A 144179-nucleotide genomic window follows, 5' to 3' on the forward strand; every position below is an offset into this window, starting at 1 on the left:
GAATTCGAATTTATACCTTCGTAATAAGAAAATATGTAGTGTACATTTTGCTGCACGTCATACATCTTCCCAAAACGTGTTTCGTTCCCTGAGTTTCGTTTTCTAAACTGCTGGGAAATTCTACGCCGCTGTATAAAACCATAACCATTCAAAAGACTGATAAGTTTTACAGTTCCGAGGAAAAGTATACTCTCAATTAACACGGAAAAATGGTATTTTCACCCGGGAGGAAGTGTGCCTTTAATCGGGAATTGCGGGAAAAATCCGGGAATTTTTTTTCCTCGTCCATTTATACACCCTGCACTTTCCTTTCGCACTGCATCTGTAATTCCATCACTGACGCAAAATTTCCGCTCTAGCTGTCTATTGCGCTTGCGAGCTTGCCTCCTAACTCATTCGCAGGACGGCCTACTTTTACTTGCGACCATTCCTAGATGGTGCCACTTCCCCCTGCGCAGTTCTCGTGTATACACTTATTTATCTAAGATTGCTGGAATTTTTCGGGGAATCCAACGTAACTGGACTGCCTATGCGTATCTGTCGTGAGTCGTCCTAAGTTTCTGTGCCGACAACTGGAACACACAGCATTTTCTAAATTATATTTTCCATTTCCAAAACTCCTTCACTGTTCCATGGCTCGAAATGCCTCCCTAATGCTCACACGTAGCTGATACACGATGTCAACACATATTTATTCTAATCGTTTCCAAAATGCAGTCCATCAACAAAGGTGTCTTACAAAACACTCGTTCGACCTATACTTGAGTATTGCTCATCAGTGTGGGATCCGTACCAGATAGGGTTGACAGAGGAGATAGCGAAGATCCAAAGAAGAGCGGCGTAGATTTGCAGGTGTGTGTGCAAGCAGAGGAAGTAACTTAACGAACGTTGATCGTTGCCCCTCAGAATTCTCATGATGCCGAATTGACGTTCAAGTGGAGGATGATTAAACTTCGCCGCCAGGACACAAGTGACTCCTCCACTAGTACAGACGTGTTTGTAAGGTACAAAGAACGGAATACAAAACGACTGACACATTGGAAAGAGTGATACAAAAACTATTTACTGCTAGTTACACGGTATTGACCATGGAAAAGTGTTCATAGCTCATAACGTATGTGTTTTAGGACTTTGGTTTACTTAACCTTTTTCCTGTCACTGCCCTTTTTAGAGATGTCCATTCTAAGTGGCTAATGAGCTATACATTACTGTAGCATCTGTAGCCTCAGAGACTTTTAAGCGTATCTCTTCATTCCTTAGTGCTTCCCACTTCTTTGCATAATGGTTCTTCCCGACTAGTCTCCTAAACTTCAGCCTGCTCTTCACCACTACTAAATTGTGATCTGAGTCTATATCTACTCCTGGGTACACCTGACAATGCAATACCTGATTTCGGTATCTCTGCCTGACCACACTGTAACCTAACTGGAATCCTCCTGAACGGAGTATTTGCTATTACTATATGAAATATTTCTGAACTCGTGTTTCTTCTTCCTCTTTCCTTCTATACGAGGCCCATATTCTGCTGCTACCCTTGCTTCTCCCCACTCCCCCCTAACACCGCATTCCAGTCCGCCATTACTACTATAATCCGTTCATCATAAGAATAAACATGATGTAAACATTGCACTATGTATTCTTCCGCGTTTGCTGGAACAAGCATTTAACTTTGACAGCACTGGCCAGTCAGCTGGTGCAGCCAGCCTGCAGTGGCGTGCCCAGCTGCAGTTCACACGTAGAGAGGGACGAGCAGAGGAGCGATACAGCTTCGAATGTCATTCTTAAGCTGGATGAAATAATACACGGCATATTTCCCACAATATGCTCCTTTGGCGACTAGAAGAAAACCGCATCACGTTATCGTTTTTAGCCTACGTACGATTGTAACTGAAAAAAAGCATGATGAAAATTCCCAACCGCACGGTAAGTTTTCTGCATAAACTGTGTGTAACGTAAGAGAGTATCGAAGGATTTCACCGTATAGTTAAATATTGTAGCCACTGCCTGTCATCATCAGAATCCACAAAGCCAACCAGGCGCAGCATTTTCTCTTCTTTTATGACGAGCCGTTCTATATCCCGCCAGCGTTCCACAGTGGCGTCCGAAAAAGATGGGTGCGTTAGTTCCGGTACGTCTGGCAGCTTAGCAGTCTCGTTACTTCTCACGCCAAATCGCGCAGCTTGGCTCCACATCAGTTCTGTTGGGTTCATACTGTAATGGTGCAGTAGCAAATGTAATTGTGCAGCATTTGTATTATGTGCTCGATGCTGTGAAAATGACTGTTTTTCTCGTTTCTGTGATACTACGTCTGTGGTATAAAACGATGGACCGAGTCCAAATATAGAGGATTTGGTTTTTATTTTTGTCTTAAAAATTAAATTATGATTTCTTAATTTAAACAACTTGTATGAACAGTTTTTCATGAAACATCGATAATTGTTGTTGTTGTTGTGGTCTTCAGTCCTGAGACTGGTTTGATGCAGCTCTCCATGCTACTCTATCCTGTGCAAGCTTCTTCATCTCCCAGTACTTACTGCAACCTACATCCTTCTGAATCTGCTTAGTGTATTCATCTCTTGGTCTCCCTCTACGATTTTTACCCTCCACGCTGCCCTCCAATGCTAAATTTGTGATTCCTTGATGCCTCAAAACATGTCCTACCAACCGATCCCTTCTAGTCAAGTTGTGCCACAAACTTCTCTTCTCCCCAATCCTATTCAATACCTCCTCATTAGTTACGTGATCTATAATCGATAATTCAGAATTTGTATTTGAAATGGAAACAGGAATTTAGAGTCCATTATGTAATTAGAAACAAGAGGTGCATTATTCATGAAAAATTGTGTTTTATAATTAGGAGATGTAGGTATTTCAAATTGAACCAGAGATTTTAACTAGCGAATAACCGCATTTGGTTCATATTCCATTATGCTACTTGCCGCCGGTCGCTGTGGCCGAGCGGTTCTACGCGCTTCAGTCCGGTACCGCGCTGCTGCTACGGTCGCAGGTTTGAACCCTGCCTTGGGCATCAATGTGTGTGATGTCCTTAGGTTAGTTCGGTTTAAGTAGTTCTAAGTTCTAGGGGACTGATGGCCATAGATGTTAAGTCCCATAGTGCTTAGAGCCATTTGAACCATCCATTACGCCACCAACTGCGCTATACGTTCAGTAAACATTCGTTCGTGACATGCGTTATATAAGCCGATAATCTCCGTAAATTTATGAAAAACATTACCAACAGCCTATTTCTCTGCACTTCCTAGCGGTATTCCACATACGTGTTTCACCACAGAACAGAAAGCAGCCTCAGCCATTTTCGTACTGCGCATTAAGAGCGCAACAATCAGATCACAACGCTCCAGAGACAGCGACTGTACACGATTTTTGAAATAAAAACCACGTAGCTAAAGCATGATTACGAAAAACATTGACGGCTGTTAATATATTAGAATATCTGCGTTTCATTTAACGCAACTTAGTGATAAGATACCTGACACACAAGTAGGACCTACTTCTAGGAGTGTCAACAACACCAGTGTACGTGTGCTACGGCTTCTGACCAATCATCGCCTTTGTTTACATCATCTTTATTCTTATGATGAACGGATTATACATTTTCATCTCCCTTTATATACTGAATCGCCGCTTCAGCCCTGAAAACTGCCCTGTCACCGAACGGGTCACAGTAATTCACTCTGTCCTACCTTCCTTTTCATAACGAATCCTACTCCCGTTGTACCATTTTCTGCCGTCGTTGATATTGCCGTATACCTGTGTGACCGAAACCCATGTCTTCTTCCCATTTCGCTTCACTGAACCCCACTGTGTCTATATTGAGCCTTACTATTTGCCATTTCCTGTATCTAGATTGAGCCTTACCATTTGCCATTTCAGATTTTGCACCCTCCCTACCACGAGTTCAAACTTGTGACATTTCATGCCCCAGGTCATACAACGTAAACCTTTCGTTCGTTTTCCACCTTTTCCTTTGGTCGCCTCCCCCTAGACAGTCCCCTGAAAGGGATCCGAATGGCTGACCGATCCGGAATCCTTTGCCAATGGAGGAATCATCTGGCCACTTTCTCGATTACAGGTCACACGTCCTTGCGTATAGAGACATTCGAGACTGTTTATAGCGACATCACTTTTAACCACTTGTTGGCCGTGACACCGAAATCTAATGGTTCCATCTAAAGCCTGTGCCAACGCTATATTTAAAAAGTCGCTTAGTACGACATCGCTTTTTGCGACTTATCGTATAAAAGTACGATATTAAATCCAGTTTTGGGGAAACACATCGGCTGTAACGCCCAATGTTCGTTTTTGGTTGTTGCGTATTCGTAGGCGCAACGCTTATTTTTGAGCTTTCGATTTCAGCAGATTGTTGTCTTCAAATTAGGCCTCACAACGAATACATTGTAAATGCAAAGTGCATACGCACATCTTAGATGCGAAAAGCAAACAAATATAACAGATTGCCTTAAGTAGGACAGTATATTGTAGTATGCGTTATTGTACTGCATTTAAAGCAACTGACTTGGCTGCGGTCAGAGAAAACTAGAAAATTAAATCCCAATGTGTGCTGTTTTTTCAAAGAACAGAGATGAAGTAATAGGGTATTCGTCATTCATGTTTTGTGGTTACGTGTGTTAAGTACACGATTGGCCATTAAAATTGCTACAGCACGAAGATGAAATTTAACCGACGGGAAGAAGATGCTGCGAGATGCAAATGATTAGCTTTTCAGAGTATTCACACAAGGTTGGCGCCGGTGGCGACACCTACAGTGATCTGACATTAGGTAAGTTTCCAACAGATTTCTCATACACAAACAGCAGTTGACCGGCGTTGCCTGGTAAAACGTTGTTGTGATACCTCGTGTAAGGATGAGAAATGCGTACCATCACGTTTCCGACTTGGATAAAGGTCGGATTGTAGCCTATCGCGATTGCGGTTTATCGTATCGCGACATTGCTGCTCGCGTTGGTCGAGATCCAATGACTGTTAGCAGAATATGGAATCGGTGGGTTCAGGAGGGTAATACGGAACGCCGTGCTGGGTCCCAACGGCCTCGTATCACTAGCAGTCCAGATGACAGGCATCTTATCCGCACGGCTGTAACGGATCGCGCAGCCACGTCTCGATCCCTCAGTCGGCAGGTGGGGACGTTTGCAAGACAACAACCATCTGCACGAACAGTTCGATGACATTTGCAGCAGCACGGACTATCAGCTCGGAGACCATGGCTGCGGTTACCCTTGACGCTGCATCGCAGACAGGAGCGCTTGCGATGGTGTACTCAACGACGAACCTGGGTGCACGAATGACAAAGCGTCATTTTTTCTGATGAATCCAGGTTCTGTTCACAGCATCATGATGGTCGCATCCGTGTTTGGCGACATGGCGGTGAACGCAAATTGGAAGCGTGTATTCGTCATCGCCATACTGGCGTATCACCCGGCGTGATGGTATGGGGTGCCATTGGTTACACGTCTCGGTCACCTCCTGTTCGCAGTGGACGTTACATTTCAGATGTTACGAACCGTGGCTCTACCCTTCATTCAATCCCTGCAAAACCCTACATTTCAGGAGGATAATGCACGACCGCATGTTGCAGGTCCTGTACGGGCCTTTCTGGATACAGAAAATGTTCGATTGCTGCCCTGGCCAGCACATTCTCTAGATCTCTCACCAACTGAAAACGTCTGGTCAATGGTGGCCGAGCAACTGGCTCGTCACAATACGTCAGTCACTACTCTTGATGAACTGTCGTATCGCGTTGAAGCTGCGTGGGCAGCTGTACCTGTACACGCCATCCATGAGTTTGACTCAATGCCCAGGCGTATCAAGGCCGTTATTGCGGCCAGAAGTGGTTGTTCTGAGTACTGATATCTCAGGATCTATGCACCCAAATTGCGTGAAAATATAATTACATGTCAGTTCTAGAGGAACATTTTAACGAGAAACATAGAAGCAAGTGTAGGCCTTCCTGTAATTTATGTTCAGAATACTGTCTTACCATTTTGGTTCTGTTGATGAAATTTTGTGATCCAGTGACTGAAGCGGAGGTGTGTGCTTCCTGGCTGCCCTACCTCACAGCACTCACTGCAAGTTCTAAAAGTGCTCAACACGTTACCTCGTTCAGTCCAAGACCACCTTCAATATGAGTGAACCGTTCACGTCGTTGCTCCTTCTTTCTTCACTTATTGAAGGTTTTTGCATTTTGATGGAATTCTATTGCTGTACGTAGCGGACAAACGTAAGAAAAATTCCTCTTCAGTCCCTCTCCACAAATAACGCATTGTAAAAACTGTATGTAGGTGCACCGTATTTCTGCTGCTTTTCCGAAAGTCAACTCCAAGACAGCCTAAAATTTATAGACGTGGAATTATTATTAAAATCCAAAGCAAAAACCGGTTTGTGCGACTGTCAGCTATAACTACCGTAAACCGTCGGTCCCTTCTACGTCGTTACAACCGGTTTCGACTGTGTGTTGTCTCTGATGCGGTGTACAATTCATTAACACAGAAATCAAGAGTTTTGCTCAGTTCAGGCATTCGCCGGAACTAACGAGGTCATCTCACAAAAAACAGTAACAGAAAAGGATCGTAAAGATACCCATTTTCTTTCCTTATCTTGTTTTTCTGCCATTTTCAATGATTATAATGCTTCTTTTATAAAATCACAGTTAAGTTTTTGCAACAAATACGTACTTTCTCTTTCAAATTTTTGCAATGACAAAATGTTTTACCGCCTATCACAAGTGGTTTCCATTGCGTCCTGCATCCTCGTGCTGCTGATCACTGCTGATTCTTCGACATTTTTGAAGCAGTTTCGCAGCCCCCCTCTGGCCCCTTTGACAAGGCCGCTGGCGGAACGAGTGTGACTTTTTGTGCCGGAAGTCTTTGGCCGCCATTGCTGATTGTTTTTATTCTAGAATTAATCAGTGGCGAGCCTGGAACCGAAGACCAGGGAAATCGTGGTTACTAGTGAAATACGCGACGCGTAGACCGCGGGTGCAGTAATCTACACACATACACACGCACACACACGCACAGTGAGGGGGGGGGGGGGGAAGAGAGAGAGTGCCGCTCCCAATGGCACGAAAAGTAAACAAAAAAGGAACGCATCCCGCAGTAACAGAACAAACTACACGAAATGGCGCAAGGAGGTAGGGAAAGGGGTAGTGCAGAATGTCCGGCGGCCCCCCTATCACCCAAACGAAAGTACTTAAGACATAGTTACCATGTACTGAAATTGAAAGATATTTTGATTTCCAATCACACGACGAAAGGGGGATACGCCCTGTCAGTAGTCAGTTAGCTCAAGATTTGAGCTGTCTACACATTCGTAGCACTGTCAGCTCTCTGTCGCTCTCTTAGCCAAAACCAAATGTTGGCCTTGCTTGTTCAGTTTTGTTAACCACTTCAGTTAATTGTAGTTGAATGTGTTTGAGATTTTTAAGACTGGATGTCATGAACTGCTATATACATCATGACTTTTGAACACTATTGAGGTAAATACATTGTTTGTTCTCTATTAAAATCTTTCATTTGCTAACAATGCCTATCAGTAGTTAGTGCCTTCAGTAGTTTGAATCTTTTTAGCTGGCAGTAGTGGCGCTCGCTGTATTGCAGTAGTTCCAGTAACGAAGATTTTTTGTGAGGTAAGTGATTTGTGAAAGGTATAGGTTAATGTTGGTCAGGGCCATTCTTTTGTAGGGATTTTCGCAAGTCAGATTGCGTTGCGCTAAAAAAATATTGTGTGTCAGTTTAAGCACAGTCCTGTAAAATTGTTCAAAGGGGACGTTTCAAATGTAATGTAAGTGCTACCGTTTATTGTTTGTGTGCTGTTGTGATAGTTTATAATTATGAATAAGTTCGTAACAGGAAAGAGGCAAATCGATTTTGATTCGTCCGCCAGCGTTATGGTAAGTTAAAAATATGTACGCACTACTGTCATTGCCTAATTACCTGCCTATAGCAGTTCAGTGTTAGCACTGGAGTCGTTACTCGGAGGCTGGTGGAGCTTCGGGGTTGCCATATTTCAGTATTTCACAAGGCAGCGAAGCGGTAAATATCATAGAAAATAACATTAAATTATAATCAGTGCACAAAAATACACTCGGATTCAGCTGTGTCGCCCAAAAATCGCGTTCATCAAGAAAACTATCGCCTAAATGGCGATGGCTGTATTCCTTTCAAAAATGTTGCCCAGTTTTCTGTCATTAGTGGACAAAATGCCGAAAGGTGACCCAATCTTATCACCTGGGTAGTATCAGTTATGAAAGTCAGTTCCGATATGGAACCATTTTTTGGCTGGGGTGGGGGGTACAGGATGAGACAGCGCATTCTGTAGTTCGTTTCCAAAAGCGCGCTGCTTGAATTCCTCCGAGCCGGCAGCGCCCTTCATCCCTGCCTCACCCTTTCGTACAAAATCTATTTCTGCTCTTGTGACACCGCAGTAACTGAAGCCAGCAATTCCATGCACAGTTAAATCTTAAAGATGTGTCCTCATCCGTGCAGTGTCAAATGACTAAACATGCACGTGTAAAGGAAAAACAAGCTATGTCAGAATTCAATCGTTTGTTGCGGGGCATTTTATTTTATTGTAGTACAGTCTACAACCGGTTTTCCCTCGATTCTCCACCGACCCCGGGTAGTTCAGCGAGCCGAGGCGCTGAGCTAGCAATCCCTGGATTCGGGAGGTGAGGTGGTTTGAATCCATCCGCCGTCAGCGTTGAAAATGATTTTCAGTGGATTCCCATTTACAGTTTAGCCAAATGCCAGGGTCGGTTCCTTACTATAGCGCACAGCCAGTTGCTTTCGAGCACCTTTCTTTCCTGAGAGATTCCACTTCCCTTAATTCCTGAGAGATTCCACTTGCCTTAAAGACGCAGCCCCTCTGCTTAAATGAAAGCAGCTGCATCAAGGGCGTGCCAAGCATCTGTTTCGAGACACCCGGCGCTAAAAGCAACATGACAAATAAATGATAACCCAAATGCTCCTCATTTAGGGTCGCGCATGTCTGCTGGATTGTTCTGCAAGGCAGAAAATTATCTCCCTTATATTGCAAGAAGAGACAGATGCATACTTAAATGAGAAAATTTGGGAAAGCGTAAGACTGGATAATTCCAAATCGTTTGCATTTTCGCCGCCAGAAATTATTCTACCTTCTCTGTCGAACAGACGTCTCCCTCTTCCTTTACACTCACAAGGGCAGCTCACCTGCTCCCTACAGATTTATGGTCTCTGCGGGGCTCGGCCAGAAGTCAATGCGACATAAATGGGAGCTCCAGAAGGCCAAGCGTTCGGCAAACGGCAGGTGTTTTGGGGCGGGTCGGACGAGGAATGAGTCATCTGTCAGCACAGCTCCCAGTCAGCGGTTGGCGCACCAGAGAGAGTTCAGAGCGGTGAACCGAGGGTCCTGGGGCCGAGTCCCTACAAGCAATCTTTTTAGCTTTTTCCTTCCATTTTATATGTCACATGCACTACAAATAAAACGGAATAATACTCCAGACATTGTATTTATTAGTATTTTAATAAAAGGCACGAAAACGAATCGGAAAGTAAAATTTGAGATTGCGAATGTAAGGGCTAGCAGAAAAGTAAAACCTCAGAAATTTTTTGTCTTAAAGTGCTTTAAATAAATCAAACTTTATTAACGTTCTACATTTCCGCTGGATGGACAACTAGCGTAAATGTTCAGTTATTTCCCATTTGTTTAAAAAATTACTGTATTTTCATTAAAATTTAATCTCCCTTTGTACTGGTTAAAAAAATCCCAATTGGCATTTTCATACATAGCTCAGATATTATAAGGACGTTTTGGAGTACTTGCACACCATTTTTTTACTGGCAAGAGAACTTCGTGTTTAACACGTTTTTATAACTCTTTTCTGTGGCTACAATTATTTGCACCCCCATTACTGGCATTATTACAACTTCATTTCTATTTGGCAACGATTCTAACCAACATAAACCATTGCCACTACCTGCTAAACACTGCACTTCTTCGTTACACACTTGCAGAATACTTACTGGCTGACTCAACACCTTCCTTTCATTGCTGGTGTCAGAACCCTCCTCCAACAAATCGTTCACAGCCTCCCTTCAATCGAAACCTTCTCTGTTTCCAGAAATTAGACACATTTTTGCAGAATTACTCTTTTCTCCCTATTCTGTTCACTAAATGAAAGCTCAAATTTTTTCGAGCGCTTCGTCATTCTCCCTTTCCTTTCTGTCTCTCCCTTTTTCCCACAATTAGTTGGCTGACCCCATTTTGGTCACCATTTTCCTGCCTATCCCTTGTAGCCTCACCAACGTCGTCATTTATAGACGCTAGTATTTCATCTACACTGACATCAGTAATCTCCTGTAACTCTGCACCTTCTGTACTTTCTCCTTCCCCAGAACATGACTCGACTTCAACTTGGTTACTAAAGACTTTCTGGCAGTCATGTTCTGTCAGATTTTCCGCAAATACATCACCCACTTCGTCTGCAACACAGTGCTTATTCTGTGTGTCCGTCCAAAAAATCCCCTAAACCTCCGTTAAATGTACAGATTTGTATATAGCGCGTTCCGCCTATTACTACCTTCTTTTGCTCCTCACAATTCCTGGTTGTTTAGTTCTAACAAGTACATAGGGTTTTGCTAGCGGGTTCAAATTACTCACTTCCTATCTTGTAAAAGCTAGCCCTTTTACAGACGGCATTTAGTTTAACGGATTCTCGGATTCTGTACCATTTCTTATGTCCACCACCATTTGCAGTCGCCTTGGCGTTACATCGTCCTCTCACACCGGAGAATACGGTCGATAATAGTGCACCTGCTCGCCATTATTTCGCCTATCATTTGGTGGATAGCGCCACCTCTCGGCACCTCCGCCCCTGCTATTTCCACGGTACTCGCCAATTGTGTTAACGTTTACACTGTGCCGCGGTTCTGCATTGTTTGGTCGTTCGATACAACATCTGCTTCTACGTGATTACACTGCTATTCACAATAAACTGTCTGGCAGAGGGTTCAGTGAACCACCTTCAAGCTGTCTCCCTACCGTTCCACTCTCGAACGGCATGCGGGAAAACGAGCACTTCTATTTTTCTGTGTGAGCCCCGATTTCTCTTATCGTGATGATCATTTCTCCCTATGTAGGTGGGTGGCAACAGAATGTTTTCGCAATCGGAGGAGAAAATTGGTGATTGAAATTTCGTGAGAAGATCCAGTCACAACGAAAAACGCCTTTGTTTTAATGATTGCCACTCCAATTGACGTATCGTGTCTGCGACACTATCTCCCTATTTCACGATAGTACAAAACGAGCTGCCCTTCTTTGTACTTTTTCGATGTCATCCGTCAGTCCCGCCTGATACGGATCCGACACCGCACAGCAATACTCCAGAATAGGGCGGACAAGCGTGGTGTAGGCAGTCTTTTTAGTAGACCTGTTTCTCCTTCTTTCTGCCAATGAATCCCAGTATTTGGTTTGCTCTACCCACAATGTTACGTATGTGATCGTTCCAATTTAGGTTATTTGTAATAGTAATCCCTAAGTATTTAGCTGAATTTACAGCCCTCAGTTTTGTGTGTCTTATCGCGTAATCGAAATTTAGCTAAATTCCTTTAGTACTCATGTGAAAAACATCAAACTTTTCTTTATTCAGAGTCAATTGCCACTTTTCACACCATACAGATATATTATCTAAATCATTTTGCGAGTGAAGGCGGTAAATGACAGCATCATCTGCAAACAATCTGTGATTGCTACTCAGATTGTCTCCTGTGTCGTTAATATAGATCAAGAACAATAGAGGGCATATAACACTTCCTAGGGGAACGCCCGATATTACTTCTGTTTTACTCGATGACTTTCTGTTACTACGAACTGTGACCTTTCTGACAGGAAATCACGAATCCAGTGGCACAACTGAGGCGATAGTTCGTAGGCACGCAGTTTTCTTAGAAGACGCTTGTCAGGAACCGTGTCGCAAGCTTTCTGGAAACCTAAAAATATTGAATCAATTTGACATCCTCTGTCGATCGCACTCATTACCTTATTAGCATAAAGAGCTAGTTGTGTTTCACAAGAATATTTTCTGAATCCGTGCTGACTGTGTTAATAAATCGTTTCCTTCGAGGTACTTCATAATGTTCGAATACAGTACGTGTTCCAAAACACTACTGCAAATCGACGTTAACCAGATGGGCCTATAAAACAGCAGATTACTCCTACTTCCCTTTTTGGGTATTGGTGCGAGTTGAGCAATTTTCGAGTCTTTAGGTACGGATCTTTCTATGAGCGAGTGGTTGTATATAATTGCTAAATATGGAGCTTTTTTTATCAGCATACTCTGAGAGGAATCTGACTGATGTACAATTCGGACTGGAGGCCTTGCCTTTATTAAGTGATTTTAGCTGCTTTGTCACACCGAGGATATCTACTTCTATATTTCTCATCTTGGCAGTTGTTCGTGATTGGAATTCAGGGATATTTACATCGTCTTCTTAGCTGAAGGAGTTTCGAAAAACCATGTTTAATAACTCTGCTTTAGTGGCACTGTCATCAGTGACTTCACCGTTATATCGCGGAGTGAAGGTATTGATTGCGCCTTGCCACTGGTGTGCTTTATGTATGACCAGCATCTCTTTGGGTTCTCTGCCAGATTTCGAGACAGAATTTCGTTGTGACAATTATTAAAAGCATCTCGAATTGAAGTACGCGCTATATTTCGAACTTCTGTAAAACTTTGCCAATCTTGGGGATTTTGAGTTCTTTTAAATTTGGCATGCTTTTTTTGTTGCTTCTGCAACAACGATCTGACGCGTCTTGTGTACCATGTGGGATCAGTACCATCACTCATTAATTTATGTGGTACATATCTCTCAGTTGCTGTCGATACTATCTCTTTGAAAACATACAACTTTTTACACTGATTACGATTTGCCTGCTCCTCCTCATACATCATCTTGTCAACTCTCTCCAAATAACTAACGAATTTATGGAAGTCATCCCTCGGAGCTGCAATAATTTTGTTTCGCCAGTTCATGGGCAGTTATAATACCTTACAAAGTTCTTTTGGATGTACATTTCCTGTTGGATCAAAATGTAAAAACTGCGTGCTAGCGACGTATGATATTTGACGATTCTGCTACAAAACTGCACCCACAAGTGTTAGTTCCATGTCTGAGGTTAGTTTCAACTTGGCATAATCTACTGCTATGCTCACCCGACTTATTTTCAACCTCTTCTACCTGGTTAGTCAGCTGAAGAACATTTTCTTCTGACACACCCACTAGGTCAGACACATTTTTTACTTCATCCATACATTTGGCACATTGTTTTATCACATCTACCCTTCGTTTGCAATAGTAACTTTTTTCAAGGCATCTGTTACTTCAATTTTTACAGTTCTAATGGATTGTTGGGAGTTATTTTCAATTTGAGAAATTTTGCCATCTACTTTACATTCTAACGACTTCAAATCATTTTCTCACTTTTTTTTTAAACCGCAGTTTGCCTTACAAGTTTTTCATTGATTTTCTGGCCAATTGTTTCGGCAAAATTAGTATGTTCATCTTTTATAGAACCCACTATAGCTGCAAACATTTATTGCATACATCTTGGTTCTATTTTCTGCATTACTGTTTCCTGTTGGTTGTTCCACCGGTACTATACCAAATTTTGTATCCAAATTTGACACATTTGATTCAGTTACGCTCCCAGCATTGCCATCACAGAACTGGTTGTTACCGATTTCATGCTTCATGCCACTTCCAGGCCCTACATTATCTCCACCAGTTACATTAACTGACGTACTTGAAGCAGCTTCTACTCCACAGCCCGTAAATAACAAAGAAACATCGTCAAAAATGTCCTCTTTTTACTTTAACATCTACTAGGCCTACTCCTCTCTGTTCAGCCCTGCTGGTTTGCGAAGCACTTATATTCATTGAGGGTCCGTCCTTTTTTTTATCGTATTTTAAAATGTTTATCACCTTCCATGTTACTCTTTCAAAACACACACACACACACACAACCAAATGTTACAAACTTACCTTTCACTGAATGCTGCAGCCTCGGCATGCTGAAACGGGTGTGTCAGACCACCTCAGCCTGCCGTACCAGTGTAAGGGTCCCCGCTCATCGTGTAAGTTGGGATCACTGCTCTTATGTAGTGCTGCTCGTTGATACCGCTATGACGTTGTCTGCTGCTTCGCTGCGCTCTGTATTACATGTTCTTTCTTGTCAGTCTCTCCGGCGTCGCGAAATGGGTTGCGTTCAAAATTCTCACTAAATTTCCCTCAACCACGGATTCAATGTACCACGTCTTTTTTACTGTTTCCGCGGCATGTGCTCCGTGTGCGTCAGCACGGTTCCTGTTGCCTGCTCCTACCTGTGAACTCGTTGCAGCAGATCACTGGCTGGAGAGCCGAGCAGAAACCTGCCGTACTGCGACTCGCACCAGGCTGCATACAGCGTAACTATTCTGAGAATTGGGAAAAGGTCTTAATTATGAGTGAAAGGTAGAAGTACTGACAAAATTTTGGTATATTCTGAAATTTAGAATTGCAAGTTCACTGCCGAGCCCGTGCTAATCGTAACAGTCATGCGTAAACCCTTTCATTCACGTTAGCAAGTCCGTGGTAACGTATTTCCCAAAATGTGAACAGCTGCTAAGCAAGGATTGTTCTCAAACGCAAATGCTCGCCACACCATTAAGTTTATGAGTGTCTAATTAATACAATCAAGTTTTTGGTCATCGATCTTCTGAATGTGCCACGTGATAATTACTTACAAAATCTGTACTTCCTAAAACGTCTGCATTCAGTGTCTTAAAAATTTCTCACACTTGTTCGTACAGCGTTTCTCAGTATAACAATGATCTACATATTAACACATTCACGCATCATTCACACTGCTGAAACGTATACAAAACTGTACAAACATAAATAAACAAAAAATAATTTAAGAAATCAACAGAACAATTGACAAAAACATTCTGTTGACCTGTTCATGGAATGTGTCTGTCCCCTACTTTACTCTGGTTGATGAAAATTAGAACCACGTACTCTGCTGAGCCCGATTCAGACGGTCTGCCACTGTACATGAGTCACTCATTCTCCCGATAAAGTCTCGAGACAGGAGCTCACTTGTAGACCCCCTGTGTGAAACAACTCCTGCACGGGTACGTGCATGACCGCTAGTTAAATGACGAATAATACAGATACAGGTCATAAAACAATCTACATCTACCCCACAGGGGGTCCACAACTCTTCTGTGGATACGTGCGTAGCGAGCACGGGACCCCGAGCTAATGTGGCCTTCCTTCCTTTCCGGGCTGCATACCTTCCTTTTCCGCATCCTTCCCTATCCCCCATCTTCGCCCGCCCTCCCCTCACCTCTGGCTCCTTCCTCCCCTTTCTCCCCCTCTGGGAGTATGGTTTGTGCCTACGTCCGGAGCCGGACACTCTTAAATGTAACTCATTCTTTGCCTTCTCTGCTTGTATGTCTTCATCATTCCTTTGTCCTTCTCTTTTCCTTACCTCTTCTCTTTACCCTTTTCTCCGCTGCAGCGTTTGAGACCTCTCATCTTTCCTTTCCCTTTCTTTGTTTTTCCCTTTCTCTTTCTTCCTGTGCGTGTCTGAAGGCCGACCCACGCATTTTTGTGCGTAGCCGGTGACTGTGTAACGCGTAATTCCCCGCCCCGGGTAGACAGGTAGGACACGTACGTACCCCCTGGTAACGGCCAGGCCCAGGCCCAGGGAGGGGTGATTACCCGAGCTGATACCTTCCAAAAGTGCCGATTGGTTCCTCCGTCCGTTTCTTGGGAGGTGTGACCTGAGGTGTGAACAATCACCTAAGGCGGGAGTGCCCTCAGAGAGGGCCCCCACAAGGGAATAGCGCGCCATCGGAGACGCCGGTAATCGTGGGGGATTCTTCCGCAATGGTTTCCTCACCTTCCACTATGTCTGCTAACAAGCGTAAGTTCACTGTCTCAGCCACAGACAGTTCTTCAATCGTTGCCACAGTTCCTTGTTGTTTCTCGGTCTGACGAAGGTCACGACTTCTCCACGGTCAACCCTTTCATTATTCAGAAAGGTGTCGACGCAATTGCAGGTCCTGTAAAGTCTTGTTCCAGATTACGCAATGGCACCCTGTTGTTAGAAACACACAGTGCCCTCCAGGCACAAAAATTGCTGCGTACTTCTCTGCTCCACACCTTCCCTGTCCGGGTGGAACCGCACCATACCTTAAATTCCTCGCGTGGAGTCGTTTATACACGCTCCCTCGATGGATCGTCTGACGAAAAGTTCAGCACTACCTGTCTGACCAGGGCGTAACGGCTGTTCATAGAGTTATGAAAAGGGTTGACACGAACATCATTCCAACCCGCACTGGCTTCTTGACATTTGACATAGTTCAACTCCCATCAAAAATCAAAGCAGGCTATGAGATAATTTCCGTTCGCCCTTACGTCCCAAACCCTACGCGTTGCTATCGGTGTCAGCGGTTCAATCACACCAGCCAGTCCTGTTCCAATCCGGCCAAATTTGTTACGTGTGGCAAGGATGCCCATGAGGGTGCTTGTCCACCTCCATCCCCTCACTGCATCAACTGTATGGGTTACCATGCTGCTTCCTCTCGAGATTGCCCCATTTTTAAAGACGAAAAGCTCATCCAGGAAATCAAAGTGAAGGAATTCGCCAGTGGACAGCCCACCGTGCCGCAGACAGGAAAATACAGCACTGTCCTTGCTTCTCCTCGGCCAACAAAGGAGGCGGCCACGCAGACTTGCGACCTCACCTTTAGTGCCACAGTCGTCAGATCGGCCAGCGCAAAGATCGCCCGTTCAACCTCACCACTTTCGCCTGCCCACTCTATGGCTCACCCTTCATCGGGTTCTGCTAAATCTCTAGCCCAAAAGTCAGACACCTAGTCTTCGAAAAAATAGCATACTCGTGACGATTTTTTACGTACCCCAACTTCACAACCATCGGTTTCTCCTTCATCGAAACATCATGTTTCCAAGAAGGCTAATAAGAAACCCAGTTCATCTCCTTCTCCGCCAAGGCGTGTCCCATCTACAGCACAACCTGGCGGAAATCGCCCTCGGCCGTCTTCTGTGTCGCCGAGGCGCACTGCTGGCGGCCGATCAACCGGCCAATCGCTGGTGGCAGGAGCTGCTCCTGAACAACCCATGGATCATGAACTTCTGCCTCCGGCTGAATGCCATTCCGTGCTGTCGGTCGCAAGCTCTGAGCAGTCGTTGAGTTGACGGCAACCTTGGTCACATTCCTCCATTTTCTGTTCCCCTTATGTCCATTATCCATTGGAATATCCGTGGCATTCGAGCCAATCGGGATGAATTGTCGGTCCTCTTACGATCATATTCGCCAGTCATCTTCTGTATTCAGGAAACAAAGCTGCGTCCCCATGACCGCTTTGTTCTCCCTCATTTTCAGTCCGTCCGATATGATCTCCCCTCTGTTGAAGGCTCTCCAGCCCATGGAGGACTCATGATTCTTCTCCACGATACTCTCCATTATCACCCAATCCACTTAAACACTTCCTTCCAAGCTGTCGCCGTCCGTGTTTCCCTTTCTGGATACACGTTCTCTCTTTGTACTGTATACATTCCATCGTCCACACCAATGGCACGAGCTGATCTCCTTCATCTTCTTGGTCAGCTTCCACCCCTCTATTTGCTGTTTGGGGACTTGAATGCCCACCACCCGCTTTGGGGGTCTCCACATCCTTGTCCACGTGGCTCACTCTTGCTAGACGTCTTCCACCAAGCGGATCTAGTTTGCATCAACACTGGGGTCCCTACATTTTTGTCTGCCTCCACGACAACTTTATCTCATTTGGACCTTGCGGTCGGTACTGTTCCGCTAGCTCGGCGCTTTTCGAATGGTTCGCCCTTGATGATACACACTCGAGTGACCAGTTTCCATGTGTCCTCAGACTGCAGCCTCAACTGCCATATATGCGCCCGAGATGCTGGAAGTTTGCCCAGGCCGAATGGACACTTTTACCTCCGAATTGCCCCGCCGCCCCCCAATTCCTTGGTGGAACGAGGCATGCCGTGACGCAATACGTGAGCGGCGACGTGATCTGCGCGTTTTCCGCCACCATCCTACTTTGGCCAACTGTATCCGCTATAAGCAGTTCCGAGCGCGATGCCGTCGCGTCATCAGCGATAGCAAGAAGGCAAGCTGGAAATTCTTTATTAGCTCATTTAACACCTTCACTCCCTCCTCGGAATTTTGGAGTCGGCTTCGATGGTTATCAGGCGCGCCTAGTTTCTCCCCGGTCTCTGGGCTCACTGTCGCGCATGACACATTAGTGGACCCCGTCGCAAATTCTAACTCGTTGGGTCAGCACTTTGCTGAGATTTCGAGCTCTTCAAATTACCCGCCAGCGTTTCTCCCGAAGAAACGTGCAGCGGAAGTGTGACCTCTTGCTTTCTCCTCTCAAAATCGCGAAAGCTATAATACTGTTTTCTCCATGCGGGAACTCCAACATGCACTCTCTTCTTCTCGCTCCTCCGCCCCAGGACCGGATGGTATCCACGTCCAAATGTTGCTGCATCTATCAACCCATAGTATGCGTTACCTCCTTCGCCTTTATAATCGAATTTGGACCGACAGTACTTTTCCCAGACGATGGCGGGAAGCTATCGTCGTTCCTGTTCCGAAACCTGGAAAGGACAAACATCTCCCCTCCAGCTATCGCCCCATTTCTCTCACGAGTAGTGTATGTAAGGTTTTGGAGCGTATGGTGAATTACCGTTTAGCTTGGTGGCTGGAATCCCGCAGTCTTTTAACACCTGCCCAATGCGGATTCCGAAAGCATCGTTCTGCAGTTGACCATCTTGTTGCTCTCTCCACTTATATCATGAACAATTTTCTCCGGAAACGCCAAACGGTAGCAATATTTTTTGATCTGGAGAGAGCATACGATACCTGTTGGAGGACAGGTATCATCCGCATACTGTTCTCTTGGGGCTTTCGAGGTCGGCTGCCCCTTTTTCTTCACGAATTTATGGCAGAGCGCACATTTAGGGTGCGGGTGAACACTACTCTCTCCCGTACTTTCTCCCAAGAAAACGGGGTACCCCAGGGCTCCGTGCTGAGTGTGGTACGGTTTGCCATTGCCATAAATCCAATTATGGATTGTCTCCTTCCTGATGTCTCTGGCTCTCTCTTTGTGGACGATTTTGCGATCTACTACAGCTCTCAACGGACCAGCCTTCTTGAACGACGTCTTCATGTCTCTATCGCCTCCACTCTTGGAGCATCGACACCGGCTTCCGTTTTTCTCCCAGCAAGACCGTTTGTGTTAATTTTTGGCGACGTAAGGAGTTTCTTCCGCCCTCCTTACATCTAGGTCCTGTCAACCTTCCGTTTTCAGACGTCGCTAAATTCTTGGGTCTTATGTTTGACAGAAAACTGTGCTGGTCCTCCCACGTTTCCTATCTTTCGGCTCGCTGTCTGCGATCCCTCAACACCCTCCGTGTCCTGAATGGTACCTCCTGGGGAGCGGACCGAGTGGTCCTTCTCCGCCTCTATCGCGCCTTAGTGCGCTCGAAATTGGAGTATGGAAGCGTAGTCTACTCCTCTGCTCGGCCGTCTATTCTTCGGCGTCTCGACTCTATCCACCACCGTGGATTACGTTTAGTGTCTGGAGCTTTTTACACCAGCCCTGTGGAAAGCCTTTATGCTGAGACCGCTGAACCTCCGCTGTCCAATCGGCGAGAAGTCCTTCTGCGTCGTTATGCAAGCCATCTGTCTTCCATGCCTGCTAATCCAGCCCATGACATTTTTTTCGACGCCTCCTTTGATGTAGGGTATGCAGGCCGCCCCTCCTCCCTACTACCACCGGGAGTCCGCTTCCGTCAACTGCTTCATTCTCTTTCCTTCCGCTTTCCTAAAACCTTCTTGACAACTTGGGGTACAGCACCGCCTTGGCTCCCTCCCCGGATCTGCCTGCTCCGAGACCTTTGTCGATTTCCGAAGGATGGTACCCCTTCACATGTTTATCGTCGGGCATTTGCTGCTCTATGTGCACAAATGACGGACGCCACATTTATTTACACCGACGGCTCGAAAACATCGTTAGGTGTAGGGAGTGCCTATATTGTTGGCGACACCCCAAATCGCTTTCGGCTTCCCGACCAGTGTTCGGTTTATACTGCGGAGCTTTACGCTGTTCTCCAGGCTGTCCACTACATCCGCCGCCATAGGCGGATACAGTACGTTATCTGCTCCGATTCTCTCAGCTCTCTCCTCAGTCTCCAAGCTCTTTACCCTGTGCACCCTCTGGTCCACCGGATTCAGGACTGTCTGCGCTTGCTCCAACTGGGGGGCGTCTCGGTGGCGTTCCTCTGGCTCCCGGGACACGTTGGTATCTGCGGAAATGAGGCGGCCGATGTTGCAGCCAAGGCTGCAGTCTCTCTTCATCGGCCAGCTATTCAATCGATTCCGTTCGCCGATCTACGGAGCGTTTTATGTCGTCGTGTTGTTCATTTATGGCACGCGCACTGGTCGACACTTCCCCAAAATAAATTGAGGGACGTGAAAACTCTTCCTTGTGCTTGGACCTCTTCCTCCCGAACGCGTCGTCGGGAGGAGGTAATTTTAACTAGACTCCGGATAGGGCACTGTCTTTTTAGCTATCGACATCATTGAAGCGGCGATCCTCCCCCACTCTGTCCCCACTGCTCTCAGCTGTGGACGGTAAGACACCTTTTAATTGAATGCCCCTATTTTAATCCGTTACGCGCTCGTCTACAGCTGTCGCCTGATATATCGTCAATTTTAGCAGATGACACGCGCTCGGCCGATCGCCGAGTTCATTAGTGCCAGTGAAATGACGTCAGTCATTTGAAGCTTTTTTTAGGACAACTAACCCCTTTTTATAGTGGATTTTTAAGCCTTCCTTCTGCTTTTAGTTTCTCCAATTTTATGACTTTCGTTCCCATTGCTGCTGGTTTTCATTTTCGGTTTTTTAGTGTTTCCTAAGTCACAGACCGGGCGCTAATGACCATAGCAGTTTTGTGCCCAAAAACCAAAACAAAAAAAAAAACAAAAAAAAAATTACGTGAGCATAACGAATGTGAATACAACAATTTGCAATAAACCTGTCACGAGTACTCACGACGGCCACTTTCACCCAGAAGCCATACTTCCCCATTCATCGCATCTTTCAGAGCGATTCTTGGCTAAGTGCCTTATCAGGATAGTTCTCATACTTTTCTATCTTATTCCTTCCAGGCCGTCATCGTAAGATTCCGATCTCGCCGTTTCTCCTCTTACAAATATTGTTCTTCAAATATGACTCAATAGCCTTGTGAAACCTTTACATAGTCCGCAGCTCGTGGTTGTGCGGTAGCGTTCTCGCTTCCCACGCCCGGGTTCCCGGGTTCGATTCCCGGCGGGATCAGGGATTTTATCTGCCTCGTGATGACTGGCTGTTGTGTGATGTCCTTAGGTTAGTTAGGTTTAAGTAGTTCTAAGTTCCAGGGGACTGATGACCATAGATGTTAAGTCCCATAGTGCTCAGAGCCATTTGAACCAAACCTTTACATAGATATCAAAACATACGGTTGATGACAATCTTACCACCGATATACGGGTATACAGAATGTCTTATACCAGGCGAGGGTGTTCCAGCCTTGTGACTGCCTACGCTCTTACCTTCGCTTCCAACGTTACCGGCACGTAGTGAGGTTTCCCGGACAACACTTGACATACCCGTACTGGATCTGTGCAATACGCTTTTGCATTACACGTATCTGACGCAGATATATTTTACGGTGTTTAAGTTGGAATTTCCATCACCCTTCTTAGCTAAGATAAAGAACGAGAGAATGTTACGCATTCTGTTCGGTCCGCCAAGAAGCGAGCGGTATTGCTGGAATAACGCCGAACATTACTTCATTCTCATCAAAAACTAAATGACATTCTAAGCTACGTATATTGTCTGCTCGTCCCTTCTTACGATTTAACTGCAACGTTCAAATCGCGGCAGGTTAATTGAACCAGCTCGCTGGTACGGGGAACGCACAGCGCAGAACGTATCCTTACTGCACTGCAGTCAGCTCGGCTGCCGCTCCTCGTGAAACGCGAGTCAATGAGATCCCAGCAGAAGCGGAATAATACAGCGTAATGTTTACATCCGGTTTACTCTCATGCTGGTCGTAGAATAACGGCCAGCTAATGCATTTGATACTGTAAATTCCAGAGCTTCTCATGGCAGTCTGGTTCACTTAAAGAGCGAAACCGGGCAACAAAACACACTCAGTGCGACCGGTGGCTACCGCCGAAAACTCCCACAGCCGTCCCAGACACGCGGCTGGTCGCTGCTGAGCCGACGGACACGGGAGCACCGGCGGTGGGGACCCGGCGGCAGCCAGGCGGCGGCGCTCTGCTGTTCCCGCCAGCAGAGCCAGCTGCAGGCGAGGCCGGCCGGAGTTGCCGTCTGCACACACTGAACAGTTCTTCGACTCTTTTCCGACACGAGGAAGCGGGGTATTTGCGGAAATTGCGATAAAAAACGGGACACTAGGCAAAAAGAAAATATTCTGCATATATGACTGCATTGCTTTACTAAAATGCATAAAAACTAACGTTTATACACATAAAAAGACACATTCTAACAAGGCACTTCAAAACATGATTGTAACGCCACTGCTTCAGTTCATAATTCATTGCTTTTTCCAGGAACTGATTACGATTGAAAATGAGAAGCTGAAAGAACGATTTCTGACAAATGAACGATAATGTAGACATCAAAAATACGCAAACAGTTCAGCTACTGTACGGCGTGCACTGCTACTAACTTGGTACTTATCAGAAGACCTAACAACTTTCGAAAGCTTTGACTACGTTAGTAGCAGATTGCAGAAATCCTTGCAGGTGAGATCTTCATAACGAGTCTCAACTATTACAATTGCTTCAATAGTTTGTCGTAAAACGATTTTTCTTAACAATCCAGAAGGAATTCACAGTTGAAAATGCTCTTTCCACAACAGCATTTGTGCCTGGTAAAGCACGAGCAAACCTCACATGCGTCTCTACATTTTTACATGAAGTACCTGTACTTTAAAGTGTATGGAATACATCACACCATCTCTCAAGAGTTTTCAAATTAGCTTTTTTCCCATTCCTCAAGTTTATGGGATACAATTTTGTTCAGCCATCCTGTCTGAACTCAAATGTTGCACATCAGTCTACTCTTAAGAATTTCAGACAATTTAAAAGTTAAGCCCAAGAAACGGAAATTTTCAGTGTCACCCAATGAAACTATTTCAGAGGATGAAACACACAAGTTCTTCCCTTCTCTAAAAAAGTCACAAAAGTGTCATAAAACAAATTAACAGGCTCGTACCGGACTGAAAATGCCATCCTTTACCAAGTTAATTAAAATCGAAAAACTAACTGAAGTTTGAAGTTTACCAAATTTCCTGCCACTGATTTTTTTTCTTTAAGCAGCTCTAACTCTTCACCTGAATGTGTAACTGAAATCGTGGTTGTTTCAAACTTTTGGATTGAATCTGAAAAGATTTTCATTAGATTTGTGTGAAATGAAGGCAAAGACATGTCCGTGGATTCTCACAAAATTTGCACCAATGTAAGACACCTATCCTGAGACAGAAAATAAGATCTCAGAGGTTTATACAGATCAATAACTCTTCCAACTTCCGGCAACAATACTACCTATAACTTGTTTGTATTCAGTACCAACGAAATCACAGAAGGATTTCAGTTTCTCCACACGCTGAGTGTAAATGTGAAAATACTGGAAAAATTTAATTCACTGTCGTTTCTGTGTCAGTGCAAAGAATTTCTGCACTTGACCTCCGCTCTGTGCCACGTGGACAGCACAACGGATGCCTTCTATGCTCATCTAGAGAACGCTGTTCAGTTTCCAATAAACATTGTTTGTTCCTGCCATCTTATGCCTACCAACGTTGAAATTACAGTTATAGTTTACGAGATTGTCACATTTCGTGCATATATTTTTCTTTTTTAAAATACCCAGACTACAGTTAGCTAATAATGCTACCGTTTCTCCGCCATTGTTCATAAGAGGGATTATGTAGTGCTGACCAACTTTCTGCACGAATGAATTATCCAGCTAGAATCGGTAGCAGCTTTCAGGTTTTGTCATTTGATGCGTCAGCCATCACAGGCAGATACTTTGCATCTTCATATCCTGACTCAAGTTAACGCACTGCGTAAGGCCATAAAACGTTCTCTGAGATGGACTCGCATTTTGTCCTAGAACATGTTTCTTCTGAAACAGGTCTCGGATGACAAGAACCATGCAGTCCTTTAGCGGAAAGAAAGTGTGTGTTTTGCGGTAGCGATGCTTTCATCTTCGTCTGTTTGTAGTTCATTCGTACTAACAAAGCAAGAAGTTACACTGTCAGTTCCCGAAGAAACTGCAAAATGGTTCAAATGGCTCTGAGCACTATGGGACTCAACATCTTAGGTCATAAGTCCCCTAGAACTTAGAACTACTTAAACCTAACTAACCTAAGGACATCACATACACCCATGCCCGAGGCAGGATTCGAACCTGCGACCGTAGCAGTCCCGCGGTTCCGGACTGCAGCGTCAGAACCGCACGGCCACCGCGGCCGGCGAAGAAACTGCACACAGGTACTTATTTTTCTTCGTGTTATGCGTTATATCGGCAAGCCATCGATGTTTGTTCAGTGGAAAAAACTGAACGTCGCAGCACACCTTCGTATAGTCGTGGTTTCCTTCAAAAAAGCGAACTCGTCTTCCATGGTTTTAGAGCAAGACGACTTTCGTTTCCCCGTTTTAACGGGCTCAAGCTAGTTTCACACAACGGACAACAGAGATTGGAGCGCACTAAAGCAAGTTTGCCAAATCTAGTGTTGAAACTGCCGCCTGCTTCTCATTGTTCTCTCAAACAGTCCGAAGACATCGTGTCGGTCGCATCTTCTGCAAATGTATCGTGTCGGTCGCATCTTCTGCAAATGTATGTCATCTGCCAGTGAATAGCTAGTTCGTAACTGCAAGTACAATTGCTCGTTGATAGCCCTGTAACGTTCTTTATCGAAAACTTGTTACATCCGTCCGTTATTTCTGCAGTAGTGAGTGATGGACACGAATCGCGAAGCTCACGCCTGAGTCACTTTCACCGAGCGTGATGATGGCAAATCTTCTGTTCACACCTGTCCTCATCCTGTGACCAAAATACAGCTTCTGTATTCCATCTTTGAATTCTAGACAAAGCAAGACTCACGAAAATGTTAAATAAAGACATGTCTGTCATGCGAAATTGACGTAGAAATAATTAAAAACACAAAATGAAACAAAATGTCACTTATGATTACGAAAAAGCCGGGGCATTTGGCATCCCTTTGGATAGTGTACGGGACACAGAACGAGAAAATGGCCATTCCCATTAAAGACGGGGCTTCTGATGACGCTAGCCTAGGTCCTAGTGTGTACATGCCTTAAAATGGCTTCTACATGCGACACCTCATCGGAAAGACGAAAACCGAATTTCGGAAACTGCTTTTCGGTCTCGTGGTTACTGAAACGCATTTGCTGCCCAGTTAAATATGGCACCAGGAAAAGAGCTGTTACGTTATCTGATTTAGCCTGTGCAACTGCTATTCCTATGCACGTAGACGAGGTGTAAATAGTTGGTATAATATTTCTACTTGTCCTTCACTGTACAAAAAGTCACTCCGTCCATATTACCTGAAAGTTTTTAAAAATAAGAAGAAACCTCTCAGCCGAAGCATGTTTCAAAACCACATGGAAGCGAAAATCGATTGCGGAATTGGAAAACAGGCAACTAGAAGCGGTTTCCAAAAATAGATTTTTAAGGCTGTATATAACCACCCAGAAGCGGTATCGGGAAGTCGATATAAGAAAGTCGGTTTTTGAAACGCCATGCGAAGGGGTGTGTGCTGCCAGCTGTAGAGCGCGGTACGAGGGGGAGGGATGGAGGCAGTGCCTGCTGCAGCCGTTCCCTCGCCTGCCGCGGGCCGAGCTGGCAACGCCGCCCCGTGACGTCAGAGCTGGGTGGGGGCAGCCGCGCGCCCCGGCTGTCGGTGCGGCCCAGTCGTGACGCAGCAGCCGTGTAGGGGGAGCAGTGCGCCGCCAGAGCATCTCTTCTCCGCGAGAGTTCCAGGGGAAGGTAAGGCGGGCAGCTGGCCTGTGCTGGAGTTTCAGGGAGCTGTGGGTGTTGTTCTGCACGCTTTTGTCTGGCTTGTCGCCTAACTCACGGCAGACCTGCTCCTAATCCATTGTCGTACTTTAATTATATAAAATAGAATTGTTGCCAACAAACGAATGGCGAATGTCCGGTGGTTAATAATTCGCTGCTTGTTATTTGTCGTAATGCTACAGTCATCTGATAGCTGAAAGCTTACATTAGGATAATGTGGAACGAACGGAAAATAGCGCCACATTCCGTCGGACATTGTTTCGATGTGCCTGTAGTCCCTCGCAGGTATACGTTCTGGGTGTTCACAAATTTTTAAATTTAGATAAATGTGATAGCTCGAAATTAATAACGTCTGCTATGTAACAGCTATGCTCATCAACACATTCATCAGCAGCTGTCCATAATAATAATAATAGTAATAATAGGCGTCACTTCTCTGCAAAAAGGAAGAAATAATTTTGTTGTTTTGCCCATAATTAAGTACTTTATGGTAAGAACGGAATAATGTTTGAGCTTCCACTACCCTCCGTTTCGCGTGTTTTGTGTAACTTTTCGTGGTTTTGTATTTTTTTCGGCAATGTTCATAATTCATTTGTTGTTAGTTAACTAATAAAACTTCTGGGCCGAAAATCGGGCGTTATTACGTTGCATCCACTTAAAAACTTACGGTTATTGTACACTTCCCTGTTGGCTTGTAGTCACGCTTGATTTCGTCACTTTCTGTGACAACGGATTTCGTATTGAATGCCGTAAATTCTTTGCGGCCAACTTTTCCAGGTAATTTTCTTTTCTGTTACCACTTAATACACGTTCAATAGAGTTCATGTTGCTACTCCACTAGAGAGCCGATTTCTTCACAGTAGACAGCCAACTCCAGATATATACAGCCCTTTGCGTAAATGATTAAATTCAGTTGGTACCATTTGCCGACAAGGTGACTTAACTAGAAGACAAGTGAGGCGCTAAGAGCTGTAAGCGCCAAGAGCAATTAGTCTTCGACCCCCTATATTTAAGTGAACATCAGAGAAACCAGTGACAGCTCTCAGTGAGTGTTCAGATATAGGTACAATGTGGCCCTTCAGTACACATAAACTGACCCAACAGATGTCAGAAGCATGAATAAATGCTACTGTCTAACAATCGACGATTAGGTGCTTCATGGTTCTCAGCCCCACAAATGTATTACTGTACGATAAATTTTAAAACATCTCGTTCAGAATGTCAGAAAATAAATTCCCCCCCCCCCCCCTCAGTATAACATACGCTGATGTCGGATCTGATTTTACTATGTATAGTGTGCATCTGTGGTCTATGCTGCCGCTAGCGGGATTTATGGCGAACGTAGATAAATTTGCTGCCGGGTGCTACCAAGTGGTGGCATTGACGTAACAAATAATTGTTCATCAAACCCCATGTGTTTGGCCGGTAGGGAATAAAATGTCACGCCAGTTGCGCATGTGCAGAAACTTGTGTGAGGCCCGTTCCCAGCAAAAAACCCGCGGGGCTGGCCTCGGTTGCAACGTGCGTCGCTCTTTGCACACGAACCGCTACCGCGCCGCCAATCACATAACGCTCTGAGCGTGACGTCACTCACACAACCCCGGGCCGCACGAACTTTCGCCGAAGCGCTCTGGCGTAGACGCGGCGGTAGGTATGAAACACCATCGGATTTAAAGGAAAAGGTTCGGTGAAATAATTTTATTCTTCTGCGTCTTATGGCCTGATGCCTTTTGTCGATAAAGAACTGAATTTCTTTTCGTTATTCGTCGTGGTTGCGTGCTCCATCGTATTTACGTAAACCATTACACGAATTTTTAATGAGCTTTCACAGGTGAAAAGGCATTTGCGTGGGCTTTGCGTATAATTAATTTTAGGTAGTACGTTATTGCGTATGAAATACAGTCAACATACCGAAATTGTTTCTAAAGTTGAGAGCAGAGCGGTAGCTATCAGCGTTCTCGAGATACTCGGTGGTTCGTCGGCGGGTCGCCCGCCACGCGGCACACACTTGGCCCTGCTCCTCCTCAACCACGTGGCTGTTATCGGCCCCAGATTTCCTAAACGGTTCAAGAAATCGAAACTTCCTTTTTTTTGCGAATGATAACTTCTAATGAGTCCATTATTTGGTCGCATGATAAATATCCAAAATTTATTTACCTATCGAGATGTGAAGGTAACTACAGTTTTTCAGCATGGATCGATTTAATTTTTTAAACGGCATTTGATAACAAGTCAAATGAGAATTGCAGTGACATGGAACACTTTAATATTTACGATACTCTAAATTGACCTACAGAAGCTAAACAGAAACTAATTTGATGGTATGTCATACGATGTAATTTGCTAAGTATGTACAGCTGTTGATCGTTTCCTTTGGTAAGTAATGAATCTTTTTTTCTTGCTGCAGTGTACTTTATTTGCCAAAGACGCGTCTTGCCCTTTGCTTTAAGGCATCTTTGGTGGAATGTAGAATGATTCAGTTTGTTTTGATATGTGACGATTGTAGATTATAAAAGTTAATCGTATTTTTGTGTGAAAAGGTAATTACTTACAGTTAAATAGTTTTTGGCGCAAATCTGCGTTTCTTCTCACCTGGTCAACACATTTTTGTGTTCACTCTTTTTTCTCCTGTCAGTAGCTGTTGACATTTTACCAAAAGCTGTAATTTAAGGTCGTCACTGCAGTGTGTTCAATTCATGTCTCCTCTTCTTTCGTTTATGTACATGCTGCCAACCTGACGAATTATATGCTGAAAACTAACGTTTGTTTACTTCTGTTCGGTGAGAGGTATAGAAAGTTAGAAGTGAATGCAATAATTGTCAGAGTGGTTGAAAAGTTTGGTGTTCAGCTGATTTCAGTTTTGGTTTAAGTGTTTTGTGGAGTTCATGTAATTCACTACTTACATTAGTAGATACAATAGTAGAATAACATTTCAAAGGATGATGATTATTATCAGAATACTAACGCCCAATCCCTTTGTCCCTACTCTTACATGAACCCTTCCAAAAATCAAAATATCCACGGGTATGCTGCCGGTCTATAGTGTCCAACGGGCACAATATTTCGGCGATCAAACAACTGGCCAGTTCCCTCTGAGCAGCCATAGCGTACGGATCTCCGTGCCGGCACGTTCACAGGAGCTCAGTCCGTCAGTTCACCTGATGATGGCGACATGTTTGATCGCCGAAATATTGTGCCCGTTGGACACTATAGACCGGCAGCATACCCGTGGATATTTTGATTATCAAATACGCCGGGAGAAACTCAAGAACCTTCCAAAAATATTTAAACAAAAAATCGAAAATCAGCTCAACATGAAACCTCTTACCTACGCTCTGGCAAATACTACATTCACATTCAACGTCCTACAACGCACCCTTACTACACACACACACACACACACACACACACACACACACACACAGGGAACAGACTTCAGTTTCAGCATATACTTCGTTAGGTTGCCAACGTGTAGATAAATCAAATAAGAGACATAAATTGAACACACGGTAGTTACGACTCTTGATTCAATTTTTGGCAAAATATCCACCGGTAGTGATAGAAGACAAATTGTGGTCCACACCAAATACCGCAAAGAATATTAAAATTGTAAAGAAAAAAAATTAATGTGAATATGTGCTTATGTCGCAGCTTTCACTCAGTTCATACTCTGTAGAAATCAAACCTGCATTTGGATCGGACTTCTTTAACTCTTGTGGAGGAAGGTGTGCAGTATACTGCTGCATCCATTTTCAATAAGCTACCGCTCGAATTCAAAAATCTTAGTAGTACATCACGCGCTTTCAAATCGAAATTGAAGTGTTTCCTCATTGGTCCAGTCCTTCTATTCTGTCGAAGATTTCCTTGAAAAATTAAGGTGATTTTTGTTGTATTGTTGATTGACTTTATGGATTGACTTTTTCGCGTTTAACATTTTATTTTTGTCATCACTTTTATGTTGTAATTTCATGTACTGACAGGCTGCATGACCTTGGAGATTTGCTCCTCAGTTTGGCCCTACGGATCTTGACGTGTAAACAAAAAAATAAACAATAAGAAAAAAATGTCTGTGTACTGCCAGTGCATTCGAAAGTGATGGATAATACGTAACCATTCATTGTTTGTTGTTTCATGAAGGAATACACGTCTTACGGAAAATGCTACAAATGGCAGAGTGGCCAAAATGGTTACTAACCAGTGTGTGTATATACGACCTGGGAGATCAGGGAAAAATCCGGGAATTTTTTCATCCGGGGAAAACCCCGAAATATTTTAGAATTCCGGGAATTTTTCATTGTTTTAGTTTTCAGTTAAATTTTTATAACTTAGATTGGTAAGAACCAACGCTCTAACAAAGGCTATTGCTGTATCTCGCTACTGCAGAATAATACTGCAGCAATAAAACGTGAACGAGAGAATAGAAAACGGAAATAACACTAGAGTTGCGAAGGAAATGCGCCATGTACAACATAAAAACACAGTGCTCATACAAGCGTCTGCCAATAGCAAAATCTGTGAAAGGCTTTAGGAAGACCTCATGACAACACATTGCCACCGATGAGCGTGACGTCACAACTGCTTACATTAAATTCTTTTGAGCAGTTGCGAGTGAGCTCAAGCGCAGTTGAGCCGCGTATGAGCAGTACCTTCTCGCGTTTCTGATTACAGAAGTGTGGCAGTTAGCTGTATGAGCAATAGCAGCAAGCAGCCAGGTGCTGCCCGGAAAAATATCACTGACGCGCCTAAGCTGGCACATTCACGCATGCGTAACAGGCCCGGGTCTAGGGGACGAGTGGCAAACCAAGGTATCTGTCCCGGGCAGCAATTTGGGGGGGGGGGGGTAAAATTCGTATTCTTGACGAAAAAGACATCGTTTCTCAAAGCGCCTAGCATCCAGCGCACGTTGGTCTATCGAGTCTTCATATGATTTTGAAACGCATCACTGTAGGATTTGAACATTTTTGAACAAATTGAAAGTCGATTTCTGAGTGAATCATAAGTTGAATTTTTGTATGCGTGCGTAGCGTACGTGATGTGTATGCCAGGGGAATCCCCGTCGCGTCTGGAAATAAACTTGCCTGCAGACAAAAGGGGACAGGGCTACACAAGCTGGGCGGAACAAAGCCGAACGGGTGAATGCCAATCGCTGTTTATATGGTTGACTAGGATTGCGAATGATCAGCGTTGTTACAATTACTAGCGAAATCCATAGGCTGAGACTGCCAGAGTGGAAATAAACGAGTAACAGGAATAAGAGGTAAGAAAGATTACTTATTATCTTGTCGGTGTATCCATGAAAAGGAAATTTTGACAGGAAAGTTTTGGCCAGACTGTTAACACTAGTAAGGGCCAGTCGTACAGTCCCCGGATAGCAGCCGCTAAAGCTGTATTCTGGTAGTAGCGCGGAAAACGCGTTGTACGAATACGTAATAACGCCTGACCGGAGAATAAACGTGGGATAACTAAACCGGTGATTGCGGTAGTGTTAGTGGAGTTAACCGGAGAATAATTTTTGACACTGTCAGGAATAGTTACAAAATAAGTGATAACAAGGTTGTTTGTTCGGACGAGGAAGGAGAAGAAACGGGGACATCACACATATTACGGAAAAATATGACTACAAAATATATATCAAGTTTCGTACTACTACTTTTCGATTTCATGCTTGAGAAACTGGAGAGTGTGATTGAAATGTGTAACTGTTTCCTAACACAAAAACGTTTTGCTTGTAGGTGGCCGAATAACGAATTTGATATTGGTATTTCTTGAATTATATTATTTGGTGTTATAAAAAAATGCCAAAATATCTTGTTTATTTGGTGTGTGTAAAAACTGCTCCAATATTAGGCAGGCCTACTTCGTGTAGCAGACAGTGACAAAATACGCGTAATCAGATAGAGAAACCACACCAGTCTTGTTACTATTAACAGCTTTTTCAGTACTAGACAGCGACATGTCGTTTTCTCATGTAGCAGGTGAGACAGCGCAGGACATTTTAATTTCCACTGTCTTGAATATAGTTTGATGGCTTCCATTACACAATATCCCACGTTCGAATTTCACAGAGCGAAATACTGTGACGAGCGACAGAAAAATGCTGTGTGAAGAGGCGTGGCACTGCACTTTGGCACACTGCTGACCAAATAACATGTCTCACATTTCCTCGAACATGTGTTTTATGGATCAGACCCTTCAGAAAGATCTGCGCTACAAAATCAAAATTTTTTGAAAATATGAAAAAAACACTCTTGTATTACCCCGGTTCGGAAATATCGTAGATACGGGGGGCTATGCACAGAGCAGTCTTGAGTTGTGGTGGAGAGGTGGGTAGTCTCCACGTGGCTCATGTTTACGTTTTAGTGATTTTGCTGTTCGCTCTTCGTCTATTGCTCTCGCGTCAAATGAAAACAAAACGGATTTTTTCTGTGCCCGGGAGCTATCAAGTGAAAATATTCACATAATTACGGAAGGCTAAAATTTACTACTTTCAGATTATTTTGTTTTCACCTTTCTGACAGTCAACCATTAATCGCCTTGCAGAACAATGAAGTTACTTTTGTCGGTTTGCTAAAGAAATTTGGCTTTATTAACCTTTTCCGCAGAGGCAGTCAACTTATTTGAAACAAAGTGTATATTTCCACATTATTAGCTAGTTTTAACTTTTCGCTGAATTTCAAGTGCACATTTTCATCTTCTAGCACTTTTGGCATTATGCCATAATAAAGAACCAAACATGAGAATACAGTACCGGTACTCCAAAAAATTTTCATCCGAATCAGGACATGCAAATGTGGACTTTAAGCCGAATTATGCATTTTAGTATGGTGCACGAAATTCCCATGCTCTTGGAGTATTCTCTAGTGTCTTTTTTTCTTTTATGACATAGTGTAAGATCTTTCAATGTTTTATACATACGAACATTCCGGCTTCCTGCGTCGTCGTAGCTGCGCAAGTGCGGTGACGCCTCTTACCTGTCGCTCTCTGGCAACTGCTGAGACGATCCTTTATCTTAACAGGTCGCGGGAAAATAATGCGGATGATTGTTTGAAAAGCGTTACTTCATAGTAAATTTCCTTTTACGCAAGATTATGTATGTGCGAGAATGTACGATGGATTTCTTAAATCACGGAGCATTTGATCTCATTTAAAAATCAACCCTTTCAGGACGACCATTCAGAATAATTTCGAGCCCAGAAGATAGGACATTTATGTCGTTGTTACAAATTTTACTGGCCCGTTTGTGTAGTGTATCTTAAAAGTGATACGCGCAAAAAAAAAAGAAAAAAAGTAAATAAACATATGTAAAAGTTTAACTTCTCTTGCAGTTTATTAATCTTAGACACTAATAGGTGAAAGCTTTCCTTTTCTTGTAGCAACACTATGTATGTTAATTTAAACCATGAGCGTTTCGTGTTTTTGTGTGTTCGCGCTACTTGACAGTAATGTTCCTGTTGGCTGTCTACATCGTGTCCTCTGCTCTGAATATCCACTACATCGACTAGCGAGATCACGTGACATGAGCTATGACCGGCTTTGAAAAGCGCATTGCAATCTCAATTTCAATGCTTCAGAAAGTAACATGCCGTGTTTGGTGACATTCGAATTGATACTTTTGTAACACGAAAATATACAGTGTACATTTTGCTGCGCATCAGCCATCTTTCCAATACGTGTTTTTTCCCCTGAATTTCGTTTCCTAAAGTGCCGGGAAATTCCACGCCGGTGTATAAAACCACAACCATTCAAAGGATTGATAAGTTTTACAGTTTTGAGGAATAGTGTAATGTCAGTTAACACGGAAAAAGTGTATTTTCACCCGGGAGAAAGTTTATTTTTTACCGGAAAATCTGGGAATTCTTTTTCGTTGTGCACGTATACACACTGTAATAACCTTCATATTTGCTGACAGTCGCCATAAGAAAACTGCGTTAGTCATAACTTTTCCCTAACCTAAGGCCGTTTGCAGAAACTAACAGAGATATATACACAAATACATCACAAGTATATGTGCTAGGGGCTACATTAAACAAATATTCTGGCAATAAATACGCAACTGACCTACTAATGAAAAGTGATGTTATTTGCTGTTTGGCTTCATTAATAAGAAAAACAATTCGTCTGTGTGTTGATAGTGTTCCACAGTAGTCTATCCTCTGCAGGCCTCTTCATCGCCACGTAATTACTTCATCCTACATCCATTCTAATCTGCTTACCATTCGCAAGCCTTGGTCTTTCCCTACAATTAAGCCTCCATTACCAAACTGACGGTTCCTTGATGCTTCACAATATGCCCTGTCAACCTACTCCTCTTGTAGACAAGTTGTACCATAATATCCTCTTCTTCCTCTATTTCAGTAACTCTTCTTTAGTTATACGATCTTCGTATCTAATCTTCAGCATTCTTATTTATTATCACGTTTAGAAAGCGTCCATTGTCTTCTTGACAGAACTGTTCATCGTCCATGTTTCACTTGCATAGCTGGAAGAGGCTACGCTCCACACAGATTCCATTATGAAATACCACTCAACCATTAAAATTTATTCGATGTGGACAAATGTTCTTTTTCAGAAACGCTTTTCTTGCTACTGACAGTGTGCATTTTGTATCCTCTCTACTCCTGCTTTCTCAATAACTGCTTCCCTTCAAAGTCATTGGAGTTTGGTTTCTTTACAAGCTGTAGATAATCTTGCGTCCCTGTTTTTTACCACTGATACCTCCGGAGCTTCAAAGAGTGTCTTAATTTTGTCAAAACCTGTCTCTAAATATGCAAATGCTATAAACACAGGTTTGCCTTTCTTCAGCCTATCTAATTAGCTAAGTGGTAGGATCAGTATTGTCTCTCGTGTTCAGACATTTTACAGGAATCTAACATTGCGTTCATATCAGTTCGTATAGCCCCTCCCCCCCTCCTCTCTACATACTCCTTCCGCCATATATCCGTTTCTTATTTACTTAGTTCTGGGTACCCAAATGAGCTTTCGGCAGTTGCTTCTCCTTAGAGCAAAGTTTTTTTTTCTTATTTAATGTCGCCACCCAAGTTTTCCAACTGCAAAATCGCTTTTGCGATTTTCGACTCTGTCAGCGTATTTTTAGACATCTCTGTTCCCCATGGTCTGCTTTATTTGCTACGTTTTTATATTTTTTGTCTGTTAAATTAAACATTCGTGTTTCATCCAAAGATTTAAACTGTACCTTTTTCCGATTGACATTCTCTGCTGCAGTGACCACTTATTGTCTCAGTGAAGATATCTGTTCGGATTGTAATCGATTCCTTCCTCTGTTTCAATCAGCCGTTGCCTGTAACATTAATGAAAAACTCTGCGCCTTAACTTATTCAGGTTCCACGTCCTTAATCTGATTCCGTTTACTATCACTTTGCGTAGTTGTAAACTGCAGTCTGTAACCAATAAATTATCGTCTGTGTGCGTCTGTACCAGGAAATGGCTTACAGTTTAAAATCTGGTTCGAAAACTCTGTTCCAAGGCCGACCGCGGCTGCCAAGCGGTTCTAGGCACTTCATTCCGGAACCGCGCGACTGCTACGGTCGCAGGTTCGAATCCTGCCTAGGGCATGGATGTGTGTGATGTCCTTAGGTTGGGTTTAAGTAGTTCTAAGTTCTAGGGGACTGATGACCTCAGATGTTAAGTCCCATAGTGCTCAGCCATTTAAACAATTTTTTTCTGTTCCAAGTATGTATTATTGTTTCAAGGTTATCGAGCAAAGTGTTTGCGGTCATTACATTATGGTCTGTGCAGACTTCTATCAGATGCATTCCCCTTTCATCCCTTCCCCCTAAGTCTATATTTTCTTAGTATTTTCTCTTTTTATACCTGCTACCGTATTCCAGTCTCCCACCACATTTTAAATTTTTGTCCCGCTTAACTCAGTAATCTTTTACCGTACATTGTTAAAGTCTGTTCATTGCCTGTGGTGTGAGTGATAGCGTTATGTCTATCTTGGTAATGATATCAACGTTAATGGCAATTTGGAGACGGAGCTGAATGTTGTGGTTCTCTTCATTGGTAGTTGTAGCAGCCAACTCACGCTACTGTCAAGTAGTAAATGTGAGGGCAATCGTAGCATGCTTTCGACTGCGACAGTGAACGCACATTACGAGTGTATCATTGTAGACTTCGGAAGCAATTGCCGGATATCTGGTGGTGGTGCTGTTACAGTGAAACACCGAAATCTGGAGAATGTCGACTTTCACTGGTGAATGTCAACATTCACGTAGTCGCTTAGTGTATGTCCGAAATATTCTGACTTAAACCGGTAAATGTTGACATTCACCATGCACTAATGGTGAAAGTTGAACGTGTTGGAGATTTATATTTTCTTCTCCGTAATTCAGTCGCTATAAAACGTCACAAGTGTGACGTAACTTTTTCGCCTCTTTCTGAAAGGAATGACCAAGAACTTAAAATACACAGTACATTCTACATAAGAAAATAATATTTATAAAAAATTACTTAATTATATGATTCATATCTTATTTATTGCAACAACTTGAACTGTTATGACACTTGCAATCGCACAAGAGCCCCTTGCTTTTACAACTGCATTTTTTTGTGGAACTCTTCCTTTTGCAACGACGCCTTGTATAGCCTTGTCTTCTGTTTACAAATTACGAACTGATTACATGTGTAAAGCTGCATGAAGGTACCATTTTTATTTGCCAGTTTATAGAAGTCGGAGTCTTCTATTCCCACAACAACCGCGAACACATTTTGGCTATCTGTACGACCACGGTCGACATCAGGGACTCGTATTCGTACATTATCACCAATTTAAGCAGGATGGAAATTGTTTTTGTGAGGTGTTTTTATGAGGTTCGTAACACCTTTGTTGCTTGCAGTAGATGATTTTCTCTCGCTGTCTCTCTTTTTGTAGAAGTCAACTCGTGTTTTTCAGACAGAATTTGATGTGAAGACGTTGTAGGTTCTCTTCAACATTTTTCTTTGGAATGTGGTTTTCGGTATGACGACAGCTCAAGTTTTTTTTATAAGCATTAACAGCTTCTTCAAGCTATCTTTCGGTTTCAGAAGTATTGGCAATTTCTTAGAGTTCTTCAGTTTCAATATTTGCTATGTGTTCGCCAGGCAAAAAAGACGATGCTATGCCTCTTTTTGTTTTAACGCCATACATGGCTTCATAAGGACTTTGGCGTATTCCTTCGTGGTATGTAGTGTTCTTGGCAAATTGAACAAAGGATAAACCATCTGACCATTTATTTGTGTCGTTATCGTTCGTCTATGCAGTTAGCGTATTCTGTATATCCTGAATGGCTTGTTCGACTGTGACGAGGCTTTCCATGAACTGTTTTAATATCTGTCCACATAGCGCATATTTCGGTTATGACTTGATTACTAAACTCTCTACCATTATCTGACTGCAATATTGCTGGTGCACCAAATGTTAAAAATATTCAAAGAACGTGATGCGCTACTTCTTCAGCTCTTTTACTTTTCAAAGGTCGTAGCTGGACAAACTTAGTTAAATGATCTTGACACACCATTATGAACATATATTCGCCATCTCTGTTTGACTGCAGATCTATCAGATCAACTTGACATCTTGAGTTTAATTCAGAACTAACCATTGGCTTCACAACAATACCTTTCTTAGGTGCACTGCGTTTCATTTGACGCTGTTTGCATAAATTTAAATACAACATTACAAGTCCATACGTAATATTTTTGTATTTAACTTGCAACTCTTTAAGCATGTGTGTTCTTCTTCGGTGGCCTATTCTGACATGAGTTTCATATACTAGACTATACTGTACAATTCTTCATTGGTAAGATAATACTGTATGTTCGTTTCCCCTGGTTTTAATGCTACAATCAACTTCTCTTCATCATTAATTTTTAAAACACCAAAACGTTTTAATAGTTAGCGATCCAAAGGTGTGTTGCATTTAATTTTAGCGGAAACCACTTCAGAAAGCGTTCTAGAAAACTTTTCTTGAGAAAAATGAAAACAGGGTGTCTTCTCCATCACCCGCAATTAATGCATTTAACTTTACATGAAAAAGATCACGATTTACTGCAGTATCCATTTAGTATAAATTAAGAAAACGTTGCTGGCGTTATCAAACCTTGTGTAAGACTGACAAAGCTGATTGACTCCGAGCAGAACAAAGGACTTGGCGGGAGAGAGCCAGTCGCTTGTTTGTTTGACTCTTCTGTTTTGGACTTCCACCAGAACATATGTGACTGTCGACACACAAACACACACACACACACACACACACACACACACACCGAAGAGGGTCCGAATGTACAACAGTGTAATGAAATATTCGACCTTTCACCGACGTATTTGGTATCTGTTGACATTCACCGGAGAAAGTCGACATTCTCCAATTTCGGTCATTCACGGTAACAGTAATATTGGAAACACAATATTTCACAAAAGGCTTAAGAAAAATAAGTTAAAAATGACGTGTGAATCTTGTGTTACGGGTTACAAACTACAGTATGTTTTGTAGGACATGAAGCCTTCGCCATAAGGCATATTTCATGAACACCTGTAGTCGGAAGGTGCTAAATCGTGAGAGGATAGTTTTCAGTTATCGGCTGTCCGGTTGCCGAAAAATTGTGGAGAAATAAAGTTGCTTATACTCGGCACCAAGGAGTCTATCACTAGTTAATCATGCGAAGGTGATGCGAGAATGTAAGGGACGAGAACGTTTTTGCAACAGAATATCAAAATAGATTAGCAAAATATTTGTACCTTTATGAACGTCACGGACAAGCGCATTGTGGAAAAAAAAAAAAAAAAATACGTGAGACGGCCAGTGGCGGGTGTCCCAAACATCCACTTGCCTGGTCGCGGCAACACCGACTCAAACAAAGGAAGGCCTCGGCGCTTGTTGGTGACGTCACGTCATCTAGGCACGGCGAACGCCAGATCTGTTGCAGGCAGAAACGTAATGGTGGTGTCTCCCTCCATGACACAGGAAAATGTGAAACTATTGGCGGTAGTTGACCAACACACATTGTTCTGAGAAATTTCTGCAATCAATTAATTGTGCAATTCATTACACTTCTTAACAAATAGTGTACTCCTGAACTTAAATTTCCACCTGTTTTAGGGATTGACATACAAAAACAACTTCATGGACCAGAAGCAACAGAATTCGTGCTTCTTTATCTTATTTGCAAATCTGAGGAAGTTATGTTTGTACTGGGTTGCTTTTGCAAGAAACTGTGAACATATTGGTGCTCTTCTTTAAGTATCTTGGTTGACTATGGTGTGAGGAGCACTGAATGTTAATGAAATATCTTGCGATTGTACACGCTGGAGGAGGGGTGGGGGACAGAAAAAGAGGCAAGAGATACTTGTTTTGCCCGCATCTCGTGGTCGTGCGGTAGCGTTCTCGCTTCCCACGCCCGGGTTCCCGGGTTCGATTCCCGGCGGGGTCAGGAATTTTCTCTGCCTCGTGATGGCTGGGTGTTGTGTGATGTCCTTAGGTTAGTTAGGTTTAAGTAGTTCTAAGTTGTAGGGGACTGATGACCATAGATGTTAAGTCCCATAGTGCTCAGAGCCATTTGAACCATTTGAAGATGCTTGTTCTTTCAAATAAAATTTTTTTATCTTATAGTTTCTCCTTTCAGTTGCAAGAGGGGAATATTTATCTTTTCTAATGTGCATGTTTAAAAAAGTTTAAGCTCAGCTGTATTTTCGATGTATGAAGCTATTTTATTTCCTGTTTAAAATTCGTTTCGTTGAAAACGACTGTAATCTAATGGCTGGAAACAGTTGGACATTTACACATGTAAATTAGTACGAACGTTTTTACTACAGGTCTGTTTGTAGCGCCTACCAACTCGTGTGTCGTGGAAAAAATCAGAATAAATGACGATTTCATAAGTTTTTCATTAGTGTCTCACACATTGTGCTTGTATATCTTCTGTATAAACGAGGTAACTTAACAATGAATCGTGAACACGGCAGGGTTGCTTATACTGTTGTAAAACATAGCTGACATTTTATTTTCGAGAGGCACTATAGATGAAACTCGGATATGTACATTCGTTTAAGGTATTGTCACAAGGCGTGAGCGGGTAGCTCAACCGGCTTCTACGTCGGAATCCTCCTTCGGGATATAAACTCAAAAGCCAGAATACTCGGGTGTGGTTACGGTTTTGCTGAGAGGCGCGGAAGCAAATACTCCGGCTGCAAGGCCGAAACACTGAGGAGACACACAGCCACTGCGAGAGAGAGAGAGAGAGAGAGAGAGAGAGAGCGAGCGGCAGCCCACCGCGGCCAGCCCAGGCTCCACAGAGGCCGGGACTTCCCCGGGCAGCTGGCGCAGTGCGGCCACACCCGCGGAAAAAAAGTATCTGTTGCCGCGGGGGAGAGGAGTGTGCGGCAGCGAGGCTGACGCGACGACGGAGCGCAGAATGGACTTGGTGCCCCCAGATTCCAGTTAGGAAAAATGGGAACAGATGTATCGAAACCGACACTTTTTAAAATAATTGTTTTTTTGCACATTTTCTTCAGAACACACGCAACACAACGAAGAGGAGTACTTTTCAGCTGAGCGTGCAAATCTCAACAATTTCCATGAGACAATGCTGTCTTAAAATCACGGCAGCCAACTTTGCTCTCAAGTTCTCGTTCCCTCCCCCCAAAAGAAATTGGAAACCATAGCGATCCCTGAATACGTATTATCTACACCTAGGATATCAACAATGCCAAGTGATTCGTCTAATTTCAAAATATTTTGAAACACAGGGTTCTTCCAAGTGATACACAATCCATTAAGGACAGAACGTTACTCATAAAAAACGAACTATTTATTTAAATATTTCACACATACTTCATATACAGGGTGAGTCACCTAACGTTACCGCTGGATATATTTAGTAAACCACATCAAATACTGACGAACCGATTCCACAGACCGAACGTGAGGAGAGGGGCTAGTGTAATTGTTTAATACAAACCACACAAATATACACGAAAGAATGTTTTTAACACAAACCTACGTTTTTTTAAATGGAACCACGTTAGTTTTGTTAGCACATCCGAACATATAAACAAATACGTAATCAGTGCCGATTGTTGCATTGTAAAATGTTAATTACATCCGGAGATATTGTAACCTAAATTTGACGCTTGAAACCTCCGACGTTCAGTTGCGTGTTGTAACCAACAGCTGCAACATACATCGCGTTTCTACAGAATGATCTGCCAACGTTGCTAGAAAATGTCCCACTGGAAACGCGTCGACGTATGTGGTATCAGCATGATGGTGCACCTGCACATTCCGCAATTAACACTAGGCTGACCCTTGACAGGATGTCCGACGGGCGTTTCATAGGACGTGGAGGACGCATAAATTGGCCAGCCCGTTCTGCTGATCTTACACCTCTGGACTTCTTTCTGTGGGGTACGTTAAAGTAGAATGTGTACCGTGATGTGCCTACAACCCCAGAGGATATGAAACAACGTATTGCGGCAGCCTGCGGCGACATTACACCAGATGTACTGCGGCGTGTACGACATTCATTACGCCAGAGATTGCAATTGTGTGCAGCAAATGATGGCCACCACATTGAACATCTATTGGCCTGACATGTCGGGACACACTCTATTCCACCCATTAATTGAAAACGGAAAGCACGTGTGTACGTGTACCTCGCCCCTCATGGTATTGTACATGTGCGTCAGTGAAAAAGACCAATAAAAAGGTGTTAGCATGTGGACGTAATGTGCTGTTCCAGTCTCTTCTGTACCTAAGGTCCATCACAGTTCCCTTTGGATCCCTACGTAATTCGGTGCTCTGCGATACACACGATCAAACAGCGGAGGAGTGGTACTCACCGTCAACTTTAGGTTACAATATCTCCGGATGATGCAACAAACGGCACTGATTACGTATTTGTTTATATGTTCAGATGTGCTAACAAAACCTAACGTGGTTCCATTTAGAAAAACTTAGGTTTGTGTTAGAAACATACTTCCGTGCATTTTTTATGGTTTGTATTAACCAATTACACTAGCCCCTCACCTCAAGTTCGGTCTGTGGAATCGATTCGTCAGTATTTGATGTGGTTTACGAAATATATCCAGCGGTAATGTTAGGTGACTCACCCTGTATATGTCTGCATTTTTCCAGTCGCGTTTCTTTCATCCGGGATCTGGTCCTCCAATTTGTCTAGCAACTGTTGCACCTTATAACAAAAAAAGATCATTTATCCTATGTTCTACCTCCGTTTTTATTTTCTACGTCACACGGTATATTTCACAAATTGACAGTTTTTGTTTCATTTTTTTTTTTGTCATTTCAGTTTAATAAGTCACAGCTGCAAAATACTAACGCGAATTGTTTACAGAGGAATGGGAAAACTGGTAGAAGCCGACCTCGGGGAAGATCAGTTTGGATTCCGTAGAAATGTTGGAACACGTGACGCAACACTGACCTTACGACTTATCTTAGAAGAAAGATTAAGGAAAGGCAAGCCTACGTTTCTAGCATTTGTGGACTTAGAGAAAGCTTTTGACAATGTCGACTTGAATACTCTCTTTCATATTCTGAAGGTGGCAGGGGTAAAATACAGGGAGCGAAAGGCTATTTACAATTTGTATAGAAACCAGATGGCAGTTCTAAGAGTCAAGGGACACTAAAGAGAAGCAGTGGTTGGGAAGGGAGTGAGACAGGGTTGTAGCCTCTCCCCGATGCTATTCCATCTGTGTATTGAGCAAGCAGTAAAGGAAACAAAAGAAAAGTTAAGGGTAGGTATTAAAGTCCACGGAGGTTCGCCATTGACATTGTAAATACGTCAGGAGACAGCAAAGGACTTGAAAGAGCAGTTGAACGGAATGGACAGTGTCTTGAAAGGAGGATATAAGATGAACATCAACAAATGAAATGATAATTAAATGGACACCCTAGCTGCAAACAGGCGTTGATTTACTTCATTGGGGACATGTTGAAAATGTGTGTGCCCCAACCGGGACTCGAACCAGGGATCTCCTGCTTACATGGCAGACGCTCTATCCATCTGAGCCACCGCGGGCACAGAGGATGGTGCGTCTGCAGGGACTTATCTCTTGCACGCTCCCCGTGAGATCCAAATTCCCAACATTTCCACACCACTACATCAACAAAAGCAAAACGAGGATAATGGAATGTAGTCTAATTAAATCGGGTGATGCTGAGGAATTAGATTAGGAAATGACACTAAAAGTAGTAAAGGAGTTTCGCTATTTGGGGAGCAAAATAACTGATGATGGTCGAAGTAGAGAGGATATAAAATGTAGACTGGCAATGGCAAGGAAAGCGTTTCTGAAGAAGAGAAATTTGTTAACATCGAGTATAGATTTAAGTGTCACGAAGTCGTTTCTGAATGTATTTGTATGGAGTGTAGCCATGTATGGAAGTGAAGCATGGACGATAAATAGTTTGGACAGGAAGAGAATAGAGGCTTTCTAAATGTGGTGCTACAGAAGAATGCTGAAGATAAGGTGGGTAGATCACGTAACTAATGAGGAGGTATTGAATAGGATTGGGAGAAGAGAAGTTTGTGGCACAACTTGACTAGAAGAAGGGATCGGTTGGTAGGACATGTTCTGAGGCATCAAGGGATCACCAATTTAGTACTGGAGGGCAGCGTGGAGGGTAAAAATCGTAGAGGGAGACCAAGAGATGAATACACTAAGCAGATTCAGAAGGATGTAGGTTGCAGTAGGTACTGGGAGATGAAGAAGCTTGCACAGGATAGAGTAGCATGGAGAGCTGCATCAAAGCAGTCTCAGGACTGAAGACCACAACAACAAGTGCAAGGAAAATTGAACATATAATTCCACTAAAAGAAGTTGTATTCCTGAACTACTCACACCCATCAAGTTGTTTTTGGTAAAGCTGGGGCAATCATCTACACTAGGAAAGTATGGCATGATTGCAGGAAGATTTTTCAACACACTTTCTATGGCAGGCTTTAGGCTTAACCACCTTGTAGGTACATATCTTGACAAAGCATTGTATTCTGTATCAACAAATTGAAAGAACTCTTTCAACTTGGATAACCTTTTAGATGAATTTGAGAAATAGTTGAAAGTCGTAATTACTAACATTTCAGTATCTGTTGATACAGCGTTCGTACCACATTTAAATCAGTATGGAGTATATGTGCGCAGCCATTTGATTTCAATCTCCCACGATTTTTCTTTTTTAAATGAACGTAGAGTTCTTTTTCCCACAGTATGCGTTTGCATTGTCTACAGTAAAACTTGGAAACCTGGGACAAACTCACCTTGTGTTTTGGAATCCTTTTCAAGCTCTGCCCAGGCATTGCAGATCGGCCAGAGTCCTCATAGAAATCGAGAATTCTGTGCTTGCGCATGGAAGCAGCTTACATAAATTGGATAACTTTTGATTAGGCTACCTTTGTTGGAAGCGTCAATTAATGCCTCACATTTTGTTTTTCCACTCGTGATTTTACTTGCACTTGTCGAATTCGGGAATAACTGAGAAGACACTTTAACATTGCAGTGAGAGCTATGTTGTTGTTTAATTGTGTGAAATGCGAATGTAAGCTCAGACTAGTTATCTGTAAACGATAAAGAAGCTATATTAACAGCGTTTTTGTAATTGCCTAAGCAGGTCTATTATCACCCTGAAAATCAGAAATTTTGAAATTAGCATTCAACTACGACATACCTTGTCTGCTGTCACGGTGTCCACCTTGTAGAGACTTCCCATCAGTGTGGTTTGAACCGATGTTAAGCGCCTTGGTTTGTGGTTGACACTGTTAAAATAACAGCTGGCGTCGGTTATGCCGCCGTGTGAAATCGAAAATCCCTCTCCACCTTTACCAACACCAAAGTTACACATTGCTTTGTATACATTTCCTGGAAATAGTCGAAATTCTGGAAATTCTTCTTCCCAAACTTGAACGATACACTTTCCGTCTTTTATTCCGCAGTGTGCAGGTTTGAATATCTACGCTGGTGTTGTTACGCTCTTGGAAGTAGGTCTTACTTATTTATTAGATATCTTATTACTGTTGTTGTTGTTGTTCTTCTTGTGGTGTTCAGTCCTGAGACTGGTCTGATGCAGCTCTCCATGCTACTTTATACTGTGCAAGCTTCTTCATCTCCCAGTACCTACTGCAGTCTACATCCTTCTGAATCTGCTTAGTGTATTCATATCTTGGTCTCCCTCTACGATTTTTACCCTCCACGCTGCCCTCCAATGCCAAATTGGTGATTCCTTGATGCATCAGAACATGTCCTACCAACCGATCCCTTCTTCTAGTCACGTTGTACCACCAACTCCACTTCTCCCCAATTCTATTCAATACTTCATTAGTTATGTGATCTACCCATCTAATCTTCAGCATTCTTCTGTAGCACCACATTTCGAAAGCTTCTATTCTCTTCTTGTCCAAACTATTTATCGTCCGTGTTTCACTTCCATACATGGCTACACTCCATACAAATACTTTCAGAAACGACTTCCTGACACTTTTATAAATCAATACTCTACGTTAAATTTCTCTTCTTAATAAACGCTTTCCTTTCCATTGCCAGTCTACATTTTATATCCTCTCTACTTCTACCGTCATCAGTTATTTTTCTCCCCAAATAGCAAAACTCCTTTACTACTGTGTCATTTCCTAAACTAATACCCTCAGCATCACCCGACTTAATTCCACAACAATCCATTATCCTCTTTTTGCTTTTGTTCATGTTCATATTATATCCTCCTTTCAAGACACTGTTCATTCCGTTCAACTGCTCTTCCAAGTCCTTTGCTGTCCCTGACAGAATTACAATGTCATCGGCGAACGTCAATGTTTTTATTTCTTCTCCATGGATTTTAATACCTACTCCGAATTTTTCTTTTGTTCCCTTTACTGCTTGCTCAATATACAGATTGAATAACATCGGGGAGGGGCTACAACCCTGTCTCACTCCCTTCCCAACTACTGCTTCCCTTTATGCCCCTGGACTCTTATAACTGCCATCTGGTTTCTGTACGAATTGTAAATAGCTTTTCGCTCCCTGTATTTTACCCCTGCCACCTTTAGAATTTGAAAGAGTATTCCAGTCAACATTGTCAAAAGCTTTCTCTAAGTCTACAAATGCCAGAAACCTACGTTTCTACAAATGCTAGAAACGTAGACTTGCCTTTCCTTAATCTATTTTCTAAGATAAGTCGTAGCATCAGTATTGCCTCACGTGCTCCACCACTTCTACGGAATCCAAACTGATCTTCCCCGAGGTCGGCTTCTACCAGCTTTTCCATTCGTCTGTAAAGAATTCGCATTAGTATTTTGCAGCCGTGACTTATTAAACTGATAGTTCGGTAATTTTCACGCATGTCGACACCCGCTTTCTTTGCGATTGGAATTGTTACATTCTTCTTGAAGTCTGAGGGTATTTCACCTATGTCATACATCTTGCTCACCAGATGGTAGATTTTTGGCAGGACAGGCTCTCCCAAGGCCGTCAGTAGTTCTAATGAAATGTTGTCTATTCCCAGGGCCTTGTTTCGACTCAGGTCTTTCAGTGCTCTGTCAAACTCTTCACGCAGTATTGTATCTCCCATTTCATCTTCATGTACATGCTCTTCCATTTCCAAAATATTGTCCTCAAGTACATCGCCCTTGTATAGACCCTCTATATACTCCTTCCACCTTTCTGCTTTCCCTTCTTTGCTTAGAACTGGATTTCCATCAGAGCTCTTGATATTCATACAAGTGGTTCTCTTTTTCCCTGTAAGCAGTATCTATCTTACCCCTCATGAGATAAGCCTCTACATCATTACATTTGTCCTCTAGGCATCCCTGCTTAGCAGTTTTGCACTTCCTGTCGATCTCATTTTTGAGACGTTTGTATTCCTTTTTGCCTGCTTCATTTACTGCATTTTTGTATTTTCTCCTTTCATCAATTAAATTCAATATTTCTTCTGTTACCCAAGGATTTCTACTAGCCCTCGTCTTTTTTCCTACTTGATCCTCTGCTGCCTTCACTACTTCATTCCTCAGAGCTACCCATTCTTCTTCTACTGTATTTCTTTCCCCCATTTGTGACAATTGTTCCCCTATGCTCTCCCTGAAACTCTGTACAACCTCTGGTTCTTTCAGTTTATCCAGGTCCCATCTCCTTAAATTCTCACCTTTTTGCAGTTTCTTCAGTTTTAATCTACAGCTCATAACCAATAGATTGTGGTCAGAGTCCACATCTGCCCCTGGAAATGTCTTACAATTTAATACCTGGTTCCTAAATCTGTCTTACCATTATATAATCTATCTGATACCTTCTAGTATCTCCAGGATTCTTCCATGTACACAACCTTCTTTCACGATTCTTGAACCAAGTGTTAGCTATGATTAAGTTATGCTCTGTGCAAAATTCTACCAGATGGCTTCCTCTTTCATTTCTTTCCCCCAATCCATATTCACCTACTATGTTTCCTTCTCTCCCTTTTCCTACTCTCGAATTCCAGTCACGCATGACTATTAAATTTTCGTCTCCCTTCCCTACCTGAATAATTTCTTTTCTCATCATACATTTCAATTTCTTCATCCGCAGAGCTAGTTGGCATATAAAGTTGTACTACTGTAGTAGTCATGGGCTACGTGTCTATCTTGGCCACAATAATGCGTTCACTATGCTGTTTGTAGTAGCTTACCCGCACTCCTATTTTTTTTATTCATTATTAAACCTACTCCTGCATTACCCCTATTTGATTTTGTATTTATAACCCTGTATTCACCTGACCGAAAGTCTTGTTCCTCCTGCCACCGAACTTCCCTAATTCCCACTATATCTAACTTTAACCTATCCATTTCCCTTTTTAAATTTTCTATCTGCCCGATTAAGGGATTTGACATTCCATGCTCCGATCCGTAGAACGCCAGTTTTCTTTCTCGTGATAACGACGTCCTCTTGAGTAGTCCCCGCCCGGAGATCCGAATGGGGGACTATTTTACCTCCGGAATATTTTACCCAAGAGGACGCCATCATCATTTAACCATACAGTAAAGCTGCTTGTCCTCGGGAAAAATTACGGCCGTAGTTTCCCCTTGCTTTCAGCCGTTCGCAGTACCAGCACAGCGAGGCCGTTTTGGTTAGTGTTACAAGGAGAGATCAGTCAATCATCCAGACTGTTGCCCCTGCAACTACTGAAAAGGCTGCTGCCCCTCCTCAGGAACCACACGTTTGTCTGGCCTCTCAACAGATACCCCTCCGTTGTGGTTGCACCTACGGTACACCCGTCTGTATCACTGAGGCACGCAAGCCTCCCCACCAACGGCAACGCCCATGAAGATATTCAAACGCATTAACAGCCACCAACGTTTCTCTTAACCACGCTTCAGCTACGTAGTTTCTATTTCAGACATCGTGTTCAGTCACGGCCCCTGCATCGTTGTGCTTCTACTGCCGCGCTGTACGAAAATGGCCGAGGCCGCTTCCTGTTGCGTGGTGAGACGCGCGCGTGGAACACGGGTAAGAAGTGCCGATAAATTGGCTGTTCTTGCTGTTTGTCATAAATTCACAGAGATAATCGGCTTTGAAGAGTTCCGAGGGACTGTCACATATAGCTACAACGTAACTAAAAGTGAATGTACAGCGGAACGTAATGGCTTGGTTATTTATTGCAATACATGGTTCACTGGTTAAAGTACTGCCTCGGGTAGGTTTGTCTCGTTCAATTTGAATTACCTGCATCTCGTATTTGTAAAATTCATCATTTTTTATGAATAATGCACAACTTCTTATTTTTAAGTGCATATTGCACGCGAAATTTCATTTCAATTATAAATTCTCAACTATCGATATTTTATGAAAGACAGTTAACAAATTAGGAAAACATAACGATTTAATTATTCTGTGCAAAAATGAAAAGCTAAATACTCCTTATTTGCACGGTCTCCGTTGTTCTATGCCACAGATGTGTGTCGTAGAAACATGAATAACACTCATTTTCACAGCATCGCGCGCAGCCTACAAATGCTGCATTTGCTACTGTACCATTACAGTATGAACCCAACAGAACTGACCTGGAGCCGAGTGAAGTTATTTGGCCCCAGAAATGAAAAGACTGTTAAGCTCCCAGACGTACTGGATCTAACGCACGCAGCTCTTTCACCGGATCGGCCCGCGCAGAGCCAGCGTGAAATTGTGCCTACTTTGAGCTGTAATATCTCGGGAAATCGTTTTTGTAAAGAAATAAAATTTGGCCGGCCATCTTGTACAACTTTATGCGTTCTCCTAAGAACCATATTCAGCCGGAAAATTGTAGGTAAATCGGCCAAAAAATTAGGCACCCGAAAAAATTTCAGTTTGGCTTCTTGCATCTCCTGAACTCATGCTATGACGAACGTGAAACTTGGCATGTAGTAACCTAACAACAAAAGGTTCTTAAATACAAAGTTACATTTCCAAAGCACTTTTCAGTACTGAATGAATTAAGCACAGAATTGAAGATTTCGTAAAAACGTCAGAAATGCGGCATTTTCATTCAGATTTTCCTAAAAAAACTGCTCCATAGATCATACCAAGCTGTACAACTGGAAAGAAAGTTGGGCGTGAAAATCAGGCCCGAAAACAATGTAAACTTCGGGTTAGCATGTCTAGTAGTGTGAACGCACGATGAAAATGAAATTTAGAGTGCAATAGATTGACTGCACAAAGATAAGGAATAAAAATTTTTATTCCCCTACTATTTTCCAATAATCCACAAATTAGTCGAAAATATGTTGATTTTCATGACAAGATGAAAGCAGGGTGTATTACACACTCCTTTTTCAAATACCGTTTTCTATTAATTATTCAAAGCCATTCTCATTCGAACAACAAATTTTAAGCCCCCCATCCTCCCCAGAACAAAGAGTTTAATTTTCAGTATTGACTGACAACAGAGGCAAAGTAGCAAGAAAAATCGCACTGAGAAAACAGTTTTGACTTTGGCGTGTTGTTTCTCGTTGATCGAAGGCGTTTAAATCAGTTATGGAAAACATGTTTTGTACAAGTAGATAGTGTGATATACATTTGTACTGTTCAGGATGAAAGAATGTGCCCATGTTACATGTTAATAATTTAAATGTACCGTATGCAGATTAATGAAGGGTTTTGTTATACTGGCGCAAAGTACTCGGCGTAATTACATTTCCCACAGTACAGATATTGTGCCATCTCAATCACCAAGTCCGTTCATTCGCCAGTAAACTGCTACATATGAAGAAGTCAGGCATCGTTTAAATAATTGTACACTTGTTGCATCTACCGGGCTTTGGCGGACATAAAAATAGGTTTATATTTCTTACATTTTTGCGTTTTTTTTAGTGATTAATTCTGAAGTGTGAATAAATTTTCTCAGATTTAGTTCCCAATGATGAGTAATGCTTCTTTGTATGATTAGTCTCAAACCAGGGTGCAACGCGTAATGGAGCGTCGCAACTTTTGCGTCGGTCTCTATTTGTTTCCGGCGCACTTACTGTTTCGTGCAAACCACGCATCTGCGCATTAGCGTACTTTCCTGCGAATGTTCACTCTCAACAGCCGGGAAATGTCTCCGTGTGAATCGCAGAGGATTCTCGTCATCGCAGTACCTTCCCCTACAAGCTTTCCTCCGCTCTGTAGCATATTTTTCTACAATCACCCTTACGAGAGAAAGGTGACACTACGGGTGCCAGTTTTCGCCCTGTTACCACCGGTGGAGAGCATGAACATTTAGAATGCACAAGTCGAGAATGTGAAAAAAATACTTCTTATACCATTTCAGTCCTACGCGCTGATTCCACTGAGCTGAGTTACATGTCACAACGGTCAGCTGCACCCATACTCGAATTGTTCCCTACAATACATTGCGGTTTCTCTATTTTTTCGTCAGTATTTGTCAGTCTTCTCTGTTCCAACCATTCGTGTTGTGTGACTTGTGGTCAACATGTACACGTCTCTCGTATCGCACCACTTGATAGCAAGGACCTTGTCAGTGGACCTAAACTCAGTTTCTCCTCGTTTTAATTTCGTCTCCAGTTTTGGCATGTTACGCCTGTTCTCACGAACAGTGCCACACGCGGCTGTTCCATGATGTGAAGCCAGAGGAGCAGGCCCGGCTGCGGTACCAGCCAGTCACTGACATACAGAATGTGACCCTGTTCCAAATATAAAATACACCCACTGTGATAGTTACACAGTCCGAATGTCTTTGTTCCGAATCTACTTCGCTTGGTTGGAGTAACTTGCTTAGAAGATATTCGTCCTTCGAACAGCAATGGACTTTCGTCTATACAAATCTTGTGATGTGGGTGACATGAATTACGAAATGTCTTACGAACTTTGCCAACACTAGCCCTAATTTTCAATAGACTGTCGCTTCCAGCACTCGCAGAGTTATCACTGAAGTGTAAGATTCTCAGAAGTAGACAAAAACGGTCTCGGGACATAATTTCGCTGAAAACTGGTGTGTTCACAAAAGTGTATCTCTGGACCAATAATCAGTTAATTTTAACTTCTTAACTTGCGCCATTAGAAGGCAAACAGCAACAAAACGATACATTTCCTCAAATCCAGTGTCTTTCCATTTTGACAGTCGAGAATTCACAAAAAAATGGTTCAAATGGCTCTGAGCACTATTGGACTTAACATCTGTGGTCATCAGACCCGTAGAACTTAGAACTACTTAAACCTAACTAACCTAAGGACATCACACACATCCATGCCCGAGGCAGGATTCGAACCTGCGACCGTAGCGGTCACGCGGTTCCAGACTGAAGCGCCTAGAACCGCACGGCCACACCGGCTGTAGTATTTTTTCTGGTGTAAACGTAAAAACGAATTTGTTTCGTCTGCAATAAATTGAAAGTTCTTGAGACATAAATATCACAAAAAATGAAAGAATGTTTGGGTCAGTATCTGGTATTTGTGTCCTGAACTCGTCATTGAAGCAATGGTTTAATGGCTGGAAATTGGTTTCTTTCCAGTCAGATGTGTCACGTAAGTGCGCATTTTTCTGAACCGTTTCACTGTCGCTTTCTGATTCCTCGGATTCAGAGGAACTGCTGACTTTAACTCTCGCTCTCCCCTCTGACGTTAATGGCTGAGGACTACAGCTTCGAGATTCTGTTGAAGACCCATCACTGTTAGCAACGTCAGATAATCCACACTCACTGTCGCTCTTAGTGCGCATATCCAGGATTTCTTTCTGTGCAACCACGGCGACGTGACGTTTCTCACGTAGGAAACAAGTAAACTGACGAAATTACAGGAATGTAAGTGGGATTCTGCAGAGAGCGAACACAGCAACGTGCACTCTGGAACTACACAGTCAGACCACTGAACAGCTACGAGAAGAACAGGGCGGAAAGACAGCTGTGCGTGTACGCACGTCCGTAGCGCCCAGGAAGCTGTGACTCGGCGCGCCTCAACTCTGCCTGTGGCGCGGGCCGCGTCAGCACTGCCCGTGGCGCCGCAGGCAGGGGAGAGGCGGGGCCGCGCGTGTCCAGGGGAGGTTCGAGGCTGCCGCCGATGCACACCGCCTCCACACTGACCGAAGTTCGTAACGTGGAATGTAAACACTGAACGCAATTAACAACGTTTACCCTCTCATGTGGAAATTAAAATGCGATATTTAATGGTTTGTTTACTGTTACTCTTCCCCATGTCCTCACAACCTCACAATGTTTCAACATTGTTTCATTGCCCTACCATGACTCACTTTTCATGGGAGCCCTCTCGTCCGGTGAGTGTAACTACAACCCCCCCCCCCCCCCCTACACACACACACACACACACACACACACACACACACCAAAAGTTTTGCGGTTCCCAGAACTCCTGAAGATAAACGTTGACTGTGGATATTGTATCACAGTCCCTTTGACAGTTCAGAGACGTCACTAAACCCACCCAAAAATGTAAACAGCTATGCATGGCCAGCGTCTGTTAGACAAAGCGGGTCGGACAGCCAATCAGTTCGTCATTCCACCCCCGGAAGGTGATACACGGCTCGTGTTCTATGTGGTTCAACCATGCCTAGACGGTAAACAGCGCGGTTCGGTCGCGTCCGCATTGTCCCTTTGTGCTGGGAAGGGCTCTCAACAAGGGAAGTGTCCAGGCGTCTCGGAGTGAACCAAAGCGACGTTGTTAGGACATGGAGGGAGGGAGAGAGAGAGAGAGAGAGAGAGAGAGAGAGAGAGAGAGAGAGACAGGAACTGTCTATGACGTGCCTCGCTCAGGCCGCAGTGGATGACCGCTGCCTACGGATTATGCGTCGGAATAACTCTGGCAGCAACGGCACCACGTTGAATAATGCTTTTCGTACAGTCCCAGGACGTCGTGTTACGACTCACTGTGCGCAATAGGCTGTATGATGCGCAACTTCACTCCCAACGTCCATGCCGAGGATCTTGGCAACCACGAGGCCGTGCAGCGTGGAACAGATGGGCCCGACAACATGCCGAATGGACCACTCAGGATTGGCATCACGTTCTCTTCACCGATGAGTGTCGCATATGCCTTCAACCAGACAATTGCCCGAGACATGTTTGGAGACAACCCGGTCAGTCTGAACGCCTTAGGCACTCTGTCCAGCGAGTGCAGCAAGGTGGAGGTTCGCTGCTGTTATGGGGTGGCATGATGTGGTGGGCCGACCGACGTATGCCGCTGGTGGTCACGGAAGGCACCGTAACGGCTGTAAGACACCTGAATTCCATCCTCTGACCGATAATGCAACCATATCGGTAGCACATTGGCGAGGCATTCGTCTTGGTGGACGACAATTCGCGCCCCCATCGTGCATCAGGATTACGACATCGCTCGACTAGTGGCGAACACGTTCTCCAGACATGAACCCTACCAAACATGTTTGGGACAGATTGAAAAGCGCTGTTTATGGACGACGTAACCCACCAACCACTCTGCCGGATCTACGCCGAATCGCCATAGAGGAGTGGGACAATCTGGACCAACAGTGCCTTGATGAAGTTGTGGATAGTATGCCACGACGAATACAGGCATGCATCAATGCAAGAGGACGTACTACTGGGTATTAGAGGTATTACAATCTGGACCACCACCTCTGAAGGTCTGGCTGTGTGGTGGTACATCATCCAATGTGTGGCTTTCATGAGCAATAAAAAGGGCGGACATGATGTTCATGTTGCTGTCTATTCCATTTTTCTGTACAGGTTCCAGAACTCGCGGGACTCAGGTGAGGCAAGACAACTTTTGGTGTGTGTGTGTGTGTGTGTGTGTGTGTGTGTGTGTGTGTGTGTGTGTGTGCGCGCGCGCGCACACACTTCAAATAACTGACATCGGCAGTTGAAAAAAGATTATTTCGTGAGATTAACGATTCTTCCCTTTGACTTTTATTGAAGTTAGAATTTTGCCTCGTGTAGGATTTTCAGAGGCATTTATTATACAGAGAAACTTACGACCAAAAAGTCTGTTGCAAAAAAGTCAGTAGAATGGGAAAGCAGTCCAAGTAGCAAATTTTTACATTTTATTTATTTGATGATTAATTACGGGCCGAGACCCATTTTCAAATCATAGCATTTACGAACATGTCAAATGTTCGTAGTACATTTTTGAAACGTTCGGAAATCCCATTTCCGATTATGTTGCGACGATTTCAAAATTGGTCTCGGCTCGAAACTGGTCATCGAATGAATAAAAAGTAAAAATTTGCAACTTGGGCTGGTTTTTTATGTACTGATGAATAGTAGTTGTCGCCCTAAGGTACTGCAACACGCTGGAAGTTCGCAAAAGAAAATGTGTTTGTAAGGTGCAGTAGCTGCTGTTAATTTTTTCCAGAGAAAATCTGTTTCTCACATGTATAAGACTCCAGAATGATTGCAGCTTGCCATACTTTAGACATTTGGTGGGTGATTTGATAAATGTAATCGATAACCTCTCGACTTTTCACTAGCTTTTTCCACTCAACTGATTAGTCATTCGACGGCTCTTCACTGATAAGGGATCTGACTTCTAGACACGAACAGGTTTTAAGCAGTCCTTTAAGGACTGCATGGTATTCGGAGGTTGGTGGTTACAGTGGGGAAGCAGAGCCACTTTGCCGGAGGACAGGAGAATCTCGTGTGTGTCTTTTTCAGCAGGAAGGGCGTCCTGGTTTTTAGCCGGGCGACGTGTGTCATATGTTACCTACGATGCGTTAGTGTTGCACAATCGCAGTTCCCCGGCTAAGTGCATAATGAAACTCATCGTATGTGTCAGTATGGGCACTGACTCTGTTGTGAGTAATTCTGCCCATTTATCACTTTACGATGTCTGCATACAGGGAAAAAACCAAATGACGAAAACTGACGTTTGATAGACACACAGCCGTCCATTTATGTGGCCTCACAGTTGCATTTGTGTGCGCTGGTGACGTGATGACGTTCAGAGGGAGCACATGGTCGTAATAAGGACTGAAAACGCCACACACTATGGGATTCTTCCAGTATTTAACGACCGTTAAGTTCTAACTGTTCCTTTCAGCTCTGCAGGAAGTTTCAGTACAGTAATGCAAAGTCTATAGTTACCGCGGATGGATGATGTATTGCTCATAATTACGGACTCGCTACGTATTATCAGAGTTGTTTACGTGAGAGAGCAGCAAGGTCCTTATATTTACTGGAGGAACCAATCAGTTGCAGTCCCTTAAAAGATAAGTGTGATTCTTCCTCCTCCCAAACTGAGTCTCACTTATCTACACCCTTGAAACGACTGTGAAGTGCATGGCACTGGGTACATGCATCGTATCACTTACTAGGAGTTTCTCATGGTCCATTCACGTTCAGGGGTGTGTGAAGAATCATTATAGTGCCTCTGTGTGTGCAGTGATCAGTGTAAACTTGTCTTCGTGATCTGTGCGAGAGCAATACGAATGGAGTTGTGATGTATTCACAGAGTCAGGATTTGACGTTGGTTCTACAGACTTTCTAAATGTGCTTTTATGGAATATTGTCTCCTCCAGAAATCACCTGCACTCAGTGCAGCCCTTAGCTCCTCGAAAACCATGCAGAATGGCGAAATTCTGGGCTGATTTAACAATTGCGGCATTCCAATAAACCTTGAAAACAAAAGTCAGTGAAATCACTCGCCCAGACTCAGTATAGAAACATTCCTATAATGCATATAATGTCTCGTAATCAGCACGAAACACGCCGCGCAGTGTTTGTGTACGAAATAAAATGTTCACATGCGAATATCTCCTAAAATAAATCACTCACAAATCTCAAGCTTTCACAAAATATTCTGTACTGTAGTCGCTCTTTGTCAACGGCAAGAGAAGCAATAAAACGCGCAAATTTCTTTATTTTGGAATAAATTTGATCAGCGTGATTTAACATAGGCGTTTACCAGAAGATGGCTCCCGAACGACTTCATCGGCTCGTAGATCGGAGGCACAAAGCCATACTGATACGCACAGGATATGCTTAATTCCTATTGGCTAATATATTAAACAGCCAATCAGATCATTTCGAGCACTTGTATACTTCAGGTATTTTTATGTCAGCCAATCAGATTACTGGATGTAATTTAGACTGGAAATCACGTAATTCCAAAACTAAATAAAATTTAATGAAGACAAAATTAGATTCCATTCCGCAACATAAATTACTTACAGATTTAATACTCAACGACCCTTCTGGCTGCCTTTTACAAAACCAAAGTAAGTCGGCCATACGCCACAAATTCCACTATTGTACAAGAAACTTTATCACACATACATTTACTTAATTTCCATAAAATTTCAACGTATGTCCTCAGACCCTGCAAAACACTTAAACAACCAAAACACGATGAAATAATAATTTTCCAAAGTACTTTCTATTTAGTCAGAAATCTGTGGTAATGAAACTAAAGAAAATTCCAGACAATTAGATCTTATGGACCTGTACTTCTGGTTGTAGTTTCAATTGATGCTATAGATGAACCAATCACAGTCGTCCCTTAGGTAAAAATTTATATCTCCGAAAGTACTGAAGTTATTCACCTGAAATCAGCTGTGCCAGCGTGAGAACCAAAATTCTGCTCCTCCCAGCTCCGTGGTAAGCTACGCTTTCGATGTGAGATGACAATTCGTAATAATTAGCTACATTGCAAACCCAGAGAGTGGTTGAAAAAGTGTTGATATAGCTGACATGGCCAGTTTCATCTGGTTGTTTCATTAAACTGATAAAACTGACGGAGTGAATAAACAGTTGACCAGCCACTCACGTCTTGCTGCATCAGTGACCTGCCCATCATCCGTGTACTGCTTGCCGTGGAGTGCATCCTTCGTTGGACCAAACAGACGGAAGTCGGAAGGTGCGAGATGCGGGTTGTTCAGCTCTGAGTGATCCACCGGTCACCTTGAATGAGAGCACGTTCCCACATCGCAGGAGTCACAGCCGTCTGCAGCTGACCGACACGTGGAGGTCGGCCAGATATGCACAACCCTGCTGCGACGATGGCGCTGCTAGGCCAGGCTTTGATCACCAGTAAGCCCTTCTGACGCTGACAGACACCTCGCACTAAGACTCGCGGTGCTTCTGTTCACTGCCAAATCTCCTCAGACATTCTGCAAGCGGATATGAAGATCTCCGATGCTCTGGTTTTCATCCGAAAGAAACTCAGTGACAGCTCTCTGCTTGGGTCGCACCTCCTTTACGGACGCCATTTTGGAGGCTACATACAGTGCTGTCAGCTGTTGGAATTTCATGAAGCTGTAGGGGCTGAAGCGGGAATATTCCACGATGTCTCACAAATTTCGCATTTTTCCAACAGAAATTGGCCGAGAAAAAAGTGTAGCGTTGCAGATCGAACGCCCCCGTAGTTTTATAAGTAGCTCAGTCGGATGATTATGCTTACGTATTTTACTCTGGGTCCTTGATCTTGGTGTGGCTAGGTTCTTCACAATGCCTGTCTTCTTTTCAGCATCTGGTAGCAAGAAATGTGTGTGTTTGAGAATAGCTCCTCTTTAGATTTCTCTCCGAGGTAACTGGAAATTTGTTTAATATCGTTCTCGGCCGAAAACACTAATCTTATTGCTATCTGAGCTGCACAGTGAAGTCGCTACCACAGCCAGGACAGACACACAGCCAAACCAGTTACAGAAGTACTGGCCTGCACGTCAACTGGTTCCGAAAATGACGAAGAGATTAAGGAAATGCTTTTAGAGAGAAAAGAAATTGGTCAGATCGTTAAGCGAGATGAAAACTTGTGATGCGGCACTCGAAATCGATAGTCGGAATACGAAGTGGAAGAAAAGTTGGAGGAGAAAAGAACTGAAGTAAGGGAATGAAAGGGGAAGCTGCCTGGCAGAATTTTGCTTACAGCACAATTTAACCACTAACAGTTGGTTTGAATCATGAAGACAATTGTGTACGTGTTAGGAGTCAGAATGCACCTCAGTATTTGAGACATACTACATAGTCCTAATATTTACTATTACTTTACAAATGAAATTAATGTGCTCGGATCGAACCTTCTTCTCTCATCGTGAGTCTGGAAGTTGCTAATGTCCATTCCAATCAGCTGGAAATTTATTTCCTGAACCAGAGATTACGAGTTGCAATTTTCATTTTAATCAACAACGTGGAAAGAAGTCCCCTCTTAAGAAAAACTAAGAAAGACATTGTTATCTAACAATCTATCCGGAGTACGATATATTATCTTAGAAATATTGGACCATGGTTGGCTATCTATTCAGAAAATACTGTCTGAAAAACTAGTTTCGTCGATTGTTGGACTATTTCTGGACTAGTTAGTTGGTAAAGACCAGATGCCATCAGACATTTGGAATTACAGTGGAAGGCCCCATCACATCGAAAACGCCTCTGAGGGGTGGAAGAAAGTGATAACATTAATATCAAAAGCTCAGTCAAATGTTTTCTCATTAATAAAAAACCTTCGAGAGGGCGTAGAGTGCTTTTGCTGATTAATTTCTAATTCGGATGGAAAAAGAATAAGGAACTCTGCAATTCATACTGATGAGACGACTGTAATGATTCCAAATTGATGGCACCGTGAAATCATTTCTGACTTGTGTGACCCACACACAGAAATTACACTGTAGAAGGAAACATCACCACCATTGGAAATTGTATCAATATTGAAAAGTAGTTTACTGCACGTCGTACTCATTGGAAACCTTGTAAACAACTTTAATGATGGACGAAATGAGACCACTTCCTCACGGTTTTCCTGGGAAAAGACACACAGACAGCTAAATACCTGTTGTAATTTCTGGAACATTCGATAATGGAAGACAGGTACCTTAAAGGTAATGCCTCTTCTAGGGCACCATCACGGCACTCCTATTGAGAGAGACTCCATGAAGAAAAACCTGTGTGGGTGGACAGCAAACAGAAAACCGGTGCAGAAGACACAAATGACAAGCAGCCACATCCACTCATTCGCCCTCTGTCTGCAGACCTGCTGCGGACCACTGCACGGTGTGTGGTCGAACCACTGTCCTCCCGAATGTGAGCCCAGAGTGTCTCACCGCCGCGCCCTGCATATCCAGTCCACTACTTGAGTTTCACACACGTTTCTCTGTCGGTTACTTGGCGCAGACACGCACGAAGATTGTGTCTCCAAAATATGCTGAAGGTGATCGGGACCATGGCTCTCTGTCTACTAATAATTCAGACACGATCCTGCTCAGTATCTTGGCAAATTTGTGATTACCTAGAAAACTCTTTGAGTGAAAGAATCTGCGAAAGCTCAGTGTAAACTACAGTCGCGTTGCGAGTATCACAATAAAGTAGAATACTACACCACTGATCTCGGGATATATTAAAGATTTATAAGACAATGACGTCTGTTTCTTAGACGAGGAACATGTCGATGCTCGATGACTGTATGGAAATGTAAACGGCTTTACAGCTTTTACCACTTCGTTCATTGACATGCAGCAGCACTTGGATGTAGGAAAATACCGTAACAATACCTGTAAACAACAGTAAAAAGCCGTTCATTATGCGATTACAACGCCAAGTTTTGAGCCTATAACGTTGAGTGGATACTTGGTATGGGGAGGCGAAAAAAACCAAAAAGCGATATAAAACGGAAGCAAATGTACAACTAACTAATGAGGGATGGGAAAGGAAGACTTGGGTTGGTCGGGTGGCTTCCAGAAGCCTGCAGTGCACGTGTTGGCCTGCGACCCTGCGCTGACCTCTGGCGCTACGCTCTGTGCAGCACTGCCTCGAAGTCTCCATCCACGTCGAGCTGGCGTGACAGAAGCCTTGGGACGAATTCTTAGGCGCTCTCCTGGCACCGTAACGGTCCGGCAGACGTCTTACGCTGGTGGAATGGAGATGCTGATTCGGCACGTTTCGAAAAAAGTGGACGCCGTGCTCGCGAAACCCAATTGTCTGAATTTAGGAAACCAGCTACACTGTAGTGTGTGGAACTATTTCACTGACTCCGTCGTTTGCCCCCTCATACGACCAGGAGAGTCAAGAGTGTTGTTGGAGCTGTGATGGAGCTTACTTTGGTTTAGCCATGACGTATCTATCATCTAATAAGTATCCGAACGTTCTGTGGGGCAAAGATGCTATACAAACATGTCCACGCCAGAAGGAGATGCAAATATATATTTGTGCGAAAGTTCCACAACACATGTTCTGGAAATGGAGCCAACGAGTTTCATTCCTAAACTGCTCAACCTGGAAATACCTGGGTACACCATAGCTTGCAACATTCGGATAAAATGGCGACATGATTTACGATAGTATTATGCAGCATTCTTTACCACGGAGGTGGGCGCTGCATCTTTTTCTGAAGAAACAAGACGCAGATATCAATCTGTTCAAAGGAGAGTTAAACATACCAATGAATTTAGACTTACAGTGGTTCAAAACGGCTCAAATGGCTCTGAGCTGTATGGGACTTAACATCGGAGGTCATCAGTCCAATAGAACCTAGAACTACTTAAACCTAACTAACCTAAGGACATCACACACACCCATGCCCAAGGCAGGATTCGAACCTGTGACCGTAGCAGGCGCGCGGTTCCGGATTTAAGCGCCTAGAACCACTCGGCCACGATGGCCTGTCAAGTTTAATCGTGCCTACCCTGAGACATTCACCAAGGAAACTGATTTCTGCATTACATGTACATTGCTTCTGATGTGTCACTGATCTGTGGAACCTGAGATAAGGAGGAAGAAAATTTTTCTCAGAGGTGCCACGAGCTTAGATTTAAATACAGGGCGTTTCAAAAAGAAAGAGCAGATTTCAAACATTTATTTCTCAAAAACTACAAATGATAGAAACACAATTCAAACGTTTCTTGTCAGAGAAAGGTTCAAAGTTTTTCAATGGTCCGCGCAGAAGTTCCATGCAAATCCGCAGTGGCGCTGGCGTTTGTTTGTAGGAAAATGGCGACGACACCACAGGAACGATCATTTTGTGTGCTGCAATTTGCAAAGTTAGAGTCCATTGTTGGTGTGCAACGTGCATTCCGCCGTCAATTCAACAAACAGCCGCCTCGTCATAAGCAAATTTATGAGTGGCATCACAGATTCGTAGAAGATGGTTGCATCTGCAAGCGAAAAAGCACGGGTCGTCCACGCACATCGGATGAAAATGTCGAGCGTGTCCGTGCAGCTTACGAAAGGAGCCCTAGAAAATCCACGACACGGGCAAGTCACGAACTAAACATGTCTAAAACAACGGTATGGCGCGTTCTGAGTAACCGTCTGCACATGAAGCCGTACAAACTGCAGTTATTGCAAGCATTGCGTCCTGACGACCACAACAAAAGGTTCGAATTTTCAACTGCAATTCTACAGGACATGGAAGAGGACAATTTTGCCGAACGATTAATTTTTTCAGATGAATCAACGTTTCACATTTCTGGTAAAGTTAATCGGCATAACGTACGAATTTGGGCGAGTGAAACTCCGAGGGACGTTATTCAACATGAAAGAGACTCACCAAAGGTTAACGTCTTTTGTGCAATTTCGGTAAACAAAGTTTATGGACCTTTCTTTTTCATGGAGAAAACTATCACAGGAACCATTTACCTGGACATGTTAGAAAACTGGCTATTTCCTCAACTTCAGGAAGATTGAAATCACTTCATCTTCATGCAAGATGGCGCCCCACCACACTTCTCTGAACCTGTACGACGGTACCTAAATAACACCATTCCAGGACGGTGGATTGGAAGAGCAGGAGCACAAGATCAATGTCATCGTCTGTGGCCTCCCAGGTCACCAGACCTTACTCCCTGCGATTTTTATTTGTGGGGGTACATAAAGGACTGTGTTTATGTCCCACCTATGCCCGCTACTCTTCAAGAGGTACGACATCGAATTGTTGCGGCCGTGAATTCGGTAACTAAAGACCAGTTGCGTCGTGTGTGGCAAGAAATGAGATACCGGTTTGATATTTGTCGTGTAACAAATGGTGCTCATATTGAGGTACAGTTTTGATATTTGTTGTGTAACATTTGGTACTCATATTGAGTGAAGGACCGTTGGAATTGTGTTTCTATCATTTGTAGTTTTTGAGAAATAAATGTTTGAAATCTGCTCTTTCTTTTTGAAACGCCCTGTATAAGTCCTGTAACTTTAGTGCTGAAGGAAGTTTGTTGCTTTGCCATTTTTTTGCTATGACATATATAAACCATCTTTTGACTGAGAACAATAACATTTTTAGAAGGTGAAAGGAGTCTATCATAGTACCACGCTGGTAGTTACAAACCTTAGGTGATCACGAAGCAGTACGGACCATTGTCATTTGAAGGAAACTGGTGACGTTGCATTTGATTTAGGGTGGACAACACTTCAACAGCTGTTGTTTCATGCAGGTATGCATGCGCCTCGTACAAGTGTTGAGGGTGCAGTGTGAGGGCTGCTCAGTGGCACTGTGTTTCAGGACCACCCACCATGTCGGCAGTTACGGAGGTTCAGAACAACACAACCGAGGCCCTGGCCGCCCTGCTAGACGGGGGTGAAGGCGCCCTGGTGACGCTCGTGGCGGGCGAGACGAGGGTGGCGGCTCACAGGGCCGTGTTGGCAGCCGCGAGCCCCGTGTTCGCAGCGATGTTCGCGCACGGCATGCTGGAGGCCAGCTGCGGCCAGGTGAGGATCGACGACGTGGAGGGCCCGGTGCTGAGGCTCCTGGTGGCCTACACGTATACCCTGCAGGCCCCCCAGCTGCCCGACACGGCCGCCCAGCTGCTCTCGGCGGCCGACAAGTACGGCTTGTCGGGCCTGAAGGCTGCCTGCGAGCGGCAGCTGATCTCGCAGTTGGCCGTCGAGACCGCAGCGGCGACGGCCGTCAGGGCAGTGAGGCACTCGTGCCCGGACGCCACCAGGGCTGCCGTCGCCTTCATAAAGCACCACCCGCAGGTGATGGCCACGTGGGGCTGGGCAGACGCTGTGCTCGACTACCCACAAGAAGTCAACAAAGTCACCCGTCTGCTCGGTGAGCCACCAGCAGAAGCCAGGTAAGCACGATTCCATTTTTGGCAGTGCTAGTGTGAATTTGACGTCGTCCTTGCTTTGTTCGTCGTGGGTTGCTTTGTTGCCTACGTTGCATAGCACCGTAACGTCATCTACTTACTGATAGTCGGTCACGATGCTAAGTCTCTCGCTGTTTACACTTCTACTGCTTCTTATCAATTTTGCCTTTCTCTTATTTACTCTCATTCCATATTCTGTACTCATTACACTGTTCATTCCATTCAACAAACCATGTAATTGTTCTTCACTGTCACTGAGGGAATCAGTCATCAGCAAATCGTATATCGTTTCACCCTGAATTTTAATTCCACTCTTCAGTCTTTCCATTATTTCCGTCATCGCTTCTTCGGTATATAGATTGAACAGTAGAGGCGAAAGATTACATCCCAATCTGACACGTTTTTTAACCCGAATACTTCGCTCTTCGTCTTCCACTCTTATTTTACCTTTTTGCCTCTTGTACATATTGCAAATTACTCGACTTCTCCTGTGGCTTACCCGTATTTTTCTCAGAATTTCAAACATCTTGCAACATTTGATATTGCCGAACGCTTTCGCCAGGACCACAAATCCTATGAATGTTACGGAACGTCAATTTTCTTTTCCGTTCTCCTGTGTATTATCCTTCTTAGCAACTGGGATGCTAGAGCTGTTAAGCTGATTGTGCGATAATTCTCACACTTCTCTGCTCTTGCAGTCTCCCAAATCGTGATGATTATATTTCTCTCTCTGTCAGATTGTATATTGCCAGACTCATACATTCTACACACCAGTGAGAATAGACCTTTTGCCACCTCCTCCAATGATTCTAGAACTTGTGATTGAATGTTGTCTATACCTTATGCCTTCTTTGATCTTAAATTTTCCAAAGCGCTTTTAAAATCTGATTCTAATCACCAATATTTTCCATACCGACTCCAGCTTGTTCTTCTGTCACGCCATCAGACAAGTTGTTCCAATCAGAGAGGCCTTCAGTGTACTCTTTCCAACTATCCGATCTCACCTCTGTATTTAACACTGGAATTCCCATTGTGCTCTTAATGTTACCACGCTTGCTTTTAATTCCGTTGAAGATTGCTTTGACTTTTCTATATGCTGCGTCAGTCGTCCCAAGGATCATTTATTCTTTGATTTCTTCACATTTTTCGTGCAGCCATTTCACGTTAGCTTCTCTGCACTTCCTATTCATTTCATCCTTAAGTGACATATTTCTCAATTACTGAATTTTCCTGAATATTCTTGAATTTCTTTCTTTGATTGATCAACTAAAGGTTTTCCTGTATTTTCCATGGTTTCTTCACAGTTAGCTTCTTTGTACCTACGTTTTTCTTTCCAACTATTGAGCTGTTAATTATCGCAGTATCTGTAGCCTCAGAGAACATAAATCTCATCTCTTCTTTCCTTAGTACTACTGTATTCCACTTCTTTGTACACCGATTGCTCCTGACCAGTCTCGTAAAATTCAGCCTACTCTTCATCACTGCTAAATTGTTATGAGTCTAAATCTACTCCTGGGTTTGCTGTACTGTCCAGTATCTGATTTCAAAATCTGACTTTAAACCTCCCATGTTTCAGTCCTTTCCCAAGTATACCCCCTTGTCTTGAATAGACTATACCAGCTACTACTAGGATAAATTTACTATAGAACTTAACTAGCCTTACTTCTCTCCTATTCCTATTCTCAAGTACATATTCTCGTGTAACCCTTTCTTCTACTCCTTCCCCTACAGTTGTGTTTCAATCCCTCCATGACTATTACATATGTACCAAATTACGTCTTCAATATCCTCATACTTTCTCTCTCTTCACCTTCAACTTGCGACGTCATCATGTATACCTGAACTATGGATGTTGTTGGTTTGCTTTCGATTCTCACGAGAACATCTATACTCATCCGTTCACAGTATCTCACTTTCTGCCCTGCCTTTCTATTGATACTGAATCCTACTCATGTTATCTGCTGCTGTTGCTACTACCCTATTCTCATGTGGCCAGAAATCCTTCCTTTTCCCTTTCCTTTTCCTTTTCCCTTTCCCCTTTCCCCTTTCCCTTTCCCCTTTCACTTTCCCCTTTCCCTTTCCCCTTTTCTTTCCGCGTCACTGACAGACACTACAGCTAGATACGTCCTCAGCATTTCCCTTTTCTTATTTTCTAGCTTCCCAACCACATACAAATTCCTTACTTTCCACATGACGACTCGTAGAACGTTATCCTTTCGTGGATAACTCAACTTTTTTCTCATGGTCACCTCCCCCTTGGGCCTCCTTGCCTGGAGGTTTGAATGGGGGACTAGTCTTGCCAATGGAGAGTCTGTACAGCACAGACTTATTGAATCACATGCCTCATTGACGGACGTTATGTATCTTTAAGCAGTGGTTTACATTGCCTTCTGTATCCTCACGTTGTTGATCATTGCCAATTCTTCCTCATTTAGGGGCAGTTTCAGACCTCAAGGGAAAGAGTGTGCCCTGAACCTCTGTCGGCCCTCCGCCCTCTTTGGAAAGGCTGTTGGCTGAAAGAGGGTGACACCTTATGCTGGAAGTCTTCAGACACCAATGCTGATGATTCTTATTCAAAATTTAAGTGATTGTGAGGTTCAAACCCGGGACTGAGGACTTTCCTGATTACTAAAAAAGACGCTACCCCTAGGTGACTGGCACCAAAGAGCAGGGTATGACTCCCTGAGATATCCAGTAAAGCAGGAGCTATGAGCGCTGGGGCTACTCATGCACACTGGGGGCAAACAAGAAGAGAATAATCCAGCCAGCACAATAATATTGTCACACTCAATGCTGTGCTTTACAATCACATTTCCTTCTTGTCTCTGTTCAGCTATCACCCTGAATGTTTTCCGTGCATTCCCTTTCACTAAACAGAGAGGCAATCTCTGCCCCCCCTGGTCTTGTTTGAAGTTCCCTGTGGCGTCACCAGAGGTCGTCCAGGGAATCCTATCAGGTTTCCTGCTACTGGCATACAGCAGATTATATTTGCTGTCCACCTACAGGTGTAAGACATATCTCCCACAACGTCAGTATTGATGTGACGTTTTCATCCAGCTATCGTTTGTTGCCTCTGTCTCTCGGATACATATGCTCCATACAAGTCTATTTTGTTTCCTTTTCAATTAAAAAAAAATCCATATTCAATAGACTACAGGTTACTTCACAAGTTGTAAACATTGTCCATCATATAAAAATTGCATACACTGCGTAATCCATTTTTTTCTTTTAATGGTGGCCTCTACTGCAAACTGCTCAACACGAAAATTGTTGTTTAAGAAACACATCACCACTGCTCTCTTTTCAATGAATCGAATTGTAGAGACATTACACACATATGTACAGTTCTATTTGCTTTACTCAAATGCAGATTTTGAATATACTCCTGATAACTTTTATAGCATAGCTCTTTTAATTCTTGTCCATCTTCGTCATTCCCTCAGGCTTCACATAAAACAGCGCCTGCATATCCATGACCATATAGTTTCAACAGTAAGTTGTATTCCAACTTATCAGTTTGTTTCTCTATCGCTGGATCTCTCTCTCTCTCTCTCTCTCTCTCTCTCTCTCTCTCTCTCCCTCCAGTGATATAATTCAGCATCCATATATCAGTTTTCAAATTACCTCACAACCAAAAGTAGCAGCCAGTTGACTTTCACTGCTTCTAAATTCTGTCTGAAAGTTGTTCTGTCAGGGCAGCAAAATTGTTGGCCCTTATGTTTAGAATTTGGTTTGTGCTTCATTTTGAACAATTTTTTGTTTTGCATGTTAAGCTACGCTAATGGGGAATATAGCAGAAGTAGTGCAGAAAAAGATCAGTTAATTGGTGGCACAGTCACGTTAAGTGACAGGCTGGTGTTGTTGGCACTGAGTGTACTGTTGCCCCGGTGGACAGTCCCTCTGCTGTACCGCCTGCAGTGAGCCCCTGTGTGAACACGCCCATCCACACAGTGTTTCTCTGTGCAGCTCGCCAACCGCCACAGGGGGCGGGCCCACCCCCAACTCTGACCGTCAACCCCACAGCGGCCACAGCCGGACTCCTGCTGCAGCTGCGCCTCCCACGTCTGCCCGACACACCCCTCCACCTGATGACGCAGCCGTCTCGCGCTTCCGGTGAGTTGTGTTACCACAGGTGCCAAAGTCTTACCCTCACAGTACTGCTTATTTTGGCATTAACCAGCTGATACAGTAAATAAAATAAAATACAGATTCCTTCAGTTTTTGGATAGAGGTTACAGTTGCCATTAAACATTACTCCTTTCTCACTTTTTTGGCTGTGATATTTTGAAGATTGAGCACATATGCAGAAGTTTTCTCGTTCTCTGTATTTGCAGTGAGAATTACGTTCAGTTCAGTCACTCAATTGTAGTTACGTAGGAAGTGTCCCATACAAATCATACCCATTTCCAAAGATTCTTTATATATTGATGTGTTGAATCTAGATTTTGTTTTGAGTGATGACTGTGTGTTTTACAAATTGATTCTGAATTAAATGGGTATGGAAACGGGATTTTTCACGCAATTCCACTCAACAGAACCTATGTGAATGGTTGTAGATATGTTGTTGAAGACACTCCGGAAGAAATGGCAAAAGAAAGGTAAACAGAAATAGAAGTAATAATGACAAAAAGTTAATATTTAGTACAGTAATGAGGATACAGCTTGTTTTGGGTATGTCTTAAAATGTAATTCGAATATTCCTTAAATGGTTCCCTGGTCAGTTACGTCTGTAGTGACTACTGGAAATCTGTGCCACACTGTAACAGGAGCCCAGATTTGCTGCTTATTGCAGGCAGTCTCCTTGAGCAGTCGGCTGCCTGAGCACACCTCCACTTCTGACTCAGCTTCTCATCGACACTTGCACTAGAGTTTATCCTGGGGGACTTGTGGGAAGAGTAGCAAGAGGAAAATCGGATCCGTGGATTTGTTATCTTACTTCAGATGATGTACGGGAGAACCTCTTGTGTGGTGTCTGCAAACCATGGGTACAAACATCATCCACAATGGTAATTCCATCTACGCCAGCAAACACACTCAGCTGGTCTAATGGTTGAGGCATCTGCTCTCGAGAAGTGAGAAATGCAGTGGGTGTGGCTGAGTGGAGATGCGTACAGCACTGTATGGATCGTCACTCGTAAACAAACTGATGGATGATGGAGGTCACCAGGTGTGATGAGTAGTGGTTTTGATTCACCGAGGAGAAGTTTTGTATAATTCCATGGTATAGTTAACTTTTATTTTTAGAAAAGAGCAACCGACGTGGGCAAAGATAGTTGGTCCTACTGAAAATATACTGCCATCTCAAAGTGAACTGACATGTTTGCAAGATGACTCAATAGCTGGTGGGTTTCAAAATAAAGTACGGACCAATTTATGCTTCAGTAACACACACACACACACACACACACACACACACACACACACACACAGGACCAACAGCAGTGAGACTTGACTTTTCAAATTAACCAGAGCAGAATGCAATAAGCTATTGTATAATACAGAAATTTCTCCCCTATACAAAGGGAAACGTGGGAGCCAAACAAGTAATTTAATGTGGCAGGAGTCTTTTGAATGGACTTGACTAATTCCCTTTTAATAGTTTCCACAATGAAACATTGTCTCAAAATGTGGTAGAAAGCCCAAAGAGATTCTGGTCGTATGTAAAGTACACCAGTGACAAAACAGTCAACACCGTCACTGCGCGATAGCAATGGAAATGTTCCCGATGGTGGTGCCACTGCAGCGGAGTTACTAAATACAGTTTTCCGTAATTCCTTCACGAAAAAAGGCAAAGTAACTATTCAAGAATTCAGCTGTTAGCATCAGTGACATAAAAGTATATATTTTAGGTGTTGTGAAACAACTCAAATCACTTAAGAAAGGCAAGTCTTCTGGTCCAGATGGAATACGAATCAGGTTCCTTTCAGCGTATGCAGACACAATAGTGCCTTTCTTAGCAATCATATACAACCGTTCACTTGGCGAAAGGTCTGTTCCTAAAGACTGGAAAGTAGCACAGGTCACGCCATTACTCAAGAAAGGAAATAGGAGTAACCTATTGAATTCCAGACGCATATTACTGACCTCAGTTTGCAGTAGGATTTTGGAGAATATACTGTACTCGAACATTATGACTCACCTTGAAGAAAATGACTTATTGATACATAACCAACACGGATTCAGAAAATATCGTTCTTGTGCAACACAGCTAGCTATTTATTCCCATGAAGTAATGAGTGCTGTCGACAAGGGATCTAAGATCGATTCCATATTCCTTGATTTCCAGAAGAGTTTTGATACCATTCCTAACAAGACTATTACATGGTGTATACGGCCCGGAAGATCTGGGAAAGACCCAGGAATTTTTTCATCCACAAGAAAATCGGGAAAAACGGGAATTTTCTAGAATCCCGGGAGTTTTTCATTGATTTAGTTTTCAGTTAATTTTTTGTCATTTTGACTGGTAATAACCGATACGCTAACAAAGGACATTACTGTATCCTGCTACTGCAGAATAATACTGCAGCAACAAAATATGAACGAGGGAATGAAATTTAAAATGCAAAGGAAATGGTTCATATATAAACAAAAAAACACAGTGCTCATACAAGTGTCTGCCAACAGCAAAATGTGTGAAAGGCTGTAGGAAGACAATGCAGTGCTTCGTCACAACAAATAACCTCCGATGAGTGTTAAGTCACAACTGTTTACATCAGATTCATTTAAGCAGTTACGAGCGGAATCACGCGCATGTGCAGTTGAGTTGCGTCTGAGTAGTAACTTCTTTCACTTCTGGAAAGAGGAATGTCGCTGTTGGTTCGGCACACAGCAAACCGGAGTATCTGAACCAGGCGGCAATTTCGGTGGCGAGGGGGGGGGGGGCAAATTCGTATTGTTGAGGAAAAATAACCTTATTTGACAAAGCACCTAGCATCTAGAGCACATTGGTCTATCGATTATTCAAGAGAGTTTGAAGCTCATCGCTGTTGATTTTTGAACATTTTGGATCACATTCTAAGTTGATTTCTGAATGAATCATAAGTTGATTTTTGAATGCGTGCATAGTGTATGTGATGTACCTGCCAGGGGAATCCTCGTCGCATCTGGAAATAAACTTTCCTGCAGACAAAAGGGGACAGGGCTACATGAGCTGAGCGGAATAAAGCCGCACGGGTGAGTGTAGTGTGTGTGTGTGTGTGTGTGTGTGACTGACTGGTATGCAGATGATGAGCGTATAGCTACGTCCGTAGATTCAGACTACAAGAGTGGAAATGAACGACTAACAGGAATAACAGATACGAAATGTTAACGTATTATCTTGTCGCTGTATCAAAGAAAATGAAAGTTTGACAAAGTTTTTGACCAGGTCGCTACACTAGAGAGGGCAAGTTGCACATTTCCTGGTTAGCAGCCGCTTAAGTTCCATTCTGGGAGAAGCGCGGAAAACGCGTTGTACGAACACGTAATAACACCTAACCGGAGAATAATCGCTGGATAATTACTAAACTGGTGATTCTGGCAGAGTTAGTAGAGTTAACTGGAGAATGAGCTTTGACAATGATAGGAATAGTTACAGAATTAGGGATGAGAAGATTTTGTTAGAACGAGGAAGGAGAAGAAACGGGGCGGTTCCAAATTTATACAAAAATTTCGTACTACTACTTTTCTACTTTTCGATCTCATGCTTTAGAAACTGGAGCTTATGAATGAAACATGAAACTATTTCCTAACATAAAGCCTTTTGCTTGTAGTAGGCCAAACAGGCATTTCATATTATTACTTGGCAGAGTTATATTCTGCTGTATTATAAAAATGACCATTGTTACCAAAACGATCTCGCTTGTTTGGTGTGTGTTACAGTTGCTGCAATATTAGAAAGGCCTATTTTCTTTCATCCTGCAAACAGTGGCTATAGACGTAATGAGATCGAGAAACCACACCAGTCTTTGGTACTATTTGTATTAAAAGTTTTTTTAGTATTAGACAACGAAATTTCGATTTTTCTTGTAGCAAAACAGTTGACGAATTTTGATGAGGTAACAGATTCTTTCACAGAAAGGAAAGCACGGCATGTAAAGCTAGAGCAAGATTAGTGAGAAAAGAATGCAAGGATTGAAGAAATATGTTCTGCCTTGCTTGTCTGTCTCTTGTCTTACCTGGTTTTGTGTATCCTGTATTTCATTTTATGTCACACAGAATGGAAAGTTATTAGCTATTAAGCAATAAAGAATCGACATTTTTTGAAGAAATCTTCCTCTTCCGGTTACAAATAATTCCATCCAGTATTAATTGCGAGATTATTTTGTTTAAAAAACAAAGGACATTTTAATTTCCGCTGTCCTGAATGTAGTTCGATGGCATCTGTTACAAAATACACATTTGAGTCACACAGTGCAAAGTGCAGTGGCGTGCAGTGCAGTAAGAGAACGCTGTGTTAAGAGGCGTGGCACTGCACTTTGGCACACTTAAGACCAAATACCGCGTCCTAAATTTCCTCGAAGTTATATGTTTTATGCATAGGACTCTTCAGGAAGAAGTGCGCTACAAAATGAACATTTTTTGAAAAGTTTTTTTTTACGCCCTATCTCAAGCGCTTGAGGGAGGGGTGGAGGGGGGGTGGCGCCACCATCTAACCATCTAGTATTGCCCTGGTAAGAAATATCATAGATCCAGGGTTGATGCGCAGATCAGGTTGTCTTGTAGTTGGGGGGGGGGGGTGATCTGTGTTCACATTTAGTGACTTTACCCGTTTCCTCTTCGTTCACTGCTGTCATGTCAAATGAAAGGGAGTGGTGTCTGTGGCTGGGAGATATCAAGTGAATTAAAATACATTCACACAATTATGGAAGATTAAAATATGTCATTAGTTCCAGATTTTAATACAATTTCCACCTTTCTGACAGTCAAGCATTAATTATCTTGCAGAACAATGAAGTTAATTTTGTCGCTTTGCTGAAGTAATTCAGCTTTTATTGATCTTTTCCGCTGAGGCAGCCAGTTTGTTTGAAATGAAGTGTTCAATTCCACATTATTGGCTAGTTTCAACTATTTGCTGCATTTCAAGGACACGGGAATTTTTTCATCCGGGAGAAAACCAGGAAAAACCTGGGAATTTTTTAGAATTCTGGGAATTTTTCATTGTTTTAGTTTTCAGTTAAATTTTTGTAATTTTGACTAGCAAGAACCGTTACTCTAACAAATGATATTACTGTATCCCGCAACTGCAGAATAATACTGCAACAATGAAACTTAACGAGAGAAAAAAACCAAAATAACTTGAAATGCAAAGGAAATGCACCATATACGATGACAACAGAGTCCTCATGCAAGCGTCTGCCGACAGCAAAATGTGTCAAAGGCTTTAGGAAGACTGTGCAATACTTCATAACAACAAATTCCTTCCGATGACCGTGAAGTCACAACTGTTTACATTACATTCGTGTTAGCAGTTACGAGCGAGCTCATGCGCATGCGCAATTGAGTCGCGTTTGTGAAGCATATTCTCCCGCTTCTGGCTACAGGAATGTGGCTCTCCACTGTGCAAGCAGTCGCAGCAAGCAGCTAGATGGTACCGGGAAAAGGGGGCGCCAAATTCATGTTCTCAAGGGAAAAAAAACTTGTTTCACAAAGTGCCTAACATCCAGACCACGTTGATCTATCGATCATTTATATGATTTTGAAACTCATCCTTGTTGGTTTCTGAACACATTTTAAGTTCATTTCTGAATGAATCGTAAGTTGATTTTTGAATGCGTGCGTGGTGTATGTGATATGTCAGGAGAATCCTCATCGCATCTAGAAAATAAACTTTCTGCAGACAAAAGGGGATGGGGCCCGTACGAGCTGAGCTGAGTAAAGCCGAACGGATGAATGCCAGTGGCTGTCTGATGATGTGGTTGATTGGATTTTCGAATGGTCAGCTTTGTTATAATTCGTAGCGAAATCCATAGATTCAGTCTACCAGAATGGAAATAAACAACTGCAGGAATAACAAGTGGGTAAGATTACGTATTATCTTCTCGTTGTATCCAAGAAAATGAAATTTTGACAGAAACTTTCTGGCCAGATTGCTACACTAGTAAGGACCAGTTGTACAGTCGCCGGCTATCAGCCGCTTAAGTTCTGATTCGGAAGTAACGCAGAAAACGTTTTGTACGAATTTGTAACAACGCCTAATGGCAGAACAATCGCGGGGTAACTAAACCAGTGATTCGGGCGGGGTTACTGAAGTTGATCGGCGAACAAATTTTGACAGTGACAGGAATATCCACAGAATTGGTGATGACAAGATTGTTAGAACAAGGAAGCAGAATAAACGAGGACATCACACAAATTATGGAAGGACGAGACTATTCCAAATTTATATAAGAATTTCGTAATACTACTTTCCGATCTCGTGCTTAAGAAACTGGTGCGTATGAATGAAATGTGAAACTATTTCCTAACATAAAGCTTTTTGCTTGTTGTAGGCCTAATAGGCATTTGATATTGGTACTTAGTGAATTATATTCTATCGTGTTTTAAAAATGACCATTTGTGTCAAAACAGTCTCGCTAAATTGGTACAATATTAGAAAGGCCTGTTTTGTTTTATTTAGCATCCAGCGACAAAATAGATGTAATAAGATCCAGAAACCACACCAGTCTTGGGTATTATTTGTATTAACAGCTTTTTCAGTATTAGGTAACGAAATTTCGATTTTTAATGCAGCAAAAAGTTTGACCAACTTTGGTGAGGTAATAGATTCTTGTGCAGAAAGCAAAAGCACGCCATTTAAAGCTGTAGCAAGATTAGAGAGAAAAAATGCCAGGAGATAAGTATTGAAATGTGTACTTTCTTGCTTGTCTCTTGTCTATATTGGTTTTATGTATCCTGTATTTTACTTTGTCACACAAAACAAGAAGTTATTAGCTATTAGGCAATAAAGAGTCCAAATTTTCTGAAGGATTCTTGTTCTCCCGGTTACAAATAATGTCATCCGCTATTAATGGTGAGTTTTTTAAAAAATAAAGAGGGGCAGGCTGTCAAACTGGCTGACTGGGAGCAGGAGAGGCAGCACAGGACATTTCTATTTCCACAGTCCTGAATATAGTTTAATGTCATCGCTTACAAAATATACACGTTTCAATTCCACAGAGCGAAATACAGTGACGTGCGATAGGAGAACGCTGTACGAAGAGGCGTGGCACTGCACTTCGGCACACTTAAGGCCAAATAACATGTCTTATATTTTCTCGAACACGTATGTTTTTGTTTCAAATTTTTCAGAATGATGTGCTTTACAAGATGCGCATAGGGTACTTTTGAAAATTCGATTTTTTTTAGTATTGACCCGGTTCGCAAATATCGTAGATGCGAGGCTGATGCGCAGAGAAGTCTGAACTACAGCGGGCAGTCTCCACGTGACCCGTGTTGATGTTCAGTGGTTTTGCTGTTTCTCCTTCGTTTACTCTTGCGTCAAATGAAAGAAAAGCGGATATCTTTGGCCGGGAGGTATCGAGTGAATCAAAATACATTCACATAATTACCAAAGGCTGATATACGTTATTAGTTTCAGATTTTATTTTGTTTCCACCTTTCTAACAGTCGAGCACTAATCGCCTTGCAGAACAATGAAGTTATTTTTGTCTGTTTGCTAAAGAAATTTGGCTTTCATTAACCTTTTCCGCAGAGGCATCCAATGTATTTGAAACGAAATTTTTAATTCCACAGTACTGGCTAGTTTCAACTGTTCGCTGCATTTGAAGTGCAAGTTTTCATCTTCTAGCACATGTGGCATTATGCCATAATAAAGAACCATACATGAGCTAATGCAGTACTGGTACTCCAAGAAACTTTTCATCTGAATCTGGACATACGAATGTGCACTTTACGTTGCAGTTTAAATGTGCACATTTTAGTATGGTTCACGAAATTATGATCTCTTGGAGTACCCTGTGACGTCTTACTGCTTTTACAACGTAATGTAAGATCTTTTAATGTTTTACATGTACGTACAGACGGGCTTCCTACGTTATGTTAGCTGCGCAAGCCCGGGGCGCCTCTTACCTGGCGCTCTCTGGCAGCTGCTGGAACGAACCTGTTTCCAGCAGGTCGTGGAAAAATATTGCGAATGCTGGTTTGAAAAGCATTACTTTCAAAGTAAATATCCTTTAACGCAAGTTGGACTATGCGTGAGGATGTACCACGAAATTCTTAAATCACAGTGTGTTTGACTCCATTTAAAAATCAACTCTTTGATGACAAGCCATTTAGAAGAATTTCAAACCCTGAAGATCAGACATTTGTCATTATTGAAAATTTTACTGCCACATTTGTGTGATGTATCTTAAAGTGTAACACGCGCAAAAAATCAACATTATATCGAAAGATTAGTTTCTCTTGCAGCTTATTAACCTTAGTGACCAATATTATATGTGGAAGCTTTTCTTTTCTTGTAGCAACACTATGTATATTAATGTAAGCCATTAACTTGTGTGTTACCGCTGCTTAACAAGGAAGTTGCTATTGGCTGACTACATCACGCGTCCTATGCTCTGAATACTCGTTGTCATGAGCTGGCAAGATCATGTGACATGATCTGTGACTGCCTTACAAAAGCGCATCACAATCTCGATTTCAGTGATTCGGAAAGTAACATGTGGTGTTTGGTGGAATTCCAATGTGTGCTGTGGTAATACGAAAATACACAACGTACATGTCGCTGCACATCAAAGATATTTCCAAAACGTGTCTTTTTCCCTGAGTTTCGTTTTCTAAAGTGCCAGTAAATTCTACGCCCATGTCCAGAACCATAACAATTCAAAGGATTGATAAGTTTTGCACTTCCGAGGGAAAATATACTGTCACTTAAGACGGAAAAAGTGTTTTCACGCGGGAGAAAGTGTATTTTTAAGTGGGAAATCTGGGAAAAATCCGGGAATTTTTTTCCTTGTCCACGTGTACATCCGGTATTAATCAAATTTGATACGTATGAAGTATCGTCTCTGTTGTGTGACTGGATTCTTGATTTCCTCGCAATGATGTCACAGTTCATACTGACAGACGGCAAATCATCGAGTAGAATAGAAGTCATATACGGCGTTCCGCAAGGTAGTGTCATAGGCCCTCTGCTGTTCCTGATTTACATAAATGATCTAGGTGATAATCGAGCTGCCCCCTTAGATTGTTTGCAGATGACGCTGTAATTTACCGTCTAGTGAAATCATCAGACGATCAATTCCAGTTACAAAATGATCTAGAGAGAATTTCTTTATGATGCGGGAAGTGGCAGTTGGCACCAAACAAAGAAAAGTGCGAGGTCATCGACATAGGTACTAAGAGAAATCCGCTAAATTTTGGGTATACGATAAATCGCACAAATTGAAGGGCTGTCAATTCAACTAAATACCTAGGAATTACAATTACGAGCAACTTAAATTGGAATGACCACATAGATAATATTGTGGGAAAGGCGAAACAGACTGCACTTTGTTGGCAGAAACTTAGAAGATGGGACAAACCTACCAAAGAGAGCCTACATTACACTTGTACGTCCTCTGCTGGAATACTGCTGCATCGTGTGGGATCTTTACCAGGTACGATTGGCGGAGGACAGCGAAAAAGTGCAAAGAAGGGCAGTTCGTTTCTTGTTATCGCGGAATATGGGTGAGAGTGTCACTGATATGATACGCGAGTTGGTGTGGCAGTCACTGAAACAAAGGCGGTTTTCTTTGCGGCGAGATCTGTTTACGAAATTTCAATTGCCAGCTTTCTCTTCCGATGGAAAATATTTTGTTGACATCCATCTATGTAGGGCGAAATGATCAACATAATAAAATAAGAGAAATCAGAGCTCCAATGGAAAGATTGAGGTGTTCCTTTTTCCTACACGCCATTTGAGAGTGGAATGGTGGAGAAATAGTATGAAACAGGTTCATTCAACCCTCTGCCAGGCACTTCAGTGTGAACTGCAGAGTAACCATGTAGATGTAGATGTTGATTCCCTCCTGTATAGAGATTCAAGAACTTCCTGTTTTGATTGACCAAGATAATCAACTGCAGATATCGACTTTGGAATCCAGTGAACATTTAAAACCCTCCTGCACCTCAGGCAGGCAACAGAAGCACACCCATTTCGACTGGCAGTCATGGAAGACAGAGAATGTGTTGAAATTATATCAGGAGCAGGCATCAAACAGAAATATTTCAATTTTCGTGCATACAAATCATGCGGGTAATAACGCGTAATTTGGCACAAGAAGTACATACCTACAAGTAAAGCAATTTTAAAAAGGCTCAATATAAGGTGACACACACCTACATGTGGTACATGCACACTGAAGACATAATCGATAGTGTCGAATTGTATACTTAGTGTCCAGGATAATAGTAATAATTATGCAGCACATGCTGATGTCAAAATCAGTATGCTCCGTAGAGAATGTGAAACAAAGCATAAAAAAATAGAATGCCAGGATGAGATGCAAGACTTGGAAAGGTAAGTAGTGGGGAAATGATTGGGATGCAAACACAACAGGTTATGTTACAACGAAAAAAGTGAGAAACTTACTGTTAGAGAAGGAAGCAATGGACTTACAGCACACACAATAACAAACTATGACAATGAAAAACAAAGAATAAAGTTTTGGGGGGTGAATTGGTAGCTTTCAGAGAAGGTAGAAAAAGATCAAATAGGTAAAAAACAGGGCCAAATAGAAATCCTTGGTTAATGCAAGAGATACTGAGTTCAACTGTTAAAAGAAGAAACTATAAAAATTCAGCAAACAAAGCAGGCAAAAGGAAATATGAATGTTTAAAAAATTATTGACGAGAAGTGCAAAATGGCTAAGGAGGATTGTCTAGAAGGTGTGTGTGTGTGTGTGTGTGTGTGTGTGTGTGTGTGTGTGTGTGTGTGTGTGTGTGTGTGGTGCTCTTAGCATGTTAGTTTAAGTAGTGTGTAAGTCTGGGGACCAATGACCTCAAGAACCTCGTAGCAGACAGCATTCCTTCAGAGCTACTGACAGTTTTGGGAGAGCAAGGTATGACAAAACTCTCCCATCTTGTATGACACAAATCTCCCATCTAGTGTGCAAGATGTATGAGGGAGGTGAAATACCCTCACATTTCAAGAATAATATGAGATTTCAGTTCCAAAGAAAGCAGTTGCTGACAGGTGTGAGCACTAATGAAATACCAGTTACGTCATTGGGTTGCAAATTATTAACATGAGCTCCTTGCAGAATAATGGAAAAACTCGTAGAAGCTGATGTCGGAGAATATCAGTTTGGATTTCGGAGATGTCTAGGAATATGAGGCAATAATGACCCAATGATTTCTGTTAGAAGATACACTACTGACCATTAAAGTTGCTACACCAAGAAGAAATTCAGATAATAAATGGGTATTCATTGGATAAATATATTATACTAGAACTGACATGTGATTACATTTTCACTCAGTTTAGGTGCATAGATCCAGAGAAATCAGTACCCAGAACAACCACCTCTGGCCGTAATAACGGCCTTGATACGCCTGGGCATTGAGTCAAACAGAGTTTGGATGGCGTGTACAGGTACAGCTGCCCGTGCAGCTTCAACACAATACCACAGTTCATCAAGAGTAGTGACTGGTGTATTGTGAAGAGCCAGTTGCTCGGCCACCATTGACCAGACGTTTTTAATTGGTGAGAGATCTGGAGAATGTGCTGGCCAGGGCAGCAGTTGAACATTTTCTATATCCAGAAAGGCCCGTACAAGACCTGCAACATGCGGTCATGAATTATCCTGCTGAAATGTAGGGTTTCGTGTGGATTGAATGAAGGGTAGAGCCACGGGTCTGAAATGTAACGTCCACTGTTGAAAGTGCCGTCAATGCGAACAAGAGGTGACAGAGACGAGTAACCAATGGCACCCCATACCATCACGCCGGGTGATACACCAGTATGGCGATAACGAGTACACGCTCCCTATTTGCGTTCACTGCGATGTCGCAAAACACAGATGCGACGATCATGATACTGTAAACAGAACCTGGAGTCATCCGAAAAAATGACGTTTTGACAAACGTGCACCCAGGTTCATCGTTGAGTACACCATCACAGGTGGTCCAGTCTGTGATGCAGCACCGGCGCTACAGTTTGGAGCCGAGCGACTGCTACGGTCGCAGGTTCGAATCGTGCCTCGGGCATGGATGTGTGTGATGTCCTTAGGTTAGTTAGGTATACTTAGTTGTAAGTTCTAGGTGACAGCGGCGCCAACGCACTGCCCTTTTATTCCTTGTGTACGCAATACTGCTGCCATCTGTATGTGTAGATATCGGTATCTCATGACCTTCTGTCAGCTCAGCCTGTCTCTGCCTGGAAGCACCCGGGTGGTTCTACAACGCAAAAGACCTGCTGTCAGTTAGAAATTAGAAACTACTCGAAATTGTACGTAGACAGAATAGATTTTAAATAAGCTAAACATTTATTCAAAATAACTGATGCCTTGTCATCCACAAACTAAATACTCTCCTTAGTGAAGTGTGGTTTTACATTTTAATTGAGAATATAGTCAAATTGCACACCATCGACTGCTAGGCACATTTGGAATGGCTGTTTGAGAGAGAGAGAGAGAGAGAGAGAGAGAGAGAGAGAGAGAGAGATGTACTGGACAAGCTACATTGGATGATACCTCGTTGTGTGGTCTGGAGCGTATCATCTGACATACTTGGGATTCATGACACTATCTTTCAGTCAAAACAAGGGACATGAGAGGTTTTGCACACATTAACAGTAAATAAATGATAATTAAGTTGAAAAATAACTCGCTCGTTTGATGAAGAAGCAAATATGAATGTAGTCTGTTTCTACTGCCGTTTACCAGACGACGATGCAATCCATAACTGCTTCCTCTTTGCGGCACATTTATTCATTGCTTCCAACTTTGCTTCTTGATTAAGATGCCTAATCCTTACAAATGTTCTCGTTTTTACATAAAGAGTAATAACTGGTTCATGGACCTCAGGAAACTTTTGTTTTGTAATAGAGCACAGAGACTTTACGACATTTTTTTGTCTACACACTCCATTTCCGTGAAAAGCAGCAAATTCTTCTTCAAACAGCAACACCGTTGTTTTCCCATACTGGCGTTGGAGTGTAAAGACCCACGAGATGTAATTGATATCCAGTCTGTAGCATGATCTCCTTCACTTTTTGCTGATGGAAAGCCTAGTGATTTATCAATGTTGTGGCACTTAAATGCAATATAGCCTGCAATGTATTTTACCGCATCCGGAAGAACATCTCACATTACAGAGTCATCCCCCATTGCTACCACATGTCACCAAATTTTCTTCCACATTCACAGTTTCTGGGATTTCTCATAGTGGCGCTTCGTCAGCAACATACACACAGAGCTCACTGGTAATGAAACTTAGGGATGCAGGATCCGGGTCGACGTCACACTGGGAAGACTCCGTGTTTAATTCTTTAGTAACTGACGTGTTCCCAGAGAGAGAAATATCACTTGCATTACCCGTCAGTATTAGGAGACTTGCCCTGTTCCTTCCTTCAAAAGGTGTAGGATTGTTACGAAATATACCTAATCCTCGTACCCTAGAAAAAAGCTTTCCAGGCAATCTTGATTCAGTCTACAAGTTAATGAATAGCTAACTTACACAGTTTTCATACTTTCGAAAAGACCAAAGGGAGATTTTATTGAAGCTATAAAACCTTTTTGGGAAGGCAACATTCTTTCTTTGTCACCAACGCACATTGCTGGACAGATGTCTAAGAATCTGTACAAAGTATTTTCTCAAATTGAGAGATGGATTCGCAACCCACTACGGAGGGATGAGCATTCATATTTTGGAACTCTACAGTTCAAGACATCAAAGACGTCGTTAACGAGTTCAATAAAATGACTTTCGATGTCTTTATGAAGAACATACTTGAAAGCCTGAGCTGTTTGTCGTGAAAATAATGCCGGCACGGGTGGCCGAGCGGTTCTAGGCGCTACAGGAACCGCGCGACCGCCGCGGTCGCAGGTTCGAATCCTGCCTCGGGCATGGATGTGTGTGATGTCCTTAGGTTAGTTAGGTTTAAGTAGTTCTAAGTTCTAGGGGACTGATGACCTCAGAAGTTAAGTCCCATATTGCTCAGAGCCATTTGAACCATTTTTGTCGTGAAAATAGTCGCGCTGCCATCTGAACATTCTGCCTTGCTTGTCGAGTTGAGTTTCAGTGCACTTCAGTAATGTGGTGTGTTATCGTTAAGTCACTCTTCTGATGCTTTAAAAGTTCCTGTATAGCTGCTTTAGATATTTTGGACCCATCAGGTAGCGTATTACCTGTATCCAAGAAACTGTTCCGTAATAACTTTAACAGGTGTGGTACACCGAAGAAAACCCATACATTCGTGGTGCAGTCTGCTTGATTTTCGAAATAAGCTCTCTCTGTATTGACAGACAGTTCCTTCCAAACTTTTATATTTTTTCCGCCCATATCACACATCAAAACAACACAGATTCCAGATTCCTCAACTGCATTACTGATGCTCTGAAGCAAATTACTGGTCATCACAGTGTCGAAATCATAGTAAACTGGTGGTTTCCACTGCTTCCACAACCCACGTATCGTGCAAACTTGTACATTGGAATGTGGTCCGTCTCCTACGTCTTCAGACGAATCGTAACATATGCGGCCATCAACATTGATTTCGTCAAATGTCACAACAGCTTGTCTCTCTCTAGAGTAGTAAGTGTGTGACTTGGCTTTCAATAAACACAGGATATCTTCAAGAGTGCCAAGTCTGCATTTAAATTCCTTTGTCCATTTCTGAAGCGTTGCCCTGCACTGCAAAGGAATTTTTCGCTTTCGCAACTAAGTGTATGCTTTAGGTGACAGAGCTCTTAAAGTTAATGCATGGGCAATGTCCTCTGAATTCCGCTTTACCCTTTCATTTTCGTTTAATAGACATCTTATTTGCGCCGGTGTAAAACAATTTGACAATACACTATTTACACTTTTGTGCAATTTTAATTTTTCTTTCACGTCAGATGACTTTTCTGCCCGCTTCAGCGAAAGAACGTCGGAGATCTTTTGTTTTACTAAGTAAGGCTGCATCACATTTTTTAGTGCCGCTTCTTTCTGTGCATTCAATCTCGGCCCTCAGTTCATTAATTTGCAAATTCTTATTCACTAGTTCAGTGGGTGCATGAACGGAATCTGTACATGTGGTTCGGTCAACTTTTTTTTTTTTTTTTTTTTTTCGGTGACACAGTTTCTAAAGCCGTCAAAGCTCGCTTTTGCAAACTTCTTGCTCCACAGCGTTGTGCACGACTTCCGGATCTCTAAAGCATAAATTTAATTTTAATTTTATTATTCCTAAAATTATTTACCGAGTAGGCCTACTATTCCTAAAATTTTTGACCAAGTACTATGCAACTGCATTAATTTCTCGCTAAAAATAAGATCAATTGACAAAAGGGATTAAATATCAGTGGCATAAGCGGCTACAATAGCCTAGTTTGATAAAATGTAAAAATACAATGTAAGAGGAAATACAGGTATACGAACCCATAACCTCCAACATGGGAGTCAGAATCCACACCACTACGCTGCAAAGTCAACTGGTCAGCACCAGCTATTGTTACAGAAGTAAATGTAAACAAATTACGCGAAATATGCTGAATTTGTCATTTGAACTATATACTAGCTTTAAAATAGTTAACATATCGAGAATATAAAAAAACGGCTATTTCTAAGACAAATGTAGCTATTTTATCCAGGAGGAAAAGCAAATAAACTTGAGCAACATTATTAATTTCCTGTACAACATAACGAGTCATTCACTCCCGTAAAGCAATGCGTCAAAAAGTGTTGCATTTATGTGAATTCGTTTGTATTGTGGTAATTTTTCAGTTTCAATTATTGAAGGTGTTATGTATGTGCAGACGTCTTACGCTTTTGTTTGCATCACCGCTTTCCGCAATTTCTTGTCCACGCCAATTCGGAATGTTTATGCAGGGGATTGCTACTGGTGATAACTTCTTCCTTGAAGGTAACCCTAGAAGCTCATTTCTCAAATCCCGTTCATAATCTTCTGGTCGATAGTGACCTGACCACACACGTGCAGTTTTCACATTCACTTTGTCCTTGCGTTTGCATCAAACCATCCATTCACGTCGCAAGTGCTCATCCTTGGGAAAAACGTGATAAGTAACATCTGTCGTCGTTCGAGCACTATTAATGCAATGTGCCACGGCACACTTACAGCGAGCCTTGCTCGTGGCTGTCTCAAAGCTGAATGCACGGCACTGCAGCCTCCTCTCCTCTCCTCTCCTGTCCTCTCCTCTCCTGTCCTCTCCTCTCCTGTCCTCTCCTCTCCTCTCCCGTCCTCTCCTCTCCTCTCCCGTCCTCTCCTCTCCCGTCCTCTCCTCTCCTCTCCCGTCCTCTCCTCTCCCGTCCTCTCCTCTCCTCTCCCGTCCTCTCCTCTCCCGTCCTCTCCTCTCCTGTCCTCTCCTCCCCTCTCCTCTCCCCCCTCACTCCCCTCTCCTCTCCCCCCTCTCCCCCTCTCCTCTCCCCCCTCTCTCCCCTCTCCCCCCTCTCTCCCCTCTCCTCTGCCCCCTCTCTCCCCTCTCCTCTCCCCCCTCTCTCTCCTCTCCTCTCCTCTCCTATCCTCTCCTCTCCTGTCCTCTCCTCTCCTCTCCTCTCCTGTCCTCTCCTCTCCTCTCCTGTCCTCTCCTCTCCTGTCCTCTCCTCTCCTCTCCTGTCCTCTCCTCTCCTCTCCTCTCCTCTCCTGTCCTGTCCTCTCCTCTCCCCCCTCTCTCCCCTCTCCTCTCCCCCTCTCTCTCCTCTCCTCTCCTGTCCTGTCCTGTCCTCTCCTGTCCTCTCCTGTCCTCTCCTCTCCTGTCCTGTCCTGTCCTGTCCTCTCCTCTCCTCGCCTCTCCTGTCCTCTCCTCTCCTCTCCTGTCCTCTCCTGTCTTCTCCTCTCCTCTCCTGTCCTGTCCTCTCCTGTCCTCTCCTCTCCTCTCCTGTCCTCTCCTCTCCTCTCCTCTCCTGTCCTCTCCTCTCCTCTCCTGTCCTCTCCTCTCCTCTCCTCTCCTGTCCTCTCCTCTCCTCTCCTGTCCTCTCCTCTCCTGTCCTCTCCTCTCCTGTCCTCTCCCCTCCTCTCCTGTCCTCTCCCCTCCTCTCCTGTCCTCTCCTCTCCTCTCCCGTCCTCTCCTCTCCTGTCCTCTCCTCTCCCGTCCTGTCCTCTCCTGTCCTCTCCTCTCCTCTCCTGTCCTCTCCTCTCCTCTCCTGTCCTCTCCTCTCCTCTCCTCTCCTGTCCTCTCCCCCCTCTCTCCCCTCTCCTCTCCCCCTCTCTCTCCTCTCCTCTCCTGTCCTCTCCTCTCCTCTCCTCTCCTGTCCTGTCCTGTCCTCTCCTCTCCTGTCCTCGCCTCTCCTCTCCTGTCCTCTCCTCTCCCCTCCTCTCCCATCCTCTCCTCTCCTGTCCTCTCCTGTCCTCTCCTCTCCTCTCCTGTCCTCTCCTCTCCTCTCCTGTCCTCTCCTCTCCTCTCCTGTCCTCTCCTCTCCTCTCCCCCCTCTCTCCCCTCTCCTCTCCCCCTCTCTCTCCTCTCCTCTCCTGTCCTCTCCTCTACTCTCCATTCCTCTCCTGTCCTGTCCTGTCCTGTCCTCTCCTCTCCTCTCCTCTCCTGTCCTCTCCTCTCCTGTCCTCTCCTCTCCTGTCCTCTCCTCTCCCCTCCTCTCCTCTCCTGTCCTCTCCTCTCCTCTCCTGTCCTCTCCTCTCCTGTCCTCTCCTCTCCCCTCCTCTCCCGTCCTCTCCTCTCCTGTCCTCTCCTGTCCTCTCCTCTCCTCTCCTGTCCTCTCCTGTCCTCTCCTCTCCTCTCCTGTACTCTCCTCTCCTGTCCTCTCCTCTCCTGTCCTCTCCTCTCCTCTCCTCTCCTGTCCTCTCCTCTCCTCTCCTCTCCTCTCCTCTCCTGTCCTCTCCTCTCCTGTCCTCTCCTCTCCTCTCCTGTCCTCTCCTCTCCTGTCCTCTCCTCTCCTCTCCTGTCCTCTCCTCTCCTCTCCCGTCCTCTCCTCTCCCGTCCTCTCCTCTCCTCTCCCGTCCTCTCCTCTCCCGTCCTCTCCTCTCCCGTCCTCTCCTCTCCCGTCCTCTCCTCTCCTCTCCCGTCCTCTCCTCTCCTCTCCCGTCCTCTCCTCTCCTCTCCTCTCCTCTCCCGTCCTCTCCTCTCCTCTCCTCTCCCGTCCTCTTCTCTCCCGTCCTCTCCTCTCCTCTCCCGTCCTCTCCTCTCCCGTCCTCTCCTCTCCTGTCCTCTCCCCCCTCACTCCCCTCTCCTCTCCCCCCTCTCCACTCCCCCCTCTCTCCCCTCTCCTCTCCCCCTCTCTCCCCTCTCCTCTCCCCCCTGTCTCTCCTCTCCTCTCCTCTCCTCTCCTCTCCTCTCCTGTCCTCTCCTCTCCTGTCCTCTCCTCTCCTCTCCCGTCCTCTCCTCTCCCGTCCTCTCCTCTCCTGTCCTCTCCTCTCCTCTCCTGTCCTCTCCTCTCCTGTCCTCTCCTCTCCTGTCCTCTCCCCTCCTCTCCTGTCCTCTCCTCTCCTCTCCTGTCCTCTCCTCTCCTCTCCCGTCCTCTCCTCTCCTGTCCTCTCCTCTCCCGTCCTCTCCTCTCCTGTCCTCTCCTGTCCTCTCCTCTCCTCTCCTGTCCTCTCCTCTCCTCTCCTGTCCTCTCCTCTCCTCTCCTGTCCTCTCCCCCCTCTCTCCCCTCTCCTCTCCCCCTCTCTCTCCTCTCCTCTCCTGTCCTCTCCTCTCCTCTCCTCTCCTGTCCTGTCCTGTCCTCTCCTCTCCTGTCCTCGCCTCTCCTCTCCTGTCCTCTCCTCTCCCCTCCTCTCCCATCCTCTCCTCTCCTGTCCTCTCCTGTCCTCTCCTCTCCTCTCCTGTCCTCTCCTCTCCTCTCCTGTCCTCTCCTCTCCTCTCCTGTCCTCTCCTCTCCTCTCCCCCCTCTCTCCCCTCTCCTCTCCCCCTCTCTCTCCTCTCCTCTCCTGTCCTCTCCTCTACTCTCCATTCCTCTCCTGTCCTGTCCTGTCCTGTCCTCTCCTCTCCTCTCCTCTCCTGTCCTCTCCTCTCCTGTCCTCTCCTCTCCTGTCCTCTCCTCTCCCCTCCTCTCCTCTCCTGTCCTCTCCTGTCCTCTCCTCTCCTCTCCTGTCCTCTCCTCTCCTGTCCTCTCCTCTCCCCTCCTCTCCCGTCCTCTCCTCTCCTGTCCTCTCCTGTCCTCTCCTCTCCTCTCCTGTCCTCTCCTGTCCTCTCCTCTCCTCTCCTGTACTCTCCTCTCCTGTCCTCTCCTCTCCTGTCCTCTCCTCTCCTCTCCTCTCCTGTCCTCTCCTCTCCTCTCCTCTCCTCTCCTCTCCTGTCCTCTCCTCTCCTGTCCTCTCCTCTCCTCTCCTGTCCTCTCCTCTCCTGTCCTCTCCTCTCCTCTCCTGTCCTCTCCTCTCCTCTCCCGTCCTCTCCTCTCCCGTCCTCTCCTCTCCTCTCCCGTCCTCTCCTCTCCCGTCCTCTCCTCTCCCGTCCTCTCCTCTCCCGTCCTCTCCTCTCCTCTCCCGTCCTCTCCTCTCCTCTCCCGTCCTCTCCTCTCCTCTCCTCTCCCGTCCTCTCCTCTCCTCTCCTCTCCCGTCCTCTTCTCTCCCGTCCTCTCCTCTCCTCTCCCGTCCTCTCCTCTCCCGTCCTCTCCTCTCCTGTCCTCTCCCCCCTCACTCCCCTCTCCTCTCCCCCCTCTCCACTCCCCCCTCTCTCCCCTCTCCTCTCCCCCTCTCTCCCCTCTCCTCTCCCCCCTGTCTCTCCTCTCCTCTCCTCTCCTCTCCTCTCCTCTCCTGTCCTCTCCTCTCCTGTCCTCTCCTCTCCTCTCCCGTCCTCTCCTCTCCCGTCCTCTCCTCTCCTGTCCTCTCCTCTCCTCTCCTGTCCTCTCCTCTCCTCTCCTGTCCTCTCCTCTCCTCTCCCGTCCTCTCCTCTCCCGTCCTCTCCTCTCCCGTCCTCTCCTCTCCCCCCTCTCTCCCCTCTCCTCTCCCCCCTCTCTCCCCTCTCCTCTCCCCCCTCTCTCCCCTCTCCTCTCCCCCCTCTCTCCCCTCTCCTCTCCCCCCTCTCTCCCCTCTCCTCTCCCCCCTCTCTCCCCTCTCCTCTCCCCCCTCTCTCCCCTCTCCTCTCCCCCCTCTCTCCCCTCTCCTCTCTCCCGTCTTTCGCCTCTCCTCTCCCCCCTCTCTCCCCTCTCCTCTCTCAAGGCGCGCGAGGCCGTCTGCGAGTTTTTTTACTCGCTTGGGGCCAGAATGGCCTGCCTGCTTTTTCTATATACCTCGGTTCCGAAATGCCATGCCGGCATTTCCGCGGTGCGCACCTTAAATCGGTGACAACGCACTGTGCAGACCCATCCGGGCAGTGTTCATTTTTAGGTAAATGAGTTGGCACCACTGCAAGACAGCAGACGATAGCCCTCTCCCGAAACACAACATTGTGGAGTAAATCACAGCAACACAGGAATAGAAATCAAAAGCCAGGGTTGCTACATCTATTACAAATATATGACAGAACCGAATGCCTGTTCATCTGAATGCATTTTCATCTACACTTCCCTCCTAAATGTATGGATATATTCAGAATATAAACGAAATGTGGTGTAATTATACCGGAGAACTGAAGACTTGCTCTTCCATTGTGTTTCCTCTAAGAGGTAAAAGTACCCCTTGATTGGGTGGATTGAAGCGCAACCATTCTTGTGATACGAGTAGTGCTCAGAAGTAACGGGAAACTCATCATTTCACGCGTTTTATTACTCAGATTCATACTTCCTTTTTGTCATTGTGTGTACGAGGTTATGCGTATCGGTTATTTAGTGTGTTGTCAGGCGTCAGAAAGGTTACTGGTATTTTATGAGTATTACTGTAAAAACGGATTACCGCATTTGTACTAAAATTTGCTATGAGGACGGATTAAAATGCATCGTGGTTTTAGAAATATTATATACTGCTTTTGGTGAGTATACTACGAGTGAAATAGGTGTTAACGGCCGGTATAAACCTTCAGAAGAAGATGAGGATGACGAGAAGTTCATAATAGAAAACGAACTGAGAGTTAAACCAAACGATGCGTAAACTAAAACTCAATCGTCTCGGTGACAGATGGCCGAGACCAGTGAAATGTGTATGTTACGTTTCTGACAGTAATCTTCGGTTTTGACAGTACAGTGCACCACGACTCCTTGTCCCAAGATGAAACGGCCAGTAGGCAGAACTTCTCACCAGGTCAACCCCGATGGCTTGAAGCAATGCGGAAAGAAGTCCGGCTTTGTGGCGGAACAGTTCACCGTTTCTGCACTGCGATAACGCACCTGCTCACACTTCGTTGCGTGCTTGTGCATGTTTGGCTAGAAACAATACTGTAGTGATGTCCTTGGCCCCACGTTCGCTCCATGTGTGACATTTTGTTCTCAAAAATAAAGACAAACCTTAATAAAGACAAACCTTAAAGAGCTGTCTTTTACATCAGAGATGAGATTCAAACTGCACATCTGAGAGAACTAAACTATACTGTAAGGACTGTTCCAGAATAGTTTGAAGCATTGGAAGAAGCACTGGAATAAATGTATAATATGTAATGGGAAATATTTCGGTGAAGACGACATTGATGTAGACCTATAGATAAACCCAGTGTTGGATACAACATTCACCGCTGTTGCTTCCACTATCATATTGTCCATTTTGGTGCCAATGTCACGACCCTGTCACCGTCTTCTAAGAGGAATGTCGTTGGTTCACCACCCAAGTTTCGTCGACATAAAAGAGTTCTGTTAATTTCCTGACTTGTATCAAGTATTTGCATCGCCAGTCAGTAATGAGTTCCCTCTAGAGGGACCTTTCCTTTACTTAGAGGTCTGTTGCAAGTAAATCGTATTTCATGCAGTGTCTTACGCTAGACAGCTTTCTTGCAAGGAAAATAATTTTTTTGTTTTTACAGCAACAGCTAATTTGTGTAATGTCAGCACTATTTTTTTAGCCATACAAAAGTCACTATGGTTGATCCAATTACCTATTTTGAGATGCTGCCTGCAATGATGGATTTATTCCCCAAATTTCTTAGTGGATTTTCTTGGCGGTTCTGGAAAACCGCGTGGTTTATTTTCGGTCGTCTTTGTTGAATCGTCCAATATCGGTAAGGCTGACTTTTGTCTAAACTACAATCTTTTTATTGTGACAGGCAACATTAGCCCCGAGTTCTCTCTGTGCCGACTCTTGCTTGGATTAGTCTTTAACTTGCATCAGATGTGGGGAGAGATTCTCGCGACATTGGTTCAACTTCAGCAATGCCAGATCTATACAAGCATTTTGATATTTGTAAGTGAACATGCGATAATGAATCAACACTGTCTGTTTCTATTTCTTACAGACACCTAATTTCTTTCTGGCATGATCTAATCTATGCATAGCATTAGATACAGGAAATATAGTACTTTTTTGAGATTGGTCTAAAGTTACGGTTTAAGTGTTTCTACTACAACTGAAACAGAAATTTTACTCGAGAGCAACATAGTTGGTGTACGTTTACAGTTCCGAAGACCTTTTTAACTCTAAATGGAAAGTGTTACGCTGCCTGTAGCGGTGTGTAACTTAGTTTGTGTCCAGAATTTTCAAAAATTGCAAGAAGTTACACAAAGTTAACATGACTGAGTATAGTAGTTGTGCAGGATACCGTCTGCCACAGACCATATGGTGGCTTGCAAAGTGTGTAAGTAGATCGAGATGAATGTTCAAGTGGATGTATCTCTTGTTGCATGCAAGATTATATGAGCACATGTGACGATTATTATGCAGCGGGTAGTGAGTGAGTGTGTGTGTGTGTGTGTGTGTGTGTGTGTGTGTGTGTGTGTGTGTGTGTGTGTGTGTGTCAGGGAGAGTCAACCTGGTGCCCTTGTTGTATTTCAGATAGGTCGACCAACTTATTGTGTACGAAGCAGTGACTTTTATATTTTTTGTCGGCATGTCAGAAAATTTCCGTGTTACTGGTCTGAATGACTTAGCTGTCTGGTGAGGAAGTAGTATTTCAGTGCTTACAGACATGTTTAGTTTCCAGTGTTTTCTTCCTAAGTGACAGAAGGAATTGGTACTCAGAGAAGGTAGTTTTAGGGGTGTGTTTGAATGTAGATGAAGGATTGGATAGCAACTTCATGCCAAGGTGAAAGGAGGCGGATCTGTGGAGTGAATTATGAGGAAATGTGCCAGATGAATTTGTAGGAGATGAAGTGCACCTATTTTTGATGGGAGATGGCTAAAGTTTTTGATTATGGGCTAGTGGTGTGGATCTGTTTGTAATACGCTGGTTAACCCATATCGCAGAAGCGAGATTTCTAGACTTTTGACTTGTTGCTCGGAAGAAGTGTATTCAGAATTATTGCCAGTTTTGTGGCTGTGACAGTTTCTTTCATTTGGTGTGTGTGTCTCGATAGTAGAGTAAGTGTGTCGATGTTTTGTGCAGGAGCCTTTCTGGGGCACAGCGAGGCAGGTGGCTGATACAGGCGGCTAAGGTGGGGGCGGTGGAGGTGGTGCGGCTGTTGCTGGCGGCTGGGGCGGACGTGAGGGCGAGGGACGAGAGCGGGTGCACCACCCTGCACTGGGCTGCAGAGAGAGGCGACGCGGCTGTGGTGCGGCTGCTGCTCTCTGCGGCATCCGACCCCAACGCCAGGTCTCTGAAGGGGTGGACGCCGCTGCACTTCGCGGCATACTGTGGCCGCGCAGAAGCGACGGCTGCGTTGCTGGAGGCCGGAGCCGACACGGGGGTGTGGACTAATGACGGGAGGACCCCACTGGACTACGCCGTACTGTGCAACCATCGTCAGCTCGTCCAGATGCTAACAGAGCCTTAATACGTGCCAGTAGGGGAAATGACATCATGTACTTCATTGTACATTATATTAAAATAAAAAAAATTGAAAAAATGAACACTTTCTCTATTCATTTCTACCTTTTGCAGTCCACACAATTCCTCCAGTAACACAACTATTGCAACAACAGGAGATAGCTGTAAACCAGCGTGACAAACCTTCCTTTTGAGAATTCACTCTGTAAAACATTTCAGAAGCAATGTCCGCAAAAGCTCAGCAACAATTGACAAATACTCATTCATAAACTCCACTTCTCTCTCCCTCTCTGTCTTGTGTTTCTCGTCCCACATACAATATTCAAACAGCTTACAAGAATACAGCTGACGTCTTTCACAACCGCCTGTATTTCGAAACACGAACGCCCAATCTCTTCCAAGACACAAATGCGAGAATACCGGTTGTTGGGTAACACGTCACCCAGCCGCAATAACATCACTTCTTCCCACCAGTCCGCTACATTACCTAATTACTGCAAACTGTTTGCTAGCAGTGTCTATGTTGCTACATCACATCACTGTGAACTGCACCATACTCAGATTACTGCCACATAAGCTGTTCAGTTAGAATGTATCTTCACTTAAGATTTCACACTGAATTCACTTCTGTGTGTGCACTGCACAAGTACTTTTCCTGTTTAACTGCAATGTCACATTTGTAGCAGTGCTCACACCACATCTCGCTCACACCATCTGCAGCAGTCTTCCGAGCTCACCTTCAAATAAAGAGAATTGAAGATCCACCTAAAATCATTCCTCTCCCACACACCTCGCTTGCTGCTCTTACAGAACAAACTGCCATCTCTCAGGGAATTATACTCAATCACGTGAGACATGGAGCGATCACTGGAATTATACGGCAGTTTCCCAAAGTACACTTTCGCGTCTCTTTAGGCGTTTTGGAAGCAGACCACATTAGGAACATTCATTCCCCTTTCTGCTGTGATACAATTAGACTTGGCATCCCCGTGCATGCATGTGTGACCAAAGTGGCAGACTGCATTCTGAACAAGAGCTTCTGTGGCCCTCATGTGGCGGTGTTACAGACAGAAGCTCCTTAACATTCTCTGTGAGGAAGCAGCGACGGCAGAAGGCAGTATTGACTTGCTGAGTGACCTCCACAGCATTGATGAATGCTTCAGGCTCTGCCAGTTGATCCTCAACATAAATAAATGTAACATACTGTGCATACACCGAAAAGAAATCCACTACTGTAAAATTACACCGCTGATCACAAATTGCTGGAAACAGTAAGTCACCTACCGTAAAATATCTAGCAGTAACTATCCAGAGCCATACTGCGTGCAATGACCAAAAGATACCAATTGGTAAGAAACTGCAATAGATCTTTTCTCAGCGATTCCACAATCATATGTTTTGGGCTCCTAAATCCAAATTTCCTGCTTCCTGCCCTGTAGTATGTTGGCTTCACAACGAAAGCCTCAAAATTTTCAGACTTTTCTCAGATTTTCATTTATTTCACAAAGACTACGTGTTTCTCAAAGTTGAAAACCCAACACAAAATTAAATTGGACAAACTCTTCTACAACATGCAGCAATCAGCAGTGATTTTCTGACGGCGAGTGATGACCGCACTAGAGCGTCCTAAAAAAACGGTGACTCCCCAAAATTCGGATCGCGCCTAACGCCATTCACCTGTTGCACTCTGCTATTACGGCACTTTGGAATGGTATGGCACGCTTCAGCAGACGGAAAACAGCCCAGAACTCCACCTGCGTTCTTCGCATCGTCAAACACAATAGCACTCACGGCAGACATCCGCTGTCGAAACGGACGTCATATATTTTGAAACGTGTTCGCATTTATTTAAACTAGTGCTTCTAAGTGTGTGGTTGGTATCTGAGAAATGGCTAAAATTTATTTTGATATATAAATACGTAAATCTCAGTCCAGTGCGACAGAAAAGTCTAAATATTGAATTTTGTACCGAAGTATGCGAAGCACACGCTACACGATGCGAAATCCAGGCTAGCCGGTACATCAAACAATTCGCCTGCGAGAGAGGAGGTCGTTTTCTACGTAATTTATACATACCATTTATCTGCAAAACAGATAACTCAATTTAAAATATTGAGTCCTGAATATTGTAAATCTTTATCTTCAGGCTTGTAAACAATAAATGCACCAGATCTGCTATCATATTTATAGTGCAAATGAAGATAAAATGTAATGCATCCCGCTTTGTGTCAAAACTGCTCCAAAATTCACAAGATAACGCCTTTCTGAAATAACTTTCCAAATCGGTAAGTCTGAAATATGATGATTTCACAGATACATTCTGGTGTGTGGCGGAGGACAGTTTGAGTACCACAGCTGTTCCGGCCTTTTCCTGTTGCAGTCGCGGTGTGAAACACTGCTGGTAAGCCACCGTGTGACCTCCATTCTCCTTAATTTCTACTTTCACGCTCCCTCCTTAATTTTTACTTTCACGCTCCCTGCTTAATTTTTACTTTCACGCTCCTCCCGAGACGCGCGCAGCAGGTAGCAATATATCGGTTGAGTCAGGTGTAGAGAAACTCAAATAGAGCTAAAGTCTCCTTCATGTCCCTGTTGTACTCTCATAAAAATGTTTGCAATCGACTGAAAAATTTCACGTCGACAAGAATAAACAGTTTTGATCTGTCTTTGCTCAACTTATCGGTTCCCGTTAAGACTAGCAGAAGGGCCGAGTACGTCTTTCAAACACTGACTGTGAAATTGCATTGTCCTGCTTTTCCTAAAAGCTGCCTCAGAACAGTAGCAGGCAGGGTCCTTTCGCACACTAGCCTTACTGTAACTCAGCCACCAATCAAGAACCGAGCTGAAATTTTGCCATTCGTATTGACGTGCTTCCCAAATATCAGTGATTTCGGAATGGAGGATTGTAGAATATTATGTAAAAGACCGCCTCAGGTTAGTCCTCACTGACGATTCGAGAAATATCGTCTATGAAGAGCTCTGAATAGAAAGTAAGAACATCTGGCGTGCACTTCCTAGTTATTCATAGTTTTAGATGGAACCTTTAACCTGCCACCTCTGCAGTGGGAGACTCGGGTAGCCGGGCCTGGTGGCAGGGCCAGAGAATTATGACAAACTGATCCAAGTGGTTTACCCAAAAACTGCCTCGAGCCATTCATCTGAAAACCGACTCGTGAAGATAACATCTTAGGCCTGCTGCTAACAGATGGACCGGAACTTTTCCAATCTGTTAGGGCAGAAGAGGGAATCGGCGATGACAAGACTGATACAGTATCACTGAATGCGAGCTTTAACAGAAACAGAAAGTAAGTTGGGAATATTGTGCGTAACAAGAGAGACGAGAAACAGTCTTCAGATTACCTTTCCTCTGTAGCACTAACAGCGTGTGTATCAGTGGAAGCAGTTCAAGAGCATTGTAGAATACCAGGGTGTATATGACCGGGAAAAACCCGGAAATTTTTTAGAATTCCGGGAAGTTCTCATTGTTTTAGTTTTCAGTTAAATTTTTGTAACTTTGACTGATAAGAACCAATACTATAACGAAGAGTAGTACTGTATATCGCTACTGCAGAATAATACTGCAGCAATAAAACACGAATGACAGAAAAAAAGAATATAAAACTTAAGTTGCAAAGGAAATGCGCCGTATACAACAAGACAGTGCTCATACAAGCGTCTGCCAACAGCAAGATGTGTCAAAGGCTTTACGAAGACTACGCAATACTTCATAACAACAAATTGCCTCTGATGTTGGAGCGAGCTTATGCGCATGTGCAGTTGAGTCGCGTATGAGTAGTACCTTCTCCCGCTTCTGGCTGCAGAAGTGTGGCAGTTAGCCGCATGGAAGCATAAGCAATAGCAGCAAGCAGGCAGATGCTATCAGCAAAAATTTTACTGGTGCGCCTAAGCTGCCAGATTCACGTATGCGCAACAGGCCCGGAACTGGGGGTAGGGAGCGAGGACAAACCGGGTATCTACCCCGGACGGCAGTTTCGGGGGGGGGGGGGGGGTTGAGAGGCAAATTCATATTATTGAGGAAAAAGACTTTGTTTCACAAAGCTCCTAGCATGCAGCACACGTTGGTCTATCGATTACTCATATGGTTTTCAACGCATCCCTGTTGGTTCTTTTAACATTTTTGATCAAATTTTAAGTTGATTTCTGAATGCGTGCATAGTGTACGTGATGTGTCTGCCAGGGGAATCCCCGCCGCACCTACAAATAAACTTCCCTGCAGACAAAAGAGGATGGGGCTACACGAGCTGAGCGAATAGAGCTCAACGGGTGAATGCCAGTCACTGTTGATGTGGTTCAGTGGGTTTACAAATGATCAGCATTGTTATAATTACTAGCGAATTCCCTAGATTGAGACCACCAGAGTGGAAATAAATAAATGACTGACAGGAATAACAGGCAACGAAGATTATGTATTGTCTTCTCCGAGTGTCCAAGGAAATGAAATTTCGACAGAAAATTTTTGGCCAGACTGCTACACTACTAAGGGCCAGTTATACAATCCCCAGCTAGCAGCCGCTAAAGTTCTGTTCTGGGAGTCGCACGGAAAACGCGTTCTACGAACACATAATAACGTCTAGCCGGAGAATAAATGCGGGATAACTAAACCGGTGATTGTGGCAGGGTCGGTGAAGTTAACCAGAGAATAAGTTTTGACACTGGCAGGACTAGTTACAGAGTTAGTGATGACAAGATTGTTTGTTAGAACATGGAAGGAGAAGAAAAGGAGACTCACACAAATTACGGAAGAATATGACAATTCAAAATGTATATAAAGATTTCGTACTACTACTTTTCGATCTCATGCTTCAGAAGCTAGAGAGTATGAATAAAGTGTGAAACTATTTCCTAACACAAAACTTTTTGCTTGTAGTATGCCTAATAGGCATTCGATATTGGTACTTCATGAATTATATTCTGTCGTGTTATAAAAATGACCATTTATGCCAAAACAGTCTCGTTTATTTGGTGTGTGTAGCAACTGCTGCAATATTAGCCAGGCCCATTTCGTTTTATCTAGCAGACAGTGACAAAATACACGTAATCAGACCGAGAAACCACACCAGTCTTGGGTAATATTTGTATTGACAGAGTTTCTAGTATTAGACAACGACATTTCGTTTTTTTTCATGTTGAAAAATGTTGACGAACTGTGATGAGGTAATAGATCCTTTCCCAGAAAGGAAACTACGCCATATAAAGCTGTGGCAAGATTAGAGAGAAAAAAAATGCTAGGACTTAAGGATTGAAGAAATGTGTTCTGTCTTGCTTGGCTCTTGTTTTCACTCATTTTATGTATCCCATATTTAATTCTATGTCACAAAACAGGAAGTTGTTAGCTAACAGGCAGCAAAGACTGCAAATTTTGTTCTTCCGGTTGCAAATAATACCATCCAGTATTAATTGCGAGATTTTTTTAAGAGGGGCAGGATGTCGAACCGGCCTACTGGGAGCAGGAGAGGCACCACAGGACATTTTAATTTCCACTTGCCTGAATATAGTTTGATGGGCCCTTTACAAAATGTTGCACGTTCGAATTCCACAGAGACGTGCGATGGAAGAATGCTGTGTGATGAGGCGTGGCACTGCACTTCGGCACACTGAAGGCCAAATAACATGTATTACGTTCCCTCAAACATATATATTTTATGTAGCAGACTCTTCAGAAAGATGTGAACTACAAAATGAAGATATTTTTGAAAAGTCGATTTTTTAAATTTTTGGCTTCCTACGTCAAACGCTCGAGGGAGGGGAGTGCCACTATCTAATACTGCCGCGGTTCGGAAATATTGTAGATTTGGACTTGATGCACAGAGCAATCTGAGTTGTAGTGGGGAGGTGGTAGTCTCCATGTGACCTGTCTTTACGTTTAGTGATTTTGCTCTTTCTTCTTCGTTTATTGCTCTCACATCAAATGAAAACAAAACGGATTTCTGTGGGCGGGAGCTATCAAGTGAATTAAAATACATTCACATATTACGGAAGGGTAAAATATGTTATTACTTGCAGATCATATTTTGTTTCCACCTTTCTGAGAGTCAAGCGTTAATCGCTTTGCAGAACAGTGAATTTATTTTTGTCGGTTTGTTAAAGAAATTTGACTTTTATTAATCTTCTCTGCTGAGGCAGTCAATTTATTTGAAACAAAGTGTTTAATTCAGCACTATTGGCTAGTTTCAACTGTTCGCTACATTTCAAGTTCACCTTTTCGTCTTCTAGCACGTATGGCGTTATGCCATAATAAAGAACCAAACATGAGATAATACAGTACTGGTACTCCAAAAAAATTTACATCTGAATCTGGACATACGAATGTGCGCTTTAAGGCGAATTGTGCATTTTAGTTTGGTTCGCAAAATTCCCATGTCTTGTTTCTTTTATGATATAATGTAAGATACTTTAATGTTTTATGCGCACGAATGTACGGACTTCCTGCGTCATCGTAGCTGCGCAAGCACGGCGACGGCTGTCATCTGGCGCTCTCTGGCAACTGCTGAAACGGATCCGTTCCTAACAGGTCGCGGGGAAGTATTCCGAATAGTTGTTTGAAGAGCGTTACTTTCAAAGTAAATTTCCTCTGTCGCAAGATGAACTCTGTGCTCGAATGTCGGATGAATTTTTAAAATCAGAGCGTTTGACTCTCATTCAAAAATCAGTTCTTTGAGGATGGCAATTTAGAATATTTTCGAGCCCAAAAGATCAGACAATTATGTCGTCGTTAAAAATTTTATTGGCACATTTGTGTCATCTATCTTAAGATGAACATCAACAAAAGCAAAACGAGGATAATGGAATGTAGTCGAATTAAGTCGGGTGATGCTGAAGGAATTAGATTAGGAAATGAGACACTTAAAGTAGTAAAAGAGTTTTGCTATTTGGGGAGCAAAATAACTGATGATGGTCGAAGTAGAGAGGATATAAAATGTAGACTGGCAAGACAAGGAAAGCGTTTCTGAAGAAGAGGAATTTGTTGACATCGAGTATAGAGTTAAGTGTCAGGAAGTCGTTTCTGAAAGTATTTGTATGGAGTGTAGCCACGTATGGAAGTGAAACATGGGCGATAAATAGTTTGGACAAGAAGAGAATAGTTTTCGAAATGTGGTGCTACATAAGAATGCTGCAGATTAGATGGGTAGATCACATAACTAATGAGGAGGTATTGAATAGAATTGGGGACAATAGGAGTTTGTGGCACAACTTGACATGGAGGGGGGACCGGTTGGTAGGACGTGTTCTGAGGTATCAGGGGATCACAAATTTAGCGTTGGAGGGCAGCGTGGAGGGTAAAAATCGTAGGGGGAGACCAAGAGATGAATACACTAAGCAAATTCAGAAGGATGTAGGTTTCAGTAGGTACTGGGAGATGAAGAAGCTTGCACAGGATGGAGTAGCATGGAGAGCTGCATCAAACCAGTCTCAGGACTGAAGACCACAGCAACAATCTTAAAGTGTAACTCGCGCAAAAAATATCAACTTTATGTGTGACAGCGTAGCTTCTCTTGCACATTATTAATCTTAAGAGACCAATATTATACGCGACAGCTTTCCTTTTCTAGTAGCAGCACTATGTATATTAATTTAATCCATTACCTTTTCCTATTCGCGGTTGTTGACAGTGCTGTTGCTGTTGGGTGACTACTTCACATGTCCTGTGCTCTGAATATCCTCCGTCATCGGCTGGCGAGTTAGCTTGACATGAGCCATGACTGGCTTACAAAAGTGCATAGCAATCTCGATTTCAGTCCATCGGAAAGTAACATGCGGTGTATGCTGGAATTCGAATTTATACTGTCGTAATACGAAAACATGCAGTGTACATGTTGCTGCACATCAGACATCTTGCCAAAACGTGTTTTTTTCCCCTGAGTTTCGTTTAAAGTGCCGGGAAATTCTATGCCGGGCTATAAAACCGCTACCATTGAAAGGATTGATAAGTTTAACAGTTCCGAGGAAATGTATACTGTTACTTAAGACGGAAAAAATGTATTTTCACCCGGAAGAAAGTGTATTTTTAAGCGGGAAATCCGGGAATTTTTTTTTCTCCTCGTCCACGTATGCACCCTGAATACGCTTCAGACAGGTGTGTACCGACCAAATGCGTCTCAGGCCTGGTTTGACAGACATGAGTTTACGGCACTGGTTTTCATTTCAGTGCGCGTATCTGCACGCCAGATCACGAGATAACAAAGGAATTTCCGAGATCCGAATTTCATCGATAAAAATGACGCCAAAGAAACAGCTATTTCCGGAAACAGCAACATATCTTATCTGTAACATGTTGCGTTACTCTCTACGTAACGAAAGCCTGTGTAAACATTCGGTCTTGTCTCTTAGGCAGAAATGCTTGGAACACTTTTATTCAAGTGCAAACAGCAACAGGTGGCGTCAGACTGCCCGCGCAAACGGCCGAGGGGGAACTCGCAGGTGGGGGCGCGACGCAGAATGCGGGCGGCGAATCCGGCAGAGGGCCGCGCATGCGCAGAAGCAGCGGCGGGGTGGGAACAGGTGCTAGGGGCGGTCCGACCACGGCGGCGGAGAAAAGACCGGCCACACGACAGGGGGGCCGAAACTAAGTCAGGACGATCACTTCCCGCATAAAATGTGTAATACTGTTTAGGGATCAGAGCTCCAGTTGTACTCAACAATTTCAAAGTCGGTGATGATCGCAGACACCGGTGTCCGGCTGCCATTTACTATCCCGGTATTACAAAGATATTTTCTCCCGCTCTCCCAGCAGTTTCGCAGTTACGTCACAGCACGCTACATGGCAGTCCACTATATACTAACACTAAACATTATTTCGATAACAACCTCTGTTACAATTAGTGCGCTAGATGATTTAATACATGTAATGTATTATTTTCGCAGCAAGTCTCAATGACAGGTATAGGAACATCCTCTGACTTTCAAGTTGTCATTACTATCGATCCAGAAATCAACAGTGCAACGGCAGTTCTTTTAAGGGATGGGTTTACACCTGAAAACGTCCAACTTTATGGTTCAAATGGCTCTGAGCACTATGGGACTTAACATCTGTGGTCATCAGTCCCCTAGAACTTAGTCCCCATGCGGGACTGACGTTACACATCCACGATCGGTCTATTTTTTAATCAGGATGTCCCACGTCTTTTGGCAAATACGTGCATGTGTAGCACACGCTACACGATGCGAATTAGAGGCTAGTCAGTACATCGAACAATTCGCCTGCGAGAGAGAGCAGGCCGATTTCAGTGTAATTTGTATATGTCATTTGTCTGCAACGCAAATGACTCTGATTAAAATGTTGGCCCTGAAGATTGTTAATCTTTGTGTTTAGACTTCATTTACCCGTTTGAAACATCTAAAATGATATATTTTCACAGATAGATTGTGACAATCATTGTACCTTACAGTGATGGTAATTAAATTTGTTGGCCTAGCTGTGCGAACAGAACGCTCCTCTGTTCTGTAACCAGTTACTATTAAGAGAGTGACGGAGCTGTCAAAAACGTACGGTACAGGTCCAGCGCGACAGCCGTCTGGAGGCAGAAAGGGTGCCAGCATCACAGAATCAGCAGAGGGATTCGATACGCCCGCGCATGCGCAGAAGTACCCGTTCTGCTTCTCGCTCGTGTGGCCACCGGCCAAGTGCAGAGTTTCGTAATGCAGATTTTGCGCCTTTTGCGGTGAGTAACTCTTCACGAACACAGTAACTAAATGATGTAGAAAAAGAGCCGGGAGGACGCATTGTCAAAGGGGTTCTGAATGTGTTCACCTCTCTAAACCTCTGCACACCCTCCGCATCAAACAAGAGAGCTGCTAGGGAAAGATTTTTCAGCGATCGAGTCCCGTATTTTCTGAGACAGGCAAAAAAAAAAAAAATGGTTCAAATGCCTCTGAGCACTATGGGACTTAACATCTGTGGTCATCAGTCCCCTACAACTTAGAACTACTTAAACCTAACTAACCTAAGTATATCACACACATCCATGCCCGAGGCAGGATTCGAACCTGCGACCGTAGCGGTCCCGCGGTTCCGGACTGAAGTGCCTAGAACCGCACGGCCACCGCGGCCGGCAATTCGCATATACTTATTCTTAATTGTCACATCAAGAAAAAAGTTTTTTATCAGTCGTCCTATATTGATTTTCCACTTTAACGAAATACAAGACTTGACTGTTCTTTTATAAACCGAAATAACAACTTCTGCCAAAGTGAAACAAAGACTGCTGTGTGCGCATTCACGCCAAAACGGTTACAAGTAAGTCAAAGATTATGAGTCTCACAGAAATGAATACACACAAGAACCGTATCACTGTAACACATCGATACATCGGAGTACCTATACACTAATAAAACCAAATGTGAATATTGTCACAAAAATATGTCTGTTACTTCGCAGAAAAGCAGTACGATATTAGTGGCATCGAGAACTGGGGTTGGAGTGCCGTAATGGTCACGTAAATAAAGAACCATTACAACACGAAAGCCAATTACGTATACAAATTAATTATAAAAAAATGTAAATTAATTTAGTTGTGTATTGCGATTTTTTTTAATAAATGCATTTCAGTTTGTTTTTTATAAAACATAAACCGGTCCAATATTCTTTCTACCTACAATAAATACTGCTGTAAAACTTTTTTATTTTTCTTGTTTCAGCTACAAACTTGCAATAACAGTGTAAACTTAAGTGAAGTTGGTTACTATAATGTGTTACTTCATCTTAAAGTTTAATGTACAAGGAGGAGGAGGAGGATATTAGTGTTTAACGTCCCGTCGACAACGAGGTCATTAGAGACGGAGCGCAAGCTTGGGTGAGGGAAGGATGGGGAAGGAAATCGGCCGTGCCCTTTCAAAGGAACCATCCCGGCATTTGCCTGAAGCGATTTAGGAAAATCACGGAAAACCTAAATCAGGATGGCCGGAGACGGGATTGAACCGTCATCCTCCCGAATGCGAGTCCAGTGTGCTAACCACTGCGCCACCTCGCTCGGTTAATGTACAAGGTTAAAACGGAACAAGTGCGACGATTTATCTCTAACCGTTCGTGAATTTTGATTTTTTAGGAAAACGACAGAAAACCCCAGTCTGACGAGCTAGAATGTCGTTAAGAGTCCCAGACTTCAAAGTGTTGACTTGTTGTTCCGGTGAGAGGCAGTAAGGCCAGGCTCACTCGATTACGGGGCCAGCGTGTGTGGGCGGTGGGGTTGTGACGTCACCACAGTGTGTCAGCAAGAGGCGCCTGCCGCGGCCTTCAGTTGATGGCAGACTGAGGCAGAGAAACTGCAGACACACTCACTGAGGTCTTGGTGACGCGACACAAAATTACAACGTTTTTCTTTTCCATTATCGTCACAATTATTGTAACATTTTCAATATGTGGAACGTAATATTGAAAGTCTAAACCAGATGTAATCACTAACCAAATGAAAGGAGGTACTGATTTCTGTACGTTTCATAGTGTGCTTTTGGGCAGGGCATCTCCACTTTGCAAATAAAACACAGTTGTTGACAGAGGAAATGGTGGCAGCCAAAAGACATTCATGACATGCTGGAAAATAACAGTGCTATTACTACAATTCATGTGGGGCTCTGTAGATAACATGTGAGGCAGCAGAATGTAATGTTTAAAACGTTAACCAGATTTTATTTGTTATAAAATGAAAGTAAGAAGTACTCACGTTCCCTACTTCTCAAAAAGAGTGTTCGAGTAGGGCATCTTCAATTTGCAGATAAAATGCAGTCATCGGCAGAGTAGACTAAAAGACGTCCGTTAGATGCTGATAAAGAACAGCAGAATACCCCCTTGTTACTTCAAAATAGGAAGCTATAGATAATAGCCTTTCACTTTGCAGAGGGTAATATTAAAAAATGTTAACCACATGTAATTACTTACCCAGTGCTCGAAGGAAGTACTTATTTCTCTTCATTTAAAAGCCTCCTTCCGAGCAGGGCAGGGGATCTTTCCTTGGCAAAAAATAAATTAAAAAATGCAGTCGATATCAGAATAAATGGCGGCAGCGACGTGGCGCTCATTAACCTGCTGGTAAGGAACAGGAGGCAGCATTTGAGGCAGCAGGGTCCCATATGAACAGTGTCTAACCAGGTCTGTTTACCTACCAAGCGGAAGAAGGGAGGAGCAGCTGCGTCGCTGGAGGGTGTCCACGTGTTTGTCGTCGCTGCCGGGGAGAGAGAGGGGAGCTGGAGTTCCAGCGCCAGGGGGGCAGTTGTGAGTTGAGACGCCGAGCAGGGAACTCTGGGCAGTGCAGGCGTGAAGTTAAGAGCGCCTGCGTTTAAGTAAAGTGCTCTGTGTTTGAATGCTGTGAAACAGAGGAGAGAGATACGATTAACGGTTCAGAATGAAATGAGGTGTAAGGATCTCAGAAAAGAGTATGAAGAGGAATGAAGGGAACATTTTTTTTATTTAGTGGCACTGCAGTCGCGCTAGTTACATTAGTTTCATTGTTGAATTAGACAGCCATATCAAGGAAATTGAGATTTTTCATTAAAGATTGTTTAATTTTCACTGTGAGGGTTTTTTCATGTCTGTCAATTATTTCACTGACGTTTGTGAGAGTAAGATTTTGGTATCGGTGTCTTCCTTTCACAATGTTAATAAATGTTGTAATATGAACTGAATACGGTTAATAATATATCCGATAATGTAAAAACATTTTGCTAAAGGCATATTTCACCACATCCTCGGTCCAAGCCACTTTTGTTCAAAGCATTGTCTCACTCAGTGGTGTGTATAAAACAGTTTGCTCGCTGGCTGGAGCATTGCACTCGGCCCTCAGCAACTGGAGTCAGAAATTTCCAACTGGAGCGCAGACAGCAGCCAAGCAGTGTTTCCAAGCAATTACATTACGAGGGGAGATGTTTCCATTTCAGGATCTGTTTGCTACGAAAATTATCAACGGACAGGGAACATTTCACGAACAGCATTACTTGCAGACCATTAACACACGGGGACCACTTTGTTTTTATTAAAGAGATTAATAGTAAAGTTCAGGATTTAATCAGTTTACACTTTTTACGGTATCAGTACAGTAAGACAACATATTATCACGTCGGAAGACATAAGAGTCACGTTATTGCAGGGAAAAGGACAGCCACAAAAGAATGTGCATCATGCGATTAGAAGCACACCAACTGACTCACATAATTTCACCGCACTGACTGACTATGGACCTCCAGTTACATCGATTAGTGATGGAGCGGGCAATACACGCAATGCGAATAATTCTTGCTCTACAATCCCATTACAAAGGACTAAAGTTAGAGGAGCAGTTTCAGGAAAAAGAATAGATGTAAAAACCACTCACACACACTTAAAATTTGCTGTTCACAGCCGCACAATTTATGCAGATTTTTGGATCGTCCAACTTTTTAAAAACTGAAGCTAAGCTGCGTCTGGGTTTTTTAACAGAACATGATGCCATTTCGGACTATGAAGATGCATTACACTTTCGGCAGAGCATTTCAATACACGAATGGGAAATTAACAGCTTAGAGCTTTCTTCATACACAGAAAATAACCAATGGTACACATCATTTTTAACTGACACGTATTTTGCCACAGTCAATGCGGATGAAGGATTAAATTTCGACGTTTCGCAGTCAGTCAAAGCCAAGGAAGACAGTTGTGAAGCAGCAACAGACGAACCAAACAACACACTCCATTGGACAGATTTTTCAGATCACCACTAATTCTGTTGCCATTGATACAACTTTGCTCTCGCCACATTTAATTTTGAAGGATAAAAATCAGCCAGACAAAACAAAAGAACTTGTGACTTTCCCCAAGTCACAACGTCTACGTCATCGTTAACTGACAGACACTGCAACAGTTAATACAAAAGAGGCAGCTGATTAGAGGAAAACCCTACAACAGAAGGTAAGTCTCACTAAAAAATTTGAAGTTGGACAGTAAGTTTTAGTTCAAACACGCCCACTGTCTTGTAAAGCAAAGAAGAGGTGTCATAAATTTCCATTGGTTTACAACGAACCATTTCGGAATCGACGAATCCCACTTCCTAACGTAGGACATCTTGAAACACTCAGAACGAAAGCTTCGACAGGTCTTCATCACATCACCAATACAAAACCGTTCACTGTGTAATTGTTTGGTTTTGTACTCCTCTTTGAAGACAACACCATACCGATACACAACACTTCGTTTCCTTATGACGTCAACCGTTTGTAGATAGAGATTAAACTTTTTCTATAGGTTTTCTTTCATTGACATGTATGTATACATGGCAATAACATTTTTATCTCATACAGCACAAGCCATTTCGCATGTTTATTTTCACTGTGTCATGATTGTTACAGAGTATATACCATTCCGTGTTCTAACATAACTGACCCCGATCTTTACAATACATCAATATAAAAGCAAAAGTTACGTAAAAGAAGACAGTAAAGACTCCTTCGCCAAAGACAAACGCATCACAAAAGATAAAAGCAACATGTGAAACAATAACATAGAATTCCGCCCGAGCTAATACATTTTCTCTTACAAGTTAAGGTACAGAAGTATGCAATAACGGATTCCAGATAGTGCTGATAAAACAGATATACAATGTATGTTTGCGCAGGTATGACACGTACTGTCAACTATCGGAGAAGATATTTAATTTCTTCGTCTTCCACTGGGATACTCCAATCCTGAGCTATAACCAGGGTTTCTTCATTGATTGTAAGAATTTTACTCTCGGTGTCGTGTGTGAAATGAAGACTTAAGGATTAATTATACATGAAGCATGTGTAGCAATGATTTATGAATTTGTACAATAAAGATATGGTGAGACAACAAGAAGTGAGGATAGCGAACTTTTCATGATTATTATGCAGACGTTTATGATTTATAATATGAAGTGTGGCACACTGATGTTTGGGAGTGTTAGGTATTACGAGATGATTTAACCTTTGGAGCATGCTTTGTTGATTGTGTTTTGGTGTGTTTCTCTGATGAATAGAATTTCTAATGAAACTTCCGAACAGATAAAAACTGTGTGCCTGACCGAGACTCGAACTCGGGACCGTTGCCTTTGGCAGGAGAGCTTCTGTAAAGTTTGGAAAGTAGGAGACGAGGTACTGGCGGAAGTAAAGCTGTGAGGACGGGGCGTGAGTCATGCTTGGGTAGCTCAGATGGTAGAGCACTTGCACGCGAAAGGCAAAGGTCCCGAGTTGGAGTCTCGGTCTGGCACACAGTTTTACTCTGCCAGGAAGTTTGATATCAGCGCACACTCCGCTGAAGAGTGAAACTCTCATTCTGGAATTTCTAATGGTTTGCGATCAGGTGTTACAAAGCGGTAAGAAAAACTGTGAATTTACAGGAAGATAAACACTTTCTTTCAAACATATGCCTTTTTTTCTTTGGGAATAACAACCTGAAGGTTTGAAGACGCTTATTACGATTTACTTGCTTTGATGAAATTTGTGACTTTGCTTCCACTAATCGATTTTCTTCTCATTCACAGAATAGTATAATTTATCATTCCTTTTCGCCCACATTTAATCGACTTCATCGGAAAGAGATAATTTCTTAATTATTTTTATTTTGCACGTTGACTATAGTTGTTCATAGGTATTAAGTACTCTTCTTGATCACACTTAAATTTCGCATTTGGGGTGCTTATAAGTAACTGGCACGTACATAGGTTAAGGTTTTGTGGACACATTTTCATTTGCTTTATCTTTTTTTGTGTGACTGACAGACAACTGAGAAATGCGCCAGTTTGCCGTGGCATACGGAGCTCCATCGCAGTCTTTAACACTGGTAGCATGCCGCGACAGCGTGGACGTGAACCGTATGTGCAGTTGACGGACTTTGAGCGAGGGCGTATAGTGGGCATGCGGGAGGCCGGGTGGATGTACCGCCGAATTGCTCAATACGTGGGGCGTGAGGTCTCCACAGTACATCGATGTTGTCGCCAGTGGTCGGCGGAAGGTGCACGTGCCCGTCGACCTGGGACCGGACCGCAGCGACGCACGGATGCACGCCAAGACCGTAGGATCCTACGCAGTGCCGTAGGGGACCGCACCGCCACTTCCCAGCAAATTAGGGACACTGTTGCTCCTGGGGTATCGGCGAGGACCATTCGCAACCGTCTCCATGAAGCTGGGCTACGGTCCCGCACACCGTTAGGCCGTCTTCCGCTCACGCCCCAACATCGTGCAGCCCGCCTCCAGTGGTGTCGCGACAGGCGTGAATGGAGGGACGAATGGAGACGTGTCGTCTTCAGCGATGAGAGTCGCTTCTGCCTTGGTGCCAATGATGGTCGTATGCGTGTTTGGCGCCGTGCAAGTGAGCGCCACAATCAGGACTGCATACGACCGAGGCACACAGGGCCAACACCGGGCATCATGGTGTGGGGAGCGATCTCCTACACTGGCCGTACACCACTGGTGATCGTCGAGGGGACACTGAATAGTGCACGGTACATCCAAACCGTCATCGAACCCATCGTTCTACCATTCCTAGACCGGCAAGGGAACTTGCTGTTCCAACAGGACAATGCACGTCCGCATGTATCCCGTGCCACCCAACGTGCTCTAGAAGGTGTAAGTCAACTACCCTGGCCAGCAAGATCTCCGGATCTGTCCCCCATTGAGCATGTTTGGGACTGGATGAAGCGTCGTCTCACGCGGTCTGCACGTCCAACACGAACGCTGGTCCAACTGAGGCGCCAGGTGGAAATGGCATGGCAAGCCGTTCCACAGGACTACATCCAGCATCTCTACGATCGTCTCGATGGGAGAATAGCAGCCTACATCGCTGCGAAAGGTGGATATACACTGTACTAGTGCCGACATTGTGCATGCTCTGTTGCCTGTGTCTATGTGCCTGTGGTTCTGTCAGTGTGATCATGTGATGTATCTGACCCCAGGAATGTGTCAATAAAGTTTCACCTTCCTGGGACAATGAATTCACGGTGTTCTTATTTCAATTTCCAGGAGTGTACATGTAATGACTATTGTATTTTAATGTTTCTTTTCTAGCACAGTGAAAACAAATTTCGTTTATGATTTTTCTGTTTGACATGTTACTACGGACACATCTGTCTAAATTGTAATGCTTATATTCGTGAGAAATGTTTGTTAGTCTTTGTCATTTAATCCGAGAATCTTCTATACGTAGTTTTAGATAAACGTCTTAGCTTTATTTTCCTTCACTGTACTGTAACGGAATATACGTACTTTATGAAAGCAGCACATTCGTGGACTCCAGTACAGTTATTCTTTGGACTGTGAGAAAGTTGGAGGTATTATTGACGTTTTCTTTACCACGACATGCCGCATCGATTATCGTGATTTTGGGCGACTTCACAGACATTTTGTTAAAGTGACATGGAGGTACCTTTTGTGAGCGGTCTGGCTCTGAGTTGTCACTGGATTTGTCACTGACACGTACTGAGTGCACCAATTCTGCTCTCAGCCGCCTCCCAGACAATCACGATACGACGCTTTCACCTGGTGAGGCGTTACAACGTCATGAGTGCTGGAAGACACTCCAACATGTGCTGCATAGCGTGCTGGGTACTCTCAGACCAACAGCTGCGTGTGTGAAAACCACGAAAAGACATTGCTTCGATACACATTTGCTACGACTAAAAGACGACGTAATCACAATTAGTCTCGCGAGATTTTGTGCAGAATAACGATAAAAAATAAAGTCATGAATGTAATTTTTTCCCTCAATTGATGACTTTATAGCTAATGCACAATAATGGAGTAGACCATTTTCTCAACTTGCTCACACTTCCTTCAAACGAAACGTAACGTATTCTGAGCACACCTGAGCACCAATGTAAACAACATTTGTAACTCGACGTGGCGTTCACCTGAGCACGAAATGGACGAAGCTTTCCGCAAAATAATTTATGAGCGAGTAGGCGCCAGTACTTGCAAAACAAGTACGTTACGAGGTGAGGTATTTCCATTCCAGGATCTGTTTGCTACGAAAATCATCAATGGACAGGGATCATTTCACCAACAGGAGCATTAACACACGAGGACCACTTTGTTTTTATTAAGTAGATCAATAGTTAATTTCAGGATTTAATCAATTTGCACACTTTTACCACATGAACACAGTAACAGAACATATTATCACGTTGGAAGACATAAGAGACACGTTATTGCAGGGAAAAACAGCCGCAAGAGGTGTATCATGGAATTATAAAGACATCAATTGACTCACATGATTTCACCGCGGTAATTGACAATGGATTTCGAGTTACATTGATTATTTATGCCGCATGTAATAAACGCAGTCCCAATAATTCTTGCCCTACAGTCCCACTAGAAAAGACTAAAGATAGAGGAGCAATTTCAGGAAAAGGAGTAGATGTAAACCTAAAGACACACACGTATAATCTGCTGTTCAAGTAGACATATTTTATGCAGAAGTGCCGCAACACGACGAGGTATGGACTCGCCTAATATCTGAAGTAGTGCTGGAGGGAAGTGACACCATGAATCTTGCAGGGCTGTCCATAAATCCGTAAGAGAACGAGGGGGTTGAGATCTCCTCTGAACAGTATGCTGCAAGTTTGACAGCCGGCGGAGGTGTTTAAATTCAGAAGAGTGTTCCTGGAGCCACTCTGTAGCAGTTCTGGACGTGCGGGATGTCGCATTGTCCTGCTGGAATTCCCAAAGTCCGTCGTTGTGCACAACGGACGTGAATGGACTCAGGTGATCAGACAGGATGGTTACGTACTTGTCACCTGTCAGGGTCGTATCTAGACGTGTCACGGGTCCCGTATCACTCCAGCTGCACCATTACAGCGCCTCCACCAGCTTGAACAGTCCCCTGCTGAAATTCAGGGTCCACAGATTCATGTGGTTGTATCCATACCCGTACACGTCCATCCACTCGATACAATGTGGAAGGAGATTCGTCCGACCAGGCAACGTGTTTCCAATCATCAACAGTCCAGTGATGGTGTTGACGGGCGTAAAGCTTTGTGTCGTGCAGTCATCAAGGGTACACGAGTGGGCCTTCGCATCCGAAACCCCTTTTCGATGATTGTTCGTTGAGTGCTTGGCACACCGACACTTGTCGATGGCCCAGCATTGCAATCTGCAGAAATTTGCGGGAGGGTTGCACTTCTGTCACATTGAACGATTCTCTTCAGTCGTTGATTCGCCTGTTCTTGCAGGATGTTTTCCTGCATCCTGATATCGTAGGTACACCAATGAAATGGTCGTCCCGGAAAACCCCCACTTCATCGCTACCTCGGAGTTGCTGTGTCCCATCGCTGGTGCGCCGACTATAACACCGCGTTAAGACTCACTTAAATGTTGATAAGCTGCCATCGTAGCAGCAGTAACCCATCTGTGTAGATGAACTACACTTCGTATAGGAATCTGTAGATATCATTTTTATCAAATTAAAGAAAGGAGTACTCATTTCTCTACCTCTGAAAGCCAGCTTTCGAGCAGGGCATGTTCTGTTTTCAGATAAAATGCAGCCGACTGCAGAGTTAATGGTGGCAGACAGGTGGTACTCGATATGCTGCAGATGAAGTACAGGAGAATAAGCGTATTACTACATGGCGTATATGAATCTGTAATGAGTGTGTGAGATAATGGCATTTAATTTCTAAAAAATTTGCCAGATGTACTTACTTACCAAGTAACAGAATGTGGTATTCCGTCAGCCACCTTTCAAAGGGAACGTTGGTGTAGTTTATCTTTTCTTTGCAGAATTGTAGTAGCGAGGTCTCTAGAGTTGTGGTACCCGTTGTGGATGTCCTGCAATGTAAGTCGGTGGGTGAACACACGGAATGGGTTATCGACCATCTGAGTGCAGACCTAAGTGAACGAGACACGATGAGTGTGGAATTACTTGTAGAAGCACAGGCTGCTCCTGCAGGGGGACCGGAGGTAGAAATTAAATTTTGACCTTCCGCTTGTAAGGAAAAATTCGAAAGAAAATGTTCGTCGTATTACCGTATATCGAATCACTCCCGTCTCCGTTAAGTATTCAGTTTCCCCTGAAAGTATTCCAGCGTTTGCTCTGAACAAGCTACATCCCCTGAATATGGGCAAAAGTAGCGCAGTGAAATTCCATAAAAACACCGAGTTGTTTTAAAAGCTTCACGTTTTTATGGCCATTGCCATTCAGCTGCACCCGCAGTACAACTGATTGAGGAGAAAGTGTGTCTCTGACTCTAAATTAAGTGGTTTATAGGTCGCAGCTCTGTTTCACTAGGGCAAGAACCTTTTCTCTAGCATTATAGAAGCAATAAATATTTTGAGTACTATTCCACGGAAACGGTGGCTATGGAACGATCCTTCAATACTCTACGAACAGCAAAAACTTGGCTCAGAACCGAATCGAGACAGACGAGGGAGACTGGCTGCGTTGTTCCTGCTGAGCGAACACCGAATCTGCGTGAAAGAATACGGCGAGATTTAAGAAAAGGAAGTATCAGAAACATCTGAGTCCAATCCAAGAACTTAAATTATTGTATTCTTTCGGGAGTGCATTCTTATGTTTAAAATGTTTATTGAAAGCAGTTTGTCGCCAATTTTCTGTTTTCTCTATCGAGAAATGATGCCTGGTTTGCCTACTCCCAGTTCTTTGCGAATAGTATGGCCTGCCCCCTCCCGCCACAATCGCTCCAGTTTATGTCGTGGGTACGCCCTTCGATTTCGCATTCATGGGGAGAAATCGTGAGGATAAGGAGTCGTATACATAAAAAGACATCTTCCTCCGGAGAAGATTATCAGAGCAAAAGAATATTCTCTCAGAAAGTTTTCAGTTTCCCATGAATGAACAATCGGAAGCGTATTCTGTGGCGAGAGAGTTTGCTTCCCACTTCCGGTTATTATCACGTTATTGGGGCAAAAAGAACAGACACAGTGGAATGTGTACCATCCGGTTGTAAAGACACCAACTGACTCACATAATTTCAGCGCACTAACTGACTATGGATCTCCAGTTACATCGATTACTGATCAGGCAGGTAATAGACGCAATGCGAAAAATTCTTGTCCTACAATCCCATTAGAAAAGCCTAAAGTTAGAGGAGCAGTTTCAGGAACAGGAGTAGATGTAAACCTACAGACACACTTCAAATTTACTGTTCATAGCCACAGATTTTATACACATTTTTGGACCGACCCACATTTAACAAATGAAGTTATGCTAGGCATGGATTCCTTGACAGAACATGAAGCGATTTTGGTCTTTTAGGACTCTTCTATTGTACTACGCAACAATAACGAGCAAGTTGCATTACGGTTTCAGCAGAACATTTCAACGGCAGAACAGGAAATTAACAGATTAGAGCTTTTTTCATAAAGAATACACAGTGGTATACACAATTTTTAACTGCTCGTCTTTTGGTAATGACACTGGAGATGAAGAATTTAATTAGACGTTTCGCAGATAATGGAAGCCGGGGTAGACAATTATGAAGCAGTAACAGACGAAGACAAACAACACGCTGAATGGGACAGACGTACTCAGATTTTTCAGGACAGTGAAAGGTGGCTACACTGAGCCACAGCGCCAGAAATCGCGCCAGAGAGTATTGTTCCGCCGCCTCCACTGGCAGTGATTATTGAGACGCAGCGACAGGCAGTGCTTACCGAGAAGTTGTGGTGGACACTGCTTGTCGTGAAGTCAGAGTGAGATGTGGTAGTGGAGAGTGTTGTTCCATGTTTTATGCAGTGGTTTGATGGGAGAGATAGCAGATGTTGTTCTAATGGAGATATTGTAATGGTCAGAGTGCATTTCGTCAATATATATGGAGGTATTTTCTTTTATTCTTTTATTCTTTCAGTGACCTGAATAATGTGTCATTACACGTTCAGTCAACAAAGCATCTGGCGTGTGTTCTTGTATTAGAGGGTAATTCTGATTTTCTTGCGCAATCATAGTATTTCTAATTTTCTTTTATCACGTCAGTATAATTGGTATTTAAAAATTCTTCTCTTGTTGAACAAGAACCGTGCCAGATGTGCGTTGAGTCATACTACCACACACAGAACAGCTACACTTGTGCTATGTTGGCTTCGTAGATTTTATAGTTGCTGGGGACTTAATTAATTAATTGTGTTAACAGAAAATTTTCATTTCATTCTTTGTTGTCATTCTAAGCAGTCAGATTGCGTACTAAAACTAGTCAGGGCCAGCCGTTTACGAGACTTGCGTAATCGGACAGATACTAAAAAATATTTTCATTAATAATTAAGAAAGCCCCCATGCACGTGGCGACCCTGCCAGGATTCGAACCTGGAATCTTCTGATTGTAAAAATAGTAGACAGTAGTATTGTTGTAGTAATTTGTAGTTTAGTAATTGTAGTCTATATTGCATGTGTAGATTTGGTAATTGTCATTCTTCTAATGGTATTTTTTTCTCAGGATTTGTTGTCGTGTATACGCGTTTGACAATTTAGTGCAATTAGTTCAATTGTTCGTTAATTGTGTTTGAAGGAAACATTTCGTGTGAATGGTATTGTTGGAGATAAAGTGTCATTGTGTCCAATTTTCATATAGTGACGAGTTTTGTATATTTTGTAAATGATTACGCGATCAATGAAAGAGGCAAAAATGATGAATAGTGAGAATGACGAAATTGTTAACATGGCGAACTCGCCAACACAGGAGAACAGTGTGATGGATAATGAAGTGGAAAACAATGTAATAAGTCGGGAAGATAGTCCGGAACCATTTCAAAATTTTTCTCAATCAGAAAATTCACAGAATACGAGATTAACGATAGAAGATTCTGGAATAGTATCGAACACAGATAGCTTTACAGCTATGACGAAGGAAACTGGTTTTGCGGGAAATGTTAGGGGCGAAAAGAATTTCGAACAAGTTAATATGGAGCAGTTGATGGGTGCAATATTAAATTTGGGATCACAAATGGGAACAATTAAAACAGAGATGGGAACAATGGAAACACGGTTTAGATCTGAATTAAAAACACAGATGGAAACAATGGAAGCACGGTTAGACTCACTGGGATCACAAATGGGAACAGTGGAAACACAGTGTGGATCTGAATTAAAAACAGAAATGGGAACTTTGGAAACACGGTTAGACTCACGAATAGGGACATGTTTCAAAAATATGAAAGATGAATTAAAGAAGGAAATCAGAGAAGAAGTACAACCAATTTTGAATGCTCACAATAATAGATTAATGGCAGTAGAAATCAGACAAAAGGAACAGGATAGAGAACAGGAAGAAAGAGATCGCGTGATAGTACAGAAATTTTCAGAGTTAAATTTACAACGTGCAAAGGATAAGGAAGAAATATTTGAGAGAATCGAGGAATCCGTACCAAACGACAGAATAAATAACCTAACACAACAATGTGAACAGTTAACTACTAAATGTGTTAATACTGAAACCCGAGTCGCGACACTTACGGAAGACGTAAATAAACAGAAAGAACAATTAGGTGATTTATCGGAAAGAGTTGAGGAGATTTCAGATAGATTGACAAGTCTTAGCTTAAATGGGGACAGAGATTCAGATGATACAGCTCCATTGCCATTTTCAGAAACCGAAGAGTACCAGAACATAAATAAACATGTTGAAAATCAGGGAAAATTTAATGAACGCGTGAAAAGGGAATTTGAGGCATTAAAAAAGCAAGTCAAACAAATTGAAGGCGAAATCGTAGGAAAAGACGGCAAAAGAAATTTAGAATCACAGATACCAGAGGGGTTTGAAGAAAATAATTTGTTTCATTTACAGGATGCAACAAGAGAGCGCCAGGCGCGCGAACTTGACAATAATCGACATTGGGACTGGGACAGACGCGGTAGGTCTTTGTCGCCACGAGGCGAAAACTTTGACTATAAACACTTTTTGACTGTTCGGAAATTTAAGATCTTCCGCAATTCTAAGAATGACATACATCCATGTTCATGGTTGCATCGGTTTGTGTGCGCACTTGCGCCAGATTTGCCACTAAGTCACAAACTGAAAATTATGTGCAGCTATTAAAGTCCTCAGGGGATTCACTACTCTAAGTGAATATGTGCCGTAGCGTGCACAGGGCCTCCAGCTGTAGTGGTGCTATTTCCCTTTTAGTTTTCTGTATCGCTGCCTACTCTTTCACTATTCTTTGCATCTATCAAAACAACTCTTCGACTATCAATCTATCTAGAGAGTAGATAAAAAATAACCGGATATGACTATTTTACCCAAAAGTGACTTCGGAAATTACCGTTTGGACTTCCTGTATTTTCAGCAGCATTCATTCGTAGTTTAAATGAAATTTTACCTGTTTATCTTCGTGACAATATTACTTCATATGTTGACGATATTCTTATTGCTAAACGTTCTTGGAGTGAGCACAACAAAATTTTGGATTCATTATTACGTATCTTTGCAAGAGTTGGCATCACAGGGAACTTAGAAAAATCCGAATTTGGTCGTTCTCAGGTGAAATTTCTCGGTCACATTATTTCTACAGAAGGTATTCTTCCTGATCCAGAGAAACTAGACGCTCTTCGTAATTATGCTGTTCCTACCACAAAACGTGATGTTCGTAGTTTCCTTGGCGTCTGTAATTTTCTTAGACGTTTTGTTAGATTGGACGATTTGGCCACACCTCGTTTTTGCGATCTATCTGGAAAGTTCTTTTTAAACGAAAATCGGTCGTCAACTCTGTTTGGTTAGTTTGTATTCCTGATGAGTGGGTTAATAAGCTGATTTGTTATACGCATTTGAGTTATGCACACTTTGGTCCCAGAAAATGCTTTCATAAATTACGAGAAAATTGCTACTTCAATAATATGGAAAAACGTATTCGATTTGTTCTGGCCAAATGCAAATTATGTCAAAAGCCGCCAACTATTTCTCACAGAGCACCGTTGTTTCCTATCATTCCAGCGAAATTAAAGGACATGGCTGCAGTTGATTTGTTCGGTCCAGTGGTTCGATCTACTAATGGTTTTGCGTACATTTTCGTAGCAGTGGAACTGACATCAAAATATGTGTGTTTTACACCTTTACGCAAAGCAACAGCTCGTTCAGTATCTAACGCTTTCATCAAACATTTTCTTAAAGAAGTGGGTCATGTTGATAAGGTTATATCAGATAATGGATCACAGTTTCGCTCTAAAATTTGGCTTCGTACTCTACAGCGTCGTAAAATTAAACCAATCTTCATTTCACTTTTTCACCCCCAATCTAACGCTTCAGAGAGATGGATGAAGGAAATCAATAAATTGTGTCGTCTTTACTGTCATCAGAATCACAGAACATGGGATCAGTATCTTCATATTTTTCAAAACATTCTGAATGAACTCCCTAATGATTCAACTTCTTTACCGCCTATACTGATATTAAAAAACAAAGCACCGACAAATCGCATTTCTGAAATCGTTCCTTTTCCGCCTTCACGGAAACTGCGGCATTCTGAAGTTGTCAACCTGGCTCTACAAAATATTGCATCTGCGGCTGCTAGAAGAGAGAAATCAGCTAAGCGTCCTGGTCGTTTAAAAATCTTGACAGTTGGTCAAAAAGTGTTAATTAAGGCTCATCGTTTGTCTCACAAAGGAAAAGGCTTGTGTCAGAAATTTTTTCTGCTTTATAACGGTCCATATAGAATTCGCAAAATTATTCATGATAACACTGTCGAAGTAGAAACTCTTAAATCACGACGCTCTAAGGGAATACATCATATATCTAACGTTAAAATTTTTGTGGAATGATATACTTTTGAAAAATTTTTTAGGAATGACATACTTTTGAGAAACTAACAGTTGTATGTAAACACACGGAGAGTACAAGGATACCGCGCTGTGTTTTGGCGGCGGCATATACTCAAAGCAACAGTCAAGTCTGCGCGCCACACAAGGCAGTCGTTGACCGCAAACAATCACTTCCTACGTCACGCGCCTACAGCTGATCGAGCGCTCAGTGCGAATGCACTGACAGCCGTAAACAAATACACAGTCTTTCTCCGAATAAATTCAGTATAAAGCTATAGTGACTTGATGAATTATGTTATTAACATCCAGTATTTTTCAAGATACGGTTCTATAAAATATTTAAGAACTTCAGGTAAATTCTGTGCGTGTCCGACGTTGAGACGACTTGCTATCGAGAAAATTTCAGGAAAAATGTCATTTCGAAGAAGAAAGTAATAAACTAAAAGAGGTAACTATTAATTGAGTTTATTTTTCAGGTAACATATTTCCACTTAGGTACGTACTTTATCCGTAATTTGCTGCTCGCGATTACGTGATTCATACTTTGTGCTAATTACATGTTCTATGAAATTACTTGTGAAGCGACGTGCTTGCGTACGTTAACTGATTTTGACAATGATTATTAATGAACTGGATTGTTACTTGTGTATATTATGCATCGCTTGGCTGCACTGCTTTTTCACTGACGTCATATTTTTAATTATGTGCCTGCTGTGCCTATTTATTTAAATTATAATTGTCACCTGATTAATTGTGCTGATGTGGTTAGGTATGTAAGTTATACTTTGTGATTTATCTGCTTGCGCCTTCATGTTTACTTATTAAGATACGATGCTAATGACCTGTGTAGTACGTAAGATATATGTTTAGTGCTATGCGTATGGATTGCACATTTACACATTTCTGCTTGTTGTCATAACTATACTTTAATTTGGTATATAGCAATGCTGATGTACAGTGTACAAACATAGAGTTTAGGTTACACTATGGTACTAGTTACAGATTGTTTGCTTGGCAGAGCCTCGTTGTAAGAATTGTGCTGCATCCACTTGTTGACATTCTGTTCACTACTGGTATATTTACTCGCTATTGCTTGCCTTGCTTACGCTCAGTGACTTATATTTTTAAGATAAGAAAATGAACTGCTATAATTCGACGAACGACGTTAGTACAAGAAACTTCATAGAAGTCACATGAGCTGGAGGTTTTATGAAAGCTGTATAAATGTATGCCAATAGGAAGGAAGCTAACGACATGACATACCAACACAGTTATTACACTGCATTTTTCGTGAGCAATTGAAATAGGAAGTGACACTTGACACAAGAAATACTCCACATGTTTGCTTCTGTTTGCCATAATTCTTGAAGTGGTGTACACACTGTGAAATATTAGGATCATTCACACTCCGTAATCGTACTTAATTACTGAGAGTTATTCGAACTAAGTCTGTTAGAGGTCATGTATGCATTCTTTGTTTGTAATTCATAATGAGTAGAAGATTTTGGTCAGATGGATTACACAGAGGTTGTGTGTTGACAGTGTGTCTTCGGATTGTATGGGATGAGGAGGTTTGCATTAGGATTTTATCTGTACTCGATCGATGAGACTGACTAGAGGAAAGAGTTGTTATGGAAGTGAAATGATACTGGCAATAAGGTTTATATGTATCGACGTATTGAAGAGGTATTATGGAGGTATTGAGATTATATGAAGTTGATTGGAGTTATGGTGTATAAGAGGTAAAATAAGTGAGGTGCATATTTTTTTTTTTGTTGTTGTTGGTCCATATGGAACAAGGAGGATGAAGATAGCAGACTAGAACACTAAAATGGAAGGAAGATTGTCTACACACACTTTGTTAAATCACTAAGCAGTATGTACTTTTTTTTGGAGAGAGGAAGTTGCATATCTTGGCACACTGACAGTTGTTCAGCAACCGTACATTTTGGTCTTGACATGATGACTATGACGTTGGCTTAACTATTATTGACTGTTATACATTGCTGTCACTACTACTTGATACACATGATGAACATGAAATTTTGACAGAAGTGGATTCACACAGTTAACACTATTCAATTACACAGTAGTACTTAATGTGGATGAAAGATGAGTGAGTGTGTTTGGTGTGTTTTCCTTTTCTAATCCTACCCACCTATCTCCTCAATATTATATTATTTGTTTGTAGTGGCTTGCACTGACACCCATAAATATTATAGGTTTACTGATGTTTGTGTACTTGTAACAGTTAATATGAAAATTACCTGACATCATTTGTGTGTTTGTTATGATTTGTATGTTTAGTGTAAGAGCATTGATAATAATTTTGTAAAAGCAATTGTGTGTGCATTCAAACTGTTGTTCACACCTGCACCTGTTCAAATTGACGTGTGACACTTAGAAATGTTTAATTTCTGCTGATGAACTGTCTAATTAGTGATAGTGAATATTATGGACTGTTACTTGCACTTTTTCTACGTGATTGGTGCCACTAGGACATGTTTCATTTCTGCTGATAAACTCTGATCAACAGTGTGATTAGTGATAGTGAATATTATGGACTGATGTCTGCAGCTGCTCAACACTGCTGGGTGCCACTGATGGACTGCATCTATTGAAATAATGTCACTTGTTGGTGTCTGCACCTGCTCAACATTGCTGGGTGCCACTGATGGACTGCTTCTACTGAAATGGTGTCAATTGTTGCTGTAGCACCTGTTCAACATTGCTGGGTGCCACTGATGGAACTGCTTCTACTGAAATGGTGTCACTTCTTGGTGTCTGCACCTGCTCAACATTGCTGGGTGCCACTGATGGACTGCTTCTACTGAAATGATGTCACTTGTTGCTGTCTGCACCTGTTCAACATTACTGGGTGCCACTGATGGAACTGCTTCTACTGACATAATGTCACTTGATGGTGTCTGCACCTACTCAACATTGCTGGGTGCCATTGATGGACTGCTTCTACTGAAATGATGTCACCTGTTGGAGTCTGAACCTACTCCACAATGCTGGGTGCCACTGATGGACTGCTTCTACTGAAATGATGTCACCTGTTGGAGTCTGCACCTGTTCCACAATGCTGGGTGCCACTGATGGACTGCTTCTACTGAAATGATGTCACCTGTTGGAGTCTGCACCTGTTCCACAATGCTGGGTGCCACTGATGGACTGCTTCTACTGAAATGATGTCACCTGTTGGAGTCTGCACCTACTCAACATTACTGGGTGCCACTGATGGACTGCTTCTACTGAAATGATGTCACCTGTTGGAGTCTGCACCTGTTCCACAATGCTGGGTGCCACTGATGGAACTGTCAACCACTTATTGAGTAAACATTTTATGTGAATATTTGTATAAACTGATTTTTTGTGTATTACTGTTTGTGAAAAGTTATGAGACTCTTACCTGTACATATTCGTCATTGCTGACGCTATTGATTGAACTGTTTAACCACATAATACTTGTGTAAACTATTATGTAAAGTCACATGTATGAAAGAATTTGTATTGCTTAGTGTATTTTATATATTAGGCTATTGAAAGGTCAGTGCAAAGCCAAAATTTTATCTAGTTATATGATATTTACGTATTATTATTGTAAGTAGGCTGTTTAGATTTTTATATGGGTAATGCCACGAAGCGCTCTATATGAAAATCACTGGCTGTGCTGTGTGCAGTATGTGGCTAGTTTGCATTGTTGTCTGCCATTGTTGTCATGAACTGCTATAGCTGGATGCGAACAGCGCGTAGCGCTGGGCAGTTGGAGGTGAGCCGCCAGCAGTGGTGGACGTGGGGAGAGAGATGGCGGAGTTTTGATAATCTGTAAGACTGAATGTCAATTATGAATATTAAGGTAAATACATTGTTTGTTCTCTATTAATATCTTTCATTTGATAACTATCCCTATCAGTAGTTAGTACCTTCAGTAGTTTGAATCTTTTATTTAGCTGGCAGTAGTGGCGCTCGCTGTTTTGCAGTAGCTTGAGTAGCGAAGATTTTTGTGAGGTAAGTGATTTGTGAAAGATATAGTTTAATGTTTGTCAGGACCATTCTTTTGCAGGGATTTTTGATAGTCAGATTGCGTTGCGCTAAAAATATTGTGTGTCAGGTTAAGCACAGGCTTGTATAATTGTTCTAAGTGGACGTTTCACATGTAAAATTGTTCTAAGGGGACGTTTCATATGTCGACCCTTAGCCTAGGATACCTCACTGGAATCTTCTGATTTTTTCTTGTAGTTTGTGTATTTAGTGTAACTTTTGTTTATTGCTAGTGCGTAATTGTAGAGAGAATCTCCTTTGTAGTTGCAGACTTTCATTGTTGTACAGTAAAACAGTTGTGGCATGCATGTAGATTTGCACCAAGTATTTCGCAGCTGCAATTAACTAGATATTATTTTCAGTGCTATGTTAATGTGTTCTCTTATTTTTGCTATTCAAATTGTGCTTTTCTGTGTTATCGTGTGAAATATTGTGAAAATAATGGCGTGTGAAAAACGTAACACTCGACTCCAAAGTAAACTGAGAAATGACAGTGAAGACGAAAGCAGTGTGTTGGCCCCACCATGTAATGAGTTAACTAATATTCAAAGTAGTAATTTGGTAACTGTGCATAGGGAAATGGAGCGGGCGTCAGACAATGGCGTAGGCAGTGAAACAGGTAGTGAACAGGGAAGCATTATCGATCGATCGGTCGGCAACAGCTCGCCTCAGGAATCCGAAATGACAGGACACAATTTTGCAAATACTGTAGATTCAGGTTTTGCGTCCTCACCGTTTTCTCAAATGAGTCAAGACACATTTTCTGCTTGTCAAAATGTGAATGCTGCCGGTGAAAACGCACTGCCAAAAAGCATAGAGAAACAGATTCCAGACACTAATACATTATTATTGCAATTAATGCAACAAATGGAACAAAATCAGAGACAGATGGGACAAAATCTTCAAAAGTTAGACACAATGGAACAAAATCTTCTAAAGTTAGACACAATGGAACAAAAGCTTCAAAAGTTAGACTCAGTGGAACATATGCTTGAACAAACACGTGAAGATTTAACTACTGAGTTACATAAAATAGAATCGAAATGTCAGAAAGTCTGTAATGACGTAAAAACACAAATTTGTGAGCATTTCCAACCTATTTTTTCGCGTCATGAGAATGTATTACAGAATCACGAAGCAGCCATAAAAGAGCTGCAAACCATTGTTCATGAAAATCATGAGACCTTGTGGGCTAAAATTGACTCAGTTGCATCTACCGATTCGGTTACGCAACTGGCAAAAACTCAGGAAAACTTAAAGAACACAGTAGATTCGATTTCAACACAAATGGACACTCTGAAACTTGGTTCAGAAAAACACACTGAGGAAATGTGTTCACTATCGGAGAAAGTAGCCGAACTTTCGGATCAGGTCACTAACTTATCTACAAAGGTAGATGATGATCTGAATGACACAAGACCCGTAGCCTTCACTGACACAGAAGACTATGAACAAATTAGAAAATTCAAACAAAATCAAAATCAAATCAATACACAGTACAAAAGAGAAATCCGGGAAGTACAAGATCAGTTGACACAGGTAATACAAGAATTACATATTTCAGAGGATACTCGCGCTCCAACACGGGAAGAGGAACTTAGAAATACGGAAAAGCCACAAAATAATAGCACAGGGCATTTCGGTAATTATGAAAGAAATTGGCAAGGTACACCGAATTTTGAGATGGAACCGCCGAAACGACGTAACAATGACCGATATGTGACTCGCCGACATGATGATTTTGACTATAAGCTGTTCATTACTACACGTAAATTCAAAACATTCAAGAATTCTGCCAACGACATTCATCCACAAGCGTGGCTCCATCAATTCTCTCATTGTTTCCCTCCCAACTGGTCATTGGAGCACAGGTTAGAATTTATGTGTGGCTACTTAGAGAATGAACCAGCTGTAAGAATGCGATCGGTCATTCACGATTGCCACAGTGAAGGAGAATTTTACCATGCCTTCCTCTCAGCATATTGGTCTCAAGCCACACAGGACCGAGTAAAACATAGCATCATGATGATGAAACACTTCGAACAATCTGAATTTTCCAGTCTTGTGAAATATTTTGAAGACATGTTGCACAAGAATCAATACCTGTCAAACCCATACAGCCCCTCAGAACTCATCCGCATTTGCTTAATCAAACTACCTGAACGTTTACGACATGTTATTTTAGCAGGACGTTGCAAAGACGACATTGAAGCTTTTCAGGGGCTCTTACAAGAACTGGAAATTGACACTGACAACCGCGGAACGCGAAAACAGGAGCAAAACAATCGCTACAGGTCACATCCGTCACAATTCTGTGACGACAGAAACAATAAATGGCCACGGCAAACCTATTCTTACAACGTAAATCGTGACCAAAACAGACACCACCCATATGACAACCACTGGCAGAGTAATAGTTACAGGGAAAGATCACCTTTCCGCGGTAATGACTATCACAGAGACAATCAGAGAAACAGACAATATGGGAGCCAATATAACTATTATCACGGGAGACAGAATAACTTCAGACGCAACAGTTCAGCACGCAGTTACGACTCAGAGAGAAATTCTCCAGCACGTGACAGACAAGAAAGAAACTATGTAAACTACCGACAAAACGACAGACGTGAATTTCATCAGAACTGGCGGGTTTCTAACAGAGCTGGGCCCTCTGGGCAACGTGAATTTGTGGAAGTTAGGCCTCCTAATCCCAGTAACGGTGCGCGCCAACAAAGAAACAGACAATGACTCACACCGCAGGTAGCCGCGTGCGCCCGCTGGCTCAGGGAAAAATAACATTGACGCTAACCTTGAGCAAAGTTCCAGTATTCTTTACGGACGACTACCGCATGATAATTGCATTCAAGTTGAAATTCTGCGTACTGAGAAGCGTAAAGGTTTACACCACATTTCTCATGTAAAACCATTTATTGACAGATAATCTGCTTTTTAACTTAGTCTTTGCAATTTTCACTTCACGCTACTTGTACAATTTGTCAGACTTAAGAAACTGTTAACATGCAACATTTTGGTTTGCTTACGAGTGGATTCTGGATTTGAGGTGCTTTCTGTGAAATGCCAGATGACACAGTGGTTGGTTTGTGTGACAGCTGCACGATTATATCAAGACGTTACTAATGCGTGACAATTTACAATGTTGCTTTTGCTGTGTATTTGTTTTATATCTGCACAGTTTTTTCTGAATTCTTCTATAAGGTGAGACATGTTTTAGTGGTGACTTTTGTCCTATTGCTACAAGGAGACAGCCTTTTCCGTAGGACAACAATACGTTACAGCACAGTACTTTCCTCATCACGGCAATAAGCGTAATAACTAAGTTATCTATACGCAAAGCATTTCACTTTTGTGTATCATGAGGTAAGTACATTGACTTCTGCAGAACTTAGCTTTCGGAGGACAATAACTACGACACTTCCCAGAGATTATCTTACAGCAAGACGCACATTTAGCGCTACAGGACACGTATTTGAGTGATTAATTTTGTACTTAAAACATTTATTTTTAGAGATTTTTGAATTACAAAGAAAATTTTTTGTGATACATTTCATTCCATTGCTGTAAGCTATTATACCTGAGGATACAATTATAATAAACCTCAGGGGGGTACACGCCTACTTTGTGTACCATGTGTTTGGCAAGCACAAGGAGCCCTAGCTAATATGGTATTTGCTTATACAATTTAACACATCGGTACCATATTTCTCTAACACATAAATTACACAGCTATCTGATCATTTAACAGAGAAACAAACATCTTTTTACTACGTCAGTGACACATGTTTACGCAATTACAGAGTTGGATTACTTCACACTTAAGAAATTGTACTTTGTCTGTACTTTGTGCACTGTTCATATTTTTTTGGAACCATTGTGATACTATGAGAACTTTGAATGATGTATTTGGTAAGAGAGTATGATTTTAAAGTACGTTGGAGGCAGATGACACTTTTGACATGAGCAGAGAATTTTGTTAGGTTTTGAAATTATTGGAGGAAGCTACGACGTTTTTGACATTTGACTGAGGTGATATGATGTTATTTTTACGACGACGATGTGTATTATGCTGTTGAAGTATGTTTATGTCAATAAAATTCTTGACCTGTGAAATGTTTTTATATGAGACTGTCACTGTAGCGGAAACTACTGTCGTAAATATTTCCGTAAGAAAGTTAAGTGACCACCTGCACGTGCGTCGTCGGCACACAGCTGTGTCAGACACCTGGAGAACAAGCCATTAGGGTGTGCCTTTCATCGCTAATGCGACACGCTCGTTACTTGAAAACATATGATTTTTGTAATGCGTTGTGGGCACACAGCTGCGTCAAACACCTGGAGAACAAGCCATTAGGGTGTGCCTTTCATCGCTAATGCGACACCCTCGTTACTTAAAAAACATATGATTACTCGCACTTTGTGCTAATTATTGAAATGCTTATGAATTGACAAGAAATATTCGTACATCTGCTCACCTGATTATGACAAGTGTCTTTCTACGAGAGTTGAGAGCCATTAACTTATGAAATGAAATGTCATATGACTACTGAATGATATTTTTGTGCTTTGGTTTGCGTAATTGCTTATTTCATTTGATGTCTGGTTTCCAGCTGTGTTGCAGCATTGCTTTTATAAAATAAAATGCATTTGCTAATGTGAACACTTTCTGTCAACAGATCTATTAAATAATTATTTTATGATCCACATTCTTTAAAAAGGAGCACTTGGAAAGGAAAGAACAATAAGAAGGAACTAGCAACAGTAAAACAAAATTTTCTTTTCAAGTACATGGTAATATTTTTTTTACAATCAGTTGTTATGGTGCACCACTTCAATTACATAGACATTAAGATGTGAATATGCATTTCCCTTGTCTGCATTGTTGTTTTTACTGTGATATTTTTTCTGCTTGAGCTATGTCATGTTTAGGTATAAGTTGCTGCTGTTTGCAAGGCATAGTGTTATTGAATTTGACTTTTGCTAATTTATGCTGCTAGCTTTGCCAATTTGCATTTTTTGTCATTTCTGTTTGTGTTGATTTGTTGTGATGCTGCATTGCCTCGTCCCTTGATATATATATCTGAGCTCAGTAGATTTAAGTTAGCTTAAGAGGGGGTAGACTATATAAGAAACTGACTATGGAGAATAGGTAAAGAATGCAATGCGAAGTGATATGAAAAAGATTGGGCCCAAATGAGTATTGTACAATCAGAAATAATATGAATAGAATACAGGAAGGAGGTATAGATAGGACTTTTTGGGAATAATGATGAATGAAGGGAGATCTCCGAGAAGTAAAGAAAGTTTTGAAAATACTGCAGTAAAACAAACCCTGTCCTTTCCTTCTATTATTCCGCTATATGTTTGTGTACCCTTGTGTATTTGTGTTTTTCCTGTCTTTATGTGTTTAGCTGATGAGAGCTATGTTGTAGAATTTTTCTAATACTCTGTTATTTTCTTTGTAAAGATGCTTAGACTTTATTTATTCTGTGTTGTTTTCATGCTCATGTGTGAAGTTGACGTTTCAAAAGTGATTCTGATCTTTTATGTATGTACTCATGTCATCATTCCTGTAACACTGATGTATATGTTTATTTCTATTGTTTTGTAAAGCCTGCACTACAAATATTATCTGTATTGTTATGTTTTTAATGATGTATTTTGTATCTTTGTAATTGTATTCTTATGTTATATAATTGTATTTGACACCAGTTACTCAAATTCAGTAACTTGTAAGCATTCATTTCACTGCACACATTTCTGTTGGTCATAGTATATGGACAATATGTGAGAAGTAGGGACTGTTAGTGTTTGCACGTGTGTTAATAATTCAGCAAGGGACTGGATAACAGCATTGCTGGTTCTAAGGACAATTCCCAAAAACTTTGTGAATGCACAAGTGGTGGTTATGGACTTGCTCTATTATCCGCAAGACTCTTCAATGGTGATTGTGCACCTGCACAGTCACAACAGATGGCTGCTGGCCATCTCTACAAGGACTACAGTGGGTCTGCATCTCTGGTGGCCCATCAATACCATACTCTCTACCAGGACTGCAGTGGGTCTGCTCAGTGATGACCTACCTACCAATATTCGTCAGAACTTAGAATGACTCTGCTGTGGGTTTGCTCCATTGTGGCCCATTACCTGTCAGCATTTCAAGAGTCAGCACTGTCTTTCCGTTGGAAGGACAACACTACTTCTTCAAGACTGCATGGAAATCCACTACTTCTATGTGCAATTTCTTTTACTAATGAGACTTTGTGAAAAACAAAAACTGTAATTACTATTATGATGAACAATCTGGACTGTCTTTATTGACTGTGAGAAAATTTTAGCTTTTGACCAACATTGTATTAATAAGTGTGTGCATTTGATATCTTTGTTATTGTAATTATGAAAAATTTTTTCAAATCTGTATTGGCCACTGCCCAAAAATATTTTGTAAAATTTTTTGTGGGGAGCATGGGGGCTATGTAAGTAGGCTGTTTAGATTTTTATATGGGTAATGCCACGAAGCGCTCTATATGAAAATCACTGGCTGTGCTGTGTGCAGTATGTGGCTAGTTTGCATTGTTGTCTGCCATTGTTGTCATGAACTGCTATAGCTGGATGCGAACAGCGCGTAGCGCTGGGCAGTTGGAGGTGAGCCGCCAGCAGTGGTGGACGTGGGGAGAGAGATGGCGGAGTTTTGATAATCTGTAAGACTGAATGTCAATTATGAATATTAAGGTAAATACATTGTTTGTTCTCTATTAATATCTTTCATTTGATAACTATCCCTATCAGTAGTTAGTACCTTCAGTAGTTTGAATCTTTTATTTAGCTGGCAGTAGTGGCGCTCGCTGTTTTGCAGTAGCTTGAGTAGCGAAGATTTTTGTGAGGTAAGTGATTTGTGAAAGATATAGTTTAATGTTTGTCAGGACCATTCTTTTGCAGGGATTTTTGATAGTCAGATTGCGTTGCGCTAAAAATATTGTGTGTCAGGTTAAGCACAGGCTTGTATAATTGTTCTAAGTGGACGTTTCACATGTAAAATTGTTCAAAGGGGACGTTTCAATATTATCTTTTATTTTTGTCTGTATTTTTTTTGACGAATTTGGTGGTATTTTCACCACCAATGCTGGCAAAAATACCATCAAATTCTAGCCCGTGGAGGAAGGGCATATGAAAGGTGGCTACACTGAGCCACAGCGCCAGAAATCGCGCCAGAGAGTATTGTTCCGCCGCCTCCACTGGCAGTGATTATTGAGACGCAGCGACAGGCAGTGCTTACCGAGAAGTTGTGGTGGACACTGCTTGTAGCTGAAGTTGGAGTGAGATGGGGTAGTAGTGAGTGTTTGTTCCATGTTATATGCAGCTATGTGATGGGAGAGATAGCAGATGTTATTCTAATGGAGACATTGTAATGATCAGAGTGCATTTCGTCAATATATATGGAGGTACTTTCTTTTATTCTTTCAGTGACCTGAATAATGTGTCATTACAGGATCAGTCAACAAAGCATCTGGAGTGTGTTCTTGTATTAGAGTGTAATTTTGGTTTTCTTGCACAATTATAGTATTTCTAATTTTCTTTTATCACGTCAGTATAAATGGTATTTAAAATTTCTTGTCTTGTTGAAGAAGAACCGTGCCAGATGTGCGTTGAGTCACACTACCACACACAGAACAGCTACACTTGTGCTATGTTGGCTTCGTAGAATTTATAGTTTCTGGGGACTTAATTAATTAAGTGTGTTAACGAAAATTTTCTTACATTCTTTGTTGTCATTCTAAGCAGTCAGATTGCGTACTAAAACTAGTGAGGGCCAGCCGTTTACGAGACTTGCGTAATCGGACATACAGCGACAGAAAATTAAAAAGTATTTGCATTGCATTCTTATATCTTTATTTTAATTAAGCCACCATGCAATGGACTTGAGTAGAGTTATTCTGTGCACTGTGAGAAAGTTCGAAATATTTTAAATATTTTCTTTACCACGACATGCCAAGTCAATTATCGTGATTTTGGATGACTTCATAGACATTTTACTAAAGTGACATGGAGGTACCTTTTGTGAGCGGTGTGGCTCTGAGTTGTCACTGGATTTATTATAGACACGTGCTGCGCCCACTAAGTGTGCTCTCAGTCGCCTCCCAAACAATCGCGGTACGACGCTCTCACATGATGGGATATTACAGCGTCATAAGTGCTGGAAGACACTTCAACATGTGTCACTTCGTTTACTGTGCACACTCGTGTCAACAGCTTCGTGTATGAAAACCACAAAAAGTTATTGCTTCGATACATATTTGCTACGGCTAAAAGACAATGTAATCACAATCAGTTACACGAGATTTTGTGCAAAATAACGACAAAGAAAAATGCCATGAATGTCATTTTTCCCACGATTAATGACTTTGCCACTAGCGCACACTAATGTAGTGAACAATTTTTTTTAACCTGTGCACACTTATTTCAAACGGAACGTGACGTATTGTAAGTAAACCTGAACACCAATATAAACAACATTTGTAACTTTACTTGGAGTGTACCTGAGCACGAAATGTACGAAGATTTTTGCAAATTAATTTATAAGCGACTTAGCACCACTACTTTTTGTCACTTGTTTACAGTGACTATGTGCACGTCACATGTATATTTTGTATATTCCATAATCTTTTTTATGTTTCTTTACAAAATACAATACTACTTCGTGGCTTACTATTATTTTTGTATAATATGACACAGGCGAAAGTTTCAGTACAATCTTTGCCATATGTAAAAATCCTCCTGCAAAATTCTGGCCGGAGAGGCTGTGGAATAGTAAAGAGATCTACTGGGAGTTTGTTATTGGCATTTCAGAAATGTATACGTACTACGTAAGTCTCACTTTTGATTTGTCGTGAGTAGTTCTTTCCCAGGGAAATTTTGAGAAAAATTAACTGACAACCATGTCATACACCATGAAATATGCATAAAGACATATAAGCTCCAATGGCGCAATCCTGAGCCCTTGTTAGGAATGCCGAAACTGCCTTTGTCCCCCACCACTCACTCCAAAAATTAGGGGAGGGTAAAAGGTTGGCAATAGGAAGGAGCATCCCGCGACCCTAAACCACTGACAGATTAACGTACTGACGCCGAGGTAGGGAAAAAAGAAAAAGAGCAGACAGTTTAAATCTCAACACCATTTTAGTTGATATGTTACAGTGTCCAGTCGGTAACATCCCAAAACAACTGCAATGCATTTCAACTCTTGTTTTTCTGTGAGTATTAACCGACATACGAAATTTTGTTAATCACTGCAGATAATTTTTGATAGCAGGTGTTCCAGACGTAGTGACGTTCGAATTACTGATTAAAATTGCTATATAAATCGCTGGTGTGTTTTGTGACCAATTTCTAGCGACAGTGCTAGCGATACATCGCTCACGTGTGTGCTGCTAGATGAACTCGTCGTCGGCGAACCTGTCACACCGTGGGATACACAACTGTGCAAATGACGCTCACTGCTATAAGTTACGCATCACCGAAATGAAACACAGCATTAAACAATGACGATTATAGCTTTAGAATGATATTTCCACCTTCTGACGGTATAAAACTTCCTTATTCTATATTAATATCATGATTTTGGTCTTAAGTCAACAATGTTGGGTAAAATTAGACATTGTTAAGTGATGTCATCGTCAAGATCTATTGTAATGGATGCCCCAGCGTGCAGAAAGTGCAAAATCGAAAAAATCTATGGCAGACTGGTAGCAAATAAGTTTTCCAGTCATTAAACAATCGAGCCACAGAATGAACACCAGGGCAGCAGTTACACGTGTAGTGCGTTTGATCTGAAAATATACTACGGAAAATAATGGTTGACATGGCCAAATATGAAAAGCATAGGTTGTAAGTCCATGATGGACAATCCATGTTCACAGGAATATCATAGGTACATAAAATCATCTGTTAATAGTGACCACAAGGTGTAAATAGCATGCTCATAGCACAAAAATATGACAGCATGCCGAAAGAAATACCCACATCATATACCGGTTTAAATGATAAAAATGTCCATGTGCCATATATAACCATGGTACAGACAATGGCGAAAGTTTGCGATTGCAATATTTTGCGTTGTAAGCGATATGTTGCACACCACTATAGTGTCAGGTCTATGGCCTGAATGGCAAAGCTGACAGCGGAATGAACCAACATATCAGCAACCCGAATTGGCGCAGTCTCTACTGATTAAATTCTAGGGAGGTGAGAGGCCAAGATCATGCGACAGTACTGCACTGGTGTTAAGGATACGAATTACACTGGCACGAGGACGATAAAGACGCCTCATTTAATGATACACAAACAGAAAGAAACAATGAACAAATTCTAGTGTACGATTTCACCGTCGGCCTTAATCACAGAGTGAGCATTCAGATGCACAGAACTGATTTTCTGTTGTCGACACACATTGCCACCGTGGGCACGAGATCTGGGGTCGGCATAGGTTTGCCCGTAAAACGTCCTATAAATTTTGAATGCCGCCATATCGTCAGTACAGATAGATTGCCCTCATATGTGCTGTGTATTTGGGACAGGCGTTTTGTAGACACCATAACAATTGCCATTTGATACCTAGAATAAATTGTTCTCTTAGCTTTGTTGAGCAAAATTAGCGGGCACCACGGCATGGCACCGTCACGTCATTCCGCTTAGTCCGCGTCAGAGTACAGTACTGCAGCTGAGGAACTGAGGTGATTAATGGGTAAAGCAAACCTCATAACTTGCGTTCTTCATCAGTTTTGTTTGTTGAAGTACTGAGATGTGACACAACATTTCAAAACATCGACATTTCTGTGGTTTGGGAAAGCGGACATTTGTTCTGTTATCGTGAAACGTAAATAATTTTTCGCCTTCAGATATCTCACGTTGCTTGTGTAACAATATCCAATGCAATAAACATCCAAGTCGTCATGGTACATCTACAATTTGCCACGAAAACAAAACACAATATCGAAATATAGATTAAGAAGTTACAAAAGCACACAATCCACTACTACAACACGAGTGAGCGCGGCAAAATAGGTTAACTTACGATGTTAGCAGGCGATGATGCCGTCGATACTTCCTTCCCGAGAAACCTTGAGCTGCCGTGACGTGACGTGACGGTCTGTTGACGACTTGTCTGAATGCCGCCGTTTGAAGTAAATTGTGGAATCTTTGGATCTGACATGACAGGACCTGACGCCCAAGGTGAACTGGTCTTAAAAAGAGTCATCCCGAGATCACGCGACAATCTCAGCTTAATGTTGACAACTAGCGCAGCACGAAATGTTTACTCCAGAAATTTTTCTACTTTATGGCTTTCACCGACGTCATATCTGAGTCACAGATGCTACTTAGAGGCAATATCTGAAGGCAGAGGGGTTTATTCCTAAACCAAAGAATGTATGACAGAAAAGAAAGATAATAAACATACATATAATAAAATTCCATTGCAGCTCACGTGATTAATTACATAGCTACAAGTTATATCGCAAAAGAAATTGGGGTAACAAAAAAGAAAGTAACAACATAAAAAAAAACACATGCATTAAATGAATTATTACCACAGTTTATGCGAGCAAGTGAAAGAACAATAAACGGCCTTTCAAGTCCACTATAATATCACTCGTAATAAACTCGTAATCTACATCTACGTCTACATGGATACTTTACAAATCACACTTACGTACTTGGCAAAGGGTTCATCGATCCACTTTCACAATAATCCTCTGTTATTTCAATCTCAAACAGCGCGAGAAAAAAACAAACACCTACATCTTCCCGAGCGAGTTTTGATTTCCTTATTTTATTATGATGATAATTTCTCCCTATGGAGATCGGCGTCAACAAAATATTTTCGCATTCGGAGGAGAAAGTTGGTGATCGAAATTTCTTGAGAAGTTTCTGCTGCAACGAAAAACGCCTTTGTTTTAATGATGTCCGCCCCAAATTCTGTAACACGTCAGAGACACTCTCTCTCCTATTTCTCGATAATGCAAAATGTGCTGCCCTCCTTTGAACATTCTGGATGTACTCTGTTAATTCTATGTGGTAGGGATCCCACACCGAGCAGAAATGCTCCAAAACAGGACGGACAAGCATAGTGTAGGCAGTCTCTCTAGCAGATCTGTTGCATCTCCAGCCAATAAATCGCTGTCTTTGGTTCGCCTTCCCCACAACATTTCTTATGTGTTATTTCCATTTTGCGTTGTTCGTAATTGTGATTACTAGGTATTTAGTTCAATTTACTGCCCTGACTGATCTAACCAAAGTTTAACAGATTCCTTATAGCACTCATGTGGATGAACTCACACTTTTCATTATTTAGGTTCAACTGCCAACTTTTGCACCATACAGGTATCTTTTCTAAATAGTTTTGCAATTGGTTTTGATATTCTGATTACTTTACTAGAAGGTAAATGACAGCATCATCTGCAAACAACCTCAGACGCTTCCTCCATTCTCTCCTAAATCGTTTATATAGATAAGGAACAGCATTACTTGGGAAACGCTGGAAATCACTTATGTTTCCTTCGATGATTTTCGTCAATTACTACGAACTGTGAACAATGTGACAGGAATCTTTGTAATAGCTCTGCATCAACTGACAAATAGTCCATTGCTAAGAAACACAACTCCTCTCTCTGTCGAGCTTGTGTTTCTCATGGAATATAAAGTATTCATACTACTTACAAGAATGCAGCCGACATCTTTCACAATCTCGTGTATTTCAAAACTAAAAGCCCAATCTCTTTGAAGGCCAAACGCCGGAATATCAGTGGTTGTCTAGCGCATCACCCAACTCCATTAGCGTTTGTTGTTTGAACCAGTCCCCTACATTACCTGATTACTGGAACCTATTTGCTGGCAGCATGTGTGGTCCTGCCTTAGATTAGTGTAAACTGCACCATACTCAAATTACTGCCATATAAGCTGTGCCGGGGCTAGCAGCGTGTTTAGCACTAAATTCAGCTAGAATTTGCATATGGAAATGATGCTCTAAGACCCACTTTGCTAACTCCGACTTTTTCTGTCGCATATTGATTAAAAAAAGAAACGCAGACTGATTGTTATCGACCCTGCAAGTGGAGTAGAGAAGAATTGGCACCTGCAATAATTTAATTTGATAAAAATTAATTTGACAGTGGAAAGTTTAATTAATGTCATGACAGATGAAAGGATTGCTCTACCTAACTACAGAATGAAATTTCTGTTCAAGATAACAATTGGATTTATTCTGACAAAATTCAGAATGAAAAACACATGAAACAATCACAACACGTCAATTTAATAGGCTTCGGTAGAGTGGCCTTTACTGTGGGAGACCTGCTGTACATGTACCTCTGGTACTTCTCCACAGAAGGGAGTGTCTACAGTGGAGCTGTCAACATTCCACCTGGAGTGTCTAGAGTGGAGCTGTCAACATGCCACCTGGGCGGTCGAACAGTTGGACCGACGTTCTTTTCCCAGATGAGTCCCCATTTGGTCTGCAGAGTGATTCTCGACGCATTCGCATCTAGAGGGAACGTGGAACACGATTTCTCAATCCAAACACTGTGCAAGGAGGCTGATATCGAGGATCCCGGGTAGGGATTCTGGCGACCACTCGAACACCTCTTGATGTAATTGTACCAGTGAATTGGCGAGGTTTAACCGCTGCCAGGTATCGAGGCGAGATCTCGGGACCTGATGTGCGGTTGTTGCGAGGAGAGATGGACCCAGACTTTGTACTGATGGACGACAGTGCTCGACCTCAAAAGGCAGAGGTGTTTCACGTTTTCTTGGAAATCGGAGACCCCGATTTGAATCCCATAGAGCGTGTCTGGGACGCACTGGGGAGACGGGTTGCATCGCGTCATCATCCACGAACCACTCTGCAGGACTTGCGAGCAGCTCTGCAGGAACTGTGGGCGTTATCGCCTCAACAAGAGATTGATAACATCACTGACAGCACGCCCCGCCGTTGTCGGGGCTGTACTGCTGCCAGAGGTGGTCACACCCCGTGCCGAGCACAGTAACCAGTCGTCGCAATGCGTGTGTGGAGATACATTGAGTTGTAAGAAAAGGAACAACGGTTATGCATGGTCCAGTTGTTTACATTCTGTGTTCTTTACATTGTTTGCATTTTACTAACGCCCGTTTACACTATTTTGTGGCAAAATAGATGCAACCTCGCAAAATACCCAACTGTTGCTTCACTTTTGGCCAGCAGGGTATTTGCAGTTTGTACTATCACATTGTGAAGTGTGGTGTTCAGTTGTGACAGTCAGAGAGCAGACATGTTTACACTGAGTGGGCCTCGTGGCTTGATGAGTGGTACCCTGAGGAGCTGCTGTGTGATGGACTGAAGTGGATGTAGCTCTTAGAGCGAATTATTCAGGCTGCAATGGAGTGTGCGCTGATTTGGAACTTTGTGGCAGATTAAAAAACTGTGTGCAGACTGGGACGTCTGCATTTCTCTGGCAAATGCTCTACAAACTGAGCTACCCGGCCACGTCTTGTGACCCGTGTTCAGGGCCTAGCCTGCCCCCTGATTTCCAAACACTCCACTGCCAACTGAAAAATTCAATCCCGAAATGATCTCCAGCCTTGGCTGAGCCGAGTCTCCGCAATCTTTCAGGAGTGCTAGTCCTGCAAGTTTCACATGAGGATATATGTGGAGTTTGAATGGTAGGAGATTTACTGGTGAAAGTAAGGCTGTGACGACTGGCTGTGAGCCATTCTTGGATAGCTCAGTAGGTAGAACACCTGTCTGTGAACGGCATAGCTCCCTGGATTGAGTCCCAGTTCGGCACATTATTTTACTGATTTCTGAGAACATTTCTCGTGGAGAACAGTGGTCTGGCAGAAAGTAAAACTGACACGGAAGACAGCAGTCTTTCGCGGTGGGGAAACTTCCAGAACAGCTCTAACCTCTATGGATTAGTATTCTAAGGTAATAATGGTTCGTGCAAGTCCGCACTGAAGCTGAATATGGATGAAATCATTGTCGTCCTTCACTACTGAACGTAAGCCGCTCACATTCTATTAAGTGGTATCACCATCAACCGAACCATATTGCTGCTAGGTACACGATCGCAGAGATTAAACTGCCTTCGTTTACCTGTATGCAAACATTTTTCGATTGCTTTTAATTAAATTTGTGACTGCAGATCTTCACTGAAATATCAGCAAGATCAGGTGGAATGTTACAGTGTGCGCTCTCCCCTGCATGATTTTTACTATTTTTTATGTACTGATAAGGGAATATTTTCTGTATTGTCAATGCCAGCGTTTCAAATTTATGCAGTGTTTCCCTGCCACCCCCCCTCCCCTCCTCCTCATCTCAAGAGGATTGCGTATGAAGGAAGACTTCGCTAGTCTCACTAAGCATTTGTTTCATTTTTGCAAGAACACTGGTAATTTATGTGTTTATATGTGGAAATAACCGTGTCTTTCAGTGCCGTGAAAACATTGCTGTAGCCTGACATTAAGGTGGTGAATAGCACAGTTAAACCTAAATTCAATCTTGTTATTAGCGAGAGATATCATTAAGGAATGTATCTATTGGCATGGATGTGTAAAAGTCGCTAGGTCCTCAATGAAGGTTGTGTCAAATGTTTGATTATCCAGCCAAATGCAAAATATACTTCAAAGTACTTAACAACAACTTATCTTTTCCTGCATCAAAAAACCTCTATATCAAATTACATGTTGTACCACCGTTACTAATCTGTTCATGTACATTGTACGTATGTGGTTAATGTAACAAACTCGCAGGAGGATGATACAGTTATTTAAACATCAATTTTAGTGGGAGATCGATATGCCATTTTCTTCATTTATTGTAATGTATGAAAATGTGTTTCTTTGCTTAAGTGTGAGTATATTGTGTGTGTGTGTGTGTGTGTGTGTGTGTGTGTGTGTGTGTGTGCATGAGAGAGAGAGAGAGAGAGAGAGAGAGAGAGAGAGAGAGACAGACAGACAGAGAGAGAGAGACAGAGAGGGCGAGAGACAGAGATGTAGGGAAGCAGCCTACTCACGTCGTAATAAATTCGCATCATTCCTTCCATTGTGTGCCAGCCAGTCCGCTGTAACTAGCTCTGACGTCATAAATGTTGCGCAATACTTTAAAAATCAAGTAAATAAACTAAAATGTTTCTAGCATGTCAGGAGTAATACCAAGTTAATATGTGTTGAATATCAGTTCGATAAGTTTAACCATTTTCGAAATTTGGACATTTTTCTGTAAAAATCATTGGCGCAACAGAAAAGAGCTATAGACTTAAAAATTTATATTTAGATTCCTTTTTCATATTTATTTAATAGAAACAGTCTTCTGGATCTCAGAAATTAATATTTTAGTTGAAATTCATGATTTTCTGGTTTTTGTCTTAAAAATTAAGGAAGCAAGATAGATTAAGTAGGCTAATAAATAAGGCTAGGATGTTTATATTTAAGTAGAATGGAGATCCGCTATAACCATAAAGATGTGAGAAGTTTCATTTGAATAACTATAAAACTATAGCGATAGCGTATCTCCGAAGGGCAAGTTCAGAGATCGTCTACTGCGTGTAGTGTAATTAAATTAATACTCTCGCCCAAAATATTTTACTTAGCCACGTAAGACTTTTATTATAATTACTTACCTGTGTGCTGATTGCACATTTAAATTGAGAGCTTCATCGGCCATCAGCAAAAGAAGCTATGATTTATTCAATGACTTAAAATGGTGCATTACTAGCCCAGCGGCTAGTTGGGAGAGCCGATTTGATCAGGCGTTCCCTTAGCCGTCCGCACCGCGTCTTTATATATAAGAACGCTGCGCGAGAAAAGGAAGGCCCCAGTTCTCTCCAGACGCTGAATAGCACAACATCTGTGCCGGGAGTCGCGTCGCGTCGCGTCGCATCGGTATCACTACTACAAATAGCCTCGGATGCCGTACTAAGTTACTCGGGATACTCGTAACCATGAAATCATTTTCGAGTGAAGTGTTAATTCGGGGATGACTTTAATAATCTATCTTCAGTTTACGTATGTCGTATTTTCACGTGCCGTCGCGGGACAGACATTCTACCATTATTTAGCGTGGCGTTTGATGAACATTATCATCAAATTATGGCGAGCATTCGTTTAAACATTTAATTTGGACAGTTATAGTTGCATCAGCGTTTTAGACTCTGAACTGCTCTGTTAGTCAGGTTGTGTGGATTCTTTTCTTTTCATCTGTGACTTTCAGAATACAGAAAACATTTTTTTTCACAATCGTTTTTGATTATGAATCCCAGACAATATCGTAATTCCTCAGAGCTATAAGCTGTGCTATAAGTGTATTTCTCAGATGAAGTGGGCACTAGGAATTCTAATTACAGGCTTCACGTTTTGTTAATCACTTTCTGGTTGCCAAAATTGTAGTTAGAGAGCAAGTGTTGAGAACGGCAAAACAACAGCATAATTAATAGGAACATTCAAATAACGATAAAGAATCCTACCCGCCGCCCCATATATGGTGCATCGGCCGGGAAAGAAGTGGAACAAACTAAGTGAAAGTGATTTTAACTATTCGGATTAGCGAGTGAAATGCGACACGCAACTGAGTAATAGAACAGTGAATGTGTTACGAGTGTATGTGGACAACGCAATTGGATTAACAACGCATCTGGATTAACGGAGCTGGCACTGAGTTTAGCGGTGCTGCCGGCATCGCCTCACCGCAGTCGTCCGCCGGAGCAACCTGAGCTGCGCCTGCCGTTGCGGGCCACACAGCAGCCGTCAGAGTGCCGTTTGCAGTTCAGCGCGCCACATCGCATCAGTATTCCTGGTACGCCGCGCCGGCAACGCCATACGTCGTGCAGAAGGAAATAAGTTAAGTGACAAGCTGTTAAAAATTTTACTAACCTGCACTAAAAGACTCTCGGCGATGGAACCGCCAAAAGAAACTGAGGTTAAACTTAAATCAGAACCTATGTCTGTTGAAGGAACTGCAAATCCAGACAACGGTTCAAGTGTAAATATGCATGAAAGTAGTAATGTTAAAGTAAAATATGAAGTACTGTCTCCTGACAGTAGTGTAAAAAGGGGCAATGATTCGATAATAGAGATCCCTGTAGTAAAGCAGAAAGCAGAAATTGTTGATTTATTGGATGATAGTTTATCTGATGAGTTACAAACGAAACAGCCATCGGAGATGGTAGAGTTTAAACAGGGGAAATTAGATATGACTGAGCAATCAGAAGTTTCATTTAGTTTTGATGATTCTGGTGTTGGAGCTAGTTTTTCGTCACCTGAGTGTGATAAAAAGCCAGCTAGTGAGCAACCCAAAGATACTGGGGCTATTGATTTAAATGTTATATTACAAGCAATAGCTGCCAGTAATGCAAAAATGACAGCTGAATTAAAGTCTGAAATAACTGAGGTCAAAAGCAGTAATGCAAAAATGACAGCTGAATTAAAGTCTGAAATAACTGAGGTCAAAAGCAGTAATGCTGAATTAAGGTATGAGATTGTGGCCAGCCAAACTAATTTTAATAAACGATTGGAGGTAATGGACGATACCTTCAAGGCTGGTTGCAATAAGTTGAAAGAGGATCTGGACAGCTTGAATTATAAAATTGATTACAACCATGAGGATATTAAGAAAAAGGTTGCTCAACAATTTTCTGAAATGTATAAAACAGTAAAATCCGAAGTTTCTGAGGTTCGCAAGAACTTCCAAATGGAAGATGCAGAGCTGGAGCACAAGTTAACAGAAAAGATCGAGGCAGAATCTGAAATGTGCTCAGATAGGTTTAAAGATGTTAACATAAAAGTAAACATATGTCAAGCAGAAGTAGATGCAATCAAAACTGATACTACTCATATTGTGCAAAGAGTAGATAATGTTGAAATGAGAGTAGAAAATATTAGTACTAACATTGCTAACATTGAGAGTAAAGTAGCTTCAGTAACTTCTGGTAATGGTAGTGTACAACAAGTTGTAGCTGCAAACGCCGCTTTTATTGGGTGTCGGCAGTTCTTGCGGTTCGATCCAGATAAAAATATCCACCCGCTAGATTTCTGGAACGATTTTGAAGATGTGATTCCACCCACTTGGTCTGAACGAGAGAAAATCTCATTTATTAGAAGCCATTTAGCAGGTGACGCCATGCGTTGGTCAGCTGATGCTATGTTGAAGTGTAAAACATTAGCGGAATTTAAAACAGCTTTCAGTAATGAGTATTGGTCTAGTAACAAGCAAAATGAAGTATTGAGACAATTTTGGAGTGGAAAACGCTTCAATGCAGGCAAGGAATCTATTAAAGAGTTTGCCAGGTCATGGATCTCACGTTTGTCACATTTGGACGAAAAGCTAAAACCTGAAATGATAATACTAGATCTTGAAGTCAAACTGCCATGGTATTGGCAAAGTAGAATTATATCTGCCCCTAGAGACAATCTGGATCGTTTCATTGAGTATTTGGAACGTGTAGAACGTGTTGCTGCCAATGAGGAGCAAGCACAAAATAACAGAAATGCTAATAACAATAGTAGTAATTTTAAGAACGAGCAGAATGGCAACGTAAACATCAGAACAGTAGGTGTGCGCCATCCTAAGAGAGGTAGCAATTGGAGAAATAATTATCAGAACCAACAATGGCATCCAAATGATAGTAATTTTGTTCCAAACAAAATTATGCAGGTAAACAACAGTACGGAAAGCAATGCTGTACCAGTTAACTATAATGGAAATAAAGGAAACAGTAGTAGGCCGAGGCAGGAAAACTAGTTCCCGTCTATGAGGACACTGGCGCTCACCAGGCGGTTATTTTTCCTAAGCCAGTAGTTACGGTAATTGGTAAGACAGATCAGAATACTCAGACTGAACATGTGGATGAAGAGTCGGTAGCATCTAAGGATACAACAGAAATATTAGATCACTCACAGTATTTGATAGATACCGTGTTAGAGACGCTTTCTAAGTGGGAAGAGAAAGAGAAGGCGCAGCAGTGTAACGATAGGGAGGAGCTACAAAATACTGAATTATCAGGTGAAGAAGCAGAAGAAATTCATGCTTATATTTACGATGAGGATGATGTGCTCTTATCTAAAGTGCCTGTGCAAGATGTTGATACTGTACTAATAGATTTAGGAAAGGAGGTAAGTGAGAATGTAGAGGGTAGCCTGTTGGGGGTCGATGAACCCAGTAGCTGTGACCAGTTGTCACTTGAGAAGGAACCCGACGATAATAGTAAAAGTGGTTTGGCTGTAACTAGTATTATGCCCGGTCTAGAGGCGCAGAATCGCTCAGACTACAGTAATTTGGGTCATGTTCAGCAAACTAAATGTAATGAAGTCGTGCGGTGTTTCGATTTGAAATTAATAGACCGACTGGAAAATGCAGCTGAAAATGTAATTCAGGAAACCCCTACACACTGTGACCTAAATGTAATGAAGACAGATGTCGATCACATTAGTTGGAGACAAATACAAAAGGAACTATTGGATGAGTTTGAGGAACCACCTGTACAACCTAGAATAAGCCACCCTATAATAATAGTGAATATATTGGGTATCAATGTACGTTGTCTCTTAGACAGTGGAAATGAGGTGAGTGCAATATCTCAGTCCTTCTTTGATGCATTACCTGGTAAAGACAAGCTTACAGTAATGAGGATATCAGGACTAAGAATAATTGGTGCTACTGGCAAGGTGTCAAAAACGGTAAAGCAAGAAGCTTCGCTGCCCTTGAACGTTAATGGTAATTTAATTGACCATCCATGCTTAATTGTAAACAATCTCAGTATTGAGGTTTTAATTGGCATAGATTTCTTGTCAAAATATCAGAGTGTTGTTGACTTTGAAAGAAGCCAGTTAAAAATGGTCTTGCCGATAACCGGAGTAATTACAGTACCTTTTAGTGATAAACATGTAGTAACTAATGATGAAACTTGGGAACTGCCTATACGAGTTCTGAAAAATAGGAGCTATTGGGACGAAGGTGTCAATCTTAGTAAAAGTAAGCTAAACATAGAAGAAGAAGAAGCAATTATTTTGGACAAAATAGAAGCTAAATTGCAGGAAATCGATAAAATTTCAGCTAATCAGAAGGAAGAACTGAGATAGGTTGTAAAAAGGCATCATAAGGTATTTTCGAATCGACCTGGCGTGGTCAAAGGTTATGAATGAATACTGTAGGGAGGAGGTTGTTCTGTAACCTCTACACAGTGTGGCGGTTGTGCAGTCCCAGCTGTGTGAGATCTTCTTTCCATTTCAGGTCTCACTCATTCTTCATCTTTCCTATCTACTAAACTTTCAACCTCTTCTTTCCAAACACATTAAATTTTCCATTGTGGTTATCAAGCCAATAATAAACTAATGAATGCTGTAGGGAGGAGGTTGATCTGTAACCTCTACACAGTGTGGCAACTGTGCAGTCCCAGCTGTGTGAGATCTTCTTTCCCATTTCAGATCTCACTCACTCTCTTCATCTTTCCTATCTACCGAAGTTTCGACCCCGTCTTTGCAATACAATAATTTTCCGTCATGGCTATCAAGCCATGAGTTCTGTAACCATTCTATCTACCGATTAGCGAAAAAAAACCTAATGTGACAAACCTAACTGTGACATAAACAACAGAGAAGTATGATGTAATTAAGATACAAATGTATTTGAGTAACAAGTATGTATAGAACCCTGGTAATATTGTAAGTACAAAGTGTTGTTTTATTGGAAATGGTCCTACAATAATATTTAAAAAAAATTATACGAATTCGTGTACAAGCAGGAACTGAAGTGGCAATGAAACCTACTGTATGCTGTAGAGCTAACTAATTAATAGTAAAAGATATTGCTTAGTGTTATGAAAAATAGACAGATAAGTTGTAAGATTGAACTCACCTTGTGTAGCAAGGAATGGCAGTGTAGTAGAATTGAACAGTGTTTGTGGTTGAGACGTGAAGGACACGTCCCTGAAGTATTTATAAGGTTGGAGCTGGCCGTTATTTGGTGTAGTGTGTGACAGGACACACCTACACGTATTGAGGTTATGAGTTGGAGGCGTGAATGCGACCATAGGTACCCTTATGTTAGATGAGACAGAGCAGCTCATGGTGTCCTATAGGTTTAAGGAATTTAGCATTACGCTCGTCCATAATTACTTAATGCACTTTAATGGTAGGTCGAGAGAGATTACCTGTGGTTTCAGCGTCCGATCGAATGGAAATGGATTGCCACGTGAGCAAACTGATCAGCTGCAATACACTATAGGTATGAAATAAATGTGCTATCCTATGCTTTAAATTTTAATGGGGTGAGTATTACTAAAGTTCATACACTTCGATAAAGTAAGTACATAATGGCAGACGTGAAACATTATTTATAGCTCAGCATAAATACACTTCGATGAAGTATGTACATAACTGCAGATGTGGAACTGACACAGCAGCAGAGAACCAATAAGTGGGGTTAGTAATTAACTAAACGTAGTGTGTTTTGAACAGTCAGAACTGTACTATTACCACAAGTTACTCACATGTACAAAGAAACTGAGAAGATAACTACTAATCAAATATACTCATACTATCTCTAAGAATAAGGTAATCAAAGATGAGTCAGCTAAGTGAATAAAATACAAATGAATCGGGAATGTACCGAGCCTTGGTTCAGTGTTCCGGCCCAGAAATAATATATTGAAATTAAATAGGTTTCATGATTGAATGCCTTGAGCATGAATTTTCTCTAGTACGTGACTAACGGCGTTTTGAGCCATTTGTTTATCGATTTTGACAATTAAGTAACCGCGAGAGTAAAACTGAAAACGTTCTGTTAACTTTGTTCCAGTAACATATTGGAAGATAAAATGTATATATCTCCATTTCATTGTGACCCACCCTTAGATAATAAGTGAACAGAGTCTGAGGCATTCTTTTTGTTTGTTCTG

The 144179-nt window shown here is 42.6% G+C and overlaps 1 protein-coding gene across 1 annotated transcript; it reads left to right on the forward strand.

The window, feature by feature from the left end:
• Positions 1-26095: 26095 nt before the first annotated feature.
• On the forward strand, positions 26096-91527 carry LOC126108679 (ankyrin-1-like). Its single transcript, XM_049913989.1, has 4 exons — positions 26096-26191; positions 63066-63639; positions 67621-67767; positions 91122-91527. The coding sequence occupies exons 2-4, from the start codon at positions 63077-63079 to the stop codon at positions 91507-91509; spliced, it is 1098 nt and encodes a 365-aa protein (XP_049769946.1). The 5' UTR covers positions 26096-26191; positions 63066-63076; the 3' UTR covers positions 91510-91527.
• Positions 91528-144179: the final 52652 nt, after the last annotated feature.

This window comes from Schistocerca cancellata, chromosome 11 (genome assembly GCF_023864275.1).
Source record: "Schistocerca cancellata isolate TAMUIC-IGC-003103 chromosome 11, iqSchCanc2.1, whole genome shotgun sequence".
In the NCBI taxonomy this organism is placed as follows: domain Eukaryota; kingdom Metazoa; phylum Arthropoda; class Insecta; order Orthoptera; family Acrididae; genus Schistocerca; species Schistocerca cancellata.

Coding starts and splice junctions, on each gene's coding strand:
- LOC126108679 (XM_049913989.1), top strand. CDS start 63,077: ATGTCGGCAGTTACGGAGGTTCAGAACAACACAACCGAGGCCCTGGCC. Junction 63,640..67,620: donor GAGCCACCAGCAGAAGCCAG/GTAAGCACGATT, acceptor TTCTCTGTGCAG/CTCGCCAACCGCCACAGGGG. Junction 67,768..91,121: donor GCAGCCGTCTCGCGCTTCCG/GTGAGTTGTGTT, acceptor TGTTTTGTGCAG/GAGCCTTTCTGGGGCACAGC.